The 137,669-nt window shown below is 41.0% G+C and overlaps 5 protein-coding genes across 13 annotated transcripts in view; 2 read left to right on the top strand and 3 right to left on the bottom strand.

Annotated features, from left to right (window-relative positions):
* Window positions 1-23,034: 23,034 nt before the first annotated feature.
* On the bottom strand, window positions 23,035-72,340 carry LOC311061147 (CCR4-NOT transcription complex subunit 3-like). Of its 4 annotated transcripts, XR_014602374.1 has the most exons (25): window positions 72,192-72,340; window positions 67,513-67,575; window positions 60,458-60,525; window positions 58,718-58,792; window positions 57,596-57,685; window positions 50,977-51,105; window positions 50,137-50,232; window positions 46,877-47,005; window positions 46,201-46,291; window positions 45,852-45,988; window positions 43,329-43,385; window positions 42,149-42,474; window positions 41,171-41,318; window positions 40,568-40,872; window positions 39,601-39,818; window positions 38,743-38,922; window positions 35,645-35,750; window positions 35,124-35,271; window positions 34,594-34,690; window positions 32,561-32,762; window positions 31,723-31,771; window positions 31,496-31,579; window positions 30,561-30,686; window positions 24,307-28,025; window positions 23,035-24,276 (listed from the first exon to the last, which is right to left on the bottom strand). XR_014602374.1 is itself a non-coding variant. In XM_084079695.1 (24 exons), the coding sequence occupies exons 2-24, from the start codon at window positions 67,535-67,537 to the stop codon at window positions 27,927-27,929; spliced, it is 2,985 nt and encodes a 994-aa protein (XP_083935821.1). In that variant the 5' UTR covers window positions 67,538-67,575; window positions 72,192-72,340; the 3' UTR covers window positions 23,035-27,926. The 4 variants fall into 4 exon arrangements, 3 of the variants coding, with proteins under 3 accessions (XP_083935821.1, XP_083935822.1, XP_083935823.1); XM_084079695.1 differs by having other exon boundaries at window positions 23,035-28,025; XM_084079696.1 differs by having other exon boundaries at window positions 23,035-28,025; window positions 34,594-34,684.
* A 2,838-nt stretch (window positions 72,341-75,178) lies between these two features.
* LOC311061208 (coiled-coil domain-containing protein 106-like) lies at window positions 75,179-80,352 on the bottom strand (the record flags this gene model as incomplete). Its single annotated transcript, XM_084079762.1, has 7 exons — window positions 75,179-75,521; window positions 76,397-76,557; window positions 77,168-77,359; window positions 77,646-77,789; window positions 78,900-79,088; window positions 79,724-79,861; window positions 80,313-80,352. 7 exons carry the CDS (start codon window positions 80,350-80,352, stop codon window positions 75,366-75,368), a joined length of 1,020 nt encoding a protein of 339 aa, XP_083935888.1. The 3' UTR covers window positions 75,179-75,365.
* Window positions 80,353-82,440: 2,088 nt separating this feature from the next.
* On the top strand, window positions 82,441-86,603 carry LOC311062029 (transmembrane protein 238-like). Of its 2 annotated transcripts, none has more exons than XM_084080786.1 (4): window positions 82,441-82,596; window positions 83,847-84,036; window positions 84,946-85,138; window positions 85,751-86,603. In XM_084080786.1, exons 2-3 carry the CDS (start codon window positions 83,886-83,888, stop codon window positions 85,104-85,106), a joined length of 312 nt encoding a protein of 103 aa, XP_083936912.1. In that variant the 5' UTR covers window positions 82,441-82,596; window positions 83,847-83,885; the 3' UTR covers window positions 85,107-85,138; window positions 85,751-86,603. The 2 variants fall into 2 exon arrangements, with proteins under 2 accessions (XP_083936912.1, XP_083936911.1); XM_084080785.1 differs by having other exon boundaries at window positions 82,447-82,596; window positions 83,877-84,036.
* Window positions 86,604-89,303: 2,700 nt separating this feature from the next.
* Window positions 89,304-117,272, top strand: LOC311062263 (major histocompatibility complex class I-related gene protein-like). 4 transcript variants are annotated; one of them, XM_084081159.1, is made up of 8 exons: window positions 89,304-89,436; window positions 95,206-95,472; window positions 97,582-97,860; window positions 98,247-98,549; window positions 99,334-99,438; window positions 99,538-99,561; window positions 100,815-100,860; window positions 101,423-102,424. In XM_084081159.1, coding segments are annotated over exons 1-8 (1,074 nt in total). In that variant the 5' UTR covers window positions 89,304-89,387; the 3' UTR covers window positions 101,424-102,424. The 4 variants fall into 4 exon arrangements, with proteins under 4 accessions (XP_083937285.1, XP_083937284.1, XP_083937282.1 ...); XM_084081158.1 differs by lacking the exons at window positions 95,206-95,472; window positions 97,582-97,860; window positions 98,247-98,549; ... (2 more) ...; window positions 100,815-100,860; window positions 101,423-102,424 and adding exons at window positions 109,471-109,737; window positions 111,135-111,413; window positions 111,808-112,107; ... (2 more) ...; window positions 115,182-115,227; window positions 116,251-117,272 and having other exon boundaries at window positions 89,305-89,436; XM_084081156.1 differs by lacking the exons at window positions 89,304-89,436; window positions 95,206-95,472; window positions 97,582-97,860; ... (3 more) ...; window positions 100,815-100,860; window positions 101,423-102,424 and adding exons at window positions 108,100-108,233; window positions 109,471-109,737; window positions 111,135-111,413; ... (3 more) ...; window positions 115,182-115,227; window positions 116,251-117,272.
* A 4,263-nt stretch (window positions 117,273-121,535) lies between these two features.
* LOC311061848 (chitin synthase chs-2-like) overlaps window positions 121,536-137,669 on the bottom strand; it is a 21,508-nt gene continuing 5,374 nt past the window's right edge. For both annotated transcript variants that reach the window (XM_084080545.1, XM_084080546.1), the window contains exons 6-24: window positions 136,043-136,226; window positions 135,363-135,452; window positions 134,609-134,770; window positions 133,840-134,014; window positions 133,179-133,271; window positions 132,237-132,378; window positions 131,609-131,809; window positions 130,538-130,653; window positions 130,146-130,314; window positions 129,451-129,630; window positions 129,048-129,302; window positions 127,099-127,279; window positions 125,748-125,782; window positions 125,519-125,583; window positions 125,010-125,120; window positions 124,474-124,682; window positions 123,394-123,493; window positions 122,808-122,897; window positions 121,536-122,429 (exon numbers count right to left, since the gene is read on the bottom strand). In XM_084080545.1, coding sequence (XP_083936671.1) covers window positions 122,322-122,429; window positions 122,808-122,897; window positions 123,394-123,493; window positions 124,474-124,682; window positions 125,010-125,120; window positions 125,519-125,583; window positions 125,748-125,782; window positions 127,099-127,279; window positions 129,048-129,302; window positions 129,451-129,630; window positions 130,146-130,314; window positions 130,538-130,653; window positions 131,609-131,809; window positions 132,237-132,378; window positions 133,179-133,271; window positions 133,840-134,014; window positions 134,609-134,770; window positions 135,363-135,452; window positions 136,043-136,226 — 2,666 coding nt within the window. In that variant the 3' untranslated portion in view covers window positions 121,536-122,321. The remainder of the gene's footprint in view (window positions 122,430-122,807; window positions 122,898-123,393; window positions 123,494-124,473; window positions 124,683-125,009; window positions 125,121-125,518; window positions 125,584-125,747; window positions 125,783-127,098; window positions 127,280-129,047; window positions 129,303-129,450; window positions 129,631-130,145; window positions 130,315-130,537; window positions 130,654-131,608; window positions 131,810-132,236; window positions 132,379-133,178; window positions 133,272-133,839; window positions 134,015-134,608; window positions 134,771-135,362; window positions 135,453-136,042; window positions 136,227-137,669) is intronic.

The raw sequence follows: 137,669 nt of genomic DNA, 5'->3' as shown, positions 1-137,669 counted from the left end.
GGCCAAATACATATTAATTTGGGGGTCCTTGACATGAAAATGTTTGAGAACCACTGGTTTAAACCACACGGTCTATGGTTTAAACATTAGGAAACAAGCCCAAACAAGCAACTACACTTTAACTACCAATATTTACATGCAACTTACCAGAAAAACAAGCCCAAAGTCGCTTATAATATAAGCATAACAAACATGGCAACCCTGGATGTGCTGCTCCCTACCAGGTCCGCTGCACTCGTGCACCATGAGCTCATTGATTGGACAATACGTTTAAAGTGCTGCGAACGATCGACCAATCGGTCGACAAGACACCGCTTTATGCCCGTAGCCAAGGAGCCATTGGCTTTATCCAACAGAGATATAGGAGAAAAAAAGAAGGGGGAAAAAAAACCCTGAGAGGCTTTTGGGGGGGGGGGGGGGTACGGTTTAAAACCATAGGCTATGCGCCAGGCAGGGGTTCCATGCGCACTGGGAAGAATGAAGGGGGGGGGGGGGGGGGTAATCACAGCGTGTGTGTGCGGTAGAAATTATAAATAAATAGATAAATAATACCCCGATTGGGTCCATTTGATTTAACTCTAACCTCCTCTGGAAATAACAGACTTACAAGATCACACAACGAACGAACGAACGATGCGTTGAGGTGGAGGAAATGAGGAGAGAGAAGAGGGGACAAGAGAAAAGGGATAATGCGGTGTCATCGGTTACCATGACAACCACGGCCGCCTCGCGTCGCATCGCATCCCTTTACTTGATTTATTTTTTTGTTCAAATAGAAAATTAGCACATGCTTGTTCTTCGATCACGCACGCACGCACACACTCACGCGCGCGCACTTTGTCATTTAGAACACAGTGTTTTCGGCAGCATAGTATAGGCCTATATAGATCATGAATGAACAGGCAATCAAACGACCCCACACAACCGTAATACTCTCCGCGTGCCTTTATGGTGTGTGTTTGAAATCCTTTTAAATTCCGGTAGACAATAAAAGTTCCATTATATTATTCTGTATCAGGGGTCTTCAACATGGGGGTCCGGGACCCCTAGGGGGTCCTCAGAGTTTCTACAGGGGGTCCCCCAAATCTTTGTGATATGATTTTTTACCTTAACCACTTGAACCCTAGCATCCCTTTTTCTGAGGAGAACTTTAGCCAAAAATAGCAGATCTACAAGCTCACAACGCCTCCAAGCGTGAGGCATTGTGAGCTTGTAGATCTGCTATTTTTGGCAAAGAGGTGTAGAGGGAAAAAAGAGCAGACAAAAAGTTATATAGAGGGGGTCCATGCTTCATCTCTCTCTCTCAGTTAGGGGGTCCCTGGCCTGAAAACGTTGAAGACCCCTGTTCTATATTGTTTATGTTCAATCTTCTTTCAGCGTGATCGCAGCAGGTTTCAAAAGACAGATATGAGATACCACACTGAATTATTTTGCTGATACTCATAAGTAAAGTACAAATACCTCAAAAGTGTACTTAAGTACAGTAGCCTACTTAAATGCACTTCATTAATTACCACCTCTGTAGGCTATGCCTCATTTGTATTCCTCGTGTCGTGTGTGCATTATTATGCCATCAACCTGTAGTGATTCTAGTCAGAGGGTAATGAAGGCAACAGAGGAACATATATATCAGAGAACTATAAATGATCCATAGGCTACATTAACATCATGCAGGCCAGTGAGCTGAGAGCAAAGCATGGCATGGAAAAAGTGTTGTTCTGATTTCACACCTGATTCCATACAGCCTAATGAGCCTTTGATGTGATGCTATGTGATCATGTGATGCGAGTCGACCCCAGTTTGATATGTTTGGACCCCCGGTATTTCTAATTCAGATCTATTGTGAGCTTTTAGATCTGCTATTTTCAAAAGATTTGTATACATTTGAAAACTTGCGAAATGGGACATTCTGCATAATGAGTACTTGAGTAGCCTACTTTCTACTTTTGGTACTTTAAGTACATTTTTATACCAATAAATACTCTAAATTTACTCAAGTAAATTTTGAATTCTGGACTTCTTAGACTATTTCTACATTAGTATTGATACATTTACTTAAGTAACACATGGGAGTACTTTTCCACCACTGCATATAGCAACGAGTAGCCTACAGACACCCTCTGGACATGACGCTATATTATGTCGCATGGGGACACATTTTATCGACTAGTATTCCAACATAATAAGGAAGCAAAACCCTTCTACCTGCATGAGACCCTCATACCGCCAAAGTAAAGAGTGTTTTGCCAGCTGCGCTTCAGTGAATTTCCACAACATGAGCTTTAAAGTGGAAGCTATCGATACTATGGATCGATGCGTCACCTAAACTCGCAATCGATAAGTAGCCTCTGATCGACTTGTACGCCCCCAAGTAGTAGCCTAGCCTCTCCCCCCCCCCCCCTTCCCATGGGTTGTTTTTCTCCTGTTCTAAACCATAGCCTATAGCCTACTCACACGTTTTCAATTACCAATAGCATTCTTTGTTTGATACATTCCTAATAGAAACAGTATTTATATTTATATATTTCCTTTTAGTAGGCCTATACACCAGGGGTCTTCAACATTTTCAGGCCAAGGACCCCCTAACTGAGACAGAGATGAAGCAGGGACCCCCTCTATATTGTATTAAATTGTGTTTCAGAATTAATCTTTTTTTTTTGTTTACTTGGTCTGCTCTTTTTTCCCTCTAGCACATATACCTCTTTGCCAAAAATAGCAGATCTACAAGCTCACTGCGAGGCGTTGTGAGCTTGTAGATCGGCTATTTTTGGCTAAAGTGCTCCTCAGAAAAAGGGATGCTAGAGTTCAAGTGGCTAATGTAAAACAAAGAAATCATATCACACAAAGATTTGGCGGACCCCCTGTAGTAACTCTGAGGACCCCCTAGGGGTCCCGGACCCCCTGTTGAAGACCCCTGCTATACACAATGGCCTATTGGCCTACTACATCTTTTGGTGTCTCATGATGAGTTTCATTTTATTCTCAGTTTTTAATAGGCATATATTAAAGGCATTTGATCCGCTAATTAAGGGCAGGCAAGTTTATTTGTATAGCCCGCAGCACATTTCAGCAACAAGGGCAATTCAATGTGCTGGACATAAAAAAAAAAAAACAAGCAATTAAAACCCATGCCTTCTTCTTGGACCGCATTGATTGAAAGGGAACTGACAACCTAATCTACCTGTGTGCATCTGTAACCCTGACACTTATCTGTAGGAGTAGCTTTCTCTCCCAAACTTCCAACAGATCTGCCTCCTTCCCCATGCATGCATTATAAATCTCCTCCATGCAGTGAACTTCCCCCAGGGAGAATTGGGGGTCATTTAGATCAATAATGGCCTTCTAGGAGTGAGCTGAAAAGAGTGGTGTGTGTGAGTGAGGATGGCCATCCAGTTTGACCATGTACAGAAGAGAGCACTAGGGCTGCAAATAGCGATATCGATTATTTGATCAATTACTTTTTCGATTAATAGAAGCAGGTTTTATATATATATTTGTCTTTGTAAGGTGGAAACCTCATATGTCCGAAACTGTTACTTTTCAGGTCAAATTCAAAAGCATCAAAACGCCACGCTTTAAGCTTGCGGATCTGCTACTTTTGCTGTTCTTGTGTGATGCTATAGTATGATCAAGTAGGGCATTCATTCACAGAAAAACACAAAAAAGTTAGAATATGGAGCTAAGAGGTTTCCGCCCGAACATATATCGTATAAAAAGAGTGAAAACAGCAGATCTACAAGTTCACAATGCATCACACTGCAATGTGTTGTGAACTTGTCAATCAGCTATTTTCACTATTAAAAAAAAAAACGTTAATCTTTTCTCCTATGATGACATGCCCAAAATAGGGATCGATTATGAATGATTACATTGATTAGTTCGATTAACTGTTGCACCCCTAGTAATCGCACCTGCAGTGTGATACGCGTGTTTATGAATTGAGATTAATGAGAGGAGAGAGAGGCCTATTGATTATTGATTGGGTTGTTGGTGTCACAGTGGTAGTAGCCAGTTCGCAGTAGCCAGACAACTACTCCACAATCTCTGAATGCTATCTAGAGTCTGGAACTACACCTCCTGAAAGCTGAGACAGAAGCTGCCATCTGTTCGTCAATTACGTTCACGAAAATATATTTTAAAATATATTTTAAAGGACAAGAACACTTTGGTAGAGGTTTGGGTTGTGTTGTTGTTACCTTGCCATGATGTAACTCCAAAGGTGGGCAAGAAATAAAAAAATGATTGCGCCATTGATTAGACATTGATCATTCAAAATATGCTTCTCTTCTCATACTATATGCAGACAATTTCTAATCAATGGAGCAATTATTTTGGAGTTACATCATGGCAAGGTAACTACACAACCTAAACCTCTGCCAAAGTGTTCTTGCCCTTTAAAATATATTTTTGAATTTCCATTTCTGCTGAGCAAGCTATATATACTTCAACTAATTAGATTTACAGTAGGACAAATATATGTGACTACAAAGAGAAAACGGTAGGGGCGGGGGGAGACGGGCGGGGCATCCGCTTTACTCCCTGAATAATTTTCTGCGCTTCCGTTGCACAGACCGTATGACGGGAAGCATTTTCGTTGCCGTCGGTCACAAACCTCTTATCTCCATATTCACACCTTTTGTGTTTTTTTTCGTAAATGAACGCCCTACTTGATCATATACTAACTACAGCGTCACACAAAAGCATCAAAAGTAGCAGATCCGCAGACTGGAAAAGCTTGTCGATCTGCTACTTTTGCTATTTTTCAATCTGAATCCTGAAAAGTATAACCGTTTTTGGACATATGAGGTTTCCACCCGACAGAGACGATTTGAAAAGTGTGTGAGTCAACAGCCTGGCTCCAGAGACCAGTGACACAGGAAGACAATCAATCTCAATAAATCTAACAAGATAACACACCAAAAGCCCCAAAACCCAGTGATGTCATTAACTAAACACAGGGGAAGTTGACTTTGTCCACGCATAGCACACAGCAGGTTGCGAGCACAACACCGCAGAAGCCTTGTGACCACGGGTGACCGCCGGGTTCCTTGTATGCATACACTATAGCATTGAACCTTTATACATGTCATGTTCTGCACAGCATTGGTTTTCAAACATATTCATGTCGAAGATCCCCAAATGAATATGGATTTGGCCGTGACCCCCTCCATCTGAAGTTATTTTTTGTGCCATAGAAAAATGTGTTGTTACAATGTTTGAAATATTTTCACATCTTTCCAAGATTTTAAAACAGCCAAAGTAGTAGTAGTATGTATAGGGTTAAAGTGGTTAAATATATTTTTATACCCTTAACTCATTTTTCAGGGGACCCCTTGGAACCCCCCCCCCAAGGACCCCTAGGGGGTCCCCAGACCCCACTTTGAGAACCACTGATGTACCGTAGTAGTCCACTGAATCACTGCAATGCTCCTTTGATATTGTAATTTGACTGGCATCAGAACAGCCTGGAAGGCAAGGCCAATTGGTGACGCAGTCCCTGAATTTCCCATGGCAGTGATACACCACTGACAACACGCAACTACTGAAGCTGCACCCAATATGCTCTCACAGCGTCACAGGATAAAACAGAAAGCTTAAGACGTGCACATCCACACTGTGTCAGGCAGGTGCTGAGCGAAAAGTAATTGACTAAACACAATGAAGATGATGAAGGGCATGTGAGCCCGAAACGTCACAACACAGCACTTTGGGGTGCAATACATTCATTAAATGGAGCCCATCAGTCTGTGAGCATTTTTTCCATTTAGTTTTTTCTCACTCACACGGGACACATGGCACAGGGCAGTAGAAAGTTACTAGGTACATTTATCCAGACTTCTAACAAAAGGTCACTGGGAGCTGACCAGTACAACCACAGTGTTCTACCGGTGGTCACTGGGAGCTGACCAGTACAACCACAGTCTTCTACTGTTGGTAACTGGGAGCTGACCAGTACAAACAGTCTTCTACTAGTTTTGTAATAATAATAATATAAATCTACAAAGTAACAAAAGCTGTCACATAATTGTAGGGGAGAAAAACGTACAATATTTGTCTCTGAGATGTAGTGGCGTAAGAAGTATATAAAGTATTGAAAAATGAAAATACTCAAGTAAAGTAAAAGTGACTCAAACCTGTACTTCAGTTCAGTACTTGGGTATGTGTACTTAGTTTCTTTCCACCACTGCTGCCCAGTACAACCACAGTCTTCTGACAAACCAGCCACTCAAGCAGCAAGGCTTGAGTGGTTGGTTTGGAGTTACCACTAAAACCTACAGTATATCGTCTCTGTAGGGTGGAAAGCTCATATGTCCAAAACTGTTACTTTTCAGGATTCAATTTTTTAAAGTATCAGATCGACAAGCTCAAAACACTTCCCTTCGTACCACGTTTCTAGCTTGCAGATCTGCTCATTTTGATGCTTTTGTGTGACGCTGTAGTATGATCATAAGTAGGGCACGAAAAAACACAAAAAGTTAAAATATGGAGATAAGAGGTTTCTGCCCGACAGCAACGATATACTTTATTGACCCGCGGTGTCAACCCGGGCATCCATACTTGATCCATCAAACAGAATGGCTGCAAAGCGCCAAATTAAATACAAGTCTCAATGGTGCACGGCCCAACAATATTATGAGAAGAAGAAAAACGCCAGCACGCAATAAATGTCCTTCCACAGAGATTTATTTGCCTCACCCAGACAGAGCAACGGACGCATTTCCAGTTCCTCAGCCTTGTGTCAAGAGGAATAGGAAGTGAGGTATCAGTAGTGGATGTTGCAATCAAGGCCAAAGTGAATACAGGTGGATGCTGTCGTCACCTTGAAAGCTAACAACGATGTCTGTATAATATTAAATGCGTACCAGCCAGGAAAGGACAAACATTACTATGTGAATTCAATAAAGAGAATATTCACAAATAGAAATTGTAAGGATGATTCACAGTGAGTCAACTATACCGTGTATCTATGCATGAATTAACACCACATAAAAGCAGGGCTGAGTAGAAACCCATTAAATGCATGCCTGAGAGGTTAACAAGCAGGTAATCAACTGACTCACGACTCAGTCGATTGACTCACGAGATTCAAAAATAATATACAAGAATATACACATATTGTCTCTGTCGGGTGGGAAACCTGATATGTCCAAAAGTGTTACTTTTCAGGAATTCAAATTCTAAAATAGATCGACAAGCTCAAAACGCGTCGCTTCACGCCGCATTTCAAGCTTGCAGATCTGCTATTTGTTATGCTTTTGTGTGATGCTGTAGTATGATCAAGTAGGGCGTTAATTTACGAATAAACACAAAAAGTTAAAACATGGAGATAAGAGGTTTCTGCCCGACAGCAACTACAATTGCCCAGAATAGGGGACTCATGTGTTTAATTGCCTCGCACACACATCAGGCACCCTGCCTGACGGTAGCTGTTGAGGGAGAGGGCAAAAGTTCACTGGCGTGTGTTAATGTTGTGACTACACACAGTTCAGTGCCTTGCTCAAGGGCATTTTGCGCCGGTCGCTATTGTGAGTCGGTGGGCCTGTTTTTTGGTCCTCTCACGAGAGTCCCTTGTCCAAGGACGCGCAAAAACGACAACCTTCTCACCTCTCGTTGCCAAACTCACTCGCCAAACCTCCTCGAGGCCCTCCGTGCCCTAATTCTGTTTTTAATTGCTTACTGTGCACCTCATTGTTGAGGCCCAGCAGTGTGTGTGTGTGTGTGTGTGTGTGTGTGTGTGTGTGTGCGTGCGTGCGTGCGTGCGTGCGTGCGTGCGTGCGTGCGTGCGTGCGTGCGTGCGTGCGTGCGTGCGTGCTTGTGTTACTATACTTCCGAGGACCAAATAGTCCCCACAAGTATAGCATAATTGCAGAAATAGACATTGTGAGGACCAAATATAGTATTTAGGCTTGATTCGTACTCAGTGCTGTACGATACTGTATACCGCACCATAGCTGATCTACAACTATACACAGTATGACAACGCTTCACGGTGCGACACGTTGTGAGCTATATCATTTAGATCGCCTATTTTGGGTGCATGACACTGGCATGCGATTAAAGTCAGACACGAAGGCTAGGGTTAAAAATTGGCAAAAAGTGGTATAAAATTACCGTCCTAAAATGTTGATGTCCTCACAAGTATAGCAATACAACCGTGTGTGTGTGTGTGTGTGTGTGTGTGTGTGTGTGTGTGTGTGTGTGTGTGTGTGTGTGTGTGTGTGTGTGTGTGTGTGTGTGTGTGTGTGTGTGTGTGTGTGCCTCTAAAGTGCTCTGTAACATATGGTGGTGTGGTGCCATTGGGTTGCTGTTGTGTTGTGTTCTTGTTGTGCTTATCATCGCTGTCGGGCAGAAACCTCTTATCTCCATATTAAAATGTCTGGTGTTTTCACAGAAATTAACGCCCTGTCATACTACAGCGTCACACAAAAGCATCAAAAGTAGCAGATCCACAAGCTCGAAACGCAGCGCGAAGCTACGCGTTTCGAGCTTGTCGATCTGCTACTTTTGCTATTTTTTCATTTGAATCCTGAAAAGTAACCGTTTTGGACATATGAGGTTTCCACCCGACAGAGACGTTATAGTCTCGCTCTCGGTTGACTTGGCTGCATATTCACTGCATGGCCGCACCTGGTTAACACCTGGTTAAGCATGGACTACTACAGTTTAAGCCTGGGTTAAGTCACCTGGGTTAAATTGTGCCCAGGTTAAAAACCCCTGCAGATCTGCTGGGGAGACCCCCTTTGTTTTTGTCACACATGCAACGTTATGCTTAATTTATGCTCCCGTCTTGCGACAAAGTATAAAAGTGCGGTGCTGGGATTGGGAGGGAGTGGTGAGGGAGGTTATTACGGGCACATGCCACGTGCACGTGAACATGTTGAACATGGGTTGGAACATACTGTAAGCATTACACGTAAGAATTTAATGTGAATATGTATGTCATTTATGTAATGGTCATGTACATTGTCCAGGTACATACTGTATACTGTCCAGTAATATACAGATTTGCAGGAGGAAAGCGCACTCGCACACGGACAAAAGCAGATACATAAGGAAAGGTTGGAAGCCACTTGAATGTATGTATAAATTATGCACTATTATGCACTATACTGTATGAGTGTACTGTAAGTATTCACTTTTATGTGTAAAATGGACATTTCTGTGTCTATTTTTTTTGTGTTTTTCCCCCCATAAATTAACACCCTACTTGATGATACTACAGCGTCACACAAGTGTGTGTGTGTGTGTGTGTGTGTGTGTGTGTGTGTGTGTGTGTGTGTGTGTGTGTGTGTGTGTGTGTGTGTGTATGCGTGCGCATCCATGCACGTGGGTCGTGGGCTCTGTGTGTGTGTGTGTGTGTGTTTGTGTGTGCGTGCGTGCACATGGGCTCTGTGAGTTTGTGTGTGTGTGTGTGTGTGTGTGTGTGTGTTTATGTGTGCATGCACGTGGGCTTCTGTGAGTGACGCACTCTTTCCTGTCCAGAGGACTGTTTGACTCATGCCTCTGTGTTGACCCTCCCCCATTCCCAGCCCACCTCCCACCTCAGTCCCCCAGAGGGAGTGACGTAGAGACAAAGCCAGGCGGGTAGCACAAGATAAAGACAGAAGAACGTCAGAAAAACGAGCAATTAGGTGCGCTCTTCAACGATGACGCTAGGGCAGGGGTATTCAATGTTTTCCAGCCCAAGGACCCCCAATCTGAGACAGAGAGATGAAGATTAAACTTTTTCATAGATTTCATAGATAGTTAGATTCATGCAGTTAACCCTTTAAACCCTCAATATTTAGTCAACTTGACCATCGGTTCTGTACTTGGTCAGCTGATGCGTTGTGATGTTCAACATCACACAAAGATTTGGCGGACCTCCCTGTAGTAACTCTAAGGACCCCCTAGGGATCCCGGACCCCCTGTTGAAGACCCCTGCACTAGGGTTTATTGTTTATTTAGAATGAGCTGCCGCCTTAATGACAGCAAGTCCTCCTGGGGTCCAAGACAACAAAATACATGAACACTTACATAATATACACTCACTACAACTGTACATATGTGTGTCGTTATCTTTGCCAGGTCAGAGATTATGTTTTCGCCCCTGTCCGTCCGCGTGTCTCTCTGCCTGTGAACGGTTAATCTCCGGCACCGCTGGACTGATCGGCGTGACGCTTTGTACACACACACACACTCCCAGTACGCAAAGGAAGAACCTCTGCCCCGAACCGTTTCAAATTGGTCTCACGGTGGCGCTATAACAAGGCCGCTTCACCTTTTGGCCTATAACTCTTGAACGGTAGGTTGTACAGTCAGGTACTGTAGGTGTCCTGCCCGACACCAGTGTCTAAATTCCTCAATGTACTATGAGTAGGGAGTCCACCTCTAACCACTGCAGATGTACTAGCTATATTGTATCAACAAACTCTACCATACTGATTTGTTCAAATAACATTTTATTCATTAAAATACGTTCTGGATTTCAGCTTTAACCCATTAAAACTGGGAAAGCATCTGTGTCATTTTAGAGTTTAGCTATATATCAATTTGGGGGTCCTTGGCACGAAAACGTTTGAGAATCACTGATTTAGAAGGCATTTGTAGAATCGGCCTCCGGTCTTGATGGGTTAAGGCATGTTGTGTTGAAAAATGTACCATTAATGTGGGCTGTGCCAAACAAGACGTTGTATGTCCATACTGTGCGCGCGCGTGTGTGTGTGTGTGTGTGTGTGTGTGTTTGTGTGTGTGTGTGTGTGTGTGTGTGTTTGTGAACATGCATGTGTATTTGTAGCATATGTGCCCATGTATTTATAGAAGTGTGTATTTGCATGTACGTACATGTATATTGTCACTGTCGGACGGAAACCTTGTATCTCCGTATTTGAAAATGTTATGGTTTCTTTCCGCAGAGTACAAGACTGTCGCACAAAAGTAGTGAAAATTGCCGATCTACTGTACAAGCTCACAACGAGTTGCAACGCGTTGCCTCACGGCGCGTTATATCACATATTTTTTTTACAAATAATGAAAAAGGAACAGTTTCGGACATACAAGGATTCCACCCGACAGCAAACGATATGTGAATATGTGAGTATGACTTAAAGTGCCTCTCGGGCTCTCAGTCACCCGTCGCCATCGTTGCGGTGACCTACATTTGGCCCGTGTTGACGTTTATCGGTTCATACATTTTACTACGTGGGGGGGAGGGGGGGGGGGGGGGGGGGGGAGTGGATGGGTCAGTGTCATGGAGTGTGTGTGTGCACACGTGTGTGTGTGTGTGCGCGTGTGTGGAATAGACCCTCGGAGGGTTTCTCCACGCATATCACACACTGTAGATTCTATAGTGTAGAATCTCCAGCCTTCAGGCCCATGCTGTCTGTCAGTGGTGGACAGAGTATTCGACCCCCAGTACTTGAGACAAAGTATACATTAGATACTCCTCCTGGTCAAATATTACTCAACTACAAGTGAAAGGTGCTCAGTAAAATTTGTAGTACTTGGTGCTGGAGTACTTGGTAAAAAAAAAAGAGAAAAAGACTAGTATTATTAAGTACACTCCAGATAAGGGGTAGAAGATGGGTGGATGGATGGATAGATGGATGGATGGATGGATGGATGACCATGAAATGTATTGAGGGGATGAGCCATATGCCATGACCTTTGGCTCTAGCTCCACTCTCTGGCCAAAATATAAAAAAGGTAGGGCAAGTGATTTTCTTTGGTTAAATAGCTCTATATTATGATAGTAATCATTGCCATGGAGTTTGCTCAGTAACAGGAGTCTCCATGTCTCTCCAGCTCTCTATTAAAAAGAAAATGCATTTTCAGGTCAGGATGGCAGTTGTATCCAATTAGGATAGAGTACTCAGTCAGGATATAATTTACATTAAACAAGTTAAATCAGAAGTGATGACACAAAGAAATGAGCAGACAAAATTGGAATGTCTGTTTATTAAATAGCTGGAGAGACAGGGAGACCCCTGTTACTGAACAAACACTCTATAGCAATGATTACTGTGAGAATATAAAGCTTTAACCTTTTAAAAAATAACGTTTTGTAGAAACCAAAAAATTATAACAATATATCTAAGATGGGTTGAAAATGTGTTTTAAGTAGAACAGTACCTTTTCCACCACTGCACTCCCTGGTACAAGTAAGAAAGATACACAAAACATGTCAATGCACAATGGAAGATGGAAGATGGCAGATATGCGGTGTTTGTATCTTGGAGCTGTGTGCTACAGCAGTTGTAAAAAAAAGAGAAACTGTAAGCGTGCATACAAGACGTTGCTCTTTGCAGACTTCTCGTTTCAAAAAGCTGGAAAGAGTAATTTGACTATGTAAGATTGTATTTCTGTATTGTGATGTCTAAATGGATGAGGCGATACAAAAAAAAAACTCCATACACAAAGATTAAGGTAATGGCTGTCGGGGTCTCATCACCATTTCTGTACGAGAACGTGGAGGAAGTGATTGTTCTCCAGGAGACATTTTTTAATCATCTACAAGCGAACTGAGACTCTTTCTCGAGACTGTAAACAATGTGCAATCACAAAAAAGAAAGCAGATAATTGGAAATGCATAAAGTGGACTGTGGAAATGAATAATGGAAGGATGCATTTTTGAAATATATATATATTTTAAAGCTAGAAAGAACTTCTGAAACACAGAACCTGGTTGTAGTCGACTCGGGCACCGAAAAGTCTTGATCTGGCACTGATTTCATTGTGAAACCATTGTGAGCTGCTTTTTTCACTATGCATTTTCACAACAACGAATTGTTCATTAATTGTAATCGAGGCACATTTTTTAAATAATCGTGATAGTGATTTGAAGTCATATCGCCCATCCCTACCTACTACTGTCTGTAGCTCTGTATGCCAAGGGTTCCCAAACCTTTCAGGCCGTGACCCTCCAAAATAATCATATTTGAAATGGGGACCCCCACTCTGAAAAGCACTTGGAATTGTAGGAGTTGAGGCATTACATTTAGTCTACGTCCTACCGGGGGAACTGCCCCCCCCCTGTCAGGTGATTAGAAGCGGCCTGCTCACTCCTCATGCATTGAGGGAAGCATGAGCTCAGTTCGGGGCTCTCTACAGGCTGGCAGAGGGAGAGTAGTGCCCAGGATTACTTAGGCAATTGGCACTGGGTGAAAAATGGGCTACAAAATCGTGGGATAAAAATGATATACATATTAAAAAAAAAAAAAAATTCAATTGTCACTTTATAAATGTGCAGATACCCTGTATACATGTATACTGTATGTTGTTTGTATACTGTTGAGTGAGAAAACAATGTTGCACATTAAGCTAATCATCTGGGGATCCCCGCAAAATCATTTTGGGATGCCCCTGGGGTCCCGACCCCCAGGTTGGGAACCACTGCTGTATGCCACTCAGGCCACCCTCGCTTCGACTTGTGCTCTAAACTACATGTCGGCTAATGCACTTCCTTCCATAATGGCCAAGAAATTAAAAAGGTGCATGCACTCACGACACGGAACAGCCTGTTCCCCCGTCTCCTCCATTCTCTGCCTCTCTCTCTCTCCCACCTATACGGTACAGGCCCATTATGGCTCCATTGTTTCCATAGAGGGAGGAGGTAAATTGCACTCACACGTTCTTAAGAAGGCCTGACACATTACCTAGCATTACTGCGCCTGTGTATTGTAATATTCATGTGATGGGGAACGCATGTTGACTGCTGCACTCCATATCGCATGGCCGACCAAGGAGAGCAGCCAGTGGTAGAAGAAGTACTCCGATTATTATTTAGTTTTTTTTGCTTCAGTAAAAGTATCATACCACAATGTAGAAATACTCTGTTACAAGTAAAAGTCCTTGTATGAACCCATTAAGACCGGGAACGCATCTGTGTCACTTTTAGATTTCTTTAGGCTATTCAAAAATAGCAGATCTACAAGCTCATAGCGAGCTTGTAGATCTGCTATTTTTTGTAAAATCGTGAAAATTTGTGCAAATCTTTGAATACATATATTTTTTTTTAAAGCGTTAGGATTTAGAAAACTTTTTTTTTAATCGGCTCTCAGGTCTTAATGGGTTATAAATGTTGGTACTCAAAAAGTAAAAGTAGTCATTAATGACCCATTTTCACAATTTCTTTCAAAATGTGGTTATTTTCGAATAGCTGAAGTGGCTAATGTATGATTTGTAATAATACCAAGTAACTAGTAAAAGTTTCCAAATAATTGTAGTGGAATAAAAAGGACAATATTTGCCTCTGAGATGTAGTGGAGTAGAAGTATAAAGTTTCGTACAGCGCTCATGTTGTGTTTGACTTCAGAGCAGAGCAGCAGTGTGTATTATTCAGCTGTCCTCGCCCCAGATTGCCTCTTTGCTTTCATCAAGCTGCTCTCCATCCAAACCAATTCTTATCAAAGTGGGATCCGGGGAAAAGGGGTTCCCCAGAAAAAGTAGTTAAAACTGCACTACGTAACTTTCCTCTTCTACCCCTGGATTTGAACCCGGGTCTCCTGTGAAAGTGCTGAAACCTTTACCATTGAGCCAATAGAGCCTGCCTGCTTGTTCTGGGCATGAAGTGAAGTCAAAATGTGTGTCAAAACTCAAAAGTCGTGTCAAATCAGAAACAGGATCGTTTCAAAGGTCATGTCTCATCTAGACACAGGATGTATGTCTCGATAGAAGAGCAGGGAGACAAAATTGTATCTAACTATATAAATGCCGAGCAACTTCCGCACCCTCGGTGGCGACACCCCACAGCTCTGTTATCGAATAAACAACGCACCGCCAGACCACATGTCGCCTACTGACTCGCCACGGCGGCCGCGCTGAATTTACGCCTCGCGTAGGGGACATCTCACTGTTCACTACACCTTTTCCACCGCGCAACATAATTAATTCTACTCACCAAATGTCGGACAAAACGGAAGGGGAGCCAGCTTCGTACCGTTTACCGTGCGCACGACCTCATCACCACAACAGCAGCCAGCCGCTGCGGGGTTTTTTTCCTTTTTTTCAAAACTTTTTTTTTGGTCACCATTTTCTCCAGGCACCATTTCTGGTGTAACGTCGGGTGTTTCTTTTCACCAGCCAATCACCTTTCACGTTGCCACGTCCGTTGCCACGTCGCGCTGACGTACGCTAAACAAGCGCTGCCGTGCGCACAATGCAAACGAGCCCAAAGGCGCGCAAAAATAAGCCGCCCATTGCTTACACACAAAGTCAGACCTGGCAACGCAGCCTACGCCAATCATGTGTGAGAGATCTACAAGCTATGGGGCAGAGACGCCACCGTATCTTAGCAACAACTACAGCGCTCACTCTCATTGGTCGTGTCACGCTAACAGCAGTCTCCAGACAATGGCATCGCAGACAGCTTGCTGTTACTGCTGTAGCCATCACAGGCAGTTGCAGCACGACGGACAGGGCGCTGTGATAGCTGCCATGTCGCTAACGCTAACCTGCTTGTCATGCCTGCAGCGGCTGTGCAATCACTTTGTCAACAATGCACGTTCGTGTGGTGAATGTCTATATTGCTGCTCAGTTCGTCCATTGTACATGGTGTATGTTTGTGTGTGTCTTCTGGAGAACTATGTAGCTCCACAGCAACTACAGTAACTAACGTAATGGCAGGACCGCCCCGTGCAACGCATGTTACGCTGCATTATGCTCATGTAGTAATTTCAGATAATTTCGCTCCGATTAGAGCAGTGTTTATCAACCCTTTCACGCCGCCCCCCCCCCCCCCCCCCCAAATACACGTACTTGATCTGGGACCCCCCCATTCTGTTTGACTCCGTTCCACAAGTAAATATTGTGAAAATAGCCGATCTACAAGCTCGAAACGCCTCACGTTCAGAGGCTTTGTACGCTTGGAGATCGGCTATTTTCTACATGATTGCCTCTTTCTTACATTCTTTGCCAATGTGGCCCATGTTTTCATAGCATAGTTTATTGACTACTTCTGTTGCAGAAATGGCCATTTCCCTTACTTTCGGTTTTTTATTGTCTCCGCCAGGCCGAAAGGCATGGCGCAAGACTATGTTTCACCCCCTGTCCGTCCGTCTGTGATAGCTAATCTCTCACATCGTTGACTTGATCGCAGCAAAATAACAGCCCGATGTGGAGAGTCAGTGAGAGCTGGATAAACGACGTAACATGTGTCAAAAGGAGTCTGTACGGCTGTCGATAAATGAACACATGACGTCGGTGGGAGAGGAGATATTGTGTCTTTTGGACAAACAGCAGCGTGGTGCTGATGTTTGTTGTGTGAAGCAGCTTAATGTCAGAGTGTTTGTGTTGGAGCGCCTCAGTGCGGCTGCAGAGTTCATGTGCAACCTCTTCCAGAGAGACACAGAGACACTAGAAACTCTGCTGGGGAAAAAAAACACTGCTGGGCATTGACTTTCCTATGGACATTGATCTACACACTGCAGGTATATCTGCTACACACACAACATCAAACTACACACTGCAGGTATGATGCAGCGTTTGCATTACAGCCAGCATGCCAGCGTAGTTCCCATATGGTTTCAAGGTGGGCTAAACCATATGGACCCCATGTCAGCAATGTCAGCGCCATCCACTTCAGTCCCAACTGCGATGCCCATGCAGGCTATAAGTAGCTTCTACCTGCCCCTTAGGTGGGCCCCAACTAGCCATGTTTATGTGGGACCAAGGCGGGTCCTAACTGGGTTTGCCCATGCAGGCTTTAACTGGCTTCTACCTGGGCCCTAGGTGTACCCTAACCAACCACAGTGCAGTGCCCATCGCTCCAATTGTTGTCACGTCAGGGCTCTCAATACTGCACATTGGTGGAGGAGGAGGGGCCGCAGGGCGACCGCACACATCGCTGAACCAATGGTAGCCCACGGATGTTTCCTCTGTGGATTTACAATCTGCCCCTCTATGCCACATATCATCCGCACTACAGGGTCTTCACTGACCGAGCCACGGCCCCACTGACCCTCATGACGCTACGCCACTTAAACGTGCGGCAGCATGCGCTGGGTTGCCAGGTTTGCACAGCCTGCGCCAGAAACAAGCAACCACCTTCATGAAAAAAAAAAAAACACCGAAATGGTCCGCAATGTTCCAGGGGTGTCCCTGCGCGTCCCAACACTCCACAGGGGGTCAGTGGACCATCAGGGGGTCCGCGGACCCCCTGTGGACCCCCTGAAACATAACAAATATTATTTCTTCAAATTTTTTCCTTTTTCAAAAAAAACTTTTCCACAGTTTCACTCCGGCGATTTGGGTCCCCCAATATACACACGGCCACGCTGGGCCCCGTGCGCGGCTGGGGTTGAGGGGGGCGTAGCCCCCCGACACTCTAGTAAGTTATATTGTATTAACATACTCTACCACACAGATTGGACAACATTTCATTTTATCCATTAAAGAAAAGTTAGTAGTGCCGCTTTAATATACTGTCACATAGTGTCACAATCAGCATTATTTATTAACTACATTAACCCTATTTTATACTTCTGCTATTCAAAAGGATCATCATAGACTGACTATTTTGGGGGGTTGAAACATCGATCAATTTGGGCGTGTACATACTGTCTAGCATAGTTTACACCTAGGACCTTATGTGTGACTCATGTGTTCTGTTCTTAACTGTCTATATTAGTATTTGTTTGTGTTTTACGGTTGTTACGTATAGTGTGTTGGGTGTTGTATAATCTCTCAAGAACAGATTCTGCAGAGAGCGCTGTTTTTCCTTTTCATTTGGCGATGGGTTCCCAGATTGGGTGTTGTATTGTCTCACAGTGGACTACTATGGAAACAAGCTTGTCTTTTTTTGTGTCTAATACACATTGGTGCTTTTGATCGGAGACACTGTTGTTTTTAATTGCTTGCCAAAAAAGTATTCTATCTATCTTTACCTCCAAATTGATGTTTTTATTATTTCTTTTTGAATATCCAAAGTATAAAATAGGATCAAAGTGGTTAAACTGAATGTGGTGCTACAGTATACTAACACATTTAGCTGGAGACCCCCCGGGAACCCCTTCCAAGGACCCCGAAGGTGATGGGTTCCCCGGACCCCGATTTGAGAACCACAGGTTTAGAGCAGTGGTTCTCAAAGTGGGGTCCCCCAGGGGTCCTTGGGGGGGGGGGGGGGGGGTTGTTCCAGGGGGTTTCCATCATTTTAACCACTTTATCCATATTTTATACATTGGCTATTTAAAAAAATAACAGATGTACAAGCTCACAGCGCGTCACTTCGTGCCGTGCTGCAAGCTTATACATCTGCTTTTTTTAAAGAAAAGTATTACCATTTCTTTTCTTTTTTTCCCTGGCACAAAACATTTTCAGATGGGGGTCCGTGGCAAATACATATTCTTTTGGGGGTCCTTGAACATGAAAATGTTTGAGAACCAGTGGAAACTTGAGTACAGTACTTTGTACCGGTGCCCATGTTGTGTGAGACTTCAAAGCAGAGCAGCAGTGTGTATTATTCAGCCGGCCTCGCCCCAGATTGTGTTTGGAGCACTGCTTTCATCAAGCTGCTCTCCACTCCAAACCAATTCTTCTCAAAGTATGGGTCCGGGGAAAAGGGGTTCCCCATGCTAAGGTAGTTAAAGCATGCACTAAGTAACTTTCCTCTGCTACGCCGGATTTGAACCCGGATCTCCTGTGCAAGTGCTGAAACCTTTTACCGTTGAGCTAATAGAGTCTGACTGGCTTGCTCAAGGGATAAATTGAAGTCAAAATACAGGTTAAAATCCAGGTCAAACCATGAAACAGCATTGTGTCAATCTAAATGTCTCAAAAAGGATCTAAAAGTCTCAACAGAAGAGCAGGGAGACAAAATACAACCACCCCAATTGTATATGTTATATTATATTAACATACTCTACCATACAGATTGGACAACATTTAATTTTATTCGTTAACCCATTAAGACCTGGAACGCATCTGTGTCACTTTTTGATTTGAGCTTAAAAGCATTATTTTCCACATTTGGCTATTCAAAAATAGCCGATCTACAAGCTCATAGCGAGCCTGTAGATCTGCTATTTTTGAAAAATCGTGAAAATGTGTCCAAATCTTTGAATATATATATTCTTTTAAGGCAAACCTTAACTTAAATCTTTGCTTCTGGGGGTCCCTGGAACAGAATATTTTGAGATGGGGGTCCGCGGCCAAATTCATATCATGTTGGGGGTCCTTGACATGAAAAAGTTTGAAAACCACTGATATAGAAACATACGTTTTTTCCGAAAAACGTTTATTTCCGAATATTAAAGAAAAGTCAGTGATCTATCAATTTTGGGCGTATAGATAAGATAGAATACTTTACACCTAGGACTTTACACATTTAGGACAAAAGTCTCTTGTCCCCGGGAACCCCTTCAAGGAGCCCTGAGGTGAGGGGTTCCCCCGGACCCCGCCTCGAGAACCACAGGTTTAGAGAGCAGTTTAATGAGAGCAGTGTCCTGGACATGAACATGTTGTGAGAAGCACTACACTACTGTGTATTATTTAGCTGGTCTGGCCCGTGGCCCAGATCAGTGTTGCCAGACGTTGCGAGAGACATAAGCAACCAGGGTCTATGAAAACAAGCGACTATTATAGGCCAGATGAGCACTTTAAAACGATATGCATCCGATATTTGGTAATAGCAGATCTACAAAGATCGAGCTTGTAGATCTACTATGTTTTAAAAAAAAGAATCGTGGACAAAAATGGTGACATTTTAACAACATAAATCTGGTATGCGGGTCCCTGGCACAACATATTTTAGATGGAGGGGGTCCGTGGAGAAATAAATACATATTAATTCCGGGGTCCTTGACATGAAAATGTTTGAGAACCACTGGTTTAAACAACATTTAGGAAGCAACGCCCAATTAAGCAACTACACTTTAGAAACAAGCCCCCCCCAAAAAACGCAACGACCGATATTTAAGCGACTTTACAGAACGACGAGCCCAACATCGCTTATAATAAGCAGACATGGCGACACTGGCTGTGCCCCAGATCCACTCTGTGCAGCACTGCTTTCATCAAGCCGCTCTCATAAACACACAACAGGGTGGGGTGGTACGTAGGGTGGAAACCTCATTATGTCCCAAACTGTTTCTTTTAAAGGATTCAAAAGCATCAAAGTAGCAGATCTACAAGGTTGTTTTGAGCTTGCGGATCTGCTAATGTTGATGCTTTTGTGTGGAGCTGCTGTAGTATGATCAAGTAGGGTGTTAATTTAAGAAAACACACAAAAAGCTTTTGATTGTCTATATACATTACATAACCTTCTTTTTCCCCTTTAGAAATCATTTCTTTCACATCAGGATGTAATGATAATTGGACTAATAATTAGAGCAGGGGTCTTCAACGTTTTCAGGCCAAGGGCCCCCTAGCTGAGAGAGAGATGAAGCAGGGACCCCCTACTCTATATTGTATAAAATTGTGTTTCAGATTAGTTTTTTTTTTAACTTAGTCTGCTATTTTTTTTACCTCTACACCTACAGTATAGCCTCTTTGCCAAAAATAGCCGATCTACAAGCTCTCAACGAGACCTTGTAGATCTGCTATTTTTGGCTAATGTTCCCCTCAGAAAAAGAATTCTAGGGTTCAAGTGGTTAATGTAAAAAAACAAAATCCTATCACACAAAGATTTGGCGGACCCCCTATAGTAGCTCTGGGGACCCCCTAGGGGTCCCGGACCCCCTGTTGAAGACCCCTGAATTAGAGCAATAACCCACCTATCTCACAGACTCCCCAGTCAGAGTTTGGAGTTCGAATGAATGTAGAATTATGTGCAGGATGTAGGTTACTCAATACCGCCCCATCTGGCAGGGTCAGGTTAATTTACATACAGATGTGACTTAATCTAACTGACTAAATTGTTTTTGAATATTTAATTTAAAAAGAAAAAAAAACCTCTCTCACACTTACGCCAGTGTGCCAGCGATCCCCCTCCTCCCCTGTACCAGTGTTGGCACCACATGACTAAGGTTGCCTACCCCTGATATAGAGTGATATACAGTAGCCATAAGAATATAGAGCCAGTTAACAACAAAATCACTTACTGTACATTGAAGAGCTCCACAATCCACAGCACTGACATGAACTGTAGCTAGTCTCCATTGCATCCCAGCCTGCCTGCTGTCTCTCTCTCTCCTTGTCAGTCTCATGGCTCTCTCTCTCTCTCTGTCTCTGAACAATGACTCAGGGATTCAAACAGGTAAGGGATAAAAAAAAGGTGACAACATTTGCGTGGAAACAGAAAACCCACCACGACTAGGGAGGGGGGGGGGGGGGGCTCTGTGGGGACGCTCCCCCAGGAGAACACGTCCTGCCCCCCCCCTCACCCCAGGGGAGCATGCCCACGAACCCCCATATTTGTGTCAGGACAGGACATGCTGTCCCCAGGACCTGGTGACACAATGGTCACAATGTTCTCCGAGAAAGATACCGTTTTGCTGTCGGTCTGAAACATCTTATCTCCATATTCTGACCTTTTGTATTCATTTCCCCCCCGCAAATTAATGCACTACGCATGATCATACTGCAGTGTCACACAAAAATATCAAACAGTAGCAGATCCACAAGCTCAAAACGCGTCGCTTCGCGCCACGTTTTGAGCTTGTAGATCGGCTACTGTTTGATATTTTTGAATTGTGAATTCTAAAAAGTAATAATTTTGGACATAATGAGGTTGTAATTAAACTTTTCTTTAATGAATAAAATGTAAGTTTGTCCAATCTGTATAGTAGAGTATGTTAATACAATATAACTTATACAATTGGGGTGGTTGTATTTTGTCTCCCTGCTCATTTCGATCGTGTCAAAGGTCATGTCTCGCCGCTAGACATAGGATCTGACACACATTTTGACCTGGAGGTCAAGATTCAATTTATCACCTGACCAAGCAGGCAGGCTCTATCGTCTCAAAAAATGTCAGAACTTCAGGGGTGTCCGCTGGCCTAGCGGTCCAGGCGCATACCACATAAACTGGTAATCCAGCATGACAGCGTGTAGCGGGTTCGATTCCCGTTCCCGACGATCTTTGCTGTATGTCTCCCTCCAACTCTCTCCCCATTTCCTGTCAGCCTACTGTCCTGTCAAAATAAAGGCATAAAAGCCACAAAAAAATATCTTAAGAAAATGTCAGAACTTCGGGTTCAAATCCGGGGTATAGTAGAAAAGGATGGTTACATAGTTCAGCTTTAATATATATACATCAATAAACAAATACAAAGAAATGGTCAAATTTATTTTCTGAAAAGTAATTATTTTATTAATATCTTACAATCTTTTATTCATGGTTATGTCAATATGTACTTTGCTTTGTCTCCCCCCGCCCCTCCCCCCTCCCCAGCTCCACTTTGCAAGTGTCATTTTTAGTCACGCTGTCCCCGATGACAAATGAAAGAATGAGAGAGAGAGAGGGAGAGAGAGAGAGAGAGCGGAGAGGAGGGGATTGGTTTGAAAAACAAAAAACAAAACAAAAAAACTGTACAACACTTTGTAAAAAGTTGGGCAGAGAGAGAGAGAGAGAGAGATTCACATTTCGGCTTCTCCGGTGCCCTCTCGCCACCTTTCAGCTTTTACCAAAATATGCAGGAGGAGAAAGGAAAGAAAAGCTGGACTGTCTTGTCAAAGTGGAAAATAATTAGTTTCGTCTGTCAGGCAGAAACCTTGTATGTCTGTACTTCAACGTATGGCTTTCTTGGTCAATTAATGTCCTACTTCGTCGTACAAGAGTTGAGCGAAAATAACTGATCTACAATTTCCGCTGTCTTAAAAAAGAAAGTGGTTAAGTGTGTGTGGATTTTATGAATATTTAACCAATGAAAAGTATTAACAAGTGCTTGTAGCTAAATAATAAGTACATTGGAAACACTGGAACACAGGTTCTTTTTTTGTTCCATTTCCTGAAACTTAAAAAAGGTTTGGACATACAGTACAAGGCTTCCGCCCGAAGTTTTGTCTGTCCGTCCGGCCATCAAAACGCCACCTCCCACCACGGCCCCCCGACTTGTTTGTTTTTTGATAAAGAAACATAGTTTCTCTCATTCTCCTCAACGTGTTTTTCTCACTCAAGAAAAGAAATAAATGCAAAATTCACAAACACGTGTATTAAAAAAAGCAAAACTACGAAAAACAACAACGAAATACAAGGTCTCTTCCGCGGTTGACGCTCCAAATGTTGGAGGATAAGACGTATTTGTTTTTGTTTTTTTCTTACAAATAATAAGAAACATTTTTTATGAAATGAAAGGGCCATTGGTAATTATCGGGGGTCATTTAATTCAGAAAAGAAAATGACCGTTTTGGTGTGAGTCTGCTTAATCTGAATGGGAGAGGGGGGGGGGGGGGGGGGTTGTTATGTAATGATGATGACAAAATGTGTGGCTTTATTTCCTGGTTAAAATGGCCAATGAAACACTTTCCTGAGAAAACAAAAAAGAAATGAAGAAAACGTATACTGCACAGGGAGGAGAATGGCGCTGGCTTGCTCGTTGAGAGAAAAGAGTGGTAAAGAAAGAGGAAGGGATGTAACAATTATTGTTATTGTGACATTATCGTATCGTGACTTTTTTGGTATCGTTACATCCCTGGTAGAGAGGGAAAGAGAGAGACGAAGAGTGTTTACGACAGGAAAGCTACCCAGCTAGCTGCTCTTTATGCCAGTGGTTCTCAAAGTGGGGGTTCCAGGGGGTCCCCAGCTTAAATGATTGATGGTTAGGAATCAAACGGAGCCTTTACAGGTCTGTAACTCTTGAGTTATGGTGGTACTACGTGGCCTTTTAATGCATACAAAACGGGGAGGTGCTTGAAATAATACAAAAAGGAACATTTTGAGAACCACTGTTTTTATGCAACAGACTTTGAAGGCAGGGGGGGTAAAGCTAAGATCACAACATAATAATATCAACAATAACAATATTTTAGGCAGTAAATGTGTTAACTAATTGTGGGCCCCCTGTTCGTTCTGCCTGGTTCAACCCCTCTTTTAATGTAAACATTCAGTGTAGAGAAGTAGAGACTCAAGAGGAGGAGGAGGGCAGCAGTGCTGGTAGTAGATGTCAATTGGTTCCTGCTGTTTTCAGTACAGACCGGAAGAGCGGAGGAAGGCCCAAAAAAGGAGGAATGATGAAGGGTTCAAAGAAAGAAAGAAAGAAGGGGTGGGTGGGAACTTTTGTCGATTCAACCGCCGTGACAGCCTCGGGTTTATCGCTCGCTGTTGTCGGGCAGAAACCTCCCATCTCCATATTTATTTTCGTAATTTAATGCCCTACTTGATCACACTACAGCGTCATACAACAAGCTTCAAAAGTCGCGGATCTGCAAACTAGAAACGCGGTGCAAAGCGACACGTTTCGAGCTTGTAGATCTGCTACTTTTGCTACTTTTTGAATTAGAATCCTGAAAAGTAACAGTTTTGGACAAATGAGGTTTCCACCCGACCGAGACGATTTGATAAAACGTCAGTTTGTAAAGAAGGCCACCCCGACTGGTTGGCGTGTGTGCGGCCCGTGTTTTTTTTTATTTAAAGGAATGGGATTGTCACCTATAGGTAGTGAGTGACGCTCAGCCCTAGTCCTTAGACCCCAAGACAGCAGCTGGCCATTTTCTTTCCAAACGATAACAAGCAGGCACTCATTTCATTAAACCTGGGAAAACCCACGTGAATGTATCGGATACTACCTAGCAGTCTGGGGTCCTTGAGAAACCAAAGGGTTTTATTGCAGTGTTTCTCAAACGTTATAATTTCAAAAGGACTCCCATAACTGTCACTGAGTTACAGGCCATTTGAGGGTTAAGGGTCGTCAACCCTGAGAGGGTCCCTGGACCCCAACTTAAGAGATTAACACTGGTTTATTGGAATCTTCCTGAGAAGTTCAGTGCCAAAGAAATGCTCCATCTTTAAGCCAACGACTAAAAAAAAAAGAGGCTATTGCTAGTGCAATCCCATTTCCTTAAATAGGGCTTCAAATATTATTCAACCAAGGAAAAGGTGGCTGGTGAGTCGGGTAGAGTGATTGGTGATGAGGACAAAAGGTACAAATTCAACCAGTACCTGGCTGATTGATGGCGGTTGGACGAACGGATGCGATTGGTTGGAAGGAAGGGTTTCTAAAGGCCTATTAAAAACAGGTCTCTGTTTTCTATAAGCCCTTGTGGCATGAATCGACATGGTGGCTCTCTAAGAAACAGGGTAGCGCTTTTAGTGCTACACCTTACAAATGGCTTCATTTTCATACATTAACCAGTGTGTTAACCCTGTGGGTTAAATTGATGTAAATCTAGAATTTGTACAGGCATTTATCTGACGCTCTTAACGTAGATAATGTCCTTCAATTCCTAGATCTTGTATGAAAGGTCAAGAGTGAAACTTCACATTATTGTATTAAGAGAAAACTGTGCTTAGAATGTTTTTTGCAACCACATTGAAGTATGCATTATTTTGAATATCGTCTGTCGGGTGGGAATCTCATGATCTCAGGATTCAAATTCAGAAATAGCAAAAGTAGCAGATCTACAAGATCAAAACGCGTCGCTTCGCGCCACGTTTCGAGCTTGCGGATCTGCTACTTATGATACTTTTGTGTGACTTATGTAGTATGATTAGTAGGGCGTTCATTTACAAAAAACACCACAAAAAGTTAGAATATGGAGATAAGAGGTTTCTGCCCGACAGCGACGATATTTATGTATTTCAAGTGACTCTGTCCTTGTGTACGTACTCTTCTCTCGAGGTTAACGCACTGGTACTGTAGGTATGAGGCCACTGGTAAAGCCAAACCAAACCTTTTGGCCCACCGGCCACCAGCGACTGGTTCATCCCAAAATGTCACCAGACACAGTGTATTACCAGCCAGCTGGATTTTATGAAAACAACAGGACCTCCAAAAACAATGGTTGGTTTAGCTGCCAAAGGGGCTGGTAACAAATTTTTACCAGCAACAGACAAAAGATTTACCAGCGCTTAGCTGGGGTCTCGGTGGCCATTTCACACCCTGCTCCTTAGTGTCGCGCGTACAACCCCCGCTTCGATCGCAACCAGTCCGTTTGAAAGGAGTGAGATGATGCTAGACAGGGAACTTTTAAACCCATACTTGACCAGCGCCTATGTCAGATCATTTTGGATTACGCCGCCAGTGTACGCTCAGAAAACAAATGCTTTGATACTCATACTGGCCATTAAAATGGTTTTTTTTTAATCAGAAATAAAAATTGCGACGTCATGATTTCTTTTCAGGCATGTCTTAATTCAGCTGTCTTAATTCAGCGTGACCAAAGTCTCGGTTAAAGCAAAATGTCCTAATAGCAAGTAAGGCTGATTTATATTTGATTTATGCTTGACCAAAAATAGCCGATCATGATGAGAGCTTCTCGTATCACGCTTGTACACAACTTTGGATCGTCTGTCAAGCAACCTCAGGCGTGCAGAAGCCGTCTCTGATTATATATTCCACTTACGTTTTATTTATCACGGCGGCGCGGCCACGTGATGATCGCTGTGCTAGTGGGCGGGGCTTGTACGCTGGCTACCACCATAGTCCGTTCTCATTGCACTGCAACGCTGCCCCTCAATATGCAGTAGCACGAGAACCAATCATCTTTGGCTATAAGGGGGGGGGCAATGAGGAAGGGGCAACGTATGGGTTTAAAACACTGGTTCTCAACGTCTGGTCCGGGGGCCCATCAGCGGTCCAAATGGACCCTTGCGGGGTAACTCAAAGTGTACAAATGGAATCAATTCTTCTATCTTTGGGACCCCAGTCTACACACTGTAATTTTCTCAGGGTTAATTCAACTCAGTGAGTGTAACAAAATGGAACCCTGACGGGTCCATTTGGTTCCATTTGTACATTCTCAGAGTAACAGACCCGTAATGGCCCATTTTTGGACACTGTTTTCTGATGAAATGGAACTGTGATAGCTTTGAGCCTGATTTATACTGGCTTGCAACGAATCACGGATGTGACGCGTTGTGAGCTTGTATATCTACGGCAACAGTGTGCAACTAAGTATGAATTAGGCTTAATGCGTTTGAGAAATACGACCTTTGACATCCAGAATGGTCTAGAACATACCTGAACGGCTCTAGCCCGTTCCGAGAAAACAATAAGTAGTCAGCGATATTATCTTCAACAACTAAAATGGTCCCGTAATGTTGCACATAAAGCTTAGCTTCATGCCGGCCTCAACACTCTCAATTGTAGGTCTGACAAAGCTGAAATTTGGTCAGGACAGCTCGGGTTATATATCTGGTTCCCGCCCACTCCCCGAACCCGACGTTTGAGAACCAGTGCTTCCAAACATAAACAGAGAAAAAGGAGCTTTTGATAGTCAGGATGTCGTGTGTGAACGCATTCCTTTTTGTTTACATGATATTCCACCAAAAAACAAAAAGAGAGAAAGAGTTGTCGTCTTTAAAAGAGAGTTCCAGTTCTAATAAGAGAATAAAAACAGCTTCATTTGCAAAGGGAAAGAAAGAAAGAAAGAAAGAAAAGAAGGCATTGTTATTGATGGAGGGAGATGACAGGACAAGGAGAAGAGGAGAGGAAACACAGAAGGAAAGGAGGGAATGGAAAGTCAAGTGTTGTAATGGTATTGGGGGGGCGGGGCGGGACACGGGAGGTCAAGAGGGAGGAGCTTGGTTGAAGTGCTTCGCCAGACGCTGCACCCGTGGACTTCCGTCAAACTCCCTCGAGGGGGGGGGTTTCCCCGGCTCTGTCTCGCTCCTTGGTGTTCCGTCCTCGCCCTTCGCGTCGAGCGTCAAATCCAGGAATGTCAAGGGCTTTTTTTAGTCCACCCTCCTTGTTACTTTCAGTCGAAATCCCTCTCCTTTTTGCTTGTCTTTTCGTCTGCGCATGTCTCGCTCCTGCTCTCGTTGTTTCCTCCGTCCGTCCGTCCGTCCGTCCGTCCGTCCGTCAGTCAGTGTGTGTACGTGTGTGTGTGTGTGTCCATTTGCTGCGTGTTGTGTGTCACTGGAGGTCTCGATCTTCCAGGTACCTGTACTCAAACGTGAATCCTTCCTTCTTGCGCTGGCCCCATTTCTCGTAGTCAAAGTAAATGTATGTTCCCTGGAGAGAGAGAAGGGGGGGCAGAGGTCAGTTGATCCAACAAACAATTTTCACTAACTGAGTGCAAACAAGGAACAAAAACAATGATTAATTCAGTGGTTCTCAAATGTCAATGACCCCCAAATATATATTTGGCCAGGGAACCCCATCTGAAAATGTTTTATGCCAGGGAGAATACGAAAATGTGTCACTTGCCATTAAAAAAAGCGTATGCATTTTGAGCACCGACTTCAAGAAAAACTCCTGTACATTTATATTGTACTGTCAAAATGATTCTAATTGTTCACAGCAGACAGAATGCTTCTACTGACCATTCACACACACTAAATGACCTTAATTGCTCACTCAGTGTTACACTGGATAAGAACGTCCACTAAATTACTTGAAAGTGAAACGTGAACTGAAACGTACACGCTCCAGTGAACCAGTGTTCCCTTCTAGAGCTTAAAGGAACACTCCACTCTTTCCCAGCCTCAAGTACGCGGTGCCCTGTAGGCAGTAGGAGTAATAATGATCAATACATGGTGTCGAGTTGGTCAGTGCTCCCGGTATCGCCCATAGCAGCTCAGATTGCAGGGATTGTCTGGTAGCTACAAAGTTACAATCTACCATTCATTTTCAATGGACGCCAGTGACATAAAGATACATCTGACATTTGTAGCTGCTACAAAAGCTACAAATAAGTTGAGCAGGCTTCAACTTCAGACACAAAGCTACAAAGCAACTGTGTAGCTTTGTATCTTTGTATCTGCCAGTGTGAATGCAGCATGACGTGAAAGGGCAGGCTGTTCCATGGCCTGGGGGGCGGCCGCAGCAAAAGCTCGGTCACCTCTAGTTTTTAACGTGGTCTTAGGCACGACCAGCAGCAGCTGGTGGGCCGACCTTATAGAGCTCTGGATGGGATGCCGTCGTTTAGAAGAAAACAAACATTAAAAAGCTTAAAATCGATTCTCAAACAAACACTCTCTGGAAGAACTCTACAGAGTCTGAGCGAGGCCAGAACAGGAGTAATGTGATCCCGCTTCTTTTTTTGCCAGTAAGGAGGCGGGCAGCGGCGTTATAGATGAGCTGCAGACGTCTAAGCAACGACTGATCTATGCCGACGTACAGGGAGTTACAATAGTGGAGTCTGGTTGAGATCAAGGCGTGGATAACCTTCTCTAGATCTCTGGGGGGAGAGATAGGCCAATAGCCGCAACTGGAAAAAGCTAGCTCTAACCCACAGTGCTGACCCGTTTATCAAATTTGAAACTGGCATCAAAGGTGACACCCAGGTTTTTTTTTTTACACAGGGGAGGATGATACCAGCCAGGGAGAAAGACAGGAGAATCCTAACCAGAAACTATCACTTCTGTCTTACTTTAAAAGTTTTGATTGAAATCAGACATGGCAACTCGTGACCATGAGTTTGTCCGTGCAGAGAAGACATAAAAAATTAGAGCTGTTACTACTACCAAATTGCTGCACGGAACTCTGGGAATTGTAGTAGGACCAGACAGCTAAACTCCATGTTCAGAATGGGACAGAAAAACAGAGTTTTCTCATTCTCATGTTTTTGCATAGATGGAACGAGTTATTGTGACAAATTGACTAAACGTTCACACATTTGACAGTGGAGTGTTCCCCTTTAAAGGACAACTTTGTTTTTTTACAACCAAGGTTTATATTTTAGCTTGTAATCAAAGTAAATAAATGATGAGTGTAATTTTTTTTTCATTTACTGCTTTCTATAGTTTTAGCATTTTTTGCGATATTTTTTACAGTGGGCGGGGGCATTCTGTCCGGTGGCTAAATATGCCTTTTTTACACAATAAAAAAGGTCCGGCTGTCTGAGATGGCCAGATGTGAGTTATTGGGGGCTAGAAGAGCTACTGTAAATAATAATAAAGAAAACGCCGGGTTAATGTGTTAAAAAAATACATATTTAGCCACCGGACAGAATGCCCCCGCCCACTGTGAAAACACTGTAAAAAAGATTGTGAAAATTGCTAAAACTATAAAAAGCAGTAAATTAAAAAAAATTAACACTCGTCTTTTATTTACTTTAATTACAATCTAAAACATAAACCTTGGTTGTAAAAAAACAAAGTTGTCCTTTAACCTGAAAATAGGCGAATATTTGACCGAAGAAATCCGATCTACAAGCTTACAACTTGTGAGATTATAGATCGGCTATTTTATTTTCGGCGAAGAGATTTAGCGTGCAGGTAAAAATAAATAAAAGAAAGGCCCCTGGGGGACCCCGGTCAACCAAGCATATCGTCTCTGTCGGGTGGAAACCTCATAATATGTCCAACTTTTACTTTTCAGGATTCAATTTCAAAAACAACAAAAGTAGCAGATCGACAAGCTCAAAACGCGTCGCTTCGTGAGCTTGTGGATCTGCTACTTTTGATGCTTTTGTATGACGCTGTAGTATGATCAAGTAGGGCGTTAATTTACGGAAAAACACAAAAAGTTTGAATATGGAGGTATGAGGTTTCCGCCCGACAGCAACGATATGGGGTTTCAGTAGTTAAGGAGGCAGAGACTGACCTGCTCAAACTCGTCAGTGATGGTCTTGGGCTCTTCGTGTCTCTGGAACCACATCATGTACTTGGTGTGGAACCTCCATGACTGCTTCTTCAACGCTTTGGCTGCCAGATACTGAGCTTTAGTGCCCTGCAGAGGAGAGAGGGGGGGTGGGGGTGTGATGGTTGAAACAAGGAGAAAAGACGGAGGGAAATGGCAGGAGACGAGAGGAGATGAGAGGAGATGAGAGGAGAGAAATCTTGTTAGATCAGAAGAAGGTAATAAAAAATTGGACGATAGATAGATCTTATTATCTAATTTCTCAACAAATATGCAATTTTAACTTAACCTGCAGGCCCCAATCAAACCTAACCTCAAAAACCTTATACCTAACCTGAATCTTTTAATAATTGTAACACCAACTCAAATTAAATGTTTTATACAATTTCCCAACAAGTTGGATTTGTGATATCCTTATAAGGACTTTGTAGATCAGCTATTGCTGAAGAGCCAAAATGTAAATTAGAGCTTAATTAGTGAATGTATGTTTTGCATTAATAATCTAAATCTGCAAAATAACTAGCAACTAAAAGCTGTCAAATAATTGTACATAATACACAACTAAAAACAGTTGCTGTATCAGTGGTGCTCCAACTTTTCCATGTCAAGGACCCCCCAAAATGATATGTATTTGGCCGCCGCCCCCCCATCTCAAAATAGGTTGTTCCAGGGACCCCCCAGAAGCACAGATCGGAGTTAAAAAAATTAGCTTTAAAATATATATACATATATTTAAAGATTTGCAAAAATCTTCACAATTTCCCCCCAAAAATAGCAGATCTACGAGCTCGTATATCTGCTATTTTTTGAATAGCCTAAGAAATCTAAAATGACACAAGGTGTCATTTTTGTCTAAATGGCGAAAAACACAAAACAAATTATTTTGTAGACACACATACCTCCAGGTAGTAGAAGATAAAGAACAGGGTCTCTGTGGACAGTCTCTGGTAGAACTCTACAGAGTCTGAGTGAGGAGGGGGCACCTGGTGGGAGGAGGAGGGGAGAGAGTTGTCACCGTCATGACATTTTACCAGATGATTCATGGTCATGCAAACAATAGAGACTACCTCAGATAATTGCGGTCAGTCACGCCGTTATGTAATAATTGTTGACGGACAGGCCTTACCTGGTGGTGGAAAGGCAGCGTAGGGCACGGGTTCCGCATCAGGTACTGCCTATGGTAGGAAGAACACACACACACACACACACACACACACTCTTCAATGTCCGTTTCTCAATACATGAATATAAGAGCTGCCACTATTTAACCCATTTAGTTCCCGGCTTTAAAAGGTAAAACAACATATAAGTAACAGTAATGTAACAGGCCTAAATGGGTTAATATGTTCTTATTGAGTATTGTATCGATTCTATGGATCGACACATTGTGAACTTAGATCGGCTATTACATATATTAATTTATTTTTTGATTACGTATTATACTTGATTAAATCGATTAGTATTTGATTAACCCCCCACCCAAAACAAATGCAAAGAATGAACTTGCGTCTTTGGGAAGGATGTTTTTGTCAGGTTTGAACAGGGCATAAGTGGTAAATGTATGTTTTCTAATAATAATCAAAATCTACAAAGTAACTTGTACGTTTTCAAATAACTGTAGTGGAGAGTAAAATAATAAAAAAGGTCAATGAAGGTCTATCTCCTCAAATACAAATCTTCTCTGTCGGGTGGAAACTGTTATTTTTCAGTATTCAAATTAAAAAATAGCAAAAGTAGCACATCGAAAAGCTCAAAACTAGCCACGTTTCGAGCTTGCAGATCTGCTACTATTGATGCTTTTGTATGACGCTGTAGTATGGTCAAGTATGGCGTTAATTTACGAGATTTTTTTTTTTAAATATGGAGATTAGAGGCTTCTGCCCGACGACAAGCAACAAAATGTACTTCAGTCACTTTCCACCACTGACTGTCTGTGGTTGTACTGGGGGGGTCTGGGACGTTACCTGATCCTCTCTGAGTCGGAGGGGTGGGGCATGTGCGTCCAGGCGGACTCCTGCATGGCCTGCTGGTACAGCTGGTCTTTGGAGAGGGGCACCGGGCCCAGGGGACACACCCCCAACGACGGGGGGATGCTCACCTCCGACAGGGAGTGCTGCTGGGGGACCGACGGGGGCCCCGAGGGGGCCGTAGTGCTAGGGAAGATGTCTGGAGAGAGAGAGAGAATCAAATACATTTTATTATTCCCTAAAATGTTTGAATCCAATTTGAATCCACCATGAATAAGTCATCTCTTCAATATGTTCTCTAGGACAGTGGTTCTATCAACCAGTGGTCCGGGGACCACCAGTAGTCCTTGAGGGGGTTCCAGGTGGTCCCCGGATAAATGGAGAGTTGGTAACCAAATGGACCCTTTTACTCTTGAGAGCGTAAAATGAAACCAAATGGACCCGTCATTTTACGCTCTCAGAGAGATCTCAGAGAGATGTTAGAAGTCTGATGGGATACTTTTGTTGTGTGCCGGTGCAGCCGATCTACAAGCTCACGCGATGCAACGCGTGTCGTGTGAGCTTGAAGATCTGCTATTTCCGGTGTGCAAAAACCAGCACACGACGGAGTACATAAGCGAAGCGTTACAAGTCAGGGCTGAAAGTCAGTAATCAGCAGCTCTTGTACAGAAGGTGGTAGAGTGTAGGTGGTGACACTGTGCTCCATTATGCTGCTGCTCTTCTATTTTCTGCTGCCTGGCAAAGTGGGGCCACAGTACCTTTTATCAAACCCACTGCTACGGGCTCTCTCTGTGTGTGTGTGTGTGTGTGTGTGTGTGTGTGTGCTCTGTATCTCCATATGCATGCACTTTCCTTATCGTTGAAATGTCTTTACCTCCACACACGCACCGTCCGGGTTTGTGCACAGCAACAGCCTCAGCGTTCATTTGAATGAACACAGGATTTCACTGTACTGTATGTATGTGTTACGAGTGTGAGTATTGTGTGGCGCTGTGTCTGTGGGATTTGTATCAGTGTATGTATGGGAGTGAGTGTGAGTGTTCACTTCCAGGTGCTGTCCCTCGCCTGATTGCTGGCTGCCAATCACCACTGCTTCCAGCGATTGGTTGAAGAAGACTACTTAAGACATTTGCAGTAATGCTGTCCACCCACACATACACACTTGGTGTTCTTTGTGTTACTTTGTATGTTTGAGTCCTCTACCTCCAGTCACTTGGTAATGTGCACTGGGCCACAGAAGCCAGCTTTTTGTATTACGTCCTGCTTTGGTACATTAGAGTAGAGTAGAATTAGCAATTTGTTGTAACTTTATTTTGCGTTTGTCAGGTTAGTGGTTTAAACTCCAGGTTAGTCTTAGTATGCTTATGTTTATGTCCCTAAGAAGTCATATGATTTTGTTAAAGTCTATTTCAATTAACGTAAATATCTTAATTAATAAAAACGGGTTTCAATCCCACTTTATGTTGAATCCCTTTTTTCCCCTAGACGGGGACGTAACGGTATGTGGGCACGTTCGCTATTATTTGCATGTGTGTTATGCATGTACACATGTTGGTGGGCTTTTGTGCGGCGGGCATTGAGTATTGGGGAAAGAGGGTATAGAGGCTCTATGCATAACTATAGCCACCAGGTTTCCAGAAGGTGGCATATATATTTTCCTGTTCCAGTACAGTTTCCCATAGCTCCGTTTGATTGGCTCAGCTGCAGATTTGAACTGGGAATATATGTGGAGGTGTCATATATTATGTTTCCAGTTCAAATATGCTGCTGAGCCAACACGTGTGTGTGTGTGTGTGTGTGTGTGTGTGTGTGTGTGTGTGTGTGTGTGTGTGTGTGTGTGTGCGCGCACGCGCGCACACGGCTGCTTCCGTCTGCCTGTGACAGACGGAAGCATATGACCATGTGTGTTGTTTACATTCTGTATATTCTGAACTTGTTTGGATTCATGCACTGAGACACATGTTATTTCCAGTGTATAGGACATCAGAAGCATTTTATAAATGTAGAAAGAAAGACATTAAAATGTGTACCTGTGGATAGATGCAAGGAGGGCATGTCCCCCTCCATCCCTGAGCTTAGTGCTGCTCTCTCAGCCATGGACTTGAGGCTGCTCAGTGGCTCCTGTGGCTGGACAAGACCAGAGGGAATCATGAGAAAACTGTTCTCCATAAAAGTCTCATGCTGCGTTCACACTGGCAGCTTACTAACGATACAAAACTGCAAAGCAAGGCAGCATACAGTATCTGTGAGCTTGTACATCGGCTATTTTCACCAGTTTTTGCATGACAATGTTTTAAGCGGTTAATATGTATCTATATTTTTTAATAAAATAAATATTAATCGATAGAAAGAAATTAATCGACAGTCACAGCCATAGTGGAGACTTCCCAAAGTTCGGAGGTAAAGGAGGTTTTTCTCATCTCGAGGCTGTCAGAGGCCTGTGTGTAGCATTAAGCCTTTTGAAGCATGACTTTAAGTCTGTCTAAGTATTTTTAAGTCGTTATTTTTACATAATTGAATTTAAGACTTTTTTTACAGATCTGCAGAAACCCTGTCCCACCTTGAGGCTGTCGGAGGCCTGCGTGTAAGAGAGCGGTCCGTTGAGCAGGCTGCCACCGCCTGCAGGCTTCACCTCGCTGAAGGAGACCGGACAAGGCGAGCTGGGGGGCAGATTCATGGACCCCAGCAAACTGGGACCACTGTCCTTGCTGGGGAGGGAAAAAATACTTTTATAATGTTGCATTTCAAATCAAACACGAAACCAATGTTGGTTTCGTGTTTGATTGTTACATGTCAGGGACATACACCTGTTTCTTTCTGTAATATCTCGTGTTGCTGTTACATGTCGGTGACTACGGATACAAATTAGCATCTGCTAACATAATTTGCGTCCTTAACTTTACTGTATGTATTGCAGCTCAATAATGTGATCACACCAACGTCATCTAGCTGTATTTCTTCCATAAGAAAAGAAAACATTACTGTACATTTATTGAAAGTGTTACTTATCGTCGTCCAAAAAAGCACCATTAATCAGCATTAATGCCAGCATTAGCCATTGAGCACATGTAGAGTACTCACGGCTGATTGGCTGTGGACGTCAGAGATGAGGGTTGGCTGCTTTGTGACTGGCTGGCACTGTTGAGGGCGGAGTCTGGCGTGCTGTCTGCTACCACAGCACTGTAACCTGAGGCAGACAAGGCAGACATGTCAAGTCACATTTTATTATACACTAGCTCAATATCACAAACATCATCCCAAAGGGCTGCACATGAACAGAATATTAAAAGTAACAATAATTAAAACCAAGGAGTGCAAAGTCCAAGAATAAATACAACCGCACATAGTAACAACAGTAGGTAAACATGAGTGCAATGTACATGCACATAAAAAACTAAAAGCAAAAATTAAATTATGCCAAATGCTGACTGCTCTTAAACCATTAAGACCTGAGGCCAAATGTCTTCTAAATCCTAACAGTTTTCTGAAAAACGTATGGTTTCTATATCAGTGGTGCTCAAGGAATATAGGCCTATTCAAAGATTTGCAAAAATCTTCACGATTTAAAAAAAAAATGCAGGTTTTGCTTAACTGTGTTCAGCAAACCTAAACTTGTTTGAGAGGCTGCAAATTCATTTTAAATAGATTTAAAATTAAGCTACATTCTTCACTATGCTGAATCGGCCCGTAGACATGGGTATACCTTCTTCCACTCTTTTCAAAATGTGTCAAATAGAGGAGTTATAAGTTGCAACTTGCATTGTGACTGCAACATTAAGCCAAAAGCTACAACAAACCCACCCCCCACCCACGCCAAACACACCCCTAGTGCACAACAACCATCTCTCACCTAATAACAGTAATAACATGCATTGAATGATTTGTTGCTTCATCGGTTTCTTGAGTTCAAGAAGATGGAACCATTCCCAACAACATATTTCACAACCTTCGTCATTCGAACACACTTGAAGGTTTCCAAAGAAATGTACCTTCAAATGCAACTAAGGGAGCTCTGGTTCACGAGTTTTCAAATCATCACAATAGTTTTGGGGGGAAAGCAATACATTCGGTTTTTTTTATTCAGTATCACAATTATTTCAAACTTTTGCCTCAATTACAATTAACCCATTTTGGGCGGGAACCCCTATTTGTAACTATACCTTTCAGGACGCGAACCCCTTTTGGGGTTCTTGTTGCTATGTACAGTATATAGAAACATACATTTGTTGTAATTTTTGAAAAAATGAAGTTTTTCAGAAAACTTAGGTCAGGATTTACAAGGCTTTTTTAGAATCGGCCTCAGGTCTAAATGGGTTAATGAAAGATTTATTATTATTTTACGAATATAGCAGATCTACAAGCTCGGCTATTTTTGCAAATGTCGTACGCCACCATTGTAAAACAACGGATAAGAGAGGGTTAAGTAGTTGATCAGGCTAATCAATTTAGTCGATTATAAAAAATATATACATATTTGATTTGTTGATATATAAAGAAATGTAAAAATACTATCAAAAGAAACCCACCTACATGAGCAAGATTCAGTTAAGAGTCAGTTATTGGTTCTAAATATGGGTTTTCGATATATCTTCGGTTAATTGCCCAGTCGTAGGCCTTACTGTCTTTCCCCCACCATGTATAGTACTAGACTGACTGACTAGCCTGTGCATGTGATTTGAGGGTGTCATTCACCCTTGGTCTAATGGTATTAATGTGAACATCGTCTCTGTCGGGTGGAAACCTCATATGTCCAAAACTGTTAGTTTTCAGGATTCAAATTCTAAAATAACCAAAGTAGCAGATCTACGAGCTTGTATATCTGATACCTTTGTGTGACGCTGTAGTATGATCAAGTAGGGCATTCATTTACGAAAACAAACGCAATAAGTTAGAATATGGAGCTAAGAGGTTTCTGCCTGACAGCAACGATATTATAGACTCAAGATGCCACTTCATGTTAAGCGGGTTACCACCTGACAACTATGGTTATGAGTCGAGTACAGGTTATGAGTCTGACGTAAAGTCCATGTGTATAATTATGGTCTGTCTTGGACACAGAACCGCTAGACCACTGACCTGGCTGTTTCCAGGACTTTTGTGTGAGCTCATGCAAGTAAAGTGGTTATTTCACTTGACAGCGTGCACTTTTGGTGTCATTACTTTTTACATCTATCTTTGTGTGCACCCCTCAGACAGTTTTTAAGTTTCTTGATTTAATATTTAGATACAGATTTGTATTCCCATTGTTACTTCAAACTCATTGAAAACACATTACATGTCCCTGGTTCTGGTGAGGCCGATTCTACAAACAGTTTTCTGAAAACCTGATTGTAAATTGATATGCATTTGGTCGCAGACCCCCATCTGAAAATATGTTGTTCCAGGTGCCCAGAGAAGCAAAGATTTGAGTAAACAATATATATAAGACTTGCACAATGTTCACGATTTGTTTTTAAATAGAAGATCTACAAGCTCATAGCACGGCACGAAGAGACACGCTATGAGCTTGTATATCTGCTATTTTTGAATAGCCAACCAATGTGCTATATATATACTGCTCAAAGAAATGTACGGAACACTTTGATCCCTTAATTATTTTGAGTTTTCATGAACTGTGTACATACTGCTGACAAAAACTGCTCAAAAGAATTAAGGGATCAAAGTGTTCCCTTAATTATTTTGAGCAGTTATATCTATATAGAAAATTAAAAATTACACTGATGATTTCCCGGGTTTAACCCATTAAGACCTGGAACTGTGTCATTTTTAGATTTGAGCTAAAAAGCATTATTTTACACTTTGGGCTATTCAAAAATAGCAGATATACAAGCTCATAGCGCGGCACCGAGTGCCGCGCTATGAGCTTGTAGATCTGCTATTTTTTTTAAACTGTGAAAATGTGTGCAAATCTTTAATATATATATTTTTAAAGCGAACATTTTTAACTCAAATCTTTGCTTCTGGCGGGTCCCTGGAACAAAATATTTTGATGGGGGCCCACGGCCAAATACATATCATTTTGGGGGTCCTTGACATGAAAAAGATTGAGCACCACTGATATAGAAAGAAACGTTTTTCAGAATACTGTTGAGATTTAGGAGACATGTAGAATCGGCTTCAGGTCTCAATGGGTTTAATGGGTTAATGCGTGAGGGGTGGGGGGTTCAGCTGACGCTTACTGGAGCTGCCGTTCTGCTTCTGTATGCTGGGTGACCTGGCGGAGAGAGCTCCTAGGCCCAGCACTCCGTTGCTCCCTGCTGCTCCTCCTCCCCCTGCTGATGTGGAGGAGCTCCCCACAGCGCTCCCTATGACTCCCAGTCCTCCTCCCTGCTGCTGCTGCTGCTCCCTGAGTACACCTCCTGCAATCCATTTGCAATCCATTTAATCGATTATAAAAAACACATGGGTTAAAGCAAAATAGAATCTCACAACTGAAACATAAATGTCAGGCGTATTAGGACTTCCATGACAATGTTGTACAACAAAGTACATCATGGGAGATTTATTGTTTAATCGATTCATTGATATATAAAACGATAATAATAAAATACAAAATAAAACACGATTATTTGAGAAAGTAGATGGAAAATACAATAGAAAGAACATAGAATAATGGCTAGGAAAATAATGTAAAGTGTCAACCTCCTAGAGGGCTGTAACGATTATGACATTTTACTTGATGATTAATTGTTGCTCAAACAATTTGCGATTAACGATTTAAATGTGTTTCTATCGTTGAACATTGGAACATTATGAATAAAATTTACATTTCCGTTTAGCTTTTAGGCTTCGTAAACAAAAAGGTGCACAGGGCAGACATGACAAATTTGCATAATTTAGTTACTTTATACTTTATATGATTAGTGGAAATAGCCGATCTGAAAGCTCAAGACGCGTCACAATGAGACGCGTTTTGAGCTTGCAGATCGGGCTATTTCCACTATTTTGGAAAATGTTTGAAAATATATGAACATTTTTCAACTCATTTTTCATTATCTCAAATGATTGCGATGATGTAATAGTTGTGCCAGGCCTACCTCCTATGGGGCTGGGGGCGACCAGAGGAGGCCCTCCTCCTTGCATCATCATCCCTGACTGGCTGGAGCCCAGCCCACCCAGCATGGCGGCTCCCATCCCCCCCAGGCTGCTCATCCCCATGCCCGGCGCCGCGCCCAGGAGACCCCCTGCTGTCGGCCCGCCGACCGCTGCCGCTCCGCCGCTTCCGTCGTGGGAGCGCATGAGCCCCCCCGGGGAGCTGTTGATGATACGAAGATTACGAACATTATTATTTAATATTTTATATATAATAGTTTATTTTATCTTTTGTGCACAGACAATACAGTGCACAACGGGACGATAACACAATAAAACACCAAAATAATAATAATAATGATAACAAGTATCAAAAATGTCCAACTTTTGTAATGCAAGTAATCAAGAGGTATATAACTAGATATTTCTGCCTTCCACAGTGGGCCCATGTTTGTTGGGGGGGGGGGGGCTTCCAATTTACAGCAATACATGTTTTGGCTGTAATGAATGCAAGGTTGCACAATTTGATGAATAATTATGTTAATGTATTTTTGTATAGCGCTTTTCCAAAACAAAAGTTAGAAAGTACAAAGTTAAAACGCAGCAAAACAACAAAGCAAAATCAGAATGCAACAATAATAGTCAAGACAGACAGGAAAAAAATACATTTAAGAAATACACTTGACATAGAGAGATTGTTTTCATGTTTTCAGAAGCTATTTAAAAGAGGGAACTGGTTTTGCTTGCATTACTCCCTCAGGATTGCGTTCCAAATCCGTTCCAAAAGAAAAAAGGTTTTCTGCAGTTTTTTTTAATGCTAAGAACCTTTTCGAAACATAGATTGAAATATTTGAAGGCCTTATATTCTACAATTATATTTTAAGGATCTGACGAAACCCTGTTTAGGTGCCCGGGCTGCAAAAGCCGGATCACCTCGGGTAATAATGAGGCGAATTTTGGGCCCTACAGTACCTGTTGGAGGACACGCCGCCAACCCCACCCAGGGGTCCCGACAGGCCCGTGCCGATGGCGCCCGCGGCAGCCGCCTGGGCGTAGGGGGCCGGGGTGGAGCCTCCCAGCAGGCCCACCATGGTGCTCAGGGACGCCGGCATCCCTGGCGACCAGGCGTCCAGGCTGCTGGTGGATGTGAGGGAGCTGGAACCCGACGGCGGGAGCCCTTTCCCCAGGGAGAGGCCCAAGCCCAGGCCCAGGCTGTTGGAGGTGGACGTGGACCCCGACAGCGCCAGGAGCTGGGAGGTGGAGGTCATCATGGGGCTCTGCGTGTTGGGGTACAACGGTTAATCCAACTAATCAACTTTTAATACATATTTCTTTTATTGATTTTGGTTTTTTTTTTTCAATCACTTTTTGAGTACAAAATCTAAATCTATCTTTTTTAATTAATTATGAGAATAGTCAGCTATTTTCTCTATTTTTGTGCAACGCTGTTGTACGACAAAAGTATAAAATAGGGCTTAAGTGGTTAATCATACCGATTGAATCAGTCGATTATAAAACAATCGAAAAAGTAATGGATAGAACAATGGCTGATAAAATGCTGTATAGTTGCAGTACCTGTGTGCTGGCGTTAGGGGGCGAGCAGGCGGAGGAGGAGGTAGGCAGGAAGCTGTGGGTGGGGGTGGGGTTGATGAGGGAAGGGGCGGGGGCCATGGAGATTTTGGCCTGCTGCTGCTGCTGTTGCTGCTGCTGCTGCTGCGTAGGGCTGAATTCATCATGACATTTTAGATGAGGATTAATTGTTGTCATACAAATAATTGAGATTAACAATTTGTGCTTTTATCTTTGAACATTGGAACATATAAGTACAAATTCGATGTATGTTAGACTAATAACTAATGTACTGTAGCCAAAACAGGCCATATTTAACAATTTATATATATAAAAATAAGTAAATAGCAGATATAGCATCACAATGTCATGATGCGACGCACTGTGAGCTTGAAGGTCTGCTATTTCCGCTATTTTTAACACAAAAGTACGGATTTTTTTCTGCAGATGAACTTGGACAAAATTCTGATAATACAAAATAATCGCTCAATCACATCTCAAATAATTGCGATCGTGCAAACATGTAAAAAATAATTGCGACGTGACATAATGCGGCAATGACGTGTGCAAAACTGTGTTGCACATTCAACTTTTTCATAGATTTCATAGATAGATTAATTGACATCACTATCATCAGTGTTGTGTTGGATTCATGTGTATTTTTCAGACATTTAACCACTTAAAGCCTCAAAACCAAGTAAACTTGACCGTTGGCTCTGTACTTGGTCTACACCACACCTCTTTGCCCGAAAATAGCAGATCTACCAGGTTGTGAGCTTGTAGATCGGCTATTTTCGGCTAAAGTCCTCCTCGGAATAGAGATGCTAGGGTTCAAGTGGTTAATGTAAAAATGTATGAAATAAATTAAGTTAATGTTCCTATGATACAAAGGTGGCTCCCCAATGTAGTAACTCTGAAGACCCCCTAGAGGTCCCAGACCCCCTGTTGAAGACCCCTAACGTAAATAACTGCGATGTGGCTTACTACGGCGATGACGTGTTGAGCAACTGCTGCTGGGTGGCGTTGCTGTAGCTGCCGGCCGACGTGTTGGACAGCAGGCCGCCCATGCTGGCCAGGAGGCTGTTGCCCGCAGTGATGCCCGCCGCGAGGCCCATGCCGCCGCCCATGCCACCGCTGCCCATGCCGCCGCTGCCGGTCCCAGCCCCGCCCCCCACGGCGAGGGAGGTCGCCATGGAGATCATGGAGGACGGCTGCTGCGGCCCCGAGGAAGAGGAGCAGGAGGAGGAGGATGAGGAGGAGGATGAGGAGGAAGACAACGACGAGGAAGGGTTGCCGTTCTTCACAGGCGACTGGAGCGGGGGGAAGAAAAGAGAAAGGATACTAAGTAATAATAACAATAATAATACTACAATTTAAATAGCGCTTTTCTAAGTACTCAAAGTCGCTTTACAAAACAGGTTTGTATCTTTGTCTTGGGGGTGTCCAGGAGTTTGGCCCCCTGTTTTTTAGGTCTTTCAACACATTGACTGCCATGGAAGTAAATCTACATCATCTGGTGTTATGATTCCCTTTAACAATTTCCTATCCACCTGTTTCCTAGGCTTGTGTTTTCCACTTCCTGTCGGATTTCATTGGATATCATCAGAGCCTTCTATTAGAGAGTTGCGCCAATGAGGGGTCAGAAACAGCGTCGGTCACGTGGTTCATGTAGCTGGAAATAGTGACAAGGACCCGTCGACTTCAATGCATTCCATGAACTTCCGGTTTAGGGATTTGTCACTATTCGCCAATGTATGTGTATGTAGAAGACCTGGCCCGAAGAAGTGAACGGAGTTGGATTAACTCTCTAATAGATGGCACTGGATATCATTAGTCATCTGACCGGTTTCATTGGATTTCATTGGATCAAGTGTAACACAGTGAAAAGCCTAGGAAACAGGTGGATAGGGGGTTCCAAATGGACCCTCTTACAGGGCTGTTACTCTCAGAGTCATGGTGGTCCTTGAAATGAAGAAGTTTGAGAACCATCGGTATTGTAAATGTATAGCAGACGAGTGAAGTCCACATACCGACTGGAACTGACAAGAGTGATAAAAACACGATTCCGGAAATTGTTCCAAATGTGATGTAACCGATGTCCAGCACAACATAGCAACATTAGAGTACTTCTTCCACCACTATATCTCAGAGACGCTTCACTCACCTGACTAATTTCACTGTCTGTCGATCGTCCCCTTTTCTTGTCGTCTTCCGAGTTCTCCTGGAGAAAACCATTCAAACAACATCGAATTACATGGAAACACACACACAAATATCGGATCATAGCAGCGCCTTTCCCCCCTCCCTCATCTACACCCCTTTAAAAAAGGGACATGAAACCCTAGGCTGATTTTGTAGTTTGTTTTCCACTTCAGGTTAAAAACTACAGCAGGGTAAAACATAACACTGACCTCATAGTACACGGGGATGTAAGCAACACAGCTGCAGCTGATCAAATTAATAATGGGTGTGTTAGATTTTTAGGTGTGTCAATACTGTCTATCATGCTTGCTCATTGGCGTACCCTTCGCTCTGGACACACCTGGTGAAAATTTAACTAAATCTAATTTGTTTGGTGCAGCTGTGTTGCTTACTAGGTCTGCCATGTTTTTAATCTGCTGTAGTTTTTAACCTGAACTGGAAAACTACAAAAGTAAAAAAAATCAGCCTGGGGTTTTAAGACCCTTTAAGACCACAGCTTTCCACTGTATGTTAGGTCTGTACTGTAAATATTATGGCAGTTAATCAAACTAATCAATTTAATTGATATAAAAAAGGGGGCCTTTCTGATACAATTAATATCAAACATCTAAATACTGAATCAAGCAACTTCAAAACTGTATGGGGTGCTCACAAATGCCTGAGTAGATTAAAATGCCCCCAAAGTTCCTTATGCCACCCTGGATCCACATCCTTCAAGCACTTTAACCACATTACGCTGTTGAGCGGAGTCCCTTCAGGGCTCTATACCAGTGCATTTTCTGTTTCGCGCTACACTAAATATCTTCACAGAAAATAGCAGATCGACAAGCTCACAGACGAATCGCGGCGCAACGCGCCGTGAGCTTGTCGATCTGCTATTTTCTGTAAAAAGCTTTTTCCCCAGAACATGGATGGCTGGGGTTTACAGTAAGTGGTGTCTACGTTATTATGCTGGAGGAGAGCCTCATACAGGCCCAACACAAAGCCACACTATTCAGACTCGCATCAAAACCCTAATAGCCAGCCTCGCTGTGGGACTGGAGGCGGGTTAGATGGGAGATAAGACTGCTATAATGGCACCAAATCTCAGCGGTACAATAGCAGCCACCAAACCACCACAATGGCTTATAGAACTACACCCCCACCTTCGACTGAATGGCAATTATTACACCATATTACATTACAGGCTTTTAGCCCCTTACATTAACTTTTACACTCCATAAACCATTGGTTCTCAAAGTGGGGTTCGGAGACCCCCAGGGGTCCTTGAGGGGGTACCAGGGGGTCTCCAGCAAAATGAGTTAATATAGCGTCACAATCATTTTAACCACTTAAACCATTATTTTATACCTTGGCTATTCAAAAATAGCAGACATACAAGCTCATAGCGCAGTTATGAGCTTCTAGATCTGCTATTTTTGAAAAATCTTGAAAATGTGTGCAAATCTTTGAACATATATATTTTTTATTGTTAACATTTTTAACTCAAATCTTTACTTCTGAGGGGTCCCTGGCACAAAAAAATAATTTCAGATGGGGGGTCCGCGGCCTAATAAATATCAATTTGGGGGTCCTTGGCATGAAAAAGTTTGAGAACCACTGTCATAGACAGCCAAATGCATAATATTGCCGTCTCGCATCTCAGAGTTAGTATTTTCATACATATATATCTATGCAGTGTAAGAAACCCCAAAACTAAATAAATGATCAAAGGAATTTTATGCAAGATGCTTCTGCACATATTGCTAGTTAGACCACTGAAAATGCTCTAATCTTAAAATATTAGCCAAAAGTAGCCTATCTACTATCGAATAGCCCATGTATTGTAGGTAGGCTATTTTTGCGGCGCAACATGCTTCCATTGAAGACATGCTGGCTTCTATGGAATCCAAAGGACTGAAATCAGTCGTGGCGACTGAGATCTTATATCCATGCAGGCTAAATTGTATAGACCAGGGGTCTTCAACAGGGGGTCTGGGACCCTTAGGGGGTCCTCAGAGCTACTATAGGGGGTCGGCCAAATCTTTGTGTGATGGGATGTTTTTGTTTTACATTAAACACTTGAACCCTAGCATCCCTATCCTGAGGGGAACATTAGCAGAAAATAGTTGATCTACAAGGTAACAACGCCTCGCGCTGCGAGGCGTTGTGACCTTGTAGATCAACTATTTTTGGCAAAGCAGTTTGGTGTAGGGGGGGTGTAAGTGGTTAAATGTCTGACATGAACACTGATGATAGTCAATGAAGCTATTTATGAAATTATGAAAATGTTCATAATCTGCAACAGTGACACAATTGTAAACAATGTAGTGGGGGTCCCTGCTTCATCTCTCTCTCAACTAAGGGGGTCCTTGGTCTGAAAAACGTTGAAGACCCCTGGTATAGACAGAAGAGATTAAGAGTGGTCTACGAGCGGTCTACGCCATGAACGGCCACTGAGCCACTGGGGGTGGGGCTCCAAAAATGCAGCTCCTCCTCCTCTTACCGTAGTGCAAGTGGCGGGCGAGGGGGGGATGGGCGAGGAGGAGGTGGTGGAGGTGGGAGTACTGCTGGAGTTCTGGAAGATCTCATCGTCCAGGTGAGACGGTCCTCCTGGTGGAGAGGTGGCTACCAGGTTCAGAGCTGAGGAGGGAGAGAGCGGGAGAGAGAGGGAGAGAGAGGGAGAGAGAGGGCATCAGCCATCATTATTATGTTTGTTAATCCCTGGACACACACATAAAAAAATGCAAGATGGTTAGTAGTTTTAGATTTACAGTCTGTATAAGGGGTGTGTGTGTGTGTGTGTGTGTGTGTGTGTGTGTGTGTGTGTGTGTCTTTAAAAAGTACAAACGTACGAATGTCCTCCATATCGATGTCGTCATACAGAAACTCGTTCTCCTCAAAGTCTGGATCCTGCGACGAGTCCATGTAGTACTCCACGTCGTCCTGTACACGGCGTATATATATCGTCAATATATCACCAAAGATCAAAGGGGGAGTCGTGAGTCCAAAATGTGCAATATGTTGCACAAAATCATAACTTTCATCCATTCAATATGGTACCAAATTTGGCTGCCATGTTAAGTACTTAAGTAGTCAGATGGGTGGGTTGTGGGATTTTTTTCAGAGCATATAGTATTTTAGTCATTTAAATCCACCGTTGATTTTGTCGACAAAATGTATTTTGGCAGGCCTTGATGGTGACGTAATGGCAGATTTTACACTTGGTTGGATGCTGAAAATAGCCGATCTACAAGCTCAGTTGTCAGCTTGTAGATCTGCTACTTTCAGAGCGCAACCAAACATAAAATGACTTGTCTTTTAGTTCTACTGGATCTCTTCTCCACTAGTCTCGCCCTAACATTTTAGTCTAGCTTTTATTTGTTGGCGAAATTGTCAATATATTTAGTCTTAGTTTTAGTCATCATAGCTTAGTTTTTATTTAGTTTTCATCGGTGGAAAAGGGCAGTCGACAAACATTTTTCATCATCATAGTTTTAGTCAACGAAATGAACACCGTAGACAACCAACCTTGATCTTCCTGATAGAGTCCACCTGGACGGAGTCATTGTCCAGCATCCTCAGTATGGTCTCCAGCATCTTGATGTGGTGCCGATGCTTCTCTATGAACCTCTTCAGCTCCTCGATGCGATCCTGCTTCTTTAGGAACACAGCAGTGGGGGAAAAAAGTACTCGGATGTTTTACTTAAGTAAAAGTAGCAATGCGACAATGTAGAAATAAATGCTTCAACATTTTTACTAGAGTAAGAGCACAAACGTGTTTGCGTCAAAATATACTTACAGTACCAAAGTAAAAGTACGCAAAAGCTTTTTTTTCCCAAAACCTGCAGATCTACAAGCTCACAAGAGATCTGCGAGTGAACATGAAAGGAACTCAACTCGGTAGAAAGTTCCTTATGTCAGCTGAAATGGTTCACACTCTTTCTGTAGCGGGAACATCTTCATGTGCTCACAGAAACCCATGGGACCTAATTAATTCATTATGTTTAAAACTTTTATGCTAAAAAGTGCTCCTCTATCCACTTTTGGACTCCCCTCCAAAAAAAAAAAAGACAAGACAGCTGCAAAAAAAAAAGTTACCGTTAAGTACATTAACCCTGTCGTCCCTGTTTTGGGCACGTCATTATAGGCAAAATATTCTAGGATGTTTGTCAAATGTTCATGTTTTTTAAAATAACTGATCTACCTTGGCTTATGAGCTTTTAGATCTGCTATTTTCTCTGAATATTCACCTATTTTTCGCAGAATGTTCCGTCTACTATGAAATGCCCAGAATTGGGACCCTAGGGTTCATGTGGTTAAGTTAATTGGTTTAACTAATATTAACCTAGTTCATTCCTTTCAGAGCCATGCATCCGAGAAGTGAATTACTTAGTCATTCACTTCTCGGATGCTGACGAGTGCTTGCATTCTCTCCTTCAAGTTAACTAATGTTAACTAATGTTAGTGTTAACAACTGTCCAAAACTACACTGAGAATGAAGCAAGTTTGCAACTGTCCAAAACTACACTGAGAATGAAGCAAGTTTGCCCAGTTCCTTCTAATTCACTAGTTCTCAATGTCGGGTCCGACAGCGGTCAAATGGTCCATCTGGTTCCATTTGTACACTCTCAGAGTTAGATTAACACAGTGAAGATTGGCGCTCTAGAGATTTCATATCAAATCATATCAAATGAGGGTCCGTGGTCTAATGCATTTCAAATTGGGTGTCCTTGAAATAAAAAAATGTTGAGAACCACTGAACTAAACTATAAAGGAATCCCAGTCTACATTGCAAAATCCTCAGCGCTTATATAACTCTCAGAGTTAGATCTGTAAAGGCCCAGTTGGACCCCTGGTGTAGAGCCCTGCATCGGGAGCAGGATCCCGCGGTATCCGCGGGTCCCAGCGCTAATCTTACGTGCACGGGCTGCATTTAACCTAATCTGAGTTCCCAGAAGTTTTCGCCGGCTCGGCGAGGAACATTTAACCCATTAAGACCTGAGGCGATTCTTTAAAATGTTTTCTAAATCCGAACAGTTTAAAAAAAAAAAAAAGAATTCAAGATTTTTCAAAAATAGCAGATCTACAAGCTCATAGCGCGGCACTCGGTGCCGCGCTATGAGCTTGTATATCTGCTATTTTTGAATAGCCAAAGAAATCTAAAGTGACACAGATGCGTTCCAGGTCTAAATGGGTTAAATACCTGCGGCGGTCAAAATAAAACCTGCGGGCCCCGCAATATTCTGCAATAAACCAGATATAGAGCACCTGGAGCATGTGGTCATGCTTTACTTTAGCAAGATATGAATCGTATGGCAACATTCAGAGAACGTAATTTCCCCTACTGTGTCTCGGAATCTCTCTCTCTCTCTCTCTTGTTAGTTCTCACTTGTTGCGGTGCCATACTGTATGTCTGTCGCAATATAAACCACAAACTCTCTCTCTATCTGTGCAATTCCTCACACATAAACAGGCCGTCTCTCGCGCACACCCGCTCACTCTCTCATTCTGTTTTATAATGCGTTTCGGATCTCAATGGAAATATTGCAGGCTTATACAGGACTGGACGGTAATATTGCAGTACTATGTGGGACTAAATGGCACTTAATTATTTTGTTTGGCAGGGGCAGGGTTAAGAAAAACAGTCCCGCACAGGGCTCTACTGTGGTGGTCCCTGAACCTGATGTTGAGAAGCCGTGTTCTCATTCACAGCAGGTTAAGTCTGGAGGCACATTAGGATGCTGCTTTTAAAATATTAACCGCCTTCTACAGCTGAGTGACATGACGTAAAAATGATAGCACAAACTGTACGGCCCAAACATCAATATTTGATTTCTTTGACTCTAATGAACATGTAATATCATGTAAAAACTTTGACCGAGTGCTCCTTCTTTTCATCAATGTTTTATATTTATCTGCCAGTGATGATGACATGACGTTTATTAACGCTATGAAAAATGTAATATCGAAACCGGGAAACGTTCTTCTCGCTGTTCTTGCAACGTTATCTCAGTGTCAAACGGTATAAATCATCCTATGTCTTTCTCCATTGCGTCCCGTTTTCAGAAGTCAGATTTAAAGGTGGTGTAAAAGTGATTTTTCTTTGTTAAAAAACAAGTGGCAAATATGGTTATATTCTGATAGTAATGATTTCTGTAGTGTGTTTGTTCAGTAACAGGGTTCTCCCCGTCTTTCCAGCTCTTTAATGAATAGAAAATAAATGATTCAGGTTGGGATAAAAAAGAAATGATAGGGATTAAGAGGTTCACCAGTGCATCAGGTCTCTCACTTCAGACTAAAAGTGAGGGTCCTGATGAAAAAAGAGATGGCAAGACAGAGGAAGAAAGAAAGAAAGAGAGACAGAGGAAAAGGAGAGAGAAAGACAGAGGTGCAGTGGAAGGGCCTGTAGGCCTGTCACAATTATTACATAATCATCTAATTGCAATTATTTGAGATAATCCCAATTATTTTTGCATAAGTCATAATTTTCGATGTTGAAAAATGTTCATACATTTTCAAATATAGAAGTTGTAAGCTTGTAGATTATTTTATTTTTGTATAAAATTAATAAATATGTCAGTAATAGTATTTAATATAATATGTAATTAAATAATAATATAATAATATGTCAGTAAAAAGGCCAAACAAAAATGTGTTCCCAATGTTCAATGCCAAAACAAACCACAATGAAATCGTTATTGGCAATTATTTGTATGACAATAAATAGTCAACATAAAAGTTTTTAATGGTGACACAGCCCTATAGGTGCAACGGGTCGGGGCACTGACCTCCTTGTCTCCTTTCTTTTTCCGCGTTTGGACTGAGAGCGACTCCACCTCGCTCTCAAACTGGTCCACCTGCATGTTCAACGTGTCTATTGTGTTCTATATAGGGGAAGGAGAAGAGACAAAACAAAGCATTGTTACACACTGCACACCTGAGATGCGTTGGCCTCCTCGGGTTCCGCAGATATTTTCACCATTACGTCACATTTTACATAAGACCAGCGGTTTCCCAACCTTTGGGTTAAGTGGTCAGTAGGGATGGGACGATAATCGTTATTATCGTTTATCGTGATAAAAAACGCTCACAATAAATCGTATCGTGGAGATTTAAGTTTATCGTGAAATTGTCCTCCGTCATACACTAGGATGAATTAGCTTTTGTTGCGCTGCAAATTCCGTACCACTTCAACCCTATACTAGATAAAACGGACCTGTAAAGAGTGCATTTGGTACGCTCTTATTTCACACAACACAAATCGATTTGCCAAAAATAGCAGATCTACAAGCTCACAACGCTTTACAAAGCGTTGCAACGCGTTGTGAGCTTGTAGATCGGGTATTTTTGGTGAACGTTCCCACCCAGAATAGGGATGCTGGAGGTTCAAGTGGTTAAACAAAAGTGCCATTTTAAGTTTTTAAGTATATTTTGATTAGAGTCGAGCCGGTACTGTGCAGTGTAAAAGCATCATTACAAAAAGATTCAGAATTCAACCTCCCAAAACATAACCAGTTTAAACAGCATCAAAATAGCCTATCTACAAGCTCAGCAATCAACGTGAGCTTGTAGATCGAATAATTCAGACTTCTATTTGTGATTGTGACAGATTACGTTTCGTCGCTCACCGTTAGCCACGTCCCGACTTCCTCTTTCTCACGCTGGGCAGGGTCGACCTTCTGTGCAAGACCCAGCCCTTCTTTAGAGTACGCCTTGGTCTTCGTCTCCCTCTCCACGATCTTAAACCGCTCCATTTGCTGTGGGAAAAAAATTACATATTTCACGACTGAAAATCTTTGATTCATGAGACGGTGTGTGAAAGGAGTTCTCCACACTTAGGTGCTGTGTTTCCTAAACAACTAGCACAATATGTTGAATTGTGTTTAGGCATTATCATTCTCATTCAGGCATGTACATACAGCAAACCGGTTGAAGAAATTGCAAATAGAGGTTTAACCTTTGCTTTTCTGAAATTTCCTTTTGGTTTTTATGGAAGATGCTTCTGAACATCAATTTACCATAACACAATTTAAGCAATTGGAATATGTATTCTTATTGCTTATTGTTTGATCCATCTAATACTCTTTAATGTTATAAAAATGACTGAAATCAGTCATGGTTGCTGAAAACATTAGCTGGGGACCCCCTGGAACCCCCCCAAGGACCCCTGGGGGTCCCCAGCAAAAGTAGTTAATGTAGCATCACAATAATTTTAACCACTTTAATGATTTATACGTTGGCTATTCAAAAATAGCTGATCTACAAGCTCACAGAGCTGCGAGCTTGAACATCTGCTATTTTTTTATCTTGAAAATGATTTTTTTCCATCTCTTATGGGGGTCCCTGGCAATCTTTTCTCGGTCCTCGGTCAAATTCATATCAGTTTGGGGATCCTTGACATGAAAAGGTTTGAGAGCCACTGCCTTTTCAGCTCGAGACCCAAACTTACATAAAAATACATTATGAATTAACCATGAAATGAAACATAATCACAATTGATGTCATTACTTTCAGCTGTGTTTACTTGTAAAATGGCTGTTGTGAAAAGGATCTACTGCAAAATTCCACATGCACCTACATGTTGCTTTAGGGCTGAACGATATGGACAAAATCTCATATCTTGATATGTATACCAAATATCTCGATATCGATACGATATTCGATAGTATGGTTCAAGTTTCATATTTGATATTTTGCGCGTTCTAAACTAAGCGTTGTTCAAAAGACAGCATATAACAAGTCAACATCGCTCTTAGTTTTAAGTACTATTGGGTTCACACACTTGTTATTTGATATTCTTGACTTTCCCATGAGCCATTATCAGATTATGGTTGTGGAAATGCCAGCGCTGACAGACATGCAGACGTGGTGATAAAGATGGCAGGTGGTGTCATGTGTGAAAGCGTGCGGTGTATTCAGCTTGATGCTGTTTAAAGATTGATAGGCACACTGGGCTGACAGGAGGCCACACCAGGTCAAATAGGCTAGTTGAGCATGATGCAGGTCGGTGGTGGAAAGTAACTAAGTACATTTACTCAAGTACTGTACTTAAGACCTGAGACTGATTCTACAAATGTCTTCTAAATCCTAACAGTTTTCTGAAAAACGTATGTTGCTATATCAAATCAGTGGTTCTCAAACTTACTCATGCCAAGGACCCCCAAATTGATATATATATTTGGCAGCAGATCCCCATCTGAAAATGTTTTGTGCCAGGGACCCCCAGAAGCAAAGATTTTAGTTAAAAAAGTATTCGCTCTATCTATATCTATATCTATATCTATATCTATATATATATATATATATATATATATTCAAAGATGTGCACACATTTTCGCTTTTTTTCAAAAATAGCTGATCTACAAGCTCAAGCTTGTAGATCTGCTATTTTTGAATAGCCAAAATATGGTTAAAGTGGTTCAAATGATTATGATGCTATATTAAGTAATTTAGCTGGGGACCCCCTGTTAGGGTCTTGTACCGTTAGGGTCTTGTACTGGGGGTCCCTAGCACAAACTATTTCCAAATCTGGGAGTCAGTCCGCAGCCAAATACACATTAACACATTAATTTGACATGAAAAAGTTTGAGAAGAAGCACTGCTCTACGGCCTCTTATATAAAAATAAATGCTATCACATTCTGTGTTTATCTGTGCAGAGCAGGGGGTGGAGGTGGTGGGGGGGCTGGCACAGGGTCTGCCCCGTAGAGGCCTCTCTGCCACAGCTAAATAAAAGATACATTTGGTGTCTCCCAGGAACCCAAACATACAGAAATACTGTTGAATTAACCACTTAAAACCCTACTCACTTTCAAAACTGCCCTAAAGATACACCTTCAGGAGGCTGCAATTCAAAAATGGCCCCTGTCCAAGTCCTAACCTACCCCATGTCCTAACCTAACCTACCCCCTACCCCCCCCCCTCTTTCTTTTTTGTACATATTTTTCACTCTTCATACCAGTAACCTGTAAACTGATTGTATGACATTCTGTATAGTAGTGTGTATATCTGTCTGTCTCTTATATGTCATCATGATTTGTGTGCATGGGGATCTCATCTTAAACAAGCTCAGTGCTTAATGAGTTTTCCAGTTTAGTAGACCTTGTATTGTGAATTTGTACTTCCATGTACAGTACTGTCATGGACTGTTCTCATGTCTTACTAAATAAAGTACATCAATCAATCAATCAATCAATTAAAAACCCCATTTCAATAATTGTGAAATAGCAACTTGTGGCGTTGCGACGCATTGTTAGCTTGTAGATCAGCAATTTTTTCACTCTTACCCTCTTAAATTTAATGAATTCTTTAGAAAAATGTCTGTTATTTTTCCCCCTGGGGGAAGGTTGATATTTATCCCTACTTTGTGAAACACCGCAGTAAGCCACAGCTTATACAGGATGTACCGGCTAACTGCTGCATAGGACTGGCATGGCAACCTGCACTCATCAGGGTGCCATCTGATTGGACAGGAGACCAGGGAGAGGATACTGATGGTAATTATTGTGTGCGGAGGGCAGGGGAGCTGAGGAAATTAAGCTGAACTAGAGCGCAGTTTCTAAATCAGAGGGTCAGGACCCACACGTGTGTCATAAGACATTCAGAAGGGGTGTGTGTGTGTGTGTGTGTGTGTGTGTGTGTGTGATGAGAGGAGAGCAGTGGAGATGTACGGTACTTTACATATCGTTGCTGTCGGGCAGAAACCTCTTATCTCCATACATTAACTTTCGTAAATGAATGCCCTACTTGGATCATACTAAAGCGTCACACAAAAGTAGCAGATCCACAAGCTCAAAACGAGCAGACCGACACAAAGTCCACAAGACTTTGTGTCGGTCTGCTACTTTGAATCCTGAAAAGTAACAGTTTAGGACATAGGAGGTTTTCACCCGACAATGACGATATATGCACCACTCGACTCAACACCCTCATTAAACACTTAAGCGCCATTTTATACTTTCTTGTACGGTGGTGTCGTGCAGCGAAAATAGCTTCCGCCTGTTTTAGCTATTTTTGAAAATGTTTGCCTATAATGACATGCACAGAACAGGGACACCATGTTGAGTGGTTATCCACTTAAACCCTAGTATATACACACTAACACCTCATTGACTGCACCCACTAATATCCGTGACTAATAGTCATGATAAAAAAAACAATTCTACTCTGTCTGTGTCTCAGAGGAAGGCCGTGGACACTTCAGAAATCCGCCTACCAGTGAGGTCGTCATTATGCAGATGTTTTGTTTTTTTCAAACAAGATTTCAAATGTTTGATTTAGAACGCGAGAACTATGGCTTCCGTTATAGCATGCTAACTTTCCAGGAATAGAAAGCCTGCAGTTTCTATTAGCTTGGATTCCCCATCGATGAAGTCACTGGTAGGCAGGTTTCTGAACTGTCCACATACAGCCCTCCTCTGAGACCCAGACCGAGTAGACAAAAATGCTACCATCTAATAATGAGCATTAGTGAGGACCAATTTGGTGAAGTGGTCCTTTAAGTGATTAATCAGACTAATCAACTCAATCAAATTTAGACATTTTTAAAAATAAAGTTGTTTTTTTGGGGGGGAAATCGTTAGAATAAAGAAAATCGTTAGAATAACGGCTAACAAAATAATTAACACACGTCTTCATAGGGAAGTGAGTGAGTGCAGGCAACATGACAGTTTGCCTGGGTTCCCTGCCCCTGCATTGCATGTCGTTGCCCAGCTATTTCCAAGCCAGCCCACTTCCTGCAGTACTTTGAGAGTGTTGCTTGTAAAGCAACTCGTCTCTGTCTGGTGGAAACCTCACATGTCCAAAAAATAAAAAAAACATACTTTTCGGGATTCAAATTCAAAAGCATCAAAAGTAGCAGATCTACAAGCTCGAAACAGCAGCGCGAGCTTGTGGATCTGCTTTTGTGTGACACTGTAGTCGTGTGATCAAGTAGGGCGTTAATTTACAGAAAAAAAACAAAAACAGTTAAATATGGAGATAGGAGGTTTCTGCCTCGACACAGCGACGAAATGTTTCGTTTCAGGTCAACCACAAAAAACACTCCAGTGAGGGAGAGAGAAAAAGACGAGTTGAATAGCCGAGCGGGGAATGAAAGCCGCTCATCAGGATGAGAGCAAAAGCGCCAGGTGGCTGGCATGGAAAGAGATTTCAATAGCTCTCATCAAAGTGTTTCTGTGGGGACTGTGTGACCTCAGGGAACTTGGGAAGTACGCTAAAGAACAGGTGTCTTGTTTAGTGGATCGAGCCTGATACTCAGTCAGCCCTACTGGCTCACTGAGACTGAGAGCCATAATGAACATGTGCTGTGTGGGTTTTGTGAGGAGGAACGTTAGGCCTATGTGAGTGGTTCCCAAACTTTTTAGCTCGAGACCCAAAAGAGAAATTTGACTTCTCCCCGGGACCCAAAGTAGTGAAAATAGCAGATGTACAAGCTCACAACGTGTCGGCGTTGCAAGCTTGTAGATCGGCTATTTTCACTAATTTTGAAAAAGTTTTTTTTTTTTTTTTTTATCATACTGTGGCGGCCAGATTTAAGGGATGGGGGCCCGCCACTGCTTAATGCATATAGGGGAAACACTGAAATCCTTTGCTTTTATATGAAATATCCGAGACTATTAAGATTCTATGGAAGATGCTTCTGAACATATTGATGGTTTGACCACCTCAAGTGCTCCAATTTTAAAATGATGACCGAAAACAGCCGATCTACAAGCTGTCAATGTGTCACAGACACATTGAGAGCTTGCAGATCGGCAAAAGGGGCCAGAGAGCACTGATGCTAGCAGGAGCAAGAGGCTCACAGCAGAGCTTGCGGCACCGGTGCACCTTCACAGCAGGTCAGTGGCACTTCTTTTAGTCAAAGGTTCTGGACACGGTAGTTAGTTTGTTATTGTCCCCAAAGGCTCTATCTTAGGTCCACTACTCTTTATGTTATATATGCTATATATATATAATATGTGTTATATATGTTAATCTTTGATAAACATAATATTTCATTTCATTGCTACGCAGATGATGTCCAGATTTGCCTACCCATCAAAACAAACTCCACTAACTCTCTTCAGTCACTGCTCGCCTGCCTACAGGATGTCAAAACCTGGATGGACAAACATTCCTCAATGAAAATAAAACTGAAATTATAATATTTGGCCATGACATTATCTCACCCTACACTATCCCGGACACCCTCAGCCCTTATATCCGCTCATCTGCCAAAAACCTTGGTGTAGCTTTCGACAGTGCCTTCAAATTCGATCAACACATCAGCTCCGTCGTTAAAACCAGCTTTTTTCAATGAAGACTTCTCGCCAAGGTTAAGGCATATCTCCCCCGCCATCAACTGGACTGGAGATGGCTATTCACGCCTTAATTTCGTCCAGATTAGATTATTGTAATTCCTTATACACTGGCATAGAGCAGTCGTCACTCAGGCGTCTGGAGCTCGCCTCCTTACAGGTATTAAAAGACGTGAGCATATTAGCCCTGTCCTGGCCCCACTTCACTGGCTCCCTGTTCATTTTAGAGTCGATTTTCAAAAGTGATTAAGTGAGTACCGTAAGTATTTACTTATAAATCACTAAATGGGCTGGCTCCGCCATACCTCTATGCGCTTGTGGAACCTTACATCCCAGCCAGGGCTCTCGAGGTCTGCTGACAAGCTGTTGCTGGTCGTTCATAAGACTAATAAAAAGAGCAAGGGTGACAGTGCGTTTGCGGGTGCGACCCCCAGATTCTGGAATAGTCTGCCTTTCCCCCATCAGATCTGCCCAGTCAATTGGGGTTTTCAAAGCCCTACTTAACACCCATCTGTTTTCCCTGGCTTTTAACTGCATTTGAGTTTACCTAATTTGTTCTTAACTTTGCACCTTTTGCTATGTGTTAACTGTTAATGCATATTATCTGTTAATGCATATTATCTGTTAATGTTTTTATTATGTTTTGATGCTTTGAATTGTTTTTGTTGAATTGTTTTTCATTTGCTTTGATGCTTTGAATTGATTATTTTAACCATGTACAGCACTTTGGTCAGCTCAGCTGTTGTAAACGTGCTATATAAATAAAGTTTGATTTGATTTGATTCTGCCAGCAAAAGTGTTTTCATGAGGGTTCCCTGGCACAAAATATTTTCAGCTGGGGGGCCGCGGTTTGAGGACCACTGAGCGCCACAACCTGCGGAGTCATCATCAAGTCACCTGGGAGGACCTTGACAACAAACGTGCCAATATGTGTTTTTGTGTCTACTCACCGTCTCGATGAGTTTGCGGTTCTCTACTAGCTGCCGTTTGTCTTTGATCTCGTTGGACGCCACCCACGTCTTGATCTGATCTCGAAGACGCTGGGGAACGACAGGAAGTACAAGAACACCACCGACAGATATGAGGAGACAGAGAGAGGGAGAGAGGGAGAAAGAGTGAGTCAAGTTAAAATGGTTTCAGCATGCAGGGACTGGTCATGTGCAGTCAGGGATGGCGCGTGCGTGTGTGTGTGTGTGTGTGTGTGTGTGTGTGTGTGTGTGTGTGTGTGTGTGTGTGACGTGTGTGTGTGTGTGTGTCTGTGTCTGTGTCTGTGTGTGTGTGTGTGTGTGTGTGTGTGTGTGTGTGTGTGTGTGTGTGTGTGTGTGTGTGTGTGTGTGTGTGAGAGAGAGAGCTTGGCTTGGGGTAGAGTTTGGTGTTCATGGTAACACTCTAACATACAGGTTTTGGCTGACCTCTATGATATTGAATATAGTGCGCATAAACTGGCATGTTTGCGCGCACACCGTGTGTACACAACCTACCTGACCAACTGCATCACTTAACATCAATAAACACACATTGTCATGCCATGTGCGTGAGTGCACACACACAGACACAAAAAGGCTAGTCCAGACACAAAAGAACACAATAAGATAAGCTTTAGTGTCTTTTTTGTGTGTGTGTGTGTGTGTGTGTGTGTGTGTGTGTGTGTGTGTGTGTGTGTGTGTGTGTGTGTGTGTGTGTGTGTGTGTGTGTGTGTGTGTGTGTGTGTGTGTGTGTGTGTGTGTGTCTTTTCTGAGTGAGTGATTAAGTTGGCTATTCAAAAATAGTAGATCTACAGTACAAGCTTGCACCGCGTCACTTCATGCTCTTGACCTTGTACATCTGCTATTATTGACATTTTCTGGAGAAAAAAAACGTTTAAAAATAATTTTGCCTTTTTTTGTACACAAATATTTTCTGGGGGTCCCTGGCACAGAACCTTTTCAGATGGGGGTCCGCAGCCAAATATATGTCAATTTGGGGGTCCTTGGCACAAATAAGTTTGAGAACCACTGCTACAACCTCTCAACTCAACTCATTCCAACTCAACTCAAACATTAAATCATTCTCCCAGTGAAAAAGAGCCTCACCTGTAGCTTTTTAATCTCTTTCTTGAGGTCTGCTTCATACTTCTCCTTCTGGTTGGCGTTGGCTGCATTGTGAAGCTGTGTGGGGGCAGGAGGTGCAGGAGAAAGGAACAGGCGGGTTCAGACACAAACAATGTGCACCCAACACCCACAATGACAACTATGTGTATGTTGCGTAATAATCTTCTTTTTTTTCTTTTTTTTATAAGAAATGTTGATTCTTTGCTGCAGAATGTTGCAACTGCCGATATGAGTTGCTGTAAGTCCTAACTCATATCGGCAGTTGCAAAATTCTGCATGCTGGTGGGCGGCAACAGCAATATGTGAACTGGAAGGGGCATGCATGCACGCTATGATGTGATGTGTCACGATTATTAGTTTTTATTTGACAATTAATTGTCACTCACGATTTAATTGCATTTCTGTCGTTGAACATTGGAACATTATGAATAGAAATGACATTTATTTTATAAGCTTCGTAAACAAAAGGATCACAGGGAAGCTATGACAAATAACTTCCATAATGTAACGGCTTTACACTTTACACAAAAAAATGAATAGTGGAAATAGCCGATCTACAAGCTCAAAACGCTTGTAGATCGGCTGTTTCCATACCTTACCATTATTCATTTTTTTTTAAATCTTTTCAAACATATTTGAAAATGCTATTATCTAGGCGATTATGTAATAATTAAATAAGAAAAAGAAGTGATTTATTTTTCTTTGCCAATATAATAATATGCAACTAATCTTGGTATTTCTTTTCTCACAGTGAGCTGAACATCAATAAACATCACCATCAACCCCAAAACAGCCACAGAAGAATAGCAAGACAAAAACAGGATATCACATGGAAAAAGCAGAACAGCTTAGGCTACAATAGAACTAACCACAACTTGTTACCAATCAGGATGTAAAAATTAAAAAAGAACATTTGGCTTGTCACGGAGGTGGAAGTGTAGGACAAAACGATGATATATTGGAAAGGTTTGGTTTCTGTCAATTTAACCAGTTGTGTTAACATCATACACACTTACACAGCTTCTCAAATAATTGAGAAACAAGTTTTTTATATATTATATCAACAAATCCATTAACCACATACTTGGTCGCACAGCGGTGTCATACAAAAATAATGGAAATAGCATACAGTATCTACAAGCTTGTGTCTTTTAAATTGGCTATTTTCACTATTTTTAACACTTTTTCCGCCTATAATGACATGCCGAAAATAGGGAATGATTATCAATTGGTTATTTTAGTAACTTTTTGATTATCGATATTTTTTTTATATAATGGATTAGATCCATTAGTTCAGGGGTCTTCAACAGGGGGTCCGGGACCCCTAGGGGGTCCTCAGAGTTACTACAGGGGGTCCGCCAAATCTTTGTGTGATATGATTTTTTTTTTGTTTTACCGTAACCACTTGAACCTTAGCATCCCTTATCTGAGGAGAACTTTAGGCAAAAATAGCAGATCTACAAGCTCACAATGCCTCGCAGCGCGAGGCGTTGTGAGCTTGTAGATCTGCTATTGTTGGCTAAGAGGTGTTTGGTGTAGAGGGGAAAAAGAGCAGACCAAGTAAACAAAAAAAGTTGAATCTGCAACACAATTTTATACAATTTAGAGGGGGTCCCTGCTTCATCTCTCTCTCAGCTAGGGGGTCCCTGACCTGAAGACGTTGAAGACCCCTGCATTAGTTTGAACAGTTGCACCCCTGTGCCCCCATGTCTTCTTCCTTACCTTCTGCCAGATGTCCTCAAACTGCTCCACCCCCTCCGCTACTTTTTTCAGACATCGATCTATTTCACCTGGAGGGCGAGAGATGAACACAGAGCACAATGTTAAACTTAGGCCTAATTCATACCTCATCGCACCACCAAGATGGAAAAACAACGACATTTTCTGTTCTTTTCATGTGGTGGGTGTGCACTTACAATTTAGGCATTTAGCAGACGCTCTTAATCCAGAGCGATTTACAGAAAGCAAGGTAAACGCAAGGTAATACATCAAATGCATAGAGTCAGTGTAGTGCCTCAGTAATCTAGGATCATAGGTAAACCAAGAACCTATAGCATCAGTCTAAAAACATTTATAATATAAAAAACAATTATAAATAATGTGTGTAGATTGAAACTATACAAACTATAGGATGCCAGGTCAACAAATGAACGTGGCATCTGTCTACATAACATCTAAATTACATTTTAACCTTTGCATAAGCCTGTAAGGTCGTCACTTCAAACATTCAGCATTCAGCATCTGAATTGTGGGGGAAAAAGCTCTCGCAGAAAATAGCCGATCTACAAGCTCACAACGCATCGCGATGCGATGCGCTGTGAGCTTGTAGATCGGCCATTTTCAGCTAAGATATTTCGTGTAGAGCAAAAGAAAAGGAAAAGCCACTAGTGTAGAGCCCTGAGGGACTCCAGTCAACCAAATAATAAAGGGTGTAAGTGGTTAAGTGCCTTCAGAACCAATCACATCATGTGTACACACCTGGACTACCTGCACACACACATTTACATCTGACACACACACACACACACACACACACACACACACACACACACACACTTGCATTACTATACTGTACTTAAGAGGACATCAACATTTAAGACACCGTTTTTTATGAATGGCGTTTCTACAATTCTTGTATACGGTATAGTATAAATCAGTCATTTACTCAAACCCAAACCTCTAAATGTCTAATCCTAATTCCAACCTGAATATTTTCCTAATTGTAAGTAAGCCTAGCTCTTACGATCTTTATTAATTGTAAAACAATTTCTCTTGAGAGTACCAGGGAAATGGTCCTCAGTCAAAAAATGCATACATTATTTCTGAAATTCGCCTATATTTTGGGGCCATTTAGTCCTCACAAGTATAGTAACACAAGTACATATAAACACAAGACCTATAAAGAGACAGAAAATAATACCACGCAAAGGACATATGCGCGCACACACACACACACACACACGCACACACACACACACACACTATATAATGTAGTAAGTCACCAATGTAGTTATTATTTAGTCACAAGCTCTTGCTAATATTTGTCATTGGTTAAATAAGAAATAACCAATTTAAAAGCTCACATTAAGCGTGCGCGCACACACACACACACACACACACACACACACACACACACACACACACACACACACACACACACACACACACACACAGTAAAACAGTGCAGTGCAGCATTTCCGGAACATGGTTGGCAGCTCATCAAAGATGCATGGCGTAAAAGCTGCACATTCTTGTAAGCAAGCAGGAGAACACCCAAACCCCCCCCCCCCCCCGCCCTCATCCCGGGCGGGAATGATGTGTCACCGTGAACGAACGTGGTTAAAAATGCACCGCCGTCGTCGTCACGGCGACAGAGGGGTAAGGGGACCAGGGACAGAGGGACGATGGAGGCAGAGTTGCCAGATTTTGCGAGAGAAATAAGCAACCAGGTCTTTGAAAACAAGCCCAAAAGAAGCGACTACTGTATATAGACAAATCCACAGAGCGCTGTGGTGTCAGACTCCTGCTGTCAGAGCCAGGGGAGCGCTCTGTGGATTTGTCTGTAGGCCACATGAGCACTTTAAACCTATATACACAACGGCTATTTGAAAATAGCGATCTACAAGCTCACAACGCGACGCATCTGCTATTTTCAAAAACATATTACACAAAATACAAACACAAATATGCCTGTCACAATTATCATATAATCGTCTAATCGCAATTATTTGAGATAATCGCAATTCATTTGCATAATCGTCAATCGTTTCCATGTTGAAAAACTGTTCATACATTTTCAAATATAAAAAAGCACAAATAGCTGATCTACAAGCTTGTAGATCAGCTATCAGCTATTTCCGCAATGTTTCCTTTTTTTTATAAAATTATTAAATATGTCAGTAATTGTTTTGTATACGTAAGTTATTTGTCATATCTGCCCTGTGCAATTTTTGATTTTTTTTTCATATGTTCCAATTATTTGCATGACAATTAATCGTCAACTTTAATGTTGTAATCGTGACAACCCTACACACAAAATTATTCCAGATGGGGGTCCACGGACGAATACATGTTTGAGCAAGCCCAAATAATCAACTACATTTTAAAAACAAGCCCCCCCAAAAAAGCACCTTGCAACTACCAAAGTCGCTTCTAATAAGCAGATATGGCAACACTGTTTGGAGGAGAGAGAGAAACTGGGACAGAGATTGGAGGGGGGGGGTCGAGGAGCCTGAGGGAAGTGTTGAGAGAACAGTGGAGTGGAGAGAGAGCAGTAGGGAAAGTAACTAGGTACACATACTCAAGTACTGTACTAACTACAATGTTGAGGTACAAGACTAAAGGGGGGGCGCATGCTACCATTTTCGGTGATCATCACCCTCTCACCGCGGTGGTTTGAAAACTACAACATGACGTCACTGAGGCGCGGTGATAAGCCATTCACCGCTCACCTCAACACATTTATCTGTTTTTACTAACCGAAATCACCGGACTATGAGCGCCTAGTATCCAAACCACCGTTTCGGTGGTCACAAACGGTGATAGGGCAGACCACCTCATTTGGTAGCATGCAGGGGCCTTTAGACTATCACTAAAACTAAATCAAAATTTGCTGTCAAAATCAACACTTGTTCGTGGCAAGTTTAGTGCGGAACGGAGAAACAGTGCGCCTCGACAACAACATGTGGCCCATGGGGGCCCCTGGCAGCAGTAAGCTGGGTTGTACAACGTGGCCCCTGGTGTGACTATCCTCATGGCAGACCCCTGAACAGTGCCTGTACCACGTTTGGTGCAGATTCGGCGCAATGGTGCGCCTCGCAAGTCCGTCCGATTCCTTAACTGTTCCCTTTAACGATTCCTATAAGGGGGTTCCAAATGGACCCTCACGGGTCTGTAACTCTTGAGAGTGTATAAATGGACCGTTACGGGTCCATTTGGTTCCATTTGTACCCTCTCAGAGTTATGGTGGTCCTTGAAATAAAAAGGTTAGAGAACCACTGGTATAGAAATTGTATAGCAGACGTGAAGTCCACATAACCAGCTCTGACTGTGTGATAAAACCGGTTCCAGAAACGGTATCCAAATGTGACGGAACCGATTCCTCCGGTTCCTCAATGTTGGATCCGGTTTCTTCGATGCCTCCGGTTCGGGATCCCAACCCTAATATTGATGCCAATAATTGAATTTTTAATACACAGGGCCACTTTCTGGTAACAGCGAGTGACAGAGTGACACCACTGAGGCAGAGTGATGGGGGGGGGGGGGGGGGGAGTGCAGAGTGACGGAGGACAGACATGGGTGACTTGTTGTGAGGCAGAGAGCGGGGGGGAGGGAAGATGATCAGAAATGACAGACAGATGGAGGAGAGAGGGGGAGGAGGTGTACAGAGCAGGCGGAGAGAGGTGGAGCACAGGGGAAACTTGAGGAGAGACAGACAGACAAAGAGAGAGAGAGAGAGAGAGAGACAGAGAGGGGTGGGCAAAGAGGAGGTGGTGAAAATGGATAAACAAGTATTATCGTTCTTTTTGTTTAGGCGATGTTGAACACAAACAACTGAATAAATCCTGAGTGGTCATTTTACTGTGATTCCAGCCACACTGAATGGGGAGAAAATGATAACAGAATATAAGCAGAGAGGAAGACAAGCAGGAGATGACAAGTACGGACAAATAAGAGGAGTTCTGATAACGGAGAGAGAGAGAGGGATAGAGGGGGAGAGAGAGAGAGAGAGAGACCAGAGAGATGAGAGGAGGAGACAATGGCAGTGATTCTAGATGGGGGTGAGGGGGATGACGCAGACAGGAGGAGAGAAAAACGGATTCTTACTTTAGGGCAGCGATTCCTAGGATATTGCAAGAAGTGGGCCCCCAAAATCGTTGGTAAAACAGTAAACACTAAGATTTTATTGATCTATATTTTAAAAAATCAATAATGTAAAAACAAATGTCAAGGTATTTTTTCTTTTAAAACGAGTTATCATTCATGATATTTTAAACTTAGATAACTTAAAGCAGTGGTTCTCAACCAGTGGTCCTTGAGGGGGTTCCAGGTGGTCCCCAGATAAACTGACCTTGACATGAAAAGGGTTTAAAACCACTGACTGAAGCATTGATCCAAGCCGGAACACAATCATCATTAAAATGTGCTCATGCACATTGCATTGCTTTCAAGATTTTCAAGTGAGCCCTGATCGAGAAAAGGTTGGGAACCACCACTGCTTTAGAGCTTTTCAGGCGGGGAGCGACACAATGCCTGCTCCTCAAGTGAACATATACGTCAGTGTTTCCCCATATGCATTAAGCAGTGGCGGGCCACAACCCCTTAAATTCGACCACAACAGTGTGATTTTTTCTTTAAAAAAATATTAAAAATGCATTTATATAAGGCTCAAATGCACTCAGGCAGGATGCCATCTGTGCTATCACTATCACTTACTTTTGTCTATACTTTTCTAATTAAAGTGTATTTTCCTAAATCTGGAGACAATTCATATACACTATATAGATTATTACTGTGCACTGTACTATATAAGATATAAGACTTTTCGGCGTGCGTGCACACCAACTTTTTTGCCACGGCGCAACTAGTGGCGCATTCCTCCCCCACACCTTCAACATCTGGCTAGACGTTGGCACTGTACGTTGTATACGCAGACAGACAGTTGCTCCGCGAGTAAAGGCCAGGCGATCTACGCATGCTTCAACTGTGTCAAATCACTGTCCCTGACCTGCGCATCAAGAAAAAGGTGACGACAAACCAGCTCTTGGCTCAAGAAAGAGTGCGCGTGAAACAAGCACAAAAGCGGCAGTTTGGCGAGATATTGTCACTCAGAGTGCCCGAGTGCGCCTCCCTAGCATACCCGCTCGCCTCTCATTGCTGATCAACTACTAGGCGCATCATCGGTCGCTTCCCGAGTGAAAAGTCCTTTTCAGATCACTTTCAGAGTCAGATTATCCATAAATCGTCTCTGTCGGGTGGAAACCTCATATTTCCAAAACTGTTACTTTTCAGGATTCAAATTGAAAAGTAGCAGATCTATGAGCTCGAAATGTGTCGCTTTGCGCCATGTTTCGAGCTTGTGGATCTGCTACTTTTGGTGCTTTTGTGTGACACTGTAGTGTAGTCTGTAGCTTGTGTATGACACTGTAGTTGCATGTGTCTTTTAGCACCAAGGAAATCTCTCTACCCGTCTCAGTCTCCCCCCTCCATGCGACGCATTGTGAGCTTGTAGATCTGCCATTTTCAAAAGATTTGTAAACATTTTATACATTTGAGAACTTGTGAAATGGGACATTCTGCATAATGAGTACTTACTTGAGGTCATTTAGGTACATTTTGATGCCAATACTTTTGTGCTTTTACTCAAGTACATTTTGAATTCCGGACTTGTATTTTACTTGTAACGGAGTATGTCCGTGTGGTCTCTGTGATACAGGCAGCTGGACTTGGTGCCACTGTTCGCATAACATTATCGTTCATTCTTTTGGATGCTCACACAATTATCGTTATAGTTATAGTTATCGTGCTTAGTGCGCTGTGAACATCGCTTAATTGACAGAGGAGGGACGGGTGGGAGGGGGGGACACTGAGAAAGAGATGGAGAGAAAGGGGCAAGGTCTAATGATGAATGGAAGAGCAAAGAAAGTCAGAGGTGACTGAGGAGAGACAGCAAGTGAAATGACAAATGATGCCTCTCTAGACTAGAGGATGACCATTCCATAAAGTCTGACCCTAAACGACTTTAACCGTACTAAATGGCCGATCTACAAGCTCAAAATGCATCGCACCGCACGCAACGTGCCGTGAGCCGTGAGCCGAAGTATAAACCGAGGCATTAGATGCGGTCTTCTTGGTGATATTTTTAGCAGGAAGGCGGCCAACCTCCTCTGTAATAATACATTACTATCTGTCACAGCTGCTGAAGTGCTAATGCCTCATGTTTTCCTGTGGGGTAAAGGTCCAGCGCTAAGGGGGATTGCTGGCTGGCTGGAGGTTCCATTTAGCATCAAGGTGATGCACATTGTGCTACAGGTAAAGCAGACAGTCACAACAACGGTCCAACAGTTGTCCACATGACACATGGATTAAAGAAAAATAAAAGCTCACGACTGAAAGTGTTTGTATGACCCCAAGTCCTTCCTAATGTGAGAATTGTGAAACAATATGAAAAGGACCCCCCCACACACACACTTGCGCTGATTTCTAAACAATTAACACAATATGTAACATTATGATGTCTTAGTAATATTGTTCCTGCCGTACTACTATACTGCCAGTGCCAACCAGGTCAAGTCACAGACCGAGGCTTTAAACATTGCTTTTATACAAAAGTATGAAATGTCCAAGACTATTAAGATTCTATGGAAAATGCTTCTGAACATATTGCTAGTTTGACCACTACAAATGCTTAAAATAATAACCGAAAACAGCTTATCTACAAGCTCTCAATGTGTCTGTGATGCCTTGAGAGCTCGTAGATGGGCTGTTTTCGCTGCGCAACATGCTTCCACAGAAGACATGCTGGCTTCTATGGAATCCAAATGACTAAAATCAGTCACTAACACATCAATAAATGTCAATAATCTGACAATCATGGTCATTTAATTGTGGAAACTTTGATTAATTGTGCAGCCCTACTGCCACCCGAAACTGATCTTAAAAACTACATGCAAATGCTGAGGCTATTTGTCTCAGCTTGAAAACAAACATGAACACGTGCGAGAGACACCCAGAGAGACATGGACATGCACGCACACACACGAGAGAAATTCACTCACCTTGTAGTTTTCGTTTATCGGCCATGGCTGAAGACTAGGATGCTGTCTTCATGCCTTCTTTCACTGTGGACGGAACAAAAACAAAGACAAATAGCTTAGCTTTAGGACATGCATGAACTGATCATCTCCACTAGGGATGCAGCACCAGGATTTAAACCTGCCCATAACAGCAATATTTGAAGAAATGTACAGAAAACAAAAAAATAATGTATCGTTTTTACACAAGCATCTAGGGGTGCTTTCGTTATACTTAATTAGGCCTAATCATAGGCTAGTGATGGCTAAGAGTTTCTAATACACCGGCAGATACAATAATACACAGGCACTGGTGCAAAATGTTTTGGCAGAAATAGATGAAGCCTTTTCATCCAGCCAAGGTGAACTCGGCATGCCATAAATGCTCTTTTTTTTTTACAGCGGTTCTGCCCGTAAGCGACAGCACAGTCTATCAGTCTTCTGTTGTAGGCATTGAGCAGCCCTAGTAAAACGGCATTATGTGCACTGCAGCAGTGTACCTTTGCTAACCACGTACCTTGGAAAAGCCTTAAGTGGATTGATAATGTTCTCAGCAAATTGATATTATGCTAATTGAACTTTGGGTACTTACAATATACATTTCAATTACATTTCCTAACTAATTGATGCACAGTCTGACTCTGGCACAAGATATTTAATTATGCCACCAGACTGTCTAGAATCCACGTTCGTGGGTGTGCAGGGTTCAATGCCTTGCTCAAAGGCACTGATGAGCGCAGAAGATATCGTTGCTGTCGGCCACAAACGTATCTTATCTCCATATTTTAACTTTGTGTGTTTTTTCGTAAATTAATGCCCCTACTTGATCTTACTACAGCGCCACACAAAAACAGCAGATCTACAAGCTCGAAACGCGTCTCAAAGCGACGCGTTTTGAGCTTGTCGATCTGCTATTTTTGAATTTGAATCCTGAGAAGTAACTGTTTTGGACGTATGAGGTTTCCACCCGACAGACGATATGCGGTTGCCGTCGGTCACGTTGACTCTTATGAGGAACAAACCTGGGACTCACTGTCCCTCTAACCACTAAAGAGGACATCCCACTTATTTATTTTAATTTAAATGTTTTAAGTCCAAGCCTCCCTCAGTCCATGCATGTTAACTCACTACCACAACAATTTCAGCACATTACTTTTTCATTGCATTTCAGATTGTGGTGGCGAACAAGCTGCCGACTCTCTGAGCTCAGTTGATTTGAGTTAACGAAGTTAAGGACAGGTGGTGCGAGGACAAACACGGTGAGAAGGAGAGGAAAAGCCTCCTGTGTCGCAGGCAGCAAGGCCACAAGGAACAAGCTTTTCACATTAGCTCAGGAAATGCCTCTAGTACCGGCTACTTGTAGACCTGTCACAATTATTATATAATCGCCTTTGTTTGTGACTTGGGATTGGTTCAATCCGTTTGCCTTTTCAGGCTTTATTAAACCACAATTGCACAGGGCAGATGTGACATAACTTAAATATACAAAGAAATGACTGACCAATGACCGGTGCCAATAATCAAAAATAAACAATGTATTATGACCAAAACCAGCCATGCATGTAATAATTGTATAGTTTCAAAAGTTTTCATAAATAGCGGTAATAGCGGATCCAAAAGCGATGATGTGTTGTTACCTTATAGATCTGCTGTTTTTGCATTTTTTTTCGAAAGATTAATTTATTCAGGTGAATGGAAGTGATTCTGACAATTTTGCTAAATAATTCAATCAGATAATCGCCATCAGGCGATTGTGTAATAAGTTGTGACAGGCCTAAGTAGTCTGTGATGACGCTCCTCTTCACTACTAGACCTCCTCAGACTTAAAAACAGCATCCTTATCAGGGTTATGTAAGGACGGGCTGCACATAACCACAGCCAGCCTAATGAAACCAATAGTCACTCCACCAGTGGCACTTAAGTTTGCTTGTCCTCAGCCCAGCTCCTCCAACCACACACACGTCTCCACAAGAGGTGACTAAAAACCAAGACAAAAGAAACAAAAGAAAGACATACCATCTCCGGTTTACTTCCTGTATCTGCGTGACGTAGGTGGCCACCTTTTTAGGAGACCGGAATTATGTTGGGAGTCTATTCATTCCAATGGGAGAAGTGAACGTGAACACAGCTTCTGAGCGAGTCTTTACCCCATGGTCACTAAACTAAATATTGGACCCAATCAATCGCCACAAGCCACACAATATTCCGGACATTTTGACACCAAAATAGATTTTTGGAAAAACATTTTTGGAAGCGCAGAATAGGGACGCCCCAGATTGAAAGTGGTTAAGTCTGAGTTAACAGAAAGGTCTGCGTTTATTGTGAGCGCACAGAAGACATATGACATATGATATGACATGATAATGATAAACAACTGAACCTAGACATACACTTTTTGTAAGTCTAAACAAAAGAAGGTTATCCAAGATCTGACCCAGAGGGAAAAAAAAATCTTAAGATATTTTTGGGTCTTTTTCTGCCTTTATTGGACAAGATACAGTGGAGAACGACAGGAAACAGGAGAGAGACAGGGAGTGACACGCAGCAAAGGTGCATTAGAGCCTATAGGTGGCATGCACCTTAACCACTCAGCCATCGGCGCCACGTGGAGCAGAGTTATGAGCGTATGACACGACACCTCTGCTGCTACTCGGCCCATCCATACTATACAGCGGAAAGGTCCCCTAGGCTAGCTGCATCCCAGCCAGTCCACATGTGTTATCGACAGTCAGTGTCCATTTCAATAACGTCGTTACAGTTATCATCAGCCAGTAGCACGCACATACACGCGCACACACACACACACACACACACACAAAGGCATGAAGGGAAATCGGATCTAACAGGCGAGGAGCCCACCAGCCGACATCAAAGTCTGCATACATCAAAAAGAAGACTACTCCCTGCATGTTCCAACACTGAACCCATGTTAACACACTATAATGAAGCAGCTCCAATTAGCTTGAGCATCACTTATTTTTGCAACAGTGTGTTTCACGCATCACAGCCCAGGGGTAACCTGGACCGTCCACCCCATAACACACTCGGCTCACCCCCATTTTTTCCAGACCACTCTTTTTTACTGAGGGGTTAGGAATACGTTTAGGGTTAGGCATAGTTTTACTGAGGTTACATTAGGAATACCTGACAGCGGCCGTCCCGAGGTCGCCGGATTTGACCCGGGGCAAAGGTGTTTTGCGGCAAGCGTTCTTTGTATTCAGCCTAGGCCCCTTAAAAACACACACACACACACACACACACACACACACACACACACACACACACACACACAAAATCTATAGTGTTAATTGAAGTCAGAGAGAGTACACATGTAATCAAATTACCCATTTGTAACTCTGACAATGTACAAATGTAACCAATACATTGTACATTGTCATAGTTTAAATGGATTTTATTGTATAGGTAGGTCATCTCAAACCACACTCACACACAAGCACCCATTCAGTTTTTTTGGGGGGGACCATGCATTTGAGCTGCATGCACGCCATAGCCTTAACTGTGAATCCCTCATGACTCCAACAACTAAGTCCTCTCTAGTCGCCCAGTTTGGTCCAAATGAAGACTACTGTGAGTGTGTGGGTCAGCAATATCATCACAAAAAGAAAGAGAGACCGTTCACATGGAGACAGTGTTTATAAACAACTGAACACAGGCATCATTACCATCACTACTACAACAACAGCAACAACTGCAAAGAATGTTTTTTATAAAGACAGCATGATGTTTAGACAGATGCTAGGTTAATTGTTTATCTGGTATACAGATGCTAGGTTAATTGTTTATCTGGTACACTATAGTTTCAATGTACAGAATATGATTTAAGTAGCATGCCCTTTAGACAAATGCTACTGTAGGTTCATGGATTACCTGGTATCCTATTAGTTTCAATGTACAGAATGCTAATTTAGGTAGCATGATGTCTAGACAGATCCTAGGTTCATGGTTTTACCTGGTAACCTAGTTTCCTTGAGGCACTTGCACTGTGCTCTCTCTGCAATCTATTGCTTCTATTGTACGTGGGCTCTGGATAAGAGCGTCCTAAATAGTAAAATACAACAAAACAAAAAAATAAGACTTGATCTGCTGCACCAAAAACAATGTGCCACACATAAGTGTGTGTGGCACTTCCACAACTCACTCCTCAGCAAAAGTTAGCAGCCACGTTGGCACAAAGAAAGTTCAGCATCTCCACAATTATAAGATCTACAAGCATAACCCGTGGGTGTGGAGATCAGATCACATCTTAATGCTATGACACTGGTTCTCACACAGTGGGGGAATCCACTATCCAGGGATATTCTCTGGGTTACCTGAGAGAGGGGGGGTTTCCAATCCAAATGGACCCTTTTTACAAGTCTGTAACTCTGAGAGTATATACAAATGGAACCATGGGGTCCATTTGGTTCCATTGGTATATAATAATCTCAGAGTTATGGGGGGGACCTATAGGCATTTGTAAAGTTTGAGAAGCAACTGGGTCCCTATGTGATGTGATGTGGAAAGAGGAGAGACACAGAGACACTCACTCACACACACACATACACATACACACACTCACTCACACACACACAGAGGGAGAGAGAGAGAGAGAGGCAAGAAAAAAGGTAAATAAATAACCGTCTCTGGGTAGTTTTTCAGTTTACCTGGGTCTTCCCGGGTTAGTTTCTCGTTTCCTGGGCTCTCCACTGTTGCTAAAACGTGAGCCGCTCCCGTGCAACGGTGCTTTCTCCGTTTTTATTTTTATTATTTTTTATTAAATAAAATTCCCTTCGCTAAACAATCACTCTGAACATCCAAGATGGCTGCCAGGAACACCTCCTCCTCCTCTTTCGGATCCAGCGTTGCCAGGTTTTGTGAGAGAAATGAGCAACCAGGTGTAGGAAAACAAGCCCAAAAGAAGCAACTTTTAGGCCACATGAGCACTTTAAACTTATAATATGTATTTTAAAATAGCAAATTTACAAGCTCTACAAGCTCACAACGCGTCGCATCGAGACGCATTGTGAGCTTGTAGATCTGCTATTTTCAAAAACATATTTTCGAAACATTTTAACAACACAAATGCTCCCCTGGTGGCTAAAAACATTTTCATGAAAATATTTGAGAACCACTGGTTAAAAATAATAATGAAAACATTTAGAAGCTAGCCTAAATAAGCAAGTACACTTTAGAGACAATCCCACAAAACCGCAACCAGCGCAACTGCGCAACTACCAATATTTACAAACAACTTGACTGAAAAAGAAGCCCAAAGTAGCTTATAATAAGCCGACATGGCAACACTGTTCGGATGCTCCTGGTGCACGCGCGTCCCCGCCTCCCGCGGCAGCCGATTGGCCGCCCGCGGCCGTCCCCGTCTCGCCATTGGCTGGGCGTGGTTGTCACTCACGGCGGACGGACGGCGTTTGCTACTTCCTTCCGCGCAAGTCTCGCGGTGATTGGACAGATTGGAGAGGTGAAAGGTCAACATGAGTTTTTGGAGAGAGGAGCACAGTCACACCCCCCTCTGTTGGCACAATTATAATTATTTATGATAGATTTATTACATTATTTATTGTCTCCAACCTGATACCAGTGGTGAAAGGAGAAGTAATCAGATAAGATGTTATTGTTTTTTTTACTTATGTAAAAGTGGCAATACCACAATATAAAAATACTGTATTCAAAATTTGACTTAAAAATAAAAGCAGAAAAGTATTGTCATCAAAATATATTTAAAGTCCCAAAAGTACTCAACTCATTAATCACTTTTTTTATTTTCCCCCTCCTTTTTTCCCCTATAAGCTCACAACGCTTCGCTATGCAAGGTGCTGAGCTAGTAGTTAACTAGTAACTAAAACTGTCAACTCATTGTAGTGAGGGAAAAGTACAATATTTGCTACTGAGGTGTAGTGGAGTAGAAGATTAAACTTTAAAGTATAATAATAATAATAATAATAATAGTCTGAATTTATATAGCACCTTTTGTAAAACCCAAGGACGCTTTACATCAAGATAGAAAGACAATCAACCAACAAACAAACAAACAAACAAAACAACAAACAGCTAGTTGCCATGATCCAAAGTAAATGTACCTCAAAGTTGTACTTAAATAGTACATGAGTAAATGTACTTACTTTCCTCCACTGATGGCTAGCACGCTCCGTTTGAAGAGTCAACTGTGAGATTGTGAGATAATGAGGATGGTGAAAACCAAGCCACAGTCTCTCAGCTGTCAACTGCTTCTGGACCAAATTACACAGACATCACCCTGAGCCAGAATTTGATCTGTTTTAAATAAGCAACCTGTATTTATTCCCGATAGGGCTGGCTGGCCACAGTTGCCATTACAATCACCCCATATAATATTCATATCAGGGATGTAGCTCCTGGTTATAAACCTCAGTTCTAAGTTAACCACAGAAATGTAATCCTCCAATCCTCCAATCCTTCAAAACCCACCTTTTCAATATGGCTTTCCCCAGCTAGCTGCACATCCCCTTGTTTCACTGATCCACTGTCTTAACCTTCTTAGTTTTATTTTCCTAATAAAGTAGATTTTATTTTGTTGCCCCCCCCCCCCCCCCCCATGTAAAGTGTCTTTGGATACTTAAAAAAGTGCTATATACATTTTTGATATTATTATTATTATTATTATTAAGGTATTACTAACTTACTGAACCGAGACTTCAGGAAAGTCAGTATGGGCGACACTCCCATGCTCATAAAAACAAAAAAAACAAAGACTGGGCCTATTCATATTAAATTTCAGTCGGACACATAAAGGGATAACAAATTGTGGTGTAATCATAACAATACAAAAAAGACGAGGAACACAGAGCAAATAAATAAATACAAAATCACCCAAGGAGCTCATAACCAAAATGGCCCCAGTGGATCGATAAAGTTCTAAAATAAAACATCCATATTCGTTGGTCAGCCCCTCAACACCAAAATGTGTAGTATCTGGAGCGTAGTACTCCCCTCTGTCACTGAGTGGCAGTATAAGGCTTGATTTCACACAGCATCACTGTAGTAGTGTCACAGAAGTGATTATTTTGGGAGGGTCGCGGCCTGAAAAGGTTGAGAACCACTGCGCTAACACTGAGCTATCCAAACTGTCTCAGTTGAGAACAAAACAACATTAACAAAATGTCACCCCTGTTTATTATGTTATGTAATCACTACCTTTATAAAAATGACAATTATAGACAACAGTCATGGTTTTCAAAGTGCTTTATTGTGTGGGTTGTCATTCAACATTCAGTCATTTCTTTTTTTTTTCTTTAACAAGAACATCATTTTACATAACCTTATAAACCACACACATACACAACCAACTTAAATCAAAATATTTTACCTCCAAGCAACAGCTTTCCATTTCTTTTTCTTTTAACAAAAATAATTTACAGCCAACTTGAAAACTCCCAAGAAAATAAATATATGAATCCAAAATAATACTCTCCATTTGACCCATCTATTCCGAAGAGACTGTGGGTATGGGAAAAAATAAACAAACAAAATCTGCGTACATTAGGGGATTTACTCCAAATACTGTATAACTTTAGGAAAGAAAACACAAAATAAACATTAAAATAAATAAATAATCAACTTAAATCGTGCTGCTGAGGTAGGACATCTTACGAAAAAAAAAAAAAAAAACGGGCATCTTCTTCCGGAAGCCTGATTCATACTTAAGTCACACGACGGTATCGCGTGCCGAAAATAACAGACCTACAATCTCACAACGCGTGAGGTCTGCCATTTTCACCACGCGATGGCGTCGTGTGACAGAGTACAAATCAGGCTTCAGCTCTCGTTCCTGTGCCACGGGTCAGTTAGTTGCGGAACCTATAGGAGATGGGCAGCAGCTTATGGGTTTTCTTCATGGCCTGGACGTGCAGGTGAGTCTGCTCGTCCATGGCCTTGTAGCAGCGTCTAGCATAGTCCAAGAGCTTCTCCTTGGAGGCCTCGAACTCCCCCACCTCAGTTAGCTGCGGGGACGAGAAAGTACATGTGGTTTATTACCCATTAAGACCTGAGGCTGATTCTACACATTTTCGTGCCAAGGACCCCCAAAATGATATGCATTTGGCCGCACACCCCACTCCCATCTGAAATTTGTTTTGTGCCAGAGACACCCCCAGAAGAGAAGATTTGCATATAAAAAGATTCTACATTTTTCACAATTTCTCAAACACTTTCAAGATTTTTCAAAAATGTTAAAAGATGGCAGATGTACAAGCTCGCAGCGCGGCACAAAGTGACACGTCTGCTATTTTTGAGAACCACTGTTCTAAACCACTGTTCTAAATCCTAAGAGTTTTATGTAAAACCTATGTTGCTATATACAGTATATATATATTTGTATAGCTAAAATGACACAGATGCTTTCTCGGTTTCAACGGGTTAACAGCGCAAACCGGAACACCTTCCCTGACGATCGGAGGGAAGCTGAGCCTGTTTAACTTGGCTTCCCCACTGTAACTGCAAGGGTACAAAGTACAAAATGCACCCATTAAGTGTCCATTACACTCTCAGGGTTAAATCAATTTTCTAGTTTCTACATGGATATATATGTTTGTTTTTGGCCTATGGATATGAGTCTAGTACATGTGCATATCTAGATGTATACATACAGTATATAAACATGTACATACAACATACCCTGGACAATAACACAGGAATAATTTAAACAGGAACCTCCCTGCGGTGAGACCCTGTTTATACAGTCAATAGCTGAAGAAGAGAACCGTGGAAGCAAAATAGTAGAGGAAGCTGGGGACAAACCAGGCAAGCAGGCAAGACAGAGACAGACTGATAGAGAGATGAAGGAAAGGGAGAGGGGGAGCAGGACAGACAGCAGTACCTTCTCTGGTGCGACAAGCAGCAGCTCGGCGATGGGGGAGGTGGAGGCCATGGTGTTGCGGTCGACCCCGTGAACCTGGAAGGCTCGGGACATGCTCCTCACACGCTGGTAGGTCGACAGGATCTTCTTGTAACGCATCAGCACGCCATCTGGGTCCTTCACTGTAGGGGCGAGAGACATCATATGGGAAGGATGATACATCGTGACAGACATATAGTGCAGTATAGTAATGAGAGGTCGCAAATCTATCTTGTTAAATTGTAAATGCCATAGTTCCATGTTTGTTTCTTCATTTGGTGTTGTTACACCTGGGTGCACATAGCAGAGAGGGGTAATGTTGCAGTCATTCCTGTAGATACAAGTATGTGTCTTTTCTTCCGTAACAGCCAAACAGATTTGGATGGAACTTTGCAGGTAGATTGACATTTGACCAAGGACTTGAATTATCAAATATTTTTCTATTTGCATTTGAGTATTTAGTTTGTCTAGTGAAAGTGACTTCTAGTTGTGTTCGTATAAGATCAGTTTGTAACCACTTTCACCCCTGGCGTCCATAATTTGGGCATGTCATTATAGTTGAAAATCAGTTGATCAGTTGAGCTTGTAGATCAGCTATTTTCGAATAGCCAAAGTATAAAATAGGGCTTAAGTGGTTAAATTCTACCACAGTGTAAAATTACACATTTCCATGTATATGTGGAAATGAAAAGGTTTCTAGTCTATTCTCTTGTTTTCTGGTCTATTTTCCGGCAAGGCAGCAGCCTCACTCACCCCTCTGCCTCTCGCGTCCGTGGGTGATCCTGAACACCCTGGTCATCCTGGGCTCTCTGGTGCATCTGCCCTTCTTTTTCTGCCCTTTCTCCACGGAGGAGTCTTCCTCCTCTTCATCCACTGTCTCCTCTTCCTCCATGTATTCTTCCTCTGCGTAGTACTTGTCCTCTGCCACATGGTACTCTTGCTTGACTATGGGAAAACAAAAGACACATAAAGACAACTAGAACTAAGTCAATGTGAAATGGTAAACGATCAAGTCATGTTCTTCTTTGACTACAGCCAAGAAGAAAATGATCAATAGACGTAAAAAAAAAAAGTTAAATAAGTAAATAAAAAAAAGTAACCACATACAAAATGCCAAGGAGAGATTATGGCAAGTCACAATTCACGTCTTCAGGTTTGAATACTTTTGTGTGCACATGTTCACGTGCCCCATAGGCCCTCCCCCTTCACCCAACCCTACACACGCTCTCACCAGGGACGACGGCGGTGCTGCCGCGTCGGGAGCGAGGAAGCGCCCGGCGTTTGAGGGTCATCCCAGACCTGGTGGTCATGGGGGAGGGAGGAGATGGCGAACTGGCCGGCTGGTCCTTCACTGCCACGGCATGCTGGTGGTCCACTGGTCAGTGAGAGAGAGAGAGAGAGAGAGAGACAGACAGACAGAGACGAGAGAGAGAAGAGGAGAGGAGATAATAGCATTAAGGAATATCCATGTCGAGGGTCAAAAAACTACTTCTCAGTTGGGAGCAGAGGGGGAACTGGGGGTTCCCAGACCCAGACCAGTTTCACAGAGAAGAAACACAAAGAGCAAACAGTTATATGGATGTAGTAAGGGATAACTGGTCATTTCCTAAATGCTATACAAACGTATCTATTTAGGAAAGGAGGGGACAAAAAGAAAAACGAAGGAGGGATGTTCAGTCTAAATGATCATACACAGAGGGCACAGCATTAGAAGGCAGAAGCCATGCAGACTTGCATGTTGTAACATCTTTACGTAAGGTGCACTGTACGCCTGTGTCACCAAAAACACAGATTTACAAGGTCATAATGCATCACAAAGTGTCACAGTGTGACACTTAACCCATAACTGCTCCTGGTGAGCAGGTTGATGCTTTGCATGGTTTCCTCTGCCGTCTGCATGTGAATGAATGGGTGAATGTAAAGCAACATTGTAGCGCTTTGGATAAAGGCTCTATATAAATACATCATTTACTTTGTAGGCTTGTCGATCTGTCATTTCTTGATAAAAAAAAGTGTCTGGTTTACATAAACAGAGTAGTACATACAATGGAGATAGACTTATTAACCCTGCATAAACCCTAGAATGTAAATGTTAACACAAATGCAGCAATTCCTTGGGGTATTAGAACATAATAGAACATTTGGGACTACTTATCCTATTTAGACCTGAGGTCTAGATCTTTTCCTGGATTCAAATTCAAAAGTAGCAGAACGACAAGCTCAAAATGTGTTGTTTCACGCCGTGTTTTGGGCTTGTGGATCTGCTACTTTTGGTGCTTTTGTGTGACGCTGGAGTATGATCAGGTAAGGCGTTCATTTACGAATAAGAAAAAAAAATAGTTTGAATACAGAGATAAGAGATTTCTGCCTGGCACAGCAACGATATACAGCAACAGCTAATGTGATACAGAGGTGTTCCCGGCTTGAAAGGTATCATAACAACGTATAGGTGATCCAGGTCTAAATGGGGTTAGTTAGTACTTACCCTCCTGGCCTCTCATGTTGGAAATAAAGCAGCTCATTTGGCAGCGCAGGAAGTTGCGCTCCTCCTCCAGCTCCTCGATGCGTTTCTGCAGCCAGGCGTTCTTCTCCAGGGACACGTACAGGTGGGTGCGCAGGTTGGAGATCAGCATGAACGGACTGTACTGAGGAGGAGGCTCCAGCACCACGGGCTCTGAACAACCAGACAGGCAGACAGACACAAATGCTGATTCCATTCGAGTACTAGTTCTATGGGACATAATGATTTATGACATAGGAACAGATAAAAGCAAACAGCACATTATGATCATGTTCATCAGTGTCATATTTTTTCTCTTGCGGTGGAAAGTTGTTGTTTTTTTGTCAATAGCGAAATGATGTAATACATTGACATTTATAGTGGAATAATGTAGCTACATTGTTCAGAGAAGAGAAGAGAAGAGAAGAGAAGAGAAGAGAAGAGAAGAGAAGAACAGCAAAAGAACAAAACTGAGGTTATAGTGCAACTCTGAACAAAGTTAATACTTTATAGCATAGGTTTTCATGAATCCCAGGCCTTGGTCTACAATTTAAACCATAACACAGTGTAAATATTGTCATCACCATCAATAGGCTATAATAATAACATAATGGCTATGTCTATGTTACTGGTACATGATAACACAATGAGCTACACCAGTGGTTCTCAAAGTGGGGTCCAGGGACCCACAGGGACAGGGTTCCTTCATAGGGTTCTAAAATGGACCCTTACAGTGAAGTATGGGGGTCCTTGAAGTTAAAACAAGTTTGAGAATCAGCTCCACTATGTGTTCCAGCTTGCCATCATACCTTCCATCATGTGCTGGTTCTGGTTGAGGTGGAAGCCAGGTGTTCTGTCCAGGCTCTCCTCGTAAGGAAAGGAGACCTCATACGCATCCAGATACAAGCCTCCACCTCCTCCTCCACCTCCCACTCCACCTACCACTCCTACAGGTCGTCGAGGGACATAATGACCTGAGACACCCAACAGGTGGACACACACACACACACACACACACACACACACACACACACACACACACACACACACACACACACACACACATTGGAAACTTAACAAACGTAACAAAACATAACTTAATCATTTCCTATCTCCAACCACTTTTAAGCTCTACGACTTTAGCGAAAATTGCAGACCCTCAAGCTCATGTGCGTCGCAAATAACGCCTCGTGTGCTTTTTTCGGTCGGTTCTTTCGCTATTTTAAGAACATTTGTGAAAACTGCTCCAAACATTTCGATCACATGATGCCCAAAATAGGGACGCCCGGGTTGGAAAGTGGTAAAACAGACAAACTATTAAATCATCACAGCTTAAGTTGGTGGAGTTACATTAAAACATCATAGAAGCAGCATAATAAGTCGCTGGTTGGTTATTACCTGCAGGGTTGGTGTTCCGTGAAGTAGTCGGAGGATTCATCGCTTTCAAACTCCCGGCAAAAAGTAACTCCCGGCAAAAAAATGAATGAGGTCAATGCTGAACCGAAGAACAAAGCCAGAAACTCACTATTATCAATAGAAACGTGTTGTAAAGTGCGTATTATGTGTTGTTTGGTAATAGTGCAGTAATGTGTTTCAGTCGCACTGTGCTGCACACATGTGGCCTCCTGCAATTACCTGCTTATTAAGACGACCAGTGTTGCCAGGTTTTGACAGAGAAACGAGCAACCAGGTCTATGAAAACAAACAGAAGCAACTGGAGCACAGCTATTTGAAAAAAGCAAATCTACAAGCTCACAGCGCGTCGCATCTCTGCTCTTTTCTAAATTATATTTTTAAAAAGTGCAAAATGTGGAATATTTTTTTAACACAAATCTTGTATAAGGGTCCCTGGAACAAAAATATTTTCAAATTAGATGGGAGGTCCTCCAGGACAAATACATATTAATTTGGAGGTCCTTAACATGAAAATGTTTGAGAACCACTGGTTTACTTTCAACCACAATAAAAAATAACAATAGTTAAAAAAAAAATTAGGAAACAAGCCCAAAGAAGCAACTACGCTTTAGAAACAAGCCCCAAAAAAACGCAACCCGCAACTACCAATATTTACAAGCACCAGAAAAACAAGCCAAAAGTCGCTTATAATAAGCAGACCTGGCAACCCTGAAGACAACTCACTGCAGTTGGAACGCCTCCGTGTACGCATGCGCACACGACTGTCGCCTCTTGACAACTAAATACATATTAAGTACTGATTTAGTAACTTATAACACAATGTAGAAATACTCTGTTACAAGTAAAAGTCCTGTATTTAACATGTTTTACTTGAGTAAAAGTACAAAAGCATGGGCAGAAAAAATATTCATACAGTAGCAAACCTACTTATAATGCAGAAGAATGTCCCATTTCATAATCATTTTTATTGGACTGTAATTAGTAACGCATTAGTGAGTTCATGTTGCAGCTGGTAAAGTTTTGGAGGATTTTAATTGCTCTATGTGCTGCTGTGGAGCTGTAATAATAAATAACTATGTATCAGTTAATGTATGCTTGTTTTGTATTAATAATCTAAATCTGCAAACGGTGCAAAGTAACTCATTAAAGCTGTCAACTTTATAGGCTACCTTCTGCTCCATTAAAATTAGACCATGGATGGGACTGGGACCCCAACATATAAAAAAAATGTGTCAAGGTAAAGAGGTTTGGCATGACATTAAATTCATGTCATAAGTGGTACAAATTGACAAATAGATTAATAATGTTGACATTAGTAACAATAAACTGCAACTCATTTGGTTGGGGACCACCTGCAGACCCCCTCAAGCCTAAATACCCCTGGCCTCGGGGGGTCCCACCCCAGCCAGACTCCACTTTGAAAACCCCTCGGAGACAGTTCCAGCCATATCTATGGTTCTAGCAGCCAGGTAGAAACTAGCTCTGAAACATGGCTGTCATATCATGACAGTCATGAATGAACTTCAACCTGGTGTTTGCACTTTCTCTATTTACGGCCCGCACATCTACATAAACGTTCAGATTTTAAATATAAAGTACTTACCCTATGGCCACAGATTAAAATTATGTTCGGGGCCTCAAAAGTACCCGTATCTTCCGTATTGTCCAATAAAAAAACATTTTAATCCGATTGGTTGCTATTTTCTCCGTATTTTCACCATGCTTTCAACTACGCGATCTTATCGGTTGGGAGGTGTATTGCACCTTTGTACATAATACATCTATGAGAAAATGACCATCAATCGGATTAAAATGCTTTTTATTGAATAATACGGAATATAAGGGTATTTATGAGGGCCCGTACATAATTGTAACATCCGTGGCCATGAGGTAAGCACTTTATATTTGAAATCTGAACGTTTATGTAGATGTACGGGCAGTAAATGGAAAAAATGCAAACACCAGGTTGAAGTTAGTTCATCCATGACTGTAGTGTATCCACGGCTAAGTAGAAACATGACACCGTTGGGTGTGGTGCAGGGCATTGTTACAGGTTACATACAGGTAGGCCGTAGGGGGGCGGAATAAAGATCAATTTCTCAAAAAACAACACGGAAGGAGCAAGGGAGGTGATTCTACAGACCACACCAGACCAGATATCTACTGAACACAAACTTCTCCAGAGCAATACGATCGGATCCAGTGTCTTCTTGCAGCAGGCTACGCACCCAACCAAGGTCTTCTTGCAGGCTACACACAGAACCAGGTGAGTTGAAAAAAATATTTAAAAGAATCGATAGGTTTGCGTTTGTTTGCGCCTCTCTGTGCGCTCGACAGCAGGCCTAATCGTGTCTGCTATCTCTGCATCAGGGCGTATTGTACTGTAGTAAAGAAGGGATGCACAGCTAGTGATGTTAGCACAGCGATCACAGCCAAGCCTGTGCTAGAGGTTACTGTCTTTTTAAGCATAAAGTTGTATTCGAGTTATCATAATTGTGCATCATAGGCTACATATGATTCAACTGTAGCCTACTTGGTAGTTAAAGTGTAGTTGCTTGTTTGGGCTTGTTTCCTAATGTTTAAACCATATACTGTGTGGTTTAAACCAGTGGTTCTCAAACATTTTCATGTCAAGGAAGGACAACCAAATTAATATGTATTTGGCCACTGAAAATATTTTGTGTCAGGGACTTTTGTGTTGTTAAAATATTCCAAATTTGTTACATTTTTCCAAGATTATTTTGAAAATAGCAGATCTACAAGCTTGTAGATCGGCTATTTTCAAATAGCCAATGCATATAGGGTTTAAGAGTGCTCATGTGTCCTACAGTTGCTTCTTTTGGGCTTGTTCTAGACCTGGTTGCTTATTTCTCTGTTATGCCTATGCATAGACTCAAAACATACAGTATAGCCTATAACGGAATCTGGAGACTGTTGCTTCTTAACAGCTGGATCTGTAATCTATTTGATCCCCCGTTAAACACACACACACACACACACACACACACACACACACACACACACACACACACACACACACACTCTTGCTTCGTTTGCTTGTAATCTGTTTGTCTGGTGAGTTTTTCCCCCCTCCCTCCATAGCATTTTGATTGATTGATTCAATACTTTATTAACAGTTAGTACAGTGGTATGATTATACAATGGTGTTTAAAGGAAAACACAAAAAGCCCTATGGGCTTATTTCCATTGTGGTCCTGCGTATTCAATTCATACATTTCCATCATGCCTTTCATTGAGTCATCACCACTGGTCATTAATACATACATAAATAAAGTTTAGTGATCATCATCCATTTTGCCATTCATGGCCTGTTTTAGGGTCCTTTCCTTTCCATTGCCCCAGCTCTGTCTCCATCCTGTCCTACTGGCAGTGGGAATAGTAAAGAATATGAATGAGGTTTTCACATTGATGTCCGGGCCTCATCCTATCTGCTACCCTCATATGATGTTCATTGTGATTCTGATGTTTTCCGTTGCAACCTCTCTCCTTTAACAGTTCCCACTGTCTGTGTGATCCTCATTTCAGCTCATCATCATGGGTTTATGTGACCGACTGTCCCACTGCAAGCTAGCCCTGGCCTTTGCGGTGCTGATGGACGTATTCGGCGGTGCTGCCCTGCTGGTGGGAGTCTTTGCTCCCCTGGAGATCAAAGGTCGAGACTTTGGAGACCTGCTTGTTTATACAGGTACTATATTTTTGTTGTATAAAGGCCTGTTCTGGTAGGTATACATACAGCATATATACAATGAAACAACATGTAACTGAAAGCTAAGTGTAAAATACAGGTTTTCAGGAAGAGGCGTTGTGAGCTAGTAGATCTGCTATTTTCACAAATTGTAGCTGTGGAACAGAGTCAAACAAAATCGAATGCTCCAACTCCTACATTCCAAGTGCTTATCAGGGTGGGGGGTCCCCAGTTCAAATATGATTATTTTTACAGGTCACAGCCTGTAAATGTTGAGAACCACTGATTTAAACCACCTACCTCTCTGATATCTGTGGGATATATTTTAGAGTGAACCCATGATATGTAAAGGCACTAGTCCTGATTTTGTGATAAATGCATCTACATGCAACATCAACATGCTCTGTAGTGCATACAGCAGTTGTGGGCACAAACATTATGTAAACTACTTGTAACAGCTTAATATGGTGTGAACCCCTGAGGTCTCTCTCTCTCAGCTGTCCTGCCGAGTGTTTCAATAACGAGATAAATTCCTTGATTGAGTAAATCAACTATGGTTCTCCCCTAGTTTAATGTTCTAAAAAATGGCAAGAGTGTGCACTTTGATGTGGTTATTCTCCTGACAGCACTGCTCTGCACCTTTCTAGAGCAGTTTTGTGTAGTTGCAAATCTCTAGATCCATGATTTTAGGAAGTTGAAGAGAGAAATGTGGCAGCTGTGTAAATGACCCCGTCTCTGGTTGTAGAAAGTGAGTCGATGGCGTTGGTGGTGGCTCATTATGTCAAGTTGGGTTTGTTAGTTTTCAGAATGTTGTATTATGTAGACCATATGTATTTTAATTCCTTTCAATCTTTAATGTAAACTGGCCTTATGCCACACTGAACTAACCCCCTTGCTGTGTTGTTGCAGGGGCCCTCTTCGTACTGATGTCCCTTGGGGGCTGGGTGATGTGGTACAGTGGGAACATTGAGGGTCTTTCCGCTCGTAAAGAGCGGGGCCACATCGGCAGTGCCATCGACCATCTGGCTCGCACCCTCAGCCGCAAGATCCGCACCCGCCTCCACCGCTGACCAGGTCAGGTCAGGAGGCGGTAGTAAATGTGGTGAGAATTTAACAATACATTTGAAATATTGTAGGAAAAAAAAGCAATTCTGTCTTGGGTCGGGTGTAGAGAGAGGTGATGGTTTGTAAAGCCTAGAGAAGTGAGGCACTTGGGTGTCTCAGATGTAAAGTACCGCTGAGTCTAGGGGTTTGAATCCACTGCCCCAAAGCACTGGGGGGGGGGGGGGGGGGGGGGGTGATCTTTGTGACTGAGCTAGTGCCTGCCTGGGGCGGTGTCTGTCAGCAGGGGGTTTTGAACAGGTACAACAGCAGTGGCAAGTGAAGTCAGAAATGTGTGGGTTAAATTGGTTGATAAAAGGGTTCAAACCAATTGGCGACTCTTGAAAAGAAAAGAAAAGGCCTGCAAAAGTGGGGAATTTATTTTAAATATGACTTTGAAAAGTCTACGGTGATAATGGCCAAAACAAAGGTCTGTGAACTGTCTCAATAAAGAAGGAAATACTAATAGTAGTGTGGAACACCCTGTCACTTTTCTGTAAATGAAAGATGGGGATTTTAATATGTATATATATTTTGTATTAGTCATGTGTGTATTATTATTTACTGTTATTCTCTCTGACATTGTTTTCTTGTTTGTTTGTGTTTTAAACAGGCTTTATATCTTCTTTGTGGATGGAATACCAATTCTACAATCCCTGCATTTTCTTAATGTATTCCGCATTAAAAAAATGCTCTACGGGTAACTAAATCTGTCAGTATTAATACAACGTTGGATCAAACTGTTTCATCTCTGACACCTGCACTATACTGACAAACGGCTACATTCCAATTTTGTTGTTGAGAACCACCTTACTAAGTTGAGGGCTTTGTCCGATGGAACATAAATTATGGTTAACAGTGTTATAAATTTAACACATTAAACCCGGGAAAGCATCTGTGCCATTTTAGCTTTGAGCTATATATATATAGCAACATAAGTTTTTCCGAAAACTCTTAGGATTTAGAACAATGGTTCTCATAAATAGCAGATATAGAAGCTCACAGCACGTCACTTTGTGGCGTGCCGCGCTGCGAGCTCGTACATCTGCTATTTTTTTGTGTGTTTTTTTACACAAATCTTCTCTTCTGGGGGTCCCTGGCACAAGACATTTCCAGATGGGGGGTGGGGTTCCGTGGCCAAATATATATCATTTTGGGGGTCCTTGGCACGAAAGAAATTGAGGACCACTGATTTAGAAGGCATTTGTAGAATCGGACTCAGGTCTTAAACATGCCAAAAACATTTCAGTTATGAGAGTGCAGTGTTCCGACAGCCATGCTGCTCATGTTTTTATCCTCTTCTTTTATAGTGAATGTTTGTTGTACACGTGATTGTAAATGTGATTGAATTGGACGTGTTTCTGTCTTTGTACTGCATTATGATGTGTTGCTCATGAATGTTGATCAGTTCACCTTGTTTCAGTTAATTGTCATAAATATCTAAATTGCTTGGATCAATCTTTGAAGCCCTCTTGCTGCCAAAATATTATTCGGGGGTATTTGGGGTGGAAATGTGATCTTTTTTCTTTTTCTCTAAATTTTTATCCCACGATTTTGTAACCCATTTTTTTTCACCCAGTGCCAATTGTCTAAGTAATCCTGGGCGCTACACTCCCTGATCTTTATGTCCACAAATGAGGCATTCCTCAAAAAGGCTTTTACTTTGTGTGAACCATAGGGATCTATGGTGTGAACTACTCTATTGCACTTACATTTGGTGTGTACTGATACTTAAATATTACAATATACAAATTATGGTCTGTAAATTAGAACAAATTGTGCCTTTCTTTGGGAAAGACATTTTTGAGGATGTATGTCTCCAATGCCAAGTCATAAAAAGGTGTGTGTGTGTGTGTGTGTGTGTGTGTGTGTGTGTCCATTCAGCAGTTTGACTGTTACAAAAACAAATAGCCACTTGAGGGCGCTCCATACTAAGTTATTATTGACACCTGAAACCAGTTTGATTTGTTGATTGTATATCATAATTAAATATAACTAATATTAATAAATAAAATATAGAAAAAATATATTTTGATCTAATATTACCGCTGAGTACTGTAAAATGTAATATTAGCCTTTCAGTTCACTCCTAATAGCCTAGCCAGAGACTGAGAAAAAAAATGAGAGAGAGAGAGACAAAGAAAAAGAGTGACAAAACGAAAGATAGACACAGAGATAGGCAGACCAGTTTTATAGGTTGGTATAACTATAAAGATCTTTATGTGTTTTAGTGATTACAGTATTTGGGAAGCATTTAGTTCTCAGTCTTGTATTGTTGGTAATGATGAATTACAAAGATAGTCATAATACCCAAGAATCAAGAAATAATCAAGAGGGGGTTATTCACTCACTAAACCAGTTAAAAGTGGTATTGTTGTTTGTTTGTTTTTCGTTAAAAGTTACAGCTATATTCTGATATAAAAAATAATAAGGGCCTAACTCCAAAACATTAATTGTAGGTAAATTAACAGCAGTATAGACCCCTTAACAGACGACGTCACACTGATAAGAACCAGTAGGCCTATGCGTGAAACCAGTATGCGCGCAATGAAACCCATTCTGTCAGGTGTCGCTAGGACGTGCCTCACCAGCCAACACACAAGGTGAATGAATGGAGGCTGGTCTTCCCTGTATCTCTAGGAATGGCAGCACATGAGTTGCTTTTGTAGGCTCCTGAAGACACCGGCCCAGATGCTCTCCAATGAGCCATTAGCATTAGTTGCTCACCTAGGAAGATGATTAGTTGCCAGGCAGCAGTATCATGTTATCTTTATTCACACTATACAACTCATCTCTCCATGTAAGAAACTATAGTTACAGCTGCATATATCATTTATAATGTGAACAGAGGTAGGATGGTCTACACTTCACTACACATTAATTAACCGTCACCTGCTCGCCTTAAAATACCCTAGTTTGTAAATCTTTATGAGAACAAATACGGGTACGTCTCTAGATTCAGCAGACGTGGTGAATGTCTTGTCTCTCCATGAGGCTGAATGTGAACCGCGCCCTTTAGACCGAACATTCTGCCAACCAGAAAGTGAAACCAAACACACTCTTTTAACTTCCACCTCATGCATCTTGTTATTCATCTTTTGCACTATGCATTCACATGTGTCATCTGTGCTCCTGTGGTATATTTTATGTGTCTGTAATGCTCTACTACAGGCCACATTTCCCACAATGTGCGTGCGTGCGTGCGTGCACGTGTCCTATTTCATGCTGATACAGCTAATAATCGCCGATATTGTTGAATATGTTTCATCTGAAGCAGACATGCGTCACACACACTGAAACCACCACGCGTAAAATAAAAAGCATGAAATCAGATCTAAGCTGACTGACTGACACTTCACGCTTGCAACATCTAATGGGTGTATTTCAGAATCTTATTATCAAGTTTGCTAAATGACACATCCACAGTCCACACCCAACTGCACAGCAAACTCCAGAGTTTTGCTGCCTAAACTGTAGTGATGAACCAGTCGGTTAGATGTCTCTGTCCTGTCACAAGGATCTTTCCATGAAGCTCTTCTATTAGTGCCATAATTAAAGTGAAAACATGATAATAGACTTAGGCTTGGCTTTCCACATAGTATGTGGGGCAGAAATTAATCTGTTTTTGGACAGACCATAGGCCAACAGGTGTACTAAATACACTGCCGGTTTGTATATTGAAATGTACCTGTATTTGATAGTATTTAATGGCCTTTATTTTCTGATGAAGTAAACAAGCTGATGTATTACTGGTTCCAGAGTGTCATATGGGAGTGTAACTGTTAAACCCCTCCACTAGTCTCCATTCACTAGTAAGAACATGTTCAAAATGGCCTCTAACCGGCCAAGACGAGGCCTTCATGGGTGCTGTCATGGGCAGTTTATGTTTCACATATTATGTACTGACTCTGATTGACTGACTCCCCAAGCGTGTGCGTTGTCATGTTTGTGTGCCTTTTGACCCTGAACTCACTGCAGACCTCAGCAGACAATATGGTTCATGTAGTGTGGTGGTGCATCATGATATGCATGCAGTGTTTCTCTCTAGTTTCACTTTTAAAACCTCTGTAGGTGAGATCTCCCTAGAAACATATGATGTCACAGCATTAGTGAATTTCTATTGGCTAGAATTTACTGTTGGTTCCATGTTCGTCATGATATTTAGACTTGAACACAGAGCAGAACGACTCATACACAGTGAGGAGACACTGAGCTGTCCTTTGATTTACATTCTTCAAACCGACGTCAACATGAAAGAGTTTATTCTGCTGTTGCTGTTTTACCATGAAGTATCTCCAGGTACAGTTTTTGATTAATTCCTTTAAACTGTTGTAGTTTTCATTTCTGTGTTGTTGTGATACTGATTTATTTACTACAGCACTGAGACATTATGGGCCTATTCTACCCATGTGTAAAACTTAATGCTAGTTTGTCATTAAAATAGCCTAAATATGTTTTACATTTCTAGTGAAACCAAGTTAATTGAAAGCAAACTTTTAATCTACTTTCACTGCCAGACTTATTTCTGACTGCGTTTCCCCACTGCCAGCGATTTTTCAATTGTCTTACCTTTTTCAAGTAGTCACAGAATATTTATATCTCCATTATGATCGATCCCCTGATGATTGCTAATCACTGAGGGTTATACTGTGTGTATTAATGTGAACGAGGTCATCGCGACCTCGTTGACATTAATTGTCTGCTTTGAAAATAGCATGTCTGGGCCAAAAATACATAGTAAAAACTAGAAATGACAAAGTCATAATATAGCCGCTTGCGGCAGGCTTTTTTTGCCCCAATCTGCAGCACAAAATGTAAAAGTGGTCTTTAAAATAAAATCTCCACAGAGGTTCATTGGTTGGCTACCAATATAAAGAAGGTGTGTGTGTGTGTGTGTGTGTGTGTGTGTGTGTGTGTGTGTGTGTCAGAATCAGAATCAAGTTTATTGTCACAGGTTTACAAGGTAAAAAAGAAATGATGACTATAAGTCATATTATACAGGGTGCTGTGTGTGTGTGTGTGTAAATAAAAAATATATTGCCTCCAAGTTACATGAACAAAATTCCCAAATGGGTCCATTTGGTTTCACTAATGTCTTTTCTAATTAAAGTATAAAATTAAAAAACAAAAATAGCAGATCTACAAGCACACAAGGCAGCTACGCGTTGCATGTGATCTGCTATTGTAATAAAACATGTTTTGTGTTACGCTGATTTTAGTTGGACGTCAGTTTTGATGCTAAAATCATCATCAATCTTGGAATGGTTTGCATCATTTTAATCACAAGGACGACGTACCTTTAGATTGACTATGTAGGTGACATACACGCTAGTGTAAATGTGTTTGTTTGCAAAAAAAAACGCTTGTTTCGCCACTTGTGCATTCCTCAACACACACACACACACACGCACGCAAGCACGCCCGCACGCCCGCCTGCCCGCCCACACACACACACACACACACACACACACACACACACACACACACACACACACACACACACACACACACACGTACTGGTGTTGCCATGTATACTAATTGTAAGCGACCTCGTTTTCTGTAAAGTTGCTTGTAAATATTGGTAAAAGTACCAATAATACTGCAATATAAAAATACTCTGTTACAAGTAAAAGTCCAGAATTCAAAATTTACTTGAGTAAAAGTACAAAAGTATTGGCATCAAAATGTACTGAAAGTATATACCAAAAGTAAAAGTACTAAATATTTGAAAATAGCAGATCTACAAGCTCACAACGCGACCACTTGAGCCCAATTACATCAGCTATTTTCAAAAAGAATCTTGAAAGCAAGCCCAAATAAGCAGTGGTGGAAAAAGTACTCAAATTCTCTACTTAAGTAAAAGTACCAATACTGCAATATAAAAATACTCTGTTACAAGTAAAAGTCCAGAATTCAAAATTTACTTGAGTAAAAGTACAAAAGTATTGGCATCAAAATGTACTGTACGCGTCGCGATGCGACGCGTTGTGAGCTTAAGTACAGTACACACACACGCACGCACGCACGCACGCACGCACGCACGCACACACACACACACACACACACACACACACACACACACACACAGCATAAAGAAACCTTGACCATTACAAATATATAAATCTTTGGCCTACAAATATATAAACTTGGGTCAATGAATGGAGGAGCCTGAAAACCTTCCCAGAGTAAAACTTCTTTGGTAAGTATATTTGGTACCCAATATACTTCTAATAATCTGATCCTGATAGCATTATTGCGGACGCATGTGCTGTTGCCCACTACAGATGAACACCAAAGCTCTCGCCCCAAAACAGTCACCCCCGGGGAAATCCGGTGATATCCACCTGGTATTCCTAAACGTAACCTCATTAAACTATGCCTAAACCTAACCTTATTCCTAAACATAACCTCATTAAAACTAATAATATGGCTAACCGTAAACTTATTTCTAACCTTATCCTCAGTAAAACAAATACAGGAATACAAGAACCACTGGTCCGCGAAAATAAATGGGGGCGAGCGTGTTTTGGGACGAGTTTTCCGGTTATATTGACAACAACACCACGGCTTGTAGTTGCAAGACATTCTCTCTGTGAAGGAGTAATTAAACACCACGTTGACACAAACACACTGGAGTGAGTTAGAAGCACTTTAGAAGAAAACTAACACTTATGTCGTGTTTTATTGTTGGACATTCATCATGGCAGGTGATAACATGGGCTTTTGGGACAGGACAGCCCCATTTAGCAGGTACGACGTTCAGGTCCGTCGTATCGACCCGTTCCGACCCACTTAGTAATAATACTGAGTGCCAAAGCATGTAGGCTTACCCTGTGCCCTTTTTATACAGTACCAGGTAGGACAACATATTTGCATTCCTATGGGTGATGGTCGCTACACTGAATGGACTCGGCCGTGGCTGTGTGAAACGGATGGTGACCGTATCGATTGACGGTCGATCGCCGCTATATTGTTGTCGAGGGGCTGGGTTCACACTTTCTTCAAACGCTGCGGAGCACTCGCAGACCGAAATTGGGACGTTTACCAGGGACGGGTCTTCTCAACGGGTGAACATGGCCAAACGTAACGAAGTACATTTACTTCCACTTCCCCATACAAAAACAACGCTTGTCTACAAAACTAGTATCGCTATAGAAGCTTGTTTTCCTACGAGGCGTGTGTGTCGAGGCGTGTGTGTGTGTGTGTGTGTGTGGGGGGGGGGGTGTGGGGAGAGGCGGGTGTGGAGAGAGGCGGGTGTGGAGAGAGGCGGGTGCTGCAAAGGGCCGTCTCCCCATTGGCTTAAACTGGGGGAAGTGTGAAGGACAGCCAGGACAGCCAATGACACTTAGGTGTCACTTGGGTGTCGGTAGTGTTTAACACCGGGATTCCCGGGATGCGGGAATCCCGGGAATTCGGGGTTATTTACCATCCCGGGAATTCACTTCGGTGCCCGGGCTTCCCGTTGTTTTTTTTTCTTGTTAGAAATGAATACTAATTAGTAGAAAGGCCTATCTACAGCGCGGAGGAATTACTATTATAATTAGACTAGTTACTTGCCGCGTTGCCGACCAGGGCAGGGTCCCATCGTCCCGTTGTGAACCATGGGACGCACTGAATGTAACAGTAATGAACTAAATAAAACACAAGTGGCCGTGATGCCCCCTGCCCTGCCTGCCCTGCGCACGCTGATTTCACCGTTTCCTCTGCTGTCATGTCAATACGGTAGACACCAGTTGACTATAGTTGAGATTCAGCATCAAGTGAAACGCTGCATAAACAGTGGCTAGGTTTGATTTCGAGCCTATATTCCATCTTAAAATGCGCGCAAGCCAAGCAATGCTTTTGAGAGAGAGAGAGAGAGAGAGAGAGAGAGTGAGTATTAGACCGATGTGGTCCGATTTTTTTTATCATCATTAATGTAGCCTACCCTACCTACACTTGCATTTTAGAACGTTCAATCTACCATTTTACTAGAACTACCCAGTAGAACAAGTGAACTGCAACAGCTGTCTGTCTCATTGATTGTCAGTGGCAGTGCATGCATGCACATCAAAATCACACTACAAAACCCGACATTTGATCAACAACAAAATATACATTAATACATTTGACAACATACAGCCAACATCCCAAAATGGAGTCTTAATATCCAGCAAGTAGCCTAATATAAATTAATAACTGCGAACAAATTACAAGTTTAGGCTATCAAATCAATATCCTACAAAAGTAGAGATAAGCTGTGACCTCGGGTGCAATACGTTAGTCCGACAGCGCATTCCTCCGACAGCGCAGTGCTCCGACATTAAACAGTAAACCCGAACCAAACCCGCACCCTAACCCAAACCGCACGCGGATGCCACATAGTCGGAGAAAAGGTCTGTCGGATTAACGCATGCCTCCCGTGACTTCACCTGCGCTCTGATGGACAATACATAAATAATCCTTTTGCAAATTCTCTTGTCAATAATGATACAAATGGAACGTTTATTTCAGCAGCTAGAGTTTGACATTGTTTGAGTGCGTTTTGGCTGCACAGCGCAGCTCCTCGTTTAAGTTAATTGTCTTCACCCGTTGCTGTGCAACAGGGCAGATCTCCGCCAGGGCACTATATTATATTTATATATTATATTTATATGATTTAAAAAATCAACTTAAGTCATTATTAGTGCAAGTTTATAGGTGGACACAATAGGGACATTTGGGCACCTCGATATAAAATTGGCTATTTAAGTATCTATATATAAATGCATTTTAGAGGGCACTTTTTTTTTTTTACCCTTTAACGGGAATTCCCGGGAAGCCCGGGAAAAGGTCTGAAAATTCCCGGGAATTAAAATTAGATTTTTCCCGGAAAATGTTAAACCCTAGGTGTCGGACTAGGTCTTAGTCTGTGTGTAGAGCCGCCAGCTTTCAGCAAGCGGCTAAAAAGGACACAGGAGCCGAGATACAGCCTTTTTAAGTAATACGTTTAACAAGAAGTGAATGGAGCAGCAAATCTTCGGATCACGATATCTTGGGTTCTAAACATGTTTTACCAAAAAAAATATATATATATTTATTTTTTTTATTAAAAAAAAACTTGTGATAACTCGTTCTTGGCAGCCAGGGCATTCAGAAAAATACTTGTGATAACTCGTTCTTGGCAGCCATAGAGCGTTAACACTCCAATTCATAGACTGATTAATTATTTAAAATGTCATCATTCAGCCCTTCATCTAACGTCTCATTCACCACTATGACTAACACAACCATTAGTAGCCACTTGAGGGCGCTCTGTACTGAGTTGTTATCTCAAACCAGTTTCCTTTGCTGATTGTATTATAATTAATTAGGTAAAAGTAATATTAATAAATATAATAATTGATATGATATACAAACATTTTAAATGTAAAATGTATATTCTCTCCTGCTGTATAATTGAAGAGCATCATCTGTTAATTATAAGTCAAAAGAAGGACAATAGGGCATAGGGCAGTGGTGGCCACAGTTAGAACTCAAACTCCATACATTTTTCCCATAGAGATTTCTGAAAATATGTATATAAATTATTTTGAGCCTGGAACCAAGCCATCCAGGCTCCTGGTGAATCATGACCATAAAACATTCGATTCTGTGTCCAAATAGTTTTTCTTCATATCATTAAATATTCCAATACGTTTTGACATATTTGACATAAGCATAGACATACACAAAGACAGGCAAACAGACAGACAGACAGACAGACAGACAGACAGACAGACAGACAGACAGACAGACAAGTAAAAATAAATAAATAATGAAAGACAGAAACACAGAGACAGATAGTTATTGATTCAACAAGAAAGAGAGACAAAGACAGTAAGACAGACAGAATAGACTGAGACAGACAGAGGACGGACAGAAAGAAAAGATACAGATGGACAGAGACAGACATGTTGAAACACTGAAAGACAGACATTAATCTGTTTGAAGGTCTCTCTTGTCTGTAAAGATGTTTTTAATATATACACTTGTGATTAAATAAAGAAAATTGCAATTTGATAAAGTTAAATTGTTAATAAATTGTTATATTTCCATTTTGTCTCACAGTGACTCACACCCTGAAATACTTCCAGACTGGATCCTCTGAAGTCCCAAACTTCCCAGAGTATGTGGAAGTTGGGATGGTTGATGATCTTCAGGTAGAGTATTATGACAGCAACACACAGAGACACGTTCCCAAACAGGACTGGATGAACCAGATCACAACAGATGACCCACAGTACTGGGAGAAGAACACTCAGAGAAATGTGGGTAACCATCAGTGGTACAAGCCCAACATGGACATTGCAAAGCAGCGCTTTAACCAAACTGGAGGTATGTTAATTTTCATTTTCACAAGAGTTTATTTTTATTTTTATATATTTATCAAATATAATTAAATATTATAAATGACGAGCAGGGGTCTTCAACATCCCTTAGGTGAGAGAGAGATGAAGCAGGGACCTCCCCACTACATAGTGTATAAAATTGTGTTGCAGATTAAACCTTTTCAGTGATTTAATAGATAGCTTCATAGACCTGTTTTTTTTTTTTTTTTTTTTTTTTTTTGCTCTAATAATTTTTATCCCACGATTTTGTAACCCACATTTTTTCGCCCAGTGCCAATTGCCTATGTAATCCTGGGCACTACCTACCCTCTGCCAGCCTAGGGAGAGCCCAAGCTGAAGCTCATGCCTCCTTCAATGCATGAGGAGCAAGCAGGCCGCTTCTTATCACCCGACAGGGGGGAGTTTCCCTGGTTGGACATAGCGCGTGGAAGGAACACGTTATTCCAACCAGTTCCCTTCTCCTCCATCAGGCGCCCGGCTGACCAGGGGGAGGCAGTATAGTGACCAGGATTACTACATGTTTTTGTGAGGGTATTAACTACCCTAGGAGACACGGGGAGAACATGCAAACTCCACACAGAGTAGGCCCTTTCACCAACCCCACCTAGGGTATGGGCGCCGATGACGTGGAGGAGAGAACACGCCCCCAGCGCCCACAGCGTCCCTGGCGGGAATCGAACCCAGGACCTTCTAGCTGCGAGGCGACAGCGCTACCGACTGCGCCACCGTGCCCCCTGCTTCATAGACTTGTTTGATAAAACTGTCAATGTGTAGCATTGTGTTGGATTCATGTTAAAGGGATATTTCACTTTCAGAAAAACTTTTGGTGATTTTATCATCTACTCAAGCCTTTGTGAGCCCCCAGACAGTTTTTAAGTTGCTCGAATTTTCATTTTATCAGACACGCCCCCTTCCTATACAAACCCATTGTAACTTCAAACTCCATTTTAACCATATTAGATTCATCAAAGACACCCGTCCTTCAAGGTTCTGGTGACTCATCCTGCCCTCCTAATACGTGAGGGGGCCGTGTTTTTCCGAGATTTCTTTTCATTTATTTTATTTTATTTTTTTATTGTATTTTATTTTTTCAATTTCCAAAAAAAACATTAAAAATAAATGAAAAAAATAATTGAAAAAACACGGCCCCCTCGCGTATGAGGGGGGGCGGTAGGAGACGGGTGAACCAAGGACGGGTGTTTTTGATGAATCTAACATGTTAAAAATGGAGTTTGAAGTTATAATGGGTTTGTATAGGAAGGGGGCGTGTCTGATAAAATGAATATCTAATTTCTAAATATTGAATCAAGCAACTTAAAAACTGTCTGCGGGGCTCACAAAGGCCTGAGTAGACGATACAATCACCAAAAGTTTTTTTGAAAGTGAAATATCCCTTTAATATGTATTTTCAAACAGTTAACCACTTAAACCCTCAATACCAAGAAAACTCTTTTTTTCCCCTACACCAAACCTTTTTGCCGAAAATAGCCGATCTACAAGCTCACAACGCCTCGCAGCGCGGGGCGTTGTGAGCTTGTAGATCTGCTATTTTTGGCTAATGTTCCCCTCAGAATAGGGTACAAGGGATTAATGTACAAAAAAAGTTCATATCACACAAAGATTTGGTGGCCCCCCCGTAGTAACTCTGAGAACCCCCTAGGGGTCCTGGACCCCCCGTTGAAGACCCATGACATAGAGTCACCTACAGTACCTGGCAGAACCATATTTAATTTTTGGAACACAATTCTTATATGACATGATACAAAAAAAAAAAAACACATTCTAAAATTAAGATATTAAAAACTGTGTGTGTGTGCGCGTGTGTAATATGTATTTATGTATTTATTTTATACTTAATTGCTTTATGGTGAGTCAGTGGGTGTGTAGAGGGATGGTCTGTTTCTCAGTGGTTAAGAATATCAAGTACTGGCACCGAACTGTAGGAGGATGATGGTGTCTGGGATTTACTATACTTACTGTCTGTCTGTCTGTCTGTCTGTCTGTCTGTCTGTCTGTCTGTCTGTCTGTCTGTCTGTCTGACTGTCTGTCTGTCTGTCTGTCTGTCTGTCTGTCTGTCTGTCTGTCTGTCTCTCAGGTGTCCACATCATACAGAAGATGTCTGGTTGTGAGTGGGATGATGAGACTGGAGACATTAAAGGTTTTCATCAGCTTGGTTATGATGGAGAGGACTTCATCTCATTTGACCTGAAGACAGAGACATGGATCACTCCTAAACCACAGGGTTTCATCACTAAACAGAGATGGGATCAAAACAAAGGACTGTTAGCAAACTTCAAGAACTACCTGACCAGTGTGTGCATTGAAGACCTGAAGAAGTTTGTGAACTATGGGAAGAAGACTCTGCAGAGAACAGGTACAACAACAACATGATGTGATGGAGTTGTACTTAGATAAATATGTTAAAGGAGTAGTTCACCCAAAAAATTATATGAAAAATGAATTGATAGAAAACTTATTTTCTATCAATTAGACACCCCATGAAGCATTGAATTCATGGATTTGTTTTTGTCGCATTCCTAAGCCAATAATTTGATTACCGGCGGAAAGATGCTAATATATCTGGTACTGGTACTCTGTTTCTTTTTTTCCCTGTTTGTTCATCCCTGCTTTTGTATATCTCCCTCATTTTCACATTGTCTGTCACTCTGGATATTCTATGAATATGTTTCTCTCTCTCTCTCTCTCTCTCTCTCTCTCTCTCTCTCTCTCTCTCTCTCTCTCTCTCTCTCTCTCTCTCAGAGCTTCCCTCTGTATCTTTCCTCCAGAAGACTCCATCCTCTCCAGTGAGGTGTCACGCTACAGGTTTCTACCCAGACAGAGTCATAATGTCCTGGACTAAAGATGGAGAGGAGCTCCAGGAGAACGTGGACCATGGAGAGCTCCTCCCAAACCATGATGGAACCTTCCAGATGAGCGTTGACCTGAACCTGACCTCAGTCAAACATGAAGACTGGAAGCAGTATGAGTGTGTGTTTGAGCTCTATGGGGTCAAAGAGGTCTTCAAGTACACACTGGACCCAGAGCTGATCAAGACCAACAGGGGTAAGACTGTTATTATAGGACTAAAGGAGGAATGGATGTGCTGCCAAATAAGTTAGATCAAATCATTATTAACCTGACTCTGTCATATGTTTTATGAATTGTGGGTAAAGCCAGACACCAAGACATCTAAGACTGAGATAAGTTTAAACCAAGTTTCTACAGCCGATCAAAGAGGTCACTGGCTGGATCACATGACTATAATCTTAAACACCAATCACAGATTACATATAGACCATAGTGAGTCCCCTGTACTGAACACAGTGATTTTAATAGCACTACCCATAGATAGATAGATAGATAGATAGATAGATAGATAGATAGATAGATAGATAGATAGATAGATAGATAGATAGATAGATAAATAATTCCACTATTTCATCTCTCTTTTCTGCAGTGGTGGAAAAAGTACTCTGTTTTACTTAAGTAAAAGTATCAATACCACAATATAGAAATACTGAAATCTATGAAAATCTTTTGAAAATAGCAGATCTACAAGCTTGTAGATCGACTATTTTCAAATAGCCAAAGTGTATAGGAAAGAATTGGTTAATGCGTGGTTTTGTAACAATAATAAAGATCTACAAAGTAACTAGTAACTACAGTTTTCAAATAATTGTAGTAAAAAGTGCAATATTTGCCTCTGAGATGTAGTGGAGTAGAAATAAAAGAGCTGAAAATTGAAAATATTCCAGTCAAGTAAAGATTCCTCAAATTTGTACTTAGTGCTTGAGTACATGTACTTAGTTACTTTACACCACTGATTATCTGCGTTTTATTGCTCCAGTTAAACCCAAAGACAACATGACCGTCATCATCATCGCTGTGGTGGTTCTGGCTGTCATCGCCATCCTCGTTGTCCTCGGAGTCGTCATGTACAAGAAGAAGACAGGTGAGGCAGTAGAATGATGTACATTTTGGTTTCTCAAATTATATCATTTAATTCATACTGAGCTAACCACTGTGATATCTCTTTACCTCTTTATTTCAGCTTCACCTCCTCCCACTCCATCTCGTAAGTAGTACTTTATTTTTTACTTCGCATTCATCTGGTCTGATAATCCACTAACCCCAAAGTACATTCAACATTACTGACACAAACAGTTGCATTAAGGAGTAAAGATTATCCTTAAATTGAACGTCAGAGCAAATAAAAACGTCAATGTAACGTCTCTGTTGGGATGCCGGAGACAATTGTCACCATTATTTTCATATTAGTCAAAGTGCATGATCACAATAATGTTTTCACATTTACTTCATCATATCATGATGTTGAGACTCAACATGATGAAACTATTCATAAAGTCAGCCTGACATTTAATCATGCGGTCCGTTATAGTTGACTAATGTAGGCTCTATGTAAACTTACCACCGTAAGAACAGTGGTTACATACAGTATAGGGTGACTGTCATAGCTGGCTCTTGCCATGACAAATAATGGGGAAGGGAAACCAAGGTAAAGGTATAACAAATAGTGTTTATTAAATAATCCCTAACAAAAAGCATAACGGGATGTGGAAGCAAAACATGATAAGGCTAAGGATCCAATGTGGTGTGGAGTCAGTAAATCAGTAGTGTGTGTAAATGTATGCATGAATGGAATATTTGTGTACTGCAAGGTGTGTGCCACATGGAGAATAAATGCAGGCTGGTGGAAGACAGCAGGATTGTCTTCCCTGGATCTCTCTCAAAAAATGGCAGCACATGAGCTGATTTTATAGGCTCCTGAAGACTCAGGCCCAGGTGCTCTCCAATGAGCCATTAGCAGGAATGCAGGTTGCTCCACCCTGCTCACCTAGGAAGATGATTAGTAGCCATGCAGCAGCTCTATATAAGGGAGTGGGGCATCACAATGACTGATTGACAACATCAGCCTCAGCTCAGTGTTTCTTTCAGACACGCAATGCATTTGTTTATGTTTTATGATTGGTTAGGTGAGCATGATTACATGAACAGAACATGATAAATGTCTATGCAGCCACTGAAAACAACTATTATTATTTTCATTCTGGTGAAAACCGGGACAATTTTGTAGTGAATGTTGAAAACTGGGACATATAAGTGTTTTAGAGATATTTTTTGGGACTTGGGACACGCAGCATGACATCGGGACAATCCCGACCAAACTGGGGCATCTGGTCACCCTAGTTGCATAACCACAACATAACCCTGTGTATGCATGAATGTGTCATACAGTAGGTTCTTAAACCTATAACAATACACCCCTGTTGATGGCATAACCTAAATTGTGTATTTCTTACATTGCAGATTCTGAGGTCATGAAACTGAATCCAGAGACACCTTCTTGCACATAGTAAGTCACTTTAATATTAGGTAGTGGTTCTCTCTTGCCTCAGGGGTTTCTATTCTAGGTAGTTCATTGCTTGCACTCAGTGGACCATGTCGAAATCTACAAGGAAAGCCAGCTGTACTATGAGACTCCAGGACAAGAGCTTAGAAATATTATAAGTTTGGCGACTCGATAGCCGAATGGTTTGTTTGGGCACATGCTGTACCACAAAATGCCCTCTTCAGCATTCCCCTGGTTAAACTCCTGACTGGCCAGACTGTTTGCTGTGTGTCATTCTGCACTCTGTCTGCCTTTCCTGTCTCTCTCTCACTGTTGTTATTGAAATAAAGCAGAAATGGTATGTTATAATTACAAGCAGCATTATTTAGATGTAATGATCACCTCATCCATTTGTTGTAATTTTATTGATTAACTGTTTTAATTAATCAAATGATGATATTTTTAACAGAATTTATATCCCCCCCCCAAACTGATGTATATATGTTGTATGTAAGTGATTTTTTTGAATGATCAGTTGATCAGTATTTTTGTTTTCTCTCTCATGTGTTAATTTTTGTCATTTTAGGTTTGCAGACAGATGCACTGGAGCAAGTAGAGTCTCTCTCTCTCTCTCTCTCTCTCTCTCTCTCTCTCTCTCTGAATGCTGTGAGAAGTAGGTTATAAACCCAGTAATCCATTACAGTTGCAGGTAAAACATAATTACATTATTCATACTTTCAAAATAAAGGCAATCATTTGTGAGTTATATTATAGACAACCAAGATGCTTTTCAGTCTATTGTCAATTAAATAAACTCACATTTAATGTCATCTGATTGGTGTAAGATGATAAAAGTATCATCAAGTTGGGCTATTTTTTTGTCATTAAAGTGTTTTGTAGGTAATTAGTCATGGATTACTTAAAGTCACTCTTTTAATCTAGATTTTTAAGCTTTCTATAAATCCTTTATGAATACTAATTGGGCTTACAAGTGTCTAATAATGCCTTATGAAAATGTTAAGATGTCCACTTTACACCTTTTTAAAAGTAGTTCATATCCTCAAAGAGAAGGATAGAATAGATGATGTTTTTGTGTCATTATGACGTTATGGGCCAAAATGTTGACACGAAAATAAAACTGTAATTCATTCATTCATTCATACATACACACTTATACATGTACACTTTTGTTTACACACGGTAACACATATGCACAACAACATAGAACATGTACATACAAGCATGTATGCTCACACATACACAATACTTATTTGGACAAAAAAAGAATGTGAGTTCAACATTGATTTCCCCATGATGTAAATAATTGAATTTTATTTTCCTATTGTGTTTTCACTTTGTGTTTTTAAACTTTTGTCTTTAAAAAAGAAAAAAAAATGTAATGGATTGGTTATGAGAGGATGTGTTTGATCTCTTTTAAGTTTTTTGTACATAATGAAGAATGCTTCAGATATGTTAAAGACTTAGATACGTGTCTACTAAATGAAGGCCAGATGATTTGCATTGTTGTTGCATTCATTTATAGGCCTACTGCTATTTTCTTTTTTATTAAAGACCCAAATACTCTTAACAGTCTGCCTCTTTCTTTTAGAATCATAAATAAACAACCGTGATTGTGTCAAATATGGATATTGTCAGAGTAGTCAGTATGACCATATAAACTTTAGAAAATGTATCATTGTTGTATTGTGTCTCCCTGCTCTTCTATTGAGACATTTATATTGTGTCAAAGGTCATGACTCACCTAGACACAGGATCTGACAAAACAATTTACATGATGGTTCATGTAAATTGAAGCCGGTTTCATGCACAAGTGTGCAGGAAACCGGCTTCAAATCTGCCAAATTCACCTTTTTCTTTGTTAAGCATCATAGGGACTACTGTATCCTTTCACTCAGGGTGAGATATGTTTTTATCTTTAGTTAAGTATTCTGATGTTAGAAACTTTGTCTGGTGACTGGTCATAACTTTTGAAGTTCTATTATGTTCTATAAATAACATTCACCTCACAACAGAATTGAAGTGGATGATCAAGTTTGGAAATCACTTGACACTGTGTTGGATAAATGAAGACAGTAGATTAATCTTTAAAGTATCATGTTATCTTATATACACTCTCAAACTCATAATCTCTAATCTCCATGTAAGAAACCATATCAGCTGCATATATAATTTATAATGTGAACAGAGTTAGGATGTCACCGGTCTACACTTCACTACACATCAAATTAACCGTCACCTGCTCGCCTTAAAATATCCTAGTTTGTAAACCTGTATGAGAATAAATACGGATACGTCTCTAGGATTCAGCAGACGTGGTGAATGTCTTGTCTCTCCATGAGGCTGATTGTGAACCGCTCCCTTTAGACCCAACATTCTGCCAACCAGAAAGTGAAACCAAACACACTCTTTTATCACGTTAGATTTAACTCAAACTCCACCTCATGCATCTTGTTATTCATCTTATGTCCTTTCCATTATGCATTCAGATGTGTCACCTGTGTTCATGTGGTATATTTTGTGTGTGTGTGTGTGTGTGTGTGTGTGTGTGTGTGTGTGCGCGTGCGCGTGTCCACAAGGAGCACAGCACAGGAATAATCTACTTGATCTTATTATATTCTAACAATATTTCTATTATGGATATTCTAATAGTGTCCATCCATAAATTACTGATGAATTTACTACTTAATGATGATCTATTCAACTTCACGTGTCTTTTGTCTCCGAGGTTGACACTATGGTATTCCCCTGGATAAAAACCTGCCACACTGAATCCTTCCTGGCAACAAATGATGTCACAGAAGTTCAATTGTATTAGATCTCCACTAGCCAGGTCGAAGGCCAGGGATGTGGCGTGTGTGTGTGTGTGTGTGTGTGTGTGTGTGTGTGTGTGTGTGTGTGTGTGTGTGTGTGTGTGTGTGTGTGTGTGTGTGTGTGTGTGTGTGTGTGCGTGCGTGCGTGCGTGCGTGCGTGCGTGCGTGCGTGCGTGCGCGCGCGTGCGCGTGCGTGCGTGCATCCTATTTCATACTGATACAGCTAATAATCACTGATACTGTTGAATATGACTACTTGCCTTGCTATTATAGTGGTCCCTGTTTTTAGACGTTTTCTGTCCTCCATCAAGAAGACCCTAAACAGTGTTTCTATAAGAACACAAGTTGAGAGGAGGGAGGGAGAGTAGCCTAGGCAACAGGAAAACAGTAATAGTGGTAATAGATGTCTGCACAAAACTAAACAGAGTTTAAGAAAGTGCACACATAGGCATATTCTACCTTAAACAGTAGTTGTGTTGTGTAACTTGACTTCAAATCTAAAAGATAGCACTTTCGCTTGTTATCCTGTTCAACGCTAAACAACAGTATCCATTTCATTTTACATGCTTTCTTTTTACTATGCTGAATATTGATGATAAATGTTATAAATAAAGCCATACCTTGATGCGTTGTCGAAATGAAATCCCGAAGGTGGGGTGTCATGCAGAACATAACGCCATATCTTCACCTCACTTGAGAGTGCACAGCGTCTAACAGTGCACTCTTTTTTATTTGACTGATTTTAATTCATACTTATACTTTCTTTCTTCAAGAGTTATGAGTTCAGACAATATGGCTTGATTGGATTTGCATTGTTCCACAGCAACAGTGGAAAGCCCCTGCTATCCATCAATAGCCTTTTTATTGATGTTTTTGGCACAGTTCCTGGTTGAAATGCAATGATAAAGGTGCTGCTATGGTTGACAGTCAGCACCATGGGAAATCACCGCCTCCACCACAGCCTATCGACAACTTTAAGGGTTGGATGAGGCAACATCATGGTTGGTTATTTGTCAACACATCTACTGTCTGCAACGAAATGGCACCCAGAGAATCTAAATTCATGCTGTCGACAAAGCCAACAGGCCAAGCTGTGATGCAAAATGGCGGGCAGTGACGTTTCATCTGAGTCGCTTACCAAAAAAAAAAAGAAAAGACAAAGGACGTTATTATTGCACTGTAGTAATATATAGCAGCAAGTAATAGCAGATATACAGGCTCATAGCGCGGCACCGAGTGCCGCGCTATGAGCTTGTAGATCTGCTATTTTTTAAAAGATCGCTGCACTCGGTGCCGCACTATCAGCTTGTAGATCTGCTATTTTTGAATACCCCAAAGAAATCTAAAAATGAGACAGATGCGTTCCCCGGAATTAATGGTTCATATCCATAGAGTTAAAAGGTTATATCCAGAGTTTAATCCAATCTAATCCAATCTAATCCATATCCAACATGAAAGACTAAAGTAGGCTACACTACCAAACTCCTCCCGGTATATTTGTTTCTGCATGTGAAGTTTGGTAAAACAGCACCACAATGTACCAATTGGCAGCAACACATCAACTATGCAATATCATATTTAATACAAATTTTAAGACAGATTTTATTTGACATACCACATATCTTCTCCTCTAGCAGGGAACTTTAAGACATCCCAAGGTTAAACAATATTTATATTTGCTACATGGCTGGTAAAATGCATGCAAATCATCTCTTAAAATAAAAATAAAAGAAGGCCTTTCTATAGATACATTTATATGTTTTTACTGACGTCCTGTTGTACATTATTTAACATTATTTAGCTGTTTAACACATTTACTTTACAACGTGTTACAAAATCACAACATGGCAAATGACAACCTACTGTACAGTGAACTAGTAATGAATCAGAACCAAGTTTAGATAATCAAATTAAAACTTTAGTAATGAAGCGCTTAGCATGTAAAGGCTTAATAGGCCTATGTGCTAAGGGAGGGGGGGGGGCTGTCCCCCCGCTTCCAGCACATATTAGTCCTATCATACTAATACTGTCTTATGTATGGGCAGGGTATCTGCCTGCAGATGCATACAGTAGGGCTGCCTGCAGATACATTTTATACATGGGCTGTAGTAGCTACCATGTATAAAATGTATTCCTACATCATCATTAAATCTACAGAAACTGGATTGTTCATAGGGAGGAATTACATACAGTATTTTTATAATACTGTATGTAAACTTAGTTAAATAGCTTAATTATTTAAATTGCTTAAATAGTTTGAGTGTAGTGTTAATATTATTGCATGAGTTTGTGTGATGTATCACAATTTGTATTCAGCATCACAATGCTGAATACTGGTGGTGTTTTACACCTTATGAATTGAGCAGAGCTGAAACTCAGTGAAACGTTTTAAATACAATACATTTTGAAGTACAACCAAGTGAAATAGAAATGGTCTGCATAGTGTACACAGCATAACCTGTTTGATTTGTGAAACCTGCACATTTTCTTTGTTAAGCATTATAGGGAATACTGTATCCTTTCACTCAGGGTGAGATATGTTTTCTGTCTTTATGATGTCAGTTAAACATTCTGATGTGTTAAACACTTTGTCTGGTGACTGATCATAACTTATAAAGTTCTGTTATGCTCAGAGTTGAACAGAGTTGAAGTGGATAGTCAAGTTTAGAAATCACTTTTGCACTGTGTTGGATAAATGAAGACAGTAGATTAATCTTTAAAGTATCATGTTATCTTTATTCACACTCTCCAACTCATAATCTCTCCATGTAAGAAACCATAGTTATCAGCTGCATATATCATTTATAATGTGAACAGAGGTAGGATGGTCTACACTTCACTACACATCAAATTAACCGTCACCTGCTCGCCTTAAAATATCCTAGTTTGTAAACCTGCATGAGAGCAAATACGGATACGTCTCTAGATTCAGCAGACGTGGTGAATGTCTTGTCTCTCCATGAGGCTGAATGTGAACCGCTCCCTTTAGACCGAACATTTTGCCAACCAGAAAGTGAAACCAAACACACTCTTTTATCACGTTAAATTTAACTAATAAACTCCACCTCATGCTTCTTGTTATTCATCTTTTGCACTATGCATTCAGATGTGTCATCTGTGCTCCTGTAGTATATTTTATGTGTGTGTAATGCTCTACTACAGGCCACATTTCACACCAGGAGCACAGGAATAATCTACGAATGATTTTATTATATTCTAATAATATTCTTATTATTATTATTGTGGTTATTCTAATAGTGTCCATCCATAATTACTGATGAGGTCATGTCAATGCAAATGTCATTAAGATCTATTAAACTTCAGATGTGTCTCTGTCTAAGGATGGATATTATGTTTTAACTTGTGTGTGTGTGTGTGTGTGTGTGTGTGTGTGTGTGTGTGTGTGTGTGTGTGTGTGTGTGTGTGTGTGTGTGTGTGTGTGTGTGTGTGTGTGTGTGTGTGTGTCCGTGCGTGTGTGTCCTATTTCATACTGATACAGCTAATAATCGCTGATATTGTTGAATATGTTTCATCTGAAGCAGACGTGCGTCACACGCACTGAAACCACCATGCGTAAAATATAAAGCATGAAATCAGATCTAAGCTGACTGACGCTTCACGCTTGCAACCATCTAACGGGTATTTTTCAGAATCGTATCATCTAGTTTGCTAAATGATACATCCACAGTCCACACCCAACTGCACAGCAAACTCCAGAGTTTTGCTGCCTAAACTGCAGTGATGAACCAGTCGGTTAGATGTCTCTGTCCTGTTACAAGGATCTTTCCATGAAGCTCTTCTATTAGTGCCATAATTAAAGTGAAAACATGATAATAGAGTTAGGCTTGGCTTTCCACATAGTATGTGGAGCAGAAATGAATCTGTTTTTGGTCAGACCATAGGCCAACAGGTGTGCTAAATGCACTGCTGGCTTGTATATTGAAATGTACCTGTATATGATAGTATTTAATGGCCTTTATTTTCAGATGAAGTATACAAGCTGATGTTACTGTATGGTTCCAGAGTGTCATATGGCAGTGTAACTGTTAAACCCCTCCACTAGTCTCCATTCACTAGTAAGAACATGTTCAAAATGGCCACGGAACAGCCAAGACGAAGCCTTCATGGGTGCTGTCATGGGCAGTTTATGTTTCACATATTATGTGCTGACTCTGATTGACTGACTCCCCAAGCGTGTGCGTTGTCATGTTTGTGTGCTTTGGCCCCTGAACTCACTGCAGACCTCAGCAGACAATATGGTTCATGTAGTTAGTGGTGCATCATGATATGCATGCAGTGTTCCTCTCCACTTAGTTTCAGTTTTAAAACCTCTGTAGGTGAGATCTCCCTAGAAACATATGATGTCACAGCATTAGGGAATTTCTATTGGCTAGAATGGGCTGCTGGTTCCATGTTCGTCATGATATTTAGACTTGAACACAGAGCAGTACGACTCATACACAGTGAGGAGACACGAGAGCTGTCCTTTGAGTTACATTCTTCAAACCGGTGTCAACATGAAAGAGTTTATTCTACTGTTGCTGTTTTACCATGAAGTGTCTCCAGGTAAACTTTTAGATTCTTTACTTAAAACTGTTGTAGTTTTCATTACTGTGTTGTGATACTGATTTACTACAGTACTGACTCAGTTTGTCAAATATGTCAAAACATATTTGAATATTTAATTATAGGAAGAAAAAAATATTTGGACACAGAATCAAATGTTTTATGGTCATGATTCACCAGGGGCCTGGATGGCTAAAATGTAAGGAAAGTAGTTTAAATGTACATTTAAAATGTTAGCATATCATACTATTTTTGAAAAGTATTCTATTTAATAATATTACTTATGGACCTAGCTAATTAATTATAATAAAATCAGCAAAGGAAACTGGTTTGAGATAAAAAAATATATATATAACTCAGAGTAGAATACAGGTGGAATAGGCCTATAATGTCCCAGTACTACTGAGACATTATAGGCCTATTCTACCCGTATGTAAAACTTAATCCTGGTTTGTCATTAAAATAGCCTAAATATGTTTTTACATTTCTAGTGCAACCAAGTTAATTGAAAGCAGACTTTTAATCTACTTTATTAACAGTCCAATTCATAGACTTATTAATTATTAAAAATGTCATCATTCAATTCTAATGTTTCATCAAACGCCTCATTCACCACTATGACTAACAGCAACACAACCGACAGTCGCCACACGAGGGCGCTCTGTACTCTGAGTTATTAATTTAATCTCAAACCAGTTTCCTTTGCTGATTTTATTATAATTAATTAGGTAGGCCTATAAGTAATATTAATAAATAGAATACTTTTCAAAATAGTATGATATGCTAACATTTTAAATGTAAATTTAAACTGCTTTCCTAATGCCCTGAGGTTATATTTTAGCCATCCAGGCTCCTGGTGAATCATGACCATAAAACATTTGATTCTGTGTCCAAATCATTTTTTCTTCTAATGAAATATTCAAACAGACAGACAGGTAAAAAAAATAATAATAATGAAAGACAGAAACACAGAGACAGACTCAACAAGAAAGAGAGACACAGACAGAAAGACAGACAGAATAGACTGAGACAGATAGAGGACAGAAAGAAAGATAGAGACACCCACAGACTGATGGACGGACAGACAGACAGACATGATGAAACACTGAGAGACAGACAGACATTATATGTTTGAAGGTCTCTTGTCTGTAACGATTTCTTATATAAACTTGTGATTAAATAAAGAAAATTGCAATTCGATAATGTTAAATTGTTATAATTCCATTTTGTCTCACAGTGACTCACACCCTGAAATACTTCGAGACTGGATCTTCTGAAGTTCCAAACTTCCCAGAGTATGTGATGGTTGGGATGGTTGATGATGTTCAGGTAGAGTATTATGACAGCAACACACAGAGATACGTTCCTAAACAGGACTGGATGAACCAGGTGACAACAGATGACCCACAGTACTGGGAGAGGGCCACTCAGATGAATGTGGGTAACCAGCAGTGGTACAAGGCCAACATGTACACTATAAAGCAGCGCTTTAACCAAACCGGAGGTATGTTTATTTTCACAAGATATTGTTATATTTGTTGTTTAAATTGTATTATATTGATCAAATATAGCTAAATATTATAAATGACATATAGAGCAGGGGTCCTCAACGTTTTTCAGTCCAAGGACCCCTTAGGTGAGAGAGAGATGAAGTAGGGACCCCCCCCCTACTACATATTCACTACATAAAATGGTGTTTATTATTAAAATTTATCATAGATTTCATAGATAGCTTCATAGACTGTGTAGCGTTGGTCTGATTCATGTTAATATGTATTTTCAAACCGTTTGACCCACTTAAACCATCAATACTTAGAAAACTTTTCTGCTCTTTTTCCCCTACATCAAACCTCTTTGCCGAAAATAGCCGATCTACAAGCTCACAACGCCTCGCGCTGCGAGGCGTTGTGAGCTTGTAGGTCTGCTATTTTTGGCTAATGTTCCCCTCAGAATAGGGTTCAAGGGATTAATGTACAAAAAAGGTTCCTATCACACAAAGATTTGGTGGCCCCCCTGTAGTAACTCTGAGAACCCCCTAGGCGTACCGGACCCCCCGTTGAAGACCCATGACATAGAGTCACCTACAGTACCTGGCAGAACCATATTTAATTTTTGGAACACAATTCTTATATGACATGATAAAAATTTAAAAATAAAAGTTTATGGGATTTATAACGATAAAAACACTTCTGTGACCCAGAGGACGTGGGTGTGACATCAGGACTTCAATATTCTATACTGTAGCAGCCTGTAAACAGAGTATAGACCAATTATTTGTTTACTAACATTGAGCCTGGACGCACAGGTGATTGTTTCACGCAATCAATTCCCAACCTGTTTCGGGGTGCACTGGTTTCAGCACACCCCAACCCCCTCTTGTGTGTGTTGGCTAGTGAGACGCGTCCTAACGAGACCTGATATAATGGGTTTCGTTGCGCGCATACTGGCTGCACGCAGCCAGTATGACGTCGTCTGTTAAGGGGTCTATTAGGCCCTGTACACACTGGATATTTTGCCAAATGAACCTCTCATCACACACATTATTTAACTAAAATTTACATTAAAAAAAAAACACATTCTAAAATTAAGATATTAAAAACTGTGTGTGTGCGCGTGTGTAATATGTATTTATTTATCCGTCCGTGCAGTATACGTGCGTGTTCCTGTAGCTTCCATCCACACAATAACGTCAGTGGGTGTAGACGGATGGTCTGTTTCTCAGTGGTTAAGAATATCAAGCACTGGCACCGAACTGTAGGAGGATGATGTGTCTGGGATTTACTATACTTACTGTCTGTCTGTCTGTCTGTCTGTCTGTCTGTCTGTCTGTCTGTCTGTCTGTCTGTCTGTCTGTCTGTCTGTCTGTCTGTCTGTCTGTATGTCTGTCTGTCTGTCTCTCAGGTGTCCACATCATCCAGAAGATGACTGGTTGTGAGTGGGATGATGAGACTGGAGACATTGATGGTTATTATCAGCATGGTTATGATGGAGAGGACTTCATCTCATTGGACCTGAAGACAGAGACATGGATCACTCCTAAACCACAGGGTTTCATCACTAAACTGAGATGGGATCAAAACAAAGCTCAGATAGCGTTCCTGAAGCACTACTTCACCAGTCAGTGCATTGAAGAGCTGAAGAAGTTTGTGACCTATGGGAAGAAGACTCTGCAGAGAACAGGTACAACAATATGATGTTATGGAGGCGTACTTAGATAAATATATTAAGATGTAGCAACATTACTATGAGAAGAACAGAACAGGAACATGGTGATGTGATAGAGTTGTACTTAACATGAAGAGACAAGGGTTTCCAGGGGACACGTCATATATATGTCTCTTTGTCTCTCTGACTTACACCCCTCCATCGTATTGTTCTTCTTCTCTCTCTGTTTCTTTTTTTCCTGTTTGTTCATCCCTGCTTTTTTATATTTCCCTCATTTTCACACTGTCTGTCACTCTGGATATTCTATGGATATGTATAATCTCTCTCTCTCTCTCTCTCTCTCTCTCTCTCTCTCTCTCTCTCTCTCTCTCTCTCTCTCTCTCTCTCTCTCTCTCTCTCTCTCTCTCAGAGCGTCCCTCTGTATCTTTCCTCCAGAAGACTCCATCCTCTCCAGTGAGGTGTCACGCTACAGGTTTCTACCCAGGCAGAGCCATAATGTCCTGGACTAAAGATGGAGAGGAGCTCCAGGATAACGGTGACCACGGAGAGCGCCCCAACCATGATGGAACCTTCCAGATGAGCGTTGACCTGAACCTGACCTCAGTCAAACATGAAGACTGGAAGCAGTACGAGTGTGTGTTTGAGCTCTATGGGGTCAAAGAGGTCTTCAATTACACACTGGACCGAGAGCTGATCAAGACCAACTGGGGTAAGACTGTTATTATAGGACTAAAGGAGGAATGGATGTGCTGCCAAATAAGTTAGATCAAATCATTATTAACCTGACTCTGACATGTATTATGAATTGTGGGTAAAGCTAGACACCAAGACATCTAAGACTCAGATACGTTTAAACCAAGTTTCTACAGCCGATCAAAGAGGTCACTGGCTGGATCACATGACTATAATCTTAAAACCCAATCACAGATGTCAAATAGACTAGACCAGAGTGAGTCCCCTACTGAACACAGTGATTTAAATTACTCTACCCATAGATAGATAGATACTGTAGATAGATAGATAGATAGATAGATTGATAGATAGATAGATAGATAGATAGATAGATAGATAGATAGATAGATAGATAGATAGATAGATAGATAGATAGATAGATAGATATATAGATAGATAGATAATTCCTCTATTTCATTTCTGTTTTCTGCAGTGGTGGAAAAAGTACTCAAATGTTTTACTTAAGTAAAAGTATCAATACCACAATATAAAAATACTCTGTTACAAGAAAAAGTCCTGTATACAAAATTTTCGTGAGTAAAAGTATAAAAGTATTGGCATCAAAATGTACTTAAAGTACCAAAAGTAAAAATTCTCATTGTGTAGAATGTTCCATTTCACAAGTGATCAAAATAAATAAAAAAACTTTTGAAAATAGCAGATCTACAAGCTTGAAGATCGAATATTTTCAAATAGCCAAAGTATATAGGGAAGAATTGGTTAATGTGTGTTTTGTAATAATAATAAAGATCTACAAAGTAACTGGAGTAGAAGTAAAAGTACTGACAATTTAAAATATTCCAGTCAAGTAAAGATTCCTAAAATTTGTACTTAGTTGTACTTGCATGTACTTAGTTACTTTACACCACTGATTATCTGCGTTTTATTGCTCCAGTTAAACCCAAAGACAACATGACCATGAAAGACAACAAAGACATCATCATCGCTGTGGGGGTTCTTGCTGTCATCGCCATCCTCGTTGTCATCGGAGTCGTCATGTACAAGAAGAAGACAGGTGAGGCAGTAGAATGATGTACATTTTGGTTTCTCAAATGATATCATTTCTTTCATATTGAGCTAACCACTGTGATATCTCTTTACCTCTTTATTTCAGCTTCACCTCCTCCCACTCCATCTCGTAAGTAGTACTTTATTTTTTACTTCACATTCATCTGGTCTGATAATCCACAAACCTCAATGTACATTCAACATTACTGACACAAACAATTGCATTAAGGAGTAAGGATCATCCTTAAATTGAACGTCAGAGCAAATAAAAACGTCAATGTAACGTCTCTGTTGGAGTGCCGGAGACAATTGTCACCATATTTTCATATTAGTCAAAGTGCAAGATCGCAATAATGTTTTCACATTCATATCATCATATCATGATGTTGAGACTCAACATGATGAAACTATTTCACATGGTTTGGGAATGTCCAATGGTTTCCTCTTTTTGGGTTATGGTTGCTGCTAAATTGTCATTACTTTTGGGAGCTGATATTACACCTTCTCCATCTGTATTTATCTTAAATGATGTGTCCCTGCTACACCTGAACTGCACATACAAGCGCATCTTCTTCGCCGGCTTAACAGCTGCAAAGAAAATGGTAGCTACAAGGTGGAAACCTCCTCATACACTAACATTTCACTCCACACCACATTGGATCCTTAGCCTTATCATGTTTTGCTTCCACATCCCGTTATGCTTCAGCTGCTTTTTGTTAGGGATTATTTAATAAACTGTATTTATTAAATAATCGTTACATGGAGCAAGTGAGAGGAACATTGATATGTGATCTAATGTTGCAGATAAGCTTAAAGATTTGGTTTAAGTGTTGTACACAGTGTTTTGACCTTGCACAGGTATAGGCATGGTGTTTGGCCCTTACATTTCGAGAAATTGTTGGTCCGGGGAGGGGTGGGTGGGTTTATTTTTATTTTTATTTTGTTTTAAGTTGTTTGTATCTTGTTTTTGTTGAAAAATGTATTCATGTGAATATAATTGTATTGTCAATTTGATAATAAAAACAATTGATAACAAAAAACATGATGAAACTATTCATAAAGTCAGCCTAACATTTAATCATGCTGTCCGTTATAGTTGACATGTAGGCTCTATGTAAACTTACCACCGTAGGAACAGTGGTTACATACAGTATAGGCCAGGGTGACTGTCATAGCTGGCTCTTGCCATGACAAATAATGGGGAAGGGAAACCAAGGTAAAGGTATAACAAATACAGTTTATTAAATAATCCCTAACAAAAAGCAGCTAATAAGCATAACGGGATGTGGAAGCAAAACATGATAAGGCTAAGGATCCAATGTGGTGTGGAGTCAGTAAATCAGTAGTGTGTGTAAATGACATGTATGCATGAATGGAATATTTGTGTACTGCAAGGTGTGTGCCACATGGAGAAAAAATGGAGGCTGGTGGAAGACAGCAGGTTTGTCTTTCCTGGATCTCTTTAAAAAATGGCAGCGCATGAGCTGATTTTATAGGCTCCTGAAGACTCAGGCCCAGGTGCTCTCCAATGAGCCATTAGCAGGAATGCAGGTTGCCCCACCCTGCTCACCTAGGAAGAGGATTAGTAGCCAGGCAGCAGCTCTATATAAGGGAGTGGGGCATCACAATGACTGATTGACAACATCAGCCTCAGCTCAGTGTTTCATTCAGACACGCAATGCATTTGTTCATGTTTTATGATTGGTTAGGTGAGCATGATTACATGAACAGAACATTATAAATGTCTATGCAGCCACTGAAAACAACTATTATTATTTTCATTCTGGTGAAAACTGGGACAATTTTGTAGTGAATGTTGAAAACTGGGACATATAAGTGTTTTAGAGATATTTTTTGGGACTTGGGACACGCAGCATGAAATCGGGACAATCCCGATCAAACTGGGGCATCTGGTCACCCTAGTTGCATAACCACAACATAACCCTGTGTATGCATGAATGTGTCATACAGTAGGTTCTTAAACGTATAACAATACACCCCTGTTGATGGCATAACCTAACTTGTGTATTTCTTACATTGCAGATTCTGAGGTCATGAAACTGAATACAGAGACACCTTCTTGCACATAGTAAGTCACTTTAATATTAGGTAGTGGTTCTCTCTTGTCTCAGGGGTTTCTATTCTAGGTAGTTCATTGCATGCACTCAGTGGACCATGTCGAAATCTACAAGGAAAGCCATCTGTACTATGAGACTCCAGGACAAGAGCTTAGAAATATTATAAGTTTGGCGATCCGGTAGCCGAATGGTTTGTTTGGGCACAGTATACCACAAAGTGCCTTCTTCAGCATTCCCCTGGTTAAACTCCTGACTAGCCAGACTGTTTGCTGTATGTCATTCTGCACTCTGTCTGCCTTTCCTGTCTCTGTCTCACTGTCGTTATTGAAATAAAGCAGAAATGGTATGTTTTAATTACAAGCAGCATTATTTAGATGTAATGATCACCTCATCCATTTGTTGTAATTTTATTGATTAACGGTTTAATATTTAACAGTAACAACTTTGAAAGTTAAGAGAAAAAAAGTTTAACTGTTTTAATTAATCAAACTAGACCATACCCGGTCGACGCATCCGTGCGCACATGATCTGGCAACCCGGGAGGCAGTTCGTCCCATAGCTGGGCAGCCCCGTAACCATGGCGACAGTGTTTGACACAAAAACGCTAATAAGAAGCTGATATTTTATGAAATTGAAAAACGGGCTTCACAGTTAAGTTCAGATGGTAATGGTCAATGGCTGTGTGCAAAATCAGAGCAATTGGTCCAGCCACTGAGGAGAACCGGGTAGCTTCACCTACTCACTCACTCACCACTACAGACGGACAGAGGTTACTAGAATTATAGTAGGATGATGATATTTTTAACAGAATTTATATCCCCCCCAAACTGATGTATATATGTTGTATGTGGTTTTTTGAATGATCAGTTGATCAGTATTTTTGTTCTCTCTCATGTGTTAATTCTTGTGTGATGTTTTCTGTTCTTATGCTACTGCCTTCTGTAAGCACTTTGAGATTTCCTGTAAATGTTAAGTGCGTTATAAATAAAATCCATTATTATTATTATTATTATTATTAATTCTTGTCATTTTAGGTTTGCAGACAGGTGCACTGGAGCAAGTAGAGTCTCTCTCTCGCTCTCTCGCTCTCTCGCTCTCTCTCTCTCTCTGAATGCTGTGAGAAGTGGGTTATAAACCCAGTAATCCATTACAGTTGCAGGTAAAACATAATTACATTATTCACACTTTCAAAATAAAGGCAATCATTTGTGAGTTAAATTATAGACAACCAAGATGCTTTTCAGTCTATTGTCAATCAAATAAACTCACATTTAATGTCATCTGATTGGTGTAAGATGATAAAAGTATCATCGAGTTGGGCTATTTTTTTGTCATTAAAGTGTTTTGTAGGTAATTAGTCATGGATTACTTAAAGTCACTCTTTTAATCTAGATTTTTAAGCTTTCTATAAATCCTTTATGAATACTAATTGGGCTTACAAGTCTCTAATAATGCCTTATGAAAATTTTAAGATGTCCACTTTACACCTTTTTAAAAGTAGTTCATATCCTCAAAGAGAAGGATAGAATAGATGATGTTTTTGTGTCATTATGACGTTATGGGCCAAAATGCTGACACGAAAATAAAACTGTAATTCATTCATTCATTCATTCATACATACACACTTATACATGTACACTTTTGTTTACACACGGTAACACATATGCACAACAACATAGAACATGTACATACAAGCATGTATGCTCACACATACACAATACTTATTTGGACAAAAAAAGAATGTGAGTTCAACATTGATTTCCCCATGATGTAAATAATTGAATTTTATTTTCCTATTGTGTTTTCACTTTGTGTTTTTAAACTTTTGTCTTTAAAAAAGAAAAAAAAAATGTAATGGATTGGTTATGAGGGGATGTGTTTGATCTCTTTTAAGTTTTTTGTACATATTGAAAATAATGAAGAATGCTTCAAATATGTTTAAGACTTACGTAGATACGTGTCTACTAAATGAAGGTCAGATGATTTGCATTGTTGTTGCATTCATTTATAGGCCTACTGCTAATTTCATTTTTATTAAAGACCCAAATACTCTTAACGGTCTGCCTCTTTCTTTTAGAATCATAAATAAACAACGTGATTGTGTCAAATATGGATATTGTCAGAGTGGTCAGTATGACCATATAAAGTATAGAAAATGTATCATTGTTTTGAAACAAGTCATCTAAATGTTAACATTATTGTTAAATTGTTAAACATTAAGACAGCACTATATAACCTTTTTAATGGATAAAATGTAATTTATAACTTATACTATTGGAGTGGTTGCTCTTCTATTGAGACATTTAGATTGTGTTAAAGGTCATGTCTCACCTAGACACAGGATCTGACAAAATAATTTACATGATGGTTCAGCACTAGCGCAGGAAACAGGCTTCAAATCTGGGGTAGAAGAGGAAAGTTACATAGTGACAAATTCACATTTTTCTTTGTTAAGTATCATAGGGACTACTGTATCCTTTCACTCAGGGTGAGATATGTTTTTTTTAGCTTTAGTTAAACCTTCTGATGTGTTGGACATTTTGTCTGATAACTTTTGAAGTTCTATTATGTTCTATAAATAACATTCACCTCACAGAATTGAAGTGAATGATCAAGTTTGGAAATCACTTGGCACTGTTGGATAAATGAAGACAGTAGATTCATCTTTAAAGTATCATGTTATCTTTATATACACACTCTCAAACTCATACTCCCTAATCTTCATGTAAGAAACCATATTTATCAGCTGCATATATCATTTATTATAATGTGAACAGAGATACGATGTCACCGGTCTACACTTCACTACACATCAAATTAACCGTCACCTGCTCGCCTTAAAATATCCTAGTTTGTAAACCTGCGTGTGAACAAAAAAGGTCTCTAGGATTCAGCAGACGAGGTGAATGTCTTGTCTCTCCATGTGGGCTAAATGTGAACCGCTCCCTTTAGACCGAACATTCTGCCAACCAGAAAGTGAAACCAAACACACTCTTTTATCACGTTAAATTTAACTAAAAAACTCCACCTCATGCATCTTGTTATTCATCTTATGTCCTTTTCATTATGCATTCAGATGTGTCATCTGTGTTCATGTGGTATATTCTATGTGTGTGTGTGTGTGTGTGTGTGTGTGTGTGTGTGTGTGTGTGTGCGCGCGCGCGCGTCCACAAGGAGCACAGCACAGGAATAATCTACTTGATCTTATTATATTCTAACAATATTTATATTATGGATATTCTAATAGTGTCCATCCATAATTACTGATGAATTTACTACTTAATGAATGTCATTCATTAAGATCTATTCAACTTCACATGTCTTTTGTCTCCGAGGTTGACACTATGGTATTCCCCTGGATAAAAACCTGCCAGACTGAATCCTTCCTGGCAACAAATGATGTCACAGAAGTTCAATTGTATTAGATCTCCACTAGCCAGGTCGAAGGCCAGGGATGTGGCGTGTGTGTGTGTGTGTGTGTGTGTGTGTGTGTGTGTGTGTGTGTGTGTGTGTGTGTGTGTGTGTGTGTGTGTGTGTGTGTGTGTGTGTGCGCGTGCGTGCATCCTATTTCATAATGATACAGCTAATAATCACTGATACTGTTGAATATGACTACTTGCCTTGCTATTATAGTGGTCCCTGTTTTTAGACGTTTTCTGTCCTCCATCAAGAAGACCCTAAACAGTGTTTCTATAAGAACACAAGTTGAGAGGAGGGAGGGAGAGTAGCCAGGCAACAGGAAAACAGTAATAGTGATAATAGATGTATGCACAAAACTAAACAGAGTTTAAGAAAGTGCACAAATAGGCATATTCTACCTTAAACCGTAGTCGTGTTGTGTAACTTGACTTCAAATCTAAAAGATAACACTTTTGCTTGTTATCCTGTTCAAGGCTAAACAACAGTATCCATTTCATTTTACATGCTTTCTCGTCACTATGCTGAATATTGATGATACATGTAATAAATAAAGCCATACCTTGATGCATTGTCGAAATTAAATCCCAAAGGTGGGGTGTCATGCAGAACATAACACCATATCCTCACCTCACTTGACTGTGCACAGCGTCTAACAGTTCACTGTTTTTGATTTGACTGTATTTCATACTTATACTTTCTTTCTTCAAGAGTTATGAGTTCAGACAATATGGCTTGATTAGATTTGTATTGTTCCACGGCAACAGTGGAAAGTCCCTGCTATCCAACAATAGCTTTTTACTGATGTTTTTTGGCACACGTCCTGGTTGATATGCAATGATAAAGGTGCTGCTAGTTGATAGTCAACATGGGAAATCACCGCCTCCACCACCACCTATCGACAACTTTAAGAGTTGGATGAGGCAACATCATGGTTGGTTATTTGTCAACACATCTACTGTCTGCAACAAAATGGCACCCAAATAATCTAAATCCATGCTGTCGACAAAGCCAACAGGCCAAGCTGTGATACCAAATGGCGGGCAGTGACGTTTCATCTGAATCGCTTACCAAAAAAAAGAAAAGACAAAGGATGTTATTATTGCACTGTAGTAATAGCAGTAAGTAATAGCAGATATACAGGCTCATAGCGCGGCACCGAGTGCCGAGCTATCAGCTCGTAGATCTGCTATTTTTTAATAGCCCAAAGAAATCTAAAAATGACTTAGATGCGTTCCCCGGACTGAATGGGTTAATAGTTAATACCCAACATGAAAGACTTAAAGTACACTACCAAACTCCTCCTAGTCTATTTATTTCTGCATGTGAAGTTTGGTAAAACAGTACCACAACAATGTACCAGTTGGCAGCAACACACATAAGATCATACCATACTGACACACTGGAAAACCCCTTCTCTGCTTTCTTTCACTTTCATTTAATCTGTCTTGTAGTTCAGCTCTTGACTCAGCCAAGCTACGGCCAAGTGAATGCAACAACTGTGGTTCTGATACAACGCATTTCATTACATTTTAGGCATTTAGCTGACACTGTCTTCCAAAGGACTTATGCTGGGGTTACTGGTGTACTGGACACACATGGCTTTTCATGGAGATATCAACACATATCAGGATCAACTATGCAATATTACATTTAATACAAATTTTAAGACAGATTTTTTTTACATACTATGTACCACAGATCTTCTCCTCTAGCAGGGAACTTTAAGACATCCCAAGGTTAAACAATATTTATATTTGCTACTTGGCTGGTAAAATGCATGCAAATCATCTTTCTATAGTTACATTTATACGTATTTACTGACGTCCTGTTGTACAGTATTTAACATTATTTTGCTGTTTAACACATTTTACTTTACAACGTGTTACAAAATCACAATATGGCAAATGACAACCTACTGTACAGTGAACAGAATGCCTAGTAATGAATCAGAACAACAACAAAAAACTTAAGTAATGAAGCGCTGAGCATGTAAAGGCTTAATAGGCCTGTGTGCTAATTAAGGGGGGGACCTGGCCCCTGCTTCCAGCACATATTAGTCCTATCAGTCTTATGTATGGGTATCTGCCTGCAGATGCATACAGTAGGGCTGCCTGCAGATACATTTTATACATGGGCTGTAGCTACCATGCATAAAATGTATTCCTACATCATTAAATCTACAGAAACTGGATTGTTCATAATTCATTACATCCAGTATTTGTATAATACTGTATGCAAACTTAGTTAAATAGCATAATTATTTAAATTGCCTAAATAGTTTGAATGTAGTGTTAATATTATTGCATGAGTTTGTGTTATGTATCACAATTCTGAATAGTGGTGGTGTTTTACAATTACACCTTATGAATTGAGCAGAGCTGAAACTCAGTGAAACGTTTAAAATGTACAACCAAGTGAAATAGAAATGGCCTGCATAGTGTACACAGCATAACCCGTTTGATTTGTGAAACCCAAACCTGCTCCTGCATGCATATCAAATAAACACATGGTATCCAAAATGAGAATGGTGAGAGGTCAAGTATGAGAACCACGTGATTTCTTGTAATCTGTGGTTAGGCGTAAACGAAAGTTAGGAAACCTTCATCAACGCTCCTGGCACGATAGACTGTATGTGGGGACAAAATGGTCTTTGCTGCCATCCAGTGGTAGAAATAAGACATGAACGTGCTATGGAACTGCATCCATATGTTGGTATTTATTTTTGAGTATCTGTACTTAGTGAAATGTACTGTACCCCCAATTCATTTTTAAACTACTCGTGAATATGATGTTTTTGCATTTATTGAGTTTTACAGTGGTATTTCAATTGCACATATCAGACTCGATGTGGTAATGGTCCTTTTATAAGATGATGACCTGTATGCCGAAATATAAATGACCCACACAAATAGTTTATATGATAATATTTTATAATACAATAGGCAAGAGAGTGCATGAGGGTGGTTTCATCAACCGCTAAAGTGTATATGTCAAAGACCTTCTTTCTTCTACATGCATTGCTGACAACAGCTGATATACGTATATGTTTTTCTCCTTTCCACTGTACTACGTTGCATAGAGGTGACCACCTCCTCCGTATAGTATATAAGTTTAAGTTATATTCAAAGTAAGCACAAAGACATTGGAAACGTAGTGGCCTCCACTGACCTTGCACTTACTGTACCAAATATAAAAAGTACATATGAGCTATATAAATGTATATGAAGTTTTACAAAATCACATTATCTATGCACAACAAACAAAACAAATGTATTTATATCTTTGGATCCTTCCTCAGAATATGCAGCAATGATAAATACAAAAAAGGAGAAGTGAATTGCTCCTTTAAAAAGAACATAATTTGTTACATTAATCAGGTGATGAGACAGACATTTCTCAATATACTTTGATTTGGACATTTCTAGACCAACAAAAAGAAAAGAAAAGACAGAAAATAAAATAAAAACACTTGTTGTGGAGGAGCCTGACAGACAGCAGACAGAGGCTATACATGTTTGGGGGTCCTCCTTGGCATGGAAAAGTTTGGGAACCCCTGGTTTACACACAAGGAAAGTCAAGGCCACAGGATCACACAGGATAGGGATGTGATCATCAGAGAGCCTTTCTGTTACAGAAGTCACAACTAAACCTCGCTCCTAGCAAAGGTTTGCTATGTGTGTGATCTTCATTTGATTATGATTGATGACGCCATGCTCGATCCATCATGGGACCCGCTGTAGTGGCTTGAGAGTGACATGTCAGTGGTGGCTTCGTAAAAGTCAGAGTCCGGGATCTACGAAAAAAAGAGATAAACAATGTACATCACCAAGTGGCAAGTGCTTTACAGAACAAAACAAAATTTGAAACTAACAGACATTCTAAATTAACAAGTTAATAAGACAGAATAAGACAGAATGAACCTAAACATCATTTTTAAGAGGACAAAGTTAGTCAAACAGCCTAGAAAGAAAGGATCTACTGTCCATTCTTGTGTTAGTAGTTTGTACTGTACTTGTGTTGAACCTTTCTTGAATAAATGAATTACGTGACTACAGAGCAGAAAATATCTGTGCCATCTTTTGTCAATCATCAAAAGTTAAATTCACAAAGCCACTGGACTTCAGAACATATTTCTACCTGAAATGCTATTGTATAGTTTTAGGAATGATACCTCAGATAGTGATACATCCTCAAAGTCCGATTTCAGGATCTTAGATTTCAGGATCTTAGATTTCAGGATCTTGGAAAGAGTTGGATGGACCTGGATCAAATAGAATTAGTAAATTATTCATTGAAATAGTAAAAAATGACACCGATGGTTGATGCTTTCCCCCAAAAGGCAATAGGCTAACTGCCAATTTGGTACTCAAGCACAGTGGTTCCCAAAACTTTTAGCTCAAGAACCAAAAGAGAAATGAGACGTTTTCCCGGGCCCCCAACTAGTAAAAATATCTACAAGCTCACAACGCATCGCTTCACGCTGCGTTGTGAGCTTGTAGATCCGCTATTTTCACAACTTCTTAAACGTGTTTACACTTATTTATGGACATTATTTGATTATTCCATTTTATTTATGTAGCCTAGTACTTTTGGAAAATGTTGTAATTGTTTTTAATTGATGAAAACTTGTGATTTTTTTGTTCCATCCACCTGTTACTTCAGAAAATCAAAGTCTAACAATAAACAGTAACAGGGATATTTGACAATGGTTTGAATACTACTTGTTGCCATTGAGTGTAATAGTTGCAGTAGTTTACCTCATTGTCTGGTGGTAAATATCCCAGATGTTGTTTAGCTTGTTTTCTCGACTTGGACTCAGTGTCCTCAAAGGCCACATAATGGATCAATGTGTATAATCTGGACAGACAAGAAACAGACAATTAAATAAAAAAATGTTTTTAAAAAAAGTATGGATTTCAAGGGCATAAAACATTGGTAAAACATTACATTTCTAGATGGACCACAATGGAAACAAGCCTCCTGGGGCTTTTGTGTTATCCTTTGACTGTACTATCTGTATAGTTAATACACATGTTAATAAAGTATTCAATCAATCAAAAGATCATTCAAGAGAGGGCCACAGATCATCGAAAATCATTTGAAATAAAAGTACACCTCTGGTATAATATAGCAGTATCGTAAACAATAAATACGTTTTACATATTTTGAAAATCTGTGTTTGTAACAGATGCAGTGTGTGGTCACTGGTGAACAAAGACAAATTATAACACGTGACAACAATCCTGTTGATATGATTACTAAAACATGTTGACAGGACTCGTGTCAACAATTTTCGTCAGTTGGAAATACATTAGTTTTGTGGCAAAGCCCAAACCTATGGTGCTACTGAGGTGAGAGAACAGTTTGGTTACAATTACTAGTCGATGTGTGTGGTGGCTGGGTCATTTTCACCTTCAAAGTATTTAAATAATAAAAATACAATTAAAAGCTACGTCTTTTTTGGTTTATACCATATGACGCTTTTAATTGATGATGCTGTGTGTTTAATTATTTCCAATAAAGTCGCAAAGAAGGTCAAGTTAATTGGGCAAATTCTGATTCTGGATTGATGGATTGATGGATTTTATTTGGTATAAACTTTACACAAGTAAAATACAATATAAATCATACCAAGGATAACACTGTGTTTGAATGTGGTCCTCAGGTGGAAATGGCATATACTGTATTGACAGTGGATGTATATTCTGTACTGAGCCCAATCTTTCAATTTCCTTATGACATTTTATGAGGTGTGATAATTTTACACTGAATCAGAACATAATTACTGAGAGCGAAACAAAGAAACGTGTCTGATCCAGTGAAGCAGAGGTGCTCACCTGTGATAGAGCATGGTCAAGAACTGAATACCAATCAACAAGGCAAAGCTGAAGAGAGACATGAATGCAACCGGGTCGATGTGCATGTACTCCCCGGTGCGTTCCAGAGTCTCGTTAAGCTTAGGGATAGGAACCTTCAGGTTGATGAACTGGAGGATAAATGCTGCCACCAGCCACAAGGAGTTGGCGAAAAAGAACACAAAAGACACCTGCATGACAGAAAAATAAGATTACATTCTTATGCTTGTGGCCACAGACCAGCCAATATAGTCTATTATTAATGAGATTTCACTCTACAGTGGGGACATGGTCAGGGTTCCATTTGTTTAAAAGAAAGAAAAAAAGAAAGGGGGATTGTTGCAGCTCTAATCCACAATCCTTTAAATACTGTATATACAATTATTAATCAGTGTACATTGTGGTGCACAATGTACACTGCATATCATCCACAATTTATGGATGTGATAATGCAAAAGGTTTCCATAAATATGTTTCAAGTTGCCACTCTGTTTCTTCATTTTAGGACATTTTGATACCTTGTTCCTGAGTTCTCTGAGGCTGTTGTTGATCTTTGTCTGTTTGTCTTTGTCCTCTGCCAATGGTTCAAGATACTTCTTCTGTAGTTCCTTCCAAAACTCTTCCTCATCCTGTGGAGAAACACAAAGTAACTCTTAAATGAGGTGCAACGCCTACTGTAGGCCTACTGTACTGTCAGGTGTCCACCGTGGCGCATCTGGCTTTGTCGAGCGTCTATTCAAACACAATTGGCCCGTGTTCGGGGGAGAGAAGCCGGGCAGGGCGTGATATCATTGCACGTATTCCTACGGGCTGGGGCGGCACCTGTTAGCATGGAGTGTTGGGCAGGAGGAGTAGGACGAAGGCTCTACGTCCTCCTGGTGGGGGCTCCTCACAGGCACACAGGTGAGTCAGTAGGATACAACACCAGTGAACACACAAATGTGTGTGGGGAGGAATTAATTGGCATAATGACTATATTGGGGAGAAAAAAGGGGGTAAAAAAATAGAATGAAAATGGTCCACTCACTGTGTCAAGTGTATGTTCATGTAGGGACATCTCATCAGACAAGGTCTGTAACTGCATGATCCAGTCTGAAGTCAAAGTCAAAGAGGGAGAAACAAAAGTATTAATTTATGTAATTCATAAAGAAGAAAAGGGATATTTCATCATTGATATCTGAAGACCTTTTATGTTGTCTATGACAAAATTCAATGTGATTTTTCTAAGCACGTAGAGGGAATATCTGTGGTCTTACCTTGGTGAACACGTGTCGAAGGAGGATCTTCTTCCCTGAGGCAAAAATAAATAAAAGTGATATTTTATTATATTATGATATCGCTCTTACAATATCACTGTCATCATGACTCTAATCAGTGCAACATATAGTGCTGTTATAGGCTGTTACTGTACGTGCATATTGCAGAGATGTTGTATTCCTTCTAGCTGTTATTTATATTCAGTGTAACGATAGTTCATGTAGACACGGAAGGCAGAATGTTTATATACTTCATTCACACTCCCCGGACCCCCCCCCCATTCGCTTATTCAGTTGTACTCCTTTAAGGCAGAACGTTCAACCTCTTGGCATTCTCATTCGCTACAAGCCAACTCACTCACGCCCTTATACCCACAGTGCAACACTGGCGGGTCATTTAAGCATTTTCTGCTCTCTGTTCACTCTACATGCTTAGCTGTCATTGCAGGTTGTACAGCTGTAGGTTTCAAATTCCCTCCACCTCCCCGGCCTCCTCCCTGTGGCACTTAGTTCGTATTGTTATAGGTTGATTCTGTGTATTGTACCGTGGTTCTATGGATTATACTATGATTCTGTGTATTGTACTGTGGTTCTATGGATTGTACTATGATATGTGGTAGTTTAATTAGGCATTGAAGGTTCAATGTTTATGTAAAACTGTATTTATGCTCTACTCTGGGGGTTTTGTGATTGAAGATCTGTGTCATGTTTGCACAGGGAATCTTTAATATCACAAGAGCAGAGTCACACCGCCAAACTTGAATGCAATATCATTGCATATATGGTAATGGTTAATAAATGGTAAATGGATAATAAATGGTCTGGTTATTTCTGAGCTGAAGTGTCTAAATGAATTGTATTTATAGTATACAGTATTTACCAGCTTACATGCATATTATATTTAATTAATTTTAACGTGAGCAATTCACCAAGTCCTTATCTCATTAAAATAATTCACATGTAAAATGTGTCTAAATCACCTCATTCACATCACAAGCAATAATAAATAAATCACAAGAACATCATAGCCAACATATCTCATCCACTACTAACTAGCAAAACATCCATCAACACCTTTATGACCTGGTTAAAGTTGCTAAATCATCACTCCCCCGGCAATCTGTTGCGGTACTGTGGATGCTGTTCCGTATTTTTTTGTCTTGTACCCTGAATATCTAGACTCTATAGTAACATTCCTGTATATTGCAAGGTGCTTGATGATGTACAAGACAATTTCCAAACAGAAATTCTATGTTATTTTTGTTTAGTTTAGTTTTTTCAAATCAACATAAATGTTTTTTGTGACATTGTCTACATTCTAAATGCCCATTATCCAACAATGAGTACTTGCCTCTCTTCCCCCAGAGAACAGTCTATGTGCTTTGTTACAATGGGATGGGGACCGTCCACAGGCTCCACTACCTCTATAGATACCATGTTCTCTTTGCCAGGTTTCCAGCAGAGGCAGTTACAGCATTTGGTCAAGCTTGTACTTGTATCTGGGAGGGCATGGAGGAATCTCCTACCCAAAACTAAAAAAGAAATAGAAAATGTCAGATTACTATTCTACATTTTTAATGGTCTAATATACTGTAACATTGCCTACAGAGCGTGGCCTTGTTCTTCGCTGTGTGCACAAACATACTGTAGCTGTGATTGGCGAAGCTGAGCTAAACGTGGTTCAATGTATACGTGGGATGATTTAGCTTTTCCTCGGTTGGCAGGGGAAGAGGAGCGCTCGTTTTGGTTCACCGAATGAACGTCTTGTGTACTGTATGTGCAGGATTTAACAAAAAATGCATCACTTTTTAAACCACTTTAAAACAAGCAAGGTGAGCAAGTGTCCGCACCAAGTAGCCAATGGCCTCACATGTCGACAAGGGGGCCGTCTGCATAGGCATGTGGTGGTGGATGGAATAGGTTATCACATTAAACAAAAGGAGCGGTTCCGTCCCCCATCTTAGACAATCTGAGACCAAGGTCGTCCATGAGCGATTATTGGCACAAACCAGCGTCAGCTGTGTGGTTTGCTGCATGCATGTGGCGGGGTGATTGGTCTACTTTTATAGACTCACTTCAACGTTCAACTAGAGGACAGTCTTGAGAAGGTCTTGAATAAACTGTGTGCAGATTCCGATCATACATACAGGGAAGAACACTGCCAAAGGCCAGCGTGCCGAAACACGTCTGTTTGGTCGACTGCTGCTGTCGATCATCATTATTAAAAAATACTCCTAAGACTTCTACAGAGAGTGCGGATTGCTTCTTCCCTTTATCTACTTTTGTAGAGACAGATATACATATACAGTAGATACAGACAACCCCTATTCTATATGGCTGGCCCATTCAGCACCGACCCCAAGAAGGCAGCCTAGTCTGTCAGAAACGTTGGTGTTTTCAGTCTCTCTGTGGCCACAATATATTATTGGCATCGGCAGCTACGAGTGTGCGGCTATGTTCTTTTATTCTTTGGTGTTTAATCCGTAAGGCTGGCACCTCTCGCAAGGACCGGTGTGCTGTGCACCTTTGACCCCAGTCAGCGCCACGCCATAAAAATATAACGTTCAGGCCAGCTGCTAATTAGTGTGGTTGCAACCAGACTATAGTAATAGTCCCACTTTATTTATTTATAGATAAACTTTATTTCAAACCGCTACTCCTCCCACTTTTTTCCCCCCAATTTAGTGCCATATGTCAAAATGAACGGCTTCACTGGGAATCGTGCGCTTGCATTTTGCTAAGAGATTGGTTAAATAGTTTAATTGATATTGATTTATTAGTGCAGTAAATTTCCCCATCCACTTTAATGGAAAAGTGAACAAACTCAAATTCAAGATTTTTTTCTCAGAAACCGTAAGAGCTAAAGATACCAGATTTGGAAGGGAGGTTCATAATTTAGTCCGAAATTGTGGTACTATAATAACAGTCCACTTTACGTTTTGGCCTATAACTCTTGAACCGTAGGTCATAGAATAAAAATCTTCTTTCCTTAGATTCCTTGGGTCATGACGCAACTCCCCATATAGGCCACGCCCATTTGCGTCAGGATAGATTTTCCGCCATTTTGAATTTTCTTCAAAACACACTTTTAGCTCCTCCTCCCACATATTTTCTCCAAATTTCACAAAAATCGGTACACATGATCTCTGGGCCCATGCGATAAACATATTCAAACGGAATTTTGATAGTCCTTACCGTTCATCCATAAATGGCGACTCACGTCGGCGCAACCACACTTTGCACTTTCCCAGAATTGCGAAAATTCTAGTTTGCTACTACTGTAGTTACTGTGGTAACTACCTGTAGGTGCAGTCCTCTGTGCCCCAGCAGAGGGTGCAGCCTCCCTGGTACCCCAGGACATGTTGTTCATATTGGTGATGGAGTAGATGATCAGCAGGAGGTAGGCACTGGGGGCGCACAAGATGTAGAGGACGCCGTAGGCCAAAAGGTGCATCTCCTGAGGATGCATCAGCCCGGTCACAAAGCATATTCCCACCATGGAGATGCAGAAAAGACTGCTGGGACTCAAAATGGTGTCTTCGCTTATCATGGTGTCTGTTAGAACAGTAAGGTTATAAAATAAAACACTGAAAACAAGAGTATACTTAAAGAAATAGAGATTATTATTATTCAAAGTATAAATAAAATATTTCTCTTTTCTTTTATACGTATACATCAAATCTGCAATTTAATCACTACTTGCCTATTAAGATCATGGGTAGAGCCAACATGAATATAGAATAGCAGACACTCATGATGGCAGCAATAGTGACCAGTGTATCTGACTTCAGCTTGAAACAGAGAGCCAGGTAGACGGCAGGGGGTATTACTGACAGGATCAATGCACCGTTGAATTCTAGGTTTAACATCAATGTCAAACTTCCTGAAAGAAAAATAGATAAATACATAAATAAAAAGTACAGTAGTTGAGTTTAACTTAGCTCTGATCCAGAGCGTTAGCGAGAACTCGTAAAGATTGAGTTAGTTTTGTTTAGGTGAGATTTAAAAGTAGATTGGTTTGCAGTTTTGATTGAGTGGATGATGTATAGGCTTGGTCTAGATTAGGTTTGGTTCAGTTGATTGGTGCAATATTTTGTAAGTCAAAATTGCATGCAGTGTGAGTATACCCAAATACTGTTTTTTTTTTTACCCTTAAACTGTACAGAACTGGGTTTTTCTTTATAGTCGTCAATAAATCAATCTATGATTCATGTGGCAATTTCAAATTATTGTTAATTAAAAAAGTACACATTAAAGAATACCTCATTTGTCTTTACTTCAAGCAATTATTTGGGTGTGGAAATAATTAAACCATTCTTTATCTTTATTGTTTTGCTAAACAATAAATACATTATTTCCTCTGTTTAACATAAAATAAAATAAAAAATAGAATTCAACCTGCAAGCATTATGCACATGGTGGCAGGCCCCAGTGTGGCTGTAACCATGCTCATCAGCTGGTAAAAGATGTAGAGCCTAGAGATGGATGGGTTCCTCGTAGATGTCAGAAAGCCGGAGCCTAGCAATTCCACAGTGTTGGCCATAGTGGATGGGACCCATCGACGACGCTAGGAATTTACAATAATTTTAGGCATTTAGCAAAGTGACAAAATGAAAGATCAGAGTGAACAGCAATAACTCTTAATCAACCAACAACAGGGTAAATGGACAAGTAAAGACAGTGCACTGTGCACACTTGAGCATAAGTTATCGCGAATAACATCATTGCATTATGTTAGTTTGCAATAACACACATAAGAAAAGGTTTGCCTTGAACTAGTTAGCCCTCACCTGATTGAAGAACTCTTTGAAGCCCTCTGGAGCATTGGTATAGGCATCAGATGCAGAGTTGTACTCCACCCTCCATCCCTGCCGAAGTAACAAAAGACACAGCCAACGGTCCTCACCTGAATAGAAAACAAAAGAACAGAGAAGGTGTCACATGTGAGGGTTCTTTTTATATGATTTTATGTATTGCACAGTTCTGGTAGTCCACTGACTCATGCATTCAGTTCAGGATCTGCATGGGAGAAGACCTGGTTGGGAGGAGACCTTCAATCAGAAGTTGGACCAATCAGAGGACGCCTTCCCCCTACTTAATAGCTGGCAACACCTGTGTTTTTTAGCAGTGTGTGGCATGCTGTCAGTGCTGCTACATGTTGTTGATTAGTAACCCTCTGTATTTTATAATATCTGTGACACCTTGTTTAAGTTGAACCTGCTGAAGTAGTGTTGAGATAAAGTAATGGGTGTTCTAAAGGAGTAAGCTTAACCACAACCCTGTTGTGGAGAGTGTTTGACCACCAGTGCCAGCTTTTTGTGAACCAGTCACCTGTTTTGCGTTAGATTAGGTAAATTAGATTAGGAAGAGAATTCATGTAATTTTGATTTGTTAGAGGTTAGGTTAAGTAGGGGTTTCAAAGCAGTTTGGGGGGTAAGTTTGTTATATTTATTTATTGATTTTGCACTGGGGTCATTTTTCCATGTGTATATAATTTAAGTTTAATTCACATATTAATGTAAAACCGTACTATTATTGTGTCACTTTCTGTACAAAAAAAAAAGGTCAAAACAATAAAACTACATTTCACTTGCCAACCTTATGTCACGGTCCTTCATTCCCTAGACCAAAGGATAGTAACAGAAGGGTATACGTAGAATAAACGATAGATAGATATCGAAATCTGTGCGGTCACAGATTTCGAGCATGGGAGCATGGGAACTTGGACAGCAATAGCGAACCACCAATCATCAAAAAGTCCTGTGAAACGCCCACATTTTGAAGAAACGCCCACTTTTCGTCGGGTAAACGTAGGACTGGTTACCCCTGTCACAAAATAAGCATCATGACATCTCCCTTACCTTGGTCATTGCGTACATAGTGTATGGCCTCTGTAGATTTGCTGGTATATGTCTTCATGACATTATCATCCATGAGAGCAGCTGCTCTGTACAGGCTAAAACAGCCTGGGCTACACAGCACAGAGCCCAACACATGCTCTGCTGTCTTCTGTAGCCAGTGTCCCATTGCATACTCAAACTTCTGGAACCACACCATGGGACCTGATGGAGAGAGACAGAGCTTGGGTGACATGATGACATACATATAAATTATCCCCCCCCCCCTCTTTTTTTGAAACGTACTTTAAAATATGAGTTGCCTGCTTGCCTTACTTCATCGTATCTTGTTTTTCTTGTTTTTTTTAGTTCATTGCAATCAAGTATTTGCTCTATTCTTATTTTGTGTATTTTTGTATTTGATTTGATTTAAATGCATGATACCAAGGTGCATAGTACAGTAGAATTATCCAGATAGCGCAAAAAGTCAGAAGACAATTCCATTGCGGTCCCAAAATAAATAACTGCAGTACAGATATTATCTAAATGATAACACATGTGTTATTCTATTATAGCTCAATATACAAATCACTGTAGTAATGAAATAACTGTCTGTATTAATTGTTTCTTTCTATTTTTCCCATGTACCAACCTGTTCCTGTGGGGTGGATGCGTCCGCAGGCTGCACCAACGTGTGGGTACTGTTTGAGTCGGTCTACAAGCACCATCACTGCAGATGGCTGGAAGTCTGTGTCTCCATCTAAAGCCAGGATGTAAGTATTCTGTTTCTCTAACTGGGGGGGGGGGGGGGGGGTTACAACATTTATGTTATCAATTCTTAACTTCTTTTTTAATGTTCAATGGAAATGTACATGAATCTGAAACCACACGTAGAATTAGTAAAAGAAAACTTATGAAATGTATAGTTTGTAAAGTCGAACAGTCCTCGAGATGTGTGAACTACAGCATTGGTTCTCAAAGTGGGGTCCGGGGACCCCCGGGGGTACTTGAGGGGATACCAGGGGGTCCCCAGCTAAATGATTTATAGGAACCAAATGGACCCTTATGGGTCCAGCTAAATGATTTATAGGAACCAAATGGACCCTTATGGGTCTGTAACTCTGAGAGTGTACAAATGGAGCCAAATGGACCCTAACGGGTCCATTTGGTTCCATTTGTACACTCTCAGAGTTAAATTAACATTGATTTTACAATATGAATTGGGGTCCCAGAGATAGAAATGCCATTAAATGGGGGTCCGTAGCCTAAATGCATGTCAAACTGGGGGGGTCCTTAAATTACAATGATTGAGAATCACTGCTAGAGCCGTAAAAATCTTCTCTTATGGGGGTCCCTGGCTTATCTTTTCAAATGGGGGTCCGCGGACTAATAAGTGTCAATTTGGGGGTCCTTGACATGAAAAAGTTTGAGAACCATTGAACTACAGTACAGACACGCACACACGCAGAGATTTTGCGCATTTATATTAGGATTATTATTACATTACCTATTACATTAACAGTAGTACTAGTAGTAGTAATATTAGTATTTGTATTATTGATATAAGTGCATGTGTGTTCTCTACTTATCGTACCTCCATCTGTTTCTTCAGCTCATTCATATTCCGTCCATTCATCCAGTATTTAGCTGTTAGCCTCCAGCCCAGATGGTAGTACATGTACATGACCTATAAAACAATAAACCAACAGATTTTATTGAGAAATAAAACAAAAATATTTTTTGAAAGAATGAATAGCATTTCCTGACCTCTATCCTATTTCACAAATTGCTCAATCAACTATTTAACCCATTAAGACCTGGAACTGTGTCATTTTTAGATTTGAGCTAAAAAGCATTATTTTACACTTTGGGCTATTCAAAAATAGCAGATATAAAAGCTCATAGCGTGGCACCGAGTGCCGCGCTACGAGCTTGTAGATCTGCTATTTTTGAAAAATCGTGAAAATGTTTGCAAATCTTTGAATATATATATTTTTAAAGCGAACATTTTTAACTCAAATCTTTGCTTCTGGGGGTCCCTGGAACAAAATATTTCGATGGGGGTCTGCAGCCAAATACATATACTTTTGGGGGTCCTTGACGTGAAAAAGATTGAGCACCACTGATATAGAAACATTCGTTTTTCAGAATACTGTTGAGATTTAGGAGACATGTAGAATCGGCTTCAGGTCTCAATGGGTCAATCCATGAAAAGGTGGATAGATTGCTTCTCTCTAAGCATTTAATCTGTATACCTGCGACCACCTCTTCTTATGTCGTATGAGGTGTTTGTCCTTAAAATGAACCACCAGGCTGTTCCCGTGAGGCATTGTGACCTCCAGGCGACCTCCATACGGTGTCCTCATCAGCCGCTGTGCAGGTATCGGTGGCTTGAATGTGAACAGTCTCCCACTGACCTGTGTGAAAATACTGACCACCAAATCAAAGACAGTTAGCTATATGGCCCGTTCAATCCGGGAAAGCATCTGTGTCATTTTAGATTTTAGCTAATACAGCACATTCGTTCTCAAAGTGGGGTCCGGGGACCCCCAGGGGTCCTTGGGGAGGAGGGGTACCAGAAGTAGTTAGTATAGCGTCACAATCATTTTAACCACTTTAACCATATTATATACTTTGGCTATTCAAAAATAGAAATACACAGCGCTATGGGCTTGTAGATCTACTGTTTTTGAAAAATCGTGAAAATGTGTGCAAATCTTTGAATGCATTTTTTTTTTTTAAGCGGACATTTTTTAACTCAAATCTTTGCTTCTGGTGGTCCCTGGAACAACATATTTTTGGATGGGGGTCGGTGGGCAAATACATCATTTTGGGGGTCCTTGACATGAAAAAGTTTGAGAACCGCTGATACAGTATAGCAACATTATTATTATTATTATTATTATTAAGTATTTCAGAAAACTGACCATACATAGCATGAAACATTAGTTTTATACACCCAAACATCAAATAGAAGTCAAAGAATCTTTTTTTATGATTGACTAAAATGTGAAGACATTTTACCTGTACACCTCTTTGATGACCTCCACAAGGACCTCTGCGTATTCATTGACATGGCGTCCTTGACTTCCTGGCACGTCTTTGAAAGCATCATCAAAGTAGACGTGGCATTCAAAGCTCACATCGCTAGTCTTTGGAGCCATCTTTGGTCTGTACCTGTCCAACCTGTAGGGGCAGGTACGAAAACAGAGATGCTTAGACGATGCTCATGACAAGTTTGCCGTACAAATGTTATTTCTGATCACATGAAATGCCCTTTCTGCTAAGCAGCAAGCTGGATAGGCTTAGACCTTTGACTAATTCGGTTTTCATTTAGAAATCTTTACAAGACCGCAAAAATGGGGTCAAATTTGTTCTACTGCTATGTCACCAAAATGTGGAATGCCCTTCCAATAAACATCAAAAAGTGTAACTCCTTACCCTCCTTCAAAGCCGCCATAAAAGAGCACCTGTCTGCAAACTGGTCTAGTAAAGTCCTCTAAACTTAACACCAGATTTTTGTGTTATCCTTTTAACAATCATTGTAAAATCGTTCCTCTGTACTATTTGCAAACTGTTAAAGTACTGTATTCAATCAAAGAAAAAAAAGCCGAAACGTATTTGAATTTGGGGGTGGATATCCGCTTTGTTTTACAAAAAATCTTAGCGTTTCCGTTGTACTGATTGTTAGGCGGAAGCATTCAAAAACATTCTGTGCCAACAGTCTGTCTCATAGACTATTGTTTCATCAATTTTGTGTTATAATAACATAACTCACCGGAATAGTGAAATTATAATCTTCATCATTTCATCACAAGTCTCGTGCCACATGGTTGCACACACGAACACTGTCACTGAGTCTGCGAAACTAGAACAAGATTTTATGAAGAAATAGAAAAGAAAGTGTACATTCTAGAGGTCTTCACGGGTTTACCTGAACCGAGAAAATACCCGAGACCTGTACAGGTTTGGGTTTGTGTTTTATTGTGGTCAATTGGGTCCGGGTCGGATCAGAGCCTTAGATATAAGTATAACTGGCACCTACTGGTGGAATAGCATTTGTATTAGCAAATGTAATTATTAGGTTTGTCGGGTCTGTCGGGTCGGTTCTGTAATATCTCAGATCATATCACGGGTCCAAATAGGGGGTTGAGATCAAAACATTTCAGACCCAATCAGATCTCGGAACGAGTCCGTTAGGGTACAGGTCTGTCGTAAAAAAGAAATGTGGAACCAAATTTCACGGGTCCATTATAGGGTTCAAGTCGGGACGTGAGAAGAGCTCTTGTACATGCACATGCACAATATACTGTACAATTTCCCTCAACACACCCACACGCACGCACGGACATGCACACATGGACACACACGCACACACACACACACACACACACACACACACACACACACACACACACACACACACACACACACACACACACACACACACACACTTACAACTTGCGCGTCCCAGTTTTCTTTATCTCAAAGCGTGTGTTGAGCAGCATGGACTGCTCCAGAAAGGCTCCCTCATACATTCTCCTGACAAACAGATGCTCGGTCCTCTGGATACGCTGTAGCTTCAGAGAGCTGATGTAGATGGTGGACAGCAGAAGACCCAGCCACCAAGCCAATGCTGAACCTATAGAACAAGTACAATAGAGTGCCTTTAAAACATGATACCATCCAGACTAAATCTATTTAAAGTGATGCACATTTCAGAGATTAAGACCTGGAACCTGGTGTCATTTTTAGATTTGAGCTGAAAAGCATTATTTTACACTTTGGCTATTCCAAAATAGCAGATATACAAGCTCATAGCGCGGCACTGAGTGCCGCGCTACAAGCTTGTAGATCTGCTATTTTTGAAAAATCGTGAAACTGTGTGCAAATCTTTGAATATATATATTTTTAAAGCGAACATTTTTAACTCAAATCTTTGCTTCTGGGGGTCCCTGGAACAAAATATTTTGATGGGTGTCTGCGGCCAAATACATATCATTTTGGGGGTCCTTGACATGAAAAAGTTTGAGCACCACTGATATAGAAACATACGTTTTTGAGAATACTGTTGAGATTTAGGAGACACGTAGAATCGGCTTCAGGTCTCAATGGGTTAATGTGCTTCAAAGTGAGTAGAGAAATTAAGAAACAGCTGATTTTGTACATTTGTATGTTCATTGATATAAGGGCAAACGACATGTCTATTGTATTCTTGAATAACTGGATAGCTCTTTTCAGCTCCTTCCCAAAAGATGGCACCTGCCAACAGATATTCATGTTGCTTTTCTTTTGTCTTCCTTTAACCTCTCCTTATCTCCTTATTCTCCTCCAACGTAGGGCTGCCAGTGGTGATGTATTGGGGCCAGTGTTCTCTGCTATCCCTCTGATCTCTCTTATACTCCCCTTGGTGTCTCAGATCACCACTTTATAACTTCATCCATCTTTCTGGCTCCACTCTTAAACCCAACCTCAAACTGTCACTGAGTTCTCTAAAACCCCTCCTCTCTCTCTCTTTTGTTCTATCCTCCCCTCTCGTCCCTCTCCTGATTCCTTGCCCACTAGACTGACTCAGCAACATCCTCATTCACTGTCGCTTCACTGTCGCTGCCGTCTCTCCTGCAAGCCAGCACCGCAGTATCTGCCAGCTCCTTGGTTATCTGAATCCTTCGGAGCTGTGCAAACACGTCTCAGGTGCAGTGTTTCACTGTAAACTAAGCTATGATGACTAAAACTATGACTAAATATACTGTGAATTTCATCAACAAATAAAAACTAGACTAAAATGTCAGGGAGGGACTAGTAGAGAAGAGATCCAGTAGAACTGAGAACTAAGACGTGGCCGTCGCGGTAATCAGGCATTACCATGCCATCATAGATTAAAATAGATTTTAGTCGACTAAATCAACTGTAGATTTAGTCGACTAAGATCTTATGATATTTAGTCAACTACTAAAACTAGACTAAAACTAAAATATTTCAGATAACTAAAATATGACTCAAACTAAATGGAATTTTATTCAAAAGACTATGAATAAAATATGACTCAAACCAAATGGAATTTCATTGAAAAGACTATGACTAA

This window comes from Gymnoscopelus microlampas (assembly GCF_963454915.1).
Source record: "Gymnoscopelus microlampas genome assembly, chromosome: 15".
NCBI lineage: Eukaryota > Metazoa > Chordata > Actinopteri > Myctophiformes > Myctophidae > Gymnoscopelus > Gymnoscopelus microlampas.
This window is presented reverse-complemented; position numbering and strand designations above follow the sequence as displayed.

Bases quoted from the DNA above. Each gene is read 5' to 3' on its own strand.
- LOC311061147 (XM_084079695.1), bottom strand. From the start codon at position 67,537: ATGGCCGATAAACGAAAACTACAAG. The intron at 50,233-50,976 runs GTGAGCGACGAA...TCCCCTATATAG, and splicing joins AAGTCGGGACGTGGCTAACG to AACACAATAGACACGTTGAA. The intron at 35,272-35,644 runs GTGAGTACTCTA...TTCCCTCCCCAG, and splicing joins ACGTCCACAGCCAATCAGCC to CAAGGACAGTGGTCCCAGTT.
- LOC311062029 (XM_084080786.1), top strand. From the start codon at position 83,886: ATGGGTTTATGTGACCGACTGTCCCACTGCAAGCTAGCCCTGGCCTTT. The intron at 84,037-84,945 runs GTACTATATTTT...GTGTTGTTGCAG, and splicing joins AGACCTGCTTGTTTATACAG to GGGCCCTCTTCGTACTGATG.
- LOC311062263 (XM_084081158.1), top strand. From the start codon at position 89,388: ATGAAAGAGTTTATTCTGCTGTTGCTGTTTTACCATGAAGTATCTCCA. The intron at 109,738-111,134 runs GTATGTTTATTT...TCTGTCTCTCAG, and splicing joins GCGCTTTAACCAAACCGGAG to GTGTCCACATCATCCAGAAG. The intron at 112,108-113,025 runs GTAAGACTGTTA...TTATTGCTCCAG, and splicing joins GCTGATCAAGACCAACTGGG to TTAAACCCAAAGACAACATG.